The 137863-nt window shown below is 38.4% G+C and overlaps 9 protein-coding genes across 14 annotated transcripts; 4 read left to right on the forward strand and 5 right to left on the reverse strand.

The window, feature by feature from the left end:
• Nucleotides 1-2203: 2203 nt before the first annotated feature.
• LOC119798004 (bMERB domain-containing protein 1-like) lies at nucleotides 2204-8427 on the reverse strand. The gene is made up of 2 exons (XM_038307307.1): nucleotides 8139-8427; nucleotides 2204-2347 (listed from the first exon to the last, which is right to left on the reverse strand). The coding sequence occupies exons 1-2, from the start codon at nucleotides 8224-8226 to the stop codon at nucleotides 2223-2225; spliced, it is 213 nt and encodes a 70-aa protein (XP_038163235.1). The 5' UTR covers nucleotides 8227-8427; the 3' UTR covers nucleotides 2204-2222.
• Nucleotides 8428-11044: 2617 nt separating this feature from the next.
• Nucleotides 11045-22845, reverse strand: LOC119798006 (mpv17-like protein). Its single transcript, XM_038307313.1, has 4 exons — nucleotides 22250-22845; nucleotides 17846-17916; nucleotides 16961-16990; nucleotides 11045-12914 (listed from the first exon to the last, which is right to left on the reverse strand). Exons 1-4 carry the CDS (start codon nucleotides 22551-22553, stop codon nucleotides 12684-12686), a joined length of 636 nt encoding a protein of 211 aa, XP_038163241.1. The 5' UTR covers nucleotides 22554-22845; the 3' UTR covers nucleotides 11045-12683.
• A 2337-nt stretch (nucleotides 22846-25182) lies between these two features.
• On the reverse strand, nucleotides 25183-37112 carry ntan1 (N-terminal asparagine amidase). Its single transcript, XM_038307323.1, has 10 exons — nucleotides 36880-37112; nucleotides 35059-35161; nucleotides 33318-33383; nucleotides 31567-31675; nucleotides 31418-31491; nucleotides 31273-31326; nucleotides 31132-31185; nucleotides 28728-28825; nucleotides 26522-26635; nucleotides 25183-26402 (listed from the first exon to the last, which is right to left on the reverse strand). Exons 1-10 carry the CDS (start codon nucleotides 36958-36960, stop codon nucleotides 26232-26234), a joined length of 924 nt encoding a protein of 307 aa, XP_038163251.1. The 5' UTR covers nucleotides 36961-37112; the 3' UTR covers nucleotides 25183-26231.
• A 271-nt stretch (nucleotides 37113-37383) lies between these two features.
• On the forward strand, nucleotides 37384-49156 carry LOC119798008 (probable ATP-dependent RNA helicase DDX17). The gene is made up of 13 exons (XM_038307320.1): nucleotides 37384-37719; nucleotides 40979-41141; nucleotides 41229-41325; nucleotides 41546-41679; nucleotides 41866-41931; nucleotides 42951-43092; nucleotides 43166-43326; nucleotides 43434-43606; nucleotides 43696-43806; nucleotides 43917-43978; nucleotides 45738-45797; nucleotides 47722-47955; nucleotides 48281-49156. The coding sequence occupies exons 1-13, from the start codon at nucleotides 37661-37663 to the stop codon at nucleotides 48757-48759; spliced, it is 1941 nt and encodes a 646-aa protein (XP_038163248.1). The 5' UTR covers nucleotides 37384-37660; the 3' UTR covers nucleotides 48760-49156.
• Nucleotides 49157-50140: 984 nt separating this feature from the next.
• LOC119798009 (ADP-ribosylation factor-binding protein GGA1-like) lies at nucleotides 50141-64917 on the reverse strand. Its single transcript, XM_038307322.1, has 17 exons — nucleotides 64809-64917; nucleotides 64202-64286; nucleotides 62074-62149; nucleotides 61820-61918; nucleotides 59041-59164; nucleotides 58509-58609; nucleotides 58253-58333; nucleotides 56355-56492; nucleotides 54920-55001; nucleotides 54743-54850; nucleotides 54528-54668; nucleotides 54376-54419; nucleotides 54051-54226; nucleotides 53510-53748; nucleotides 51857-52026; nucleotides 51538-51648; nucleotides 50141-51433 (listed from the first exon to the last, which is right to left on the reverse strand). The coding sequence occupies exons 1-17, from the start codon at nucleotides 64852-64854 to the stop codon at nucleotides 51323-51325; spliced, it is 1932 nt and encodes a 643-aa protein (XP_038163250.1). The 5' UTR covers nucleotides 64855-64917; the 3' UTR covers nucleotides 50141-51322.
• Nucleotides 64918-65693: 776 nt separating this feature from the next.
• Nucleotides 65694-85754, forward strand: micall1a (MICAL-like 1a). Of its 6 annotated transcripts, none has more exons than XM_038307316.1 (17): nucleotides 65694-65770; nucleotides 66405-66575; nucleotides 74898-74946; nucleotides 76732-76873; nucleotides 76962-77062; nucleotides 78040-78170; nucleotides 78866-79428; nucleotides 79501-79564; nucleotides 80705-81105; nucleotides 81607-81968; nucleotides 82058-82192; nucleotides 82293-82419; nucleotides 83748-83838; nucleotides 84088-84161; nucleotides 85030-85144; nucleotides 85239-85285; nucleotides 85378-85754. In XM_038307316.1, the coding sequence occupies exons 2-17, from the start codon at nucleotides 66433-66435 to the stop codon at nucleotides 85509-85511; spliced, it is 2679 nt and encodes an 892-aa protein (XP_038163244.1). In that variant the 5' UTR covers nucleotides 65694-65770; nucleotides 66405-66432; the 3' UTR covers nucleotides 85512-85754. The 6 variants fall into 6 exon arrangements, with proteins under 6 accessions (XP_038163244.1, XP_038163245.1, XP_038163243.1 ...); XM_038307317.1 differs by lacking the exon at nucleotides 65694-65770 and adding an exon at nucleotides 65794-65896; XM_038307315.1 differs by lacking the exon at nucleotides 65694-65770 and adding an exon at nucleotides 65904-66086 and having other exon boundaries at nucleotides 66173-66575.
• A 2141-nt stretch (nucleotides 85755-87895) lies between these two features.
• cunh22orf23 (chromosome unknown C22orf23 homolog) lies at nucleotides 87896-94972 on the reverse strand. The gene is made up of 7 exons (XM_038307324.1): nucleotides 94902-94972; nucleotides 94393-94493; nucleotides 93546-93608; nucleotides 92647-92796; nucleotides 92389-92526; nucleotides 92183-92283; nucleotides 87896-88449 (listed from the first exon to the last, which is right to left on the reverse strand). Exons 2-7 carry the CDS (start codon nucleotides 94484-94486, stop codon nucleotides 88387-88389), a joined length of 609 nt encoding a protein of 202 aa, XP_038163252.1. The 5' UTR covers nucleotides 94487-94493; nucleotides 94902-94972; the 3' UTR covers nucleotides 87896-88386.
• A 1578-nt stretch (nucleotides 94973-96550) lies between these two features.
• Nucleotides 96551-101976, forward strand: klf1 (Kruppel-like factor 1 (erythroid)). The gene is made up of 3 exons (XM_038307271.1): nucleotides 96551-96884; nucleotides 99247-100102; nucleotides 101410-101976. The coding sequence occupies exons 1-3, from the start codon at nucleotides 96810-96812 to the stop codon at nucleotides 101583-101585; spliced, it is 1107 nt and encodes a 368-aa protein (XP_038163199.1). The 5' UTR covers nucleotides 96551-96809; the 3' UTR covers nucleotides 101586-101976.
• Nucleotides 101977-111301: 9325 nt separating this feature from the next.
• On the forward strand, nucleotides 111302-121773 carry LOC119797995 (nuclear factor interleukin-3-regulated protein-like). Its single transcript, XM_038307288.1, has 2 exons — nucleotides 111302-111736; nucleotides 118727-121773. Exon 2 carries the CDS (start codon nucleotides 119217-119219, stop codon nucleotides 121068-121070), a length of 1854 nt encoding a protein of 617 aa, XP_038163216.1. The 5' UTR covers nucleotides 111302-111736; nucleotides 118727-119216; the 3' UTR covers nucleotides 121071-121773.
• Nucleotides 121774-137863: the final 16090 nt, after the last annotated feature.

Raw genomic sequence — 137863 nt, forward strand, 5'->3', positions numbered from 1 at the left:
AAATAAAAAGCTTGGTAGAGCGGAGACTTTTTCAGAGTGGTTTGGAGAATTGTAACTGAACAGTCTCTGATCACTCTCCTTGCAAGTAAATCATACTAAAATTCTCTGTGTCTTCCTTTGTACAGGTTACTACATAAAATGTTTGGTGTTTAAACCTAACACAAATAAATTGCCCGAACAGACAGAAACCCAAATCATATTACTTCATTACAAATTTATTAACAGAACAACAACGTTGATTTTTCGGGGGGGGGGGGGGGGGGTTCAATCACAAGTCTTGGATCTCAATCCTCCGTCTCCATTGGTGGAAGCTTGTCAATAGAAAAAAAAATGTTTGACTTAAGCCATAAAGTTTTAAAGCTAAATGACCTGACCCCAGGTTTAAAGCTACAGTGTGTAATAATTACAGGCATATAAAGTCAGAAATTTAATATATTATACATAACTATGTTATTTATCATCACCTATGAGCTCAGCCTTTTAACCATAATATTTGCGTTGCCTTAGAATTCGTTATTTATAATTACATAGGAGCGGGTCTCGCAGCCATGGAGGCTGACATCTTTGCGCTACGGCAAGCGCAGAGGCAACAAACTAGCGATTGCGAGATCTCCCATGACGCTCAAAAATAACTACGGCAAGTTGAGAGAGATTAACTGAGACGGTACTGAACAGTAGATGGCAGTATTATGCCTGAGAAGCGTTTAGTCTGCCTGAAACCAAAGAAGAAGAAGAAGCAGGTATACTGCGCCTCAGTAACAAGAAAGGTGAACAAGGCGGCAGGCGTGAGTGACTTTGCAAACTGTTTGGCACTGTGTGGCCAAACATCAGACGAATGGAGGATCATGCCTACTCTGTATCACAACGAAAAGCGGCGGACACCGAACCCCCGTCATCTAAGAAGCGGAAACACGACGAGAATAAACGCAAGCGTGACAAGAAACGGCAAAAAACACGGATCAACATTGGCACGGCATTTACACGATGGAAGTCACTGATGGAGGAAAAAGGTTTTCAAAGTGACGCTCAAGTTGCCAGTTTTCTCTTGGACAGGTAATTAATCCTACACACACAATTGTCTAATATCACTGCAGTTTTTGGAGTACAGGATGCTCAGACCTGTCTAAAACAATAACATGCTGCGTGATGATGCTGTTACTCTCCAGTATACTTATTCAGCAACGTCCCTGACGTTTCACAGGTAATGATTCAGTAATTTTCTGTCAAATAATTTTCTGGATATATACCTCGGTTACTTCTCTCCGGCTCCTTTGGAGATCTTCAAGCCTTTCCTCCTCTGCTCTCACCCCGCTGGCTCCCCTCTCTCGCCTGGCCCTAGCTGCACGGCCTCCCTGCCTTCGCCCTCGTCCTCTCCCTCTCCCTCGCGTTGTAACCCCCGTGCCACCAAAATGACTTGGACTCTGTAAACGGGGGATATATTCTTCCAGCGAACACAATCTCGCTGTTAAACTAATGACTACAATTACTTCGTCTGTTTATATCACCATGCAAAGCAGCTCACCAAGACGTCACAACGATGTAGAAAAAATAACGGGTATATTTATTATCTTAAGTCTACATGAAATCTATACCCTACACAGACTAATGAAATACTATCTGTAAAATTATCTATGTAAACAAACCTCATCACTTGAGAGGGTAGGTGATGTGGACGTCGTAGAAGAAATTTTGTCCCGTAACGCTCGCCGTACTGTTGGGGGGGAGAAGCGGTGGGGGGGAGATGTTCATGTTGCTGCGGTCTGTAGTCTGACCGCTAGATGTCGCTGAAAATTACACACTGTAGCTTTAAGGTTACACCCTGAAGCCTCTCTTTGACAATATCTGCTTTCAGCTGTCTATTGGTGTGCTGTGAAAAACAGCTCAGACTTATTTCAAGTTGAAGGAAACAGTTTCTAAAACAGACCTCTAAGCTGAGGACCCAGCAGGTTCATCACAGTGACTCATTCATCTGATGCTGACATGTTCAGCCTGCAGAATAATCAATCGCTGCTCCCAAACACCCGGTTCATTGTGTCTGAACTAAGTAGCATCTGAAATCCTTTGCAAGCGCATCTTAATGTCTCTGAAAGTATCACTGTGACTAGATGAAGCTCATTAACCCCCGCTGAGGGACACTGCAGGAACTGTTACACCGCTTCACTGGTTAACCTTTTTCACATTCTGTGTACGTCGGTGTGGAAATAACACAGAGAAAGACACACTCACATGAAACGCAGCTCTGACTCCCTGCGCACCAGGACCTCCCGCAGGCGCTGAATGCGAGCCATCTCCACCTCGATCTCTTCCGGAGACATGGTGCTCTCAGCCATGGACACATCTGAGTGACCTGAGATGCAAAGAAAGCTGCCGGGTGAAATAAACACTGGCTCTATGGGGGGGAAACAACTAAATTCCTCATAAATCCTATTTTCTTTTAGCCCGCAGCAGTGCTAGTATAGTTACAGAGTGCGCTTACTCCATTCAAGTCTGCAGACCTCTTTGTTTTCTCTTTATTTCTGACTTTCAGTTCTTGGAAACTTTATTGTGACATCAGCAATGTTGCCCTTTTCATGTGGCGAGTGTTTTCACACAGCCAGGAGGGTGAGCATTGGAGAGCAGAATGTGTGGAAGCAACAGACGCTTTGGAAGTTTCAGTCTTTTATTCTCAGGCAGTTTGAATCTTCTCCAAGAGGTGTTGATTGGTTCCCTACTGTTTATGCGTCAGTTCTAACCAACATATCTGCCAATTATGTGTACAAACTGCAGCCTCTGATGATGATCTTTGCAAACCACTTAATCCACTGATTAATCTACTGGCTGCTGAAAATGCTCCAGGATCTGCAGCCACAAGCACAGTTCTGACCTTTCCAGCATGGCTCTCAGTAAGCAGCACACATCTGTCTTATTACATTTAATTTAAAGCATCATTCTCATGTTAGGACCACAAAGTTTTCAGTTTTTTCATTGGAACTTTATGTAATAGTGATAAAGAAATGCATAATTTTATGGCAAGAGAAAATCTTAATTAATAGTGGAGTGCATTTTTTTCAATCCCCTCTCCCCTGAACACCCTAAATTAAATTCACTCTACCCAATAGTCTCACTAATGAAAAGAGTCAATCTGTGTATGAGTTTTTCAGATGTCCTGTGCAGGTAAGTTAAAGGATATTAGTGAGAAAACAGCATCCTAAAAATTAGGGGTCAGAAGGAAAGTTAAAGAGAAGTTTAAAGTAGTCTTAGACTGTTATAAGAATATTAATCATTGTAATGAATCATATGAAACTGGACAGTGCCGTCCACTGACATGTTGGGCATTGAAGGCAGTAAGAGATGAGGCCCAGGATTAATCTGGAGGAGATGCTGAGCTCCACAGCTTATTTTGGAAAATGTGTGTGTTTGTTCTGTAACTCAACCAGTCGGCCTCTTTTGCAAGAGTGGAGGAAGAAAGATACAATTGATCTAAAAGATGTAATGTTTTCCTCCTTTCTGCACCTTCAGTTTGTTTAAAAGAGCCGATGTCACAAAAAAATTTCTCCATTCTGAGATTAATAAAGTTCTATTCTATTCTTCTATTATACAGGTGCTGGTCATAAAATTAGAATATCATGAAAAAGTAGATTGATTTCAGTAATTCCATTTAAAAAGTGAAACTTGTATATTATATTCATACATTACATACAAACTCATATATTTCAGATGTTTATTTTGTTTAATTTTGATGATTACAAATGACAACAAATGAAAATCTCAAATTCATCATATCAGAAAATTAGAATATTACTGAAGACCAATAAAAACAAAGGATTTATAGAAATGTTGGCCAACTGAAAAGTATGAACATGAAAAGTATGAGCATGTACAGCACTCAGTATTTAGTTGGGCCTCCTTTGGCCTGTATTACTGCAGCAATGCGGCGTGGCATGGAGTCGATCAGTCTGTGGCACTGCTCAGGTGTTATGATAGCCCAGGTTGCTCTAATAGTGGCTTTTAGCTCTTCTGAATTGTTGGGTCTGGTGTATTGCATCTTCTTCTTCACAATACCCCATAGATTTTCTATGGGGTTAAGGTCAGGAGAGTTTGCTGGCCAATTAAGAACAGGGATACCATGGTCCTTCAACCAGGTACTGGTAGCTTTGGCACTGTGTGCAGGTGCCAAGTCCTGTTGGAAAATGAAATCTGCATCTCCAAAAAGTTGGTCAGCTGCAGGAAGCATGAAGTGCTCTAAAACTTCCTGGTATGTGGCTGCGTTGACCCTGGACCTCAGAAAACACAATGGACCAACACCAGCAGATGACATGGCACCCCAAACCATCACTGACTGTGGAAACTTTACACTGGACTTCAAGCAACGTGGATGAAGTGCCTCTCTTCTTTTCCTCCAGACTCTGGGACCTTGATTTCCAAAGGAAATGCAAAATTTACTTTCATCAGAGAACATGACTTTGGACCACTCACCAGCAGTCCAGTCCTGTTTCTCTTTAGCCCAGGCAAGACGCTTCTGACGCTGTCTGTGGTTCAAGAGTGGCTTGACACAAGGAATGCGACAGCAGAAACCCATGTCTTTCATACGTCTGTGTGTGGTGGTTCTTGAAGCACTCACTCCAGCTGCAGTCAACTCTTTGTGAATCTCCCCCACATTTTTGAATGGGTTTTGTTTCACAATCCTCTCCAGGGTGCGGTTATCTCTCTTGCTTGTACACTTTTTTCGACCACATCTTTTCCTTCCCTTCGCCTCTCTATTAATGTGCTTGGACACTGAGCTCTGTGAACAGCCAGCCTCTTTAGCGATGACCTTTTGTGTCTTGCCCTCCTTGTGCAAGGTGTCGATGGTCGTCTTTTGGACAACTGTCAAGTCAGCAGTCTTCCCCATGATTGTGTAGCCTATAGAACTAGACTGAAAGACCATTTAAAGGCTTTTGCAGGTGGTTTGAGTTAATTAGCTGATTAGAGTGTGGCACCAGGGGCCATCAATTTTGAACCTTTTCACAATATTCTAATTTTCTGATATGATGAATTTGAGATTTTCATTTGTTGTCATTTGTAATCATCAAAATTAAACAAAATAAACATCTGAAATATATGAGTTTGTATGTAATGTATGAATATAATATACAAGTTTCACTTTTTAAATGGAATTACTGAAATCAATCTACTTTTTCATGATATTCTAATTTTATGACCAGCACCTGTATTCTATTTACAGTTTTGAAAAATAACCTTTTCAACTACATGCAAAAAGCTACACTTACGAATTCACCTAAATTTGAATATCTATGCAATTTTATTACATAACAAATTCACATGTACACTTTTAGATTATTATTAAATAAACCTTACATGATGCATATTCATTTGTTTAATATAGCTTATCTTTTTCAGGTGGTTTTTTTGGACAGTAGGCTGACAGGAAAGGGGGTTAGTGTTTCCATTATGCAATTAAAACAATACACTTTATGTATGTGAAATAAATACACCCATTAGTAATTTGGATTTAATTATTAATTTTGATTAAGTATACTTTATTATTACTAAATACATAAACCTGATGATTGTTTATTTCAAATCAATAAGATACATAAAACTAATGAAAATGCATAATGTAAGGTTTATTTAAGTAGAAAAAAAAGACTAAAGATTAAAAAAGGTAAATGGGAATGTTAGGTAATTAAATTAAATACATTTGGGTGAACTATTTTTGAGAGTGTATGTAAGAAGGAACACCAACACTTAACAGACTATAATTGCAGAAAGGTGGAGGCAGCGTCATGCTGTGAGGACGCATAGCTTCAGCACAGGCAGGGAAGCTGGATGGATGGAGCTAAATGTTGGACAACCGGAAAGAAATACCTTTCAGAGGATTTACTTTAGACTAGGAAGAGTGTTCACCTAGCTCCAAAGGAAAGGTTTGGATTAAAGCTTAGTCTATTGTAAGTATCAAATACCTAATCCCAACAGAGAATGTGCTGACCTTCACAGATGCTCTCCACCAATGGGAGTCTGCTTGAGCTGTTTTGCAAACGAGAAAAGTCTAAATGTTCAGGCTGCAGGCGTGTACATGCCCCCAAAAATCCCATTTTCAATTGCAAAGACATACAGAGACAGCCTTCGATCCTATATGATCAAAGCACAGTTTAAAGAATTTCATGATTTCCTCAGTTGTGGAGCCAGAGTGGCTACTTCACTGGTTAGGAGACTTCTGAGGAAAACTGGTCGAACTGGATTCATATCAGTTGCTTCAGAGTAGAGAGAACTAAACACATCACACAGATAAATTCCATTTTTCTCTTGTGAACTACTTTGTGTTGATCTAACTCATTAGATCAATAATACATTGAAATTTTCCATTACAATGATAGAAAACATTGATAAACAAGACTTCCTTAACTAATGCAGTAAACAACCCATTTGTTGTGTTTTTCCTGAGTCAACAATCCACGGTTGGATACTGTAGCACTGGCGAACCAGCTGGACAGGCTCCGCAGTCTGTTTCTGTGGGGTTCTGCTCATGGATGGAGCTGACTCACCACATAAACATTTGCACACAACTCAGCTTGTTTGTCTGCTCTAGTTTCGAATCATCATCTAATGTGTGTGTAGATGATCAACACTGATAATAAAACAACGTTCATATCATGTAGGTGCAGCTTAAAACATGGGAAAGTTTGTTTTCTTAGGCATTTACTGTTTTCCATCATCTTCCTTGTGGATTATTACCAGACAGACCAAGCTGCAGTAAATCTATACTATGCCATTAAAGATCCCAAAATGGCAGCTAAATATCCCCACAGCTTCCTTTTATATCAACTATATAACATCTGAAAAACATATTAAGCACTAATTATCAACAGCAAACTGCCCTCATTGTTCTAAGTGCAAAGCAGTTTTAGTTTAAACAGAATTACTCAGGTTTATTTGCCACATTTTATTTCAAATAGATCGTCTTCAGAGTCAAACTGCCTGGAGACTGTGCAGCAGCCTCTCTAGGAAGAGAGAAAGAAAGACATGTCAGCCTGTCACCTGGATGCAGAGGCTCCTGACATATCCTGCAGTCTGACTGAATGCTCTAATGCTGCCGGATCAGCCTTCTCTACACAAATAAAAAACTGGAGAGAACAAAATACAAACAGCAACATGCTTTATGTATAGGTTTATATTTTGGGGGATGAAGAAATGCTAAAAAGGTCACCTCAGGTAAGACAGAATAATCACCTCTGTATTGTTAGCCTTCTTCTCAGACTCTAAAAGTGTCCTATACCACCGTGGTCAGAACCAACACATATCTGTCCAAAATAATATATATATATATATATATATATATATATATATATATATATATATATATATATATATATATATATATATATATATATATATATATATATATATATATATATATATATATATGTATGGCTTCAGGTGGGAAATGTTTCATCCATCAGTCTTTACTGGTTTAGATTCTAGAACAGGGTAAAGCTCATTAAAACACACATAACTTTTTTTTTTGCAGTACAGCTCAGTTCAAACACTCAAGCGATGGAGACTGGTCCAATTTTGTTACCAGATTTACATAAAACAATTTTGATGTTCAGTATAGATAGAAATGTGCATTTCTTGGAAATTAAGATTAAGTATGAATCTAATTTCAAATAGTTTCCAAACATCACAAGCCTGCATTGTGAGGTTTTTTTGCTTTCTTCTATGTAAACCAAAGCTGCTGTAAATCCTTATTATTCCGGTCAGTCTGAGTCATCAGCCCCATGCAAACTCCATAAATATAACTGGCTGCTGACACATTCATATTGATCAGAGAGATGCATCATGCAGACAGTGTTAATGTAGGAATCAGTGTTGCATTAATGCAATGATGAGAAGAAGTTTTAGGGACATTTATTGGCTTAATCCCATGCACAGCCGCTTATTACTCCTGTATGTTAAGTAATAGGCCCTAATAGCACTGAAGCAGCGTCAGGCTGACGATTCATCAAACCCCTTTAGTGAGTCACACTTTAACCATTTCAGCGCTGAATCTGGCTGCTCTGACCGCTGTTATGGCCAAAAGTACAAAACCATTCAGCCCCGCTGGTCTGCATTAGCTGGAGTTTAAAAACATCACTACATTAGGATGCATGTTTACCCACCTTTGTCCGTCGTCCACGCCGTTTCCGACACGGCGCCGTAGCTGCGGAGCGCTCGCTCCGTGTCCGACAAAGATTTCTTCAGCTCCATGTTGAAGAGGAAAAGAAAGATCCGGGAAGCAAGCGGGAGCCTTTGGGTAAATGTTGTACCGTCTCCTCCTTGTCTGTGTTTCTCCAGATGAGTCAGTGTTCACCCGGTGACAAGCGACCAGCGAACCCGAGACGCTGAGAGCATCTTCAGCCGAGGCTTCAAATCCTGAACAGATGTAAGGGATGCAGGGAGCATGCGCAGTGAGGGCGGGGATGAGGGGACCTGGGAGACACGGACTAACTCCAGGATCATGATGGCTCGAAAGAGGATTAGGCCACTGAAAAAAAAAAAGAAAAAAAAAAGGTTAACCTCAGAATTCTGACTTTAAAAAAAAAAAAATCAGAATTCTGAATTTAATCTCAGAATTCTGACTTTTTCCCCCCTCAGAATTCTGACTTTAACCTCAGAATTCCGATTTTAAATCTCGGAATTTTTACTTTATTCTCAGAATTCTGACTTTAAATCTCAGAATTCTGACTTTAACCTCAGAATTCCGACTTTAAATTTTGGAATTTTTACTTTATTCTCAGAATTCTGACTTTAAATCTCAGAATTTAATCTCAGAATTCTTTTTTTTTTCTCAGAATTCTGACTTTAACCCCAGAATTCTGAATTTAAGACTAAACTAGCTCTCTTGTTTTAATCACCTTCTGCTCTTCCATTAATGAAATATCATCACCAGGGAACCCTCGGACACGTAAAAGGTCACCTAATTCCTTCTTTTTCCACCAGTGTGTTACTGGCCCTCCCAAACAACTCAAATCTTTGTCAGTGAAGCTGAGTGCTCCCACATCTCTTCCTTCATAGTGCCCATCTACATTAAGATCCAAAATTCTGAGATTAAAGTCAGAATTCTGACTTTTTTCTCATATTATACAGAAGTAAAATTTAAAAATCAGTTAACTTTTTAAAAATTTTCAGTTGCCCTAATCCCCTTCCGTATGACGGTGATGGTGGCGATGATAAAAATAAAACAGCTGTGTTACACACACTTACAGTGAAGCATTTGGATTAGAAAATGTGTAAAGCAGAAAGTCTATGTGCGCAGCACATGCGTTATCTGCACCTTTCTCTGAAAACAGATAACTAAAGACAAAGAAAGGTGTAAAACATTTAAACATTACCTTAGTTTGGTAAATTACATTAATATTTTGAGTGTTAACTTTCCCTTTAGCTGTAGTTGTAGATCAGGAGCGGTTGTAGATCAAATTTACTGGGTGGCCAGCAAGTTTTTTCATTGGGAAGAGAAAAAATGGGTAAACAAAAACAGGGCAGTAGTTCATTATTTGATATTTTATGGGTGCTACAGAAGCAAGGAGCCAGCCTGCATTGAATGACGTGAGATTTCTACTTCATCTAGTTAATTAAAATATTATTTTGTTCTGATAAAAAAAATACAAATCTTGTTTAAAATGTTAATTTCACTTTATCTAAAATCACAAATAACTCTAAAGAGTAATTGAAATAATTAGTAAAATATCTACTTCAGGTTAGAAAAGTGGTAGTGTTGCATGGCTGCAGGGTGTGACCCTGGTTTGCTGATGAATGTGACCTAATTGGATGACTATCTGATGAGGGGCGTTGTCAGTGATGCAACATCATCAGCAAAGTTACTGATGCAAAAAAAGAGAGACAGGTCCTACTAAATGTTTGAATACGTTAGAAACGTAGTCAACTGGCTTCAAAATGAGTGAAACATCTAAATGAACAAAACTATAAAGTATTTAAATGGATATAGTTGCATGCTGCATTACTAAAATGTGAGGAAATAATGAGTTAGCTCCTGAAGTTCTGTCTCGATGGTTAATGAATACATTTGGAGTAAAATAAATTATTGTGATTTAAGAAAGTATGATGTTGGTGGTCTTTGGAGAACACTCATAATTCAGGAATATCACTTTTTTTTAATACTTACTTAAAAAATAAAATAAAAAATCCGTTGTAATCAAATCAGAATTAAAAGTTGCATGTTCATCAGCAACGATCTCATACTCCACTTAGCTTATTTAAATTTTCTGGAGCTTATGTAAAAAAAGTTTACCCCAATTTTTCTATAACTTATCTTTTCTTTCCAGTTCTTAGTGGGCTTACAATATTGTATTACAGTATTGTAACATGAGAAACTATCTTATATATATTTTATATACAATATCTAGTTCAGTGAAAGTTTCCTGTAAGTTCCAGAACGTAAACATTTAGCATAGGGGAAGTAACTGGTAAATTCTTAATAAGGTATGAAAATTAACTACATTAATTCCCAAAGTGGAGGTTTGTGCAACAATAAGTTGAGGGACATGAATTTCTGAATATTCGTGATTGGACACCATGTACATTAGTAAAATAAGGACAAAATATTAATTTAATCAATTTGAAAATCCCAAAACCACAAAGATATCATGAAATAATAAAATGTAAGAATTTGTTGATCACATAAATAAATATACCATTAATTATAAATGCAGAGTTAGACATCTGATTAAGTATTGTTTTTTAATAAAATCAAACAAAAATAAATTGAATTAAAAAAGAAAAGGTAATAATTTCATTCTGGGCGTGCAACAACAGTCTGGCTCTTTTACTTTGGGGGTCATAGACAGAAATATTTGGGAACCCCTGACTAATATATGAGAATACAGGCTGTTATCTGCTTTGATATTTTCCAGTTGCTTTGTGTTCAAGCACTTAGGACTCTCCTGTCCTGATTGATTACGCCTGGACTAATGTATTATTAATAAATAATTGAATTTAGGCGGCAATCTCCTTTGCTCTAAAATTAGTAAATGAGCAATTCTCTATATAAACCCAATAAAAAACACAATGAGTCAAAATAAAGTTTAATTTATTCCATCCATAATATAATCCTTTGTAATTAGTGCAACTAATGCAAGACAAGATCAAATCATTTTAAATATAGCACCAATCTGTTATTATGGAAATCTACATAAACAAAAGTCAGAGCTTTAATTGTGCAAACCAAACTTTATATAAGCTGCTAGGAAAGGGAAAATTCACTTTTATGACATTTATGTTCCAGTGTTTTAAATCCCCACACAAACATTCCCTTAGCAAGAAAACATCTGGAAAAATATCATATTACAAATCATACATTTTTACTTTCAAGGATGCAGTTTAAATATAAATAACACAAACAGGTGTAGCGTTTACCTTGCATTTCAAAGATATACAATATTTACTCAATTATGAGACACATGAAATGTTACAGTCACATAACATCGCATGCTAATATCTTCTCCACAATATTAAAATAAAACAGAAGTGGGTATTTTTCTACAGTTTAAGAAGAAAAAGGAACTAAAACATTGTCAGAGCAGAAAATGACAGCAGGATCTAAAGATTTGTATCTTAAAAAAAACAAGCTAGGTAAAACAACCCCATGCAGAATGGAGATATAAAATAGCAGAAAATCAAATGGAATTCATGTGAATTGGAAGAACAGGTGGGAGGGATTTGGAAATTCAACTAAACTTATTAAATTAAATGGAAAATAACCAGAAACTACCTTCCACATGGAAACTATTAACTGTACTATTTCAGTTGTTGTCTAGAGGTGGTTAGGCTTATAAAATTATAGTATTTCCTATAAAACAAAAAGAAAATTTTGCTGAAAAGTACCTACCAGTACAAACATGTATTAAACATGACATAATAAAGAGAAAGCAGCCAGTGATCTTCTGCTACTCTTTGACACTTTTTTCGGCACATCTTATAAATTCAAGATATGGCATTTTTTCGCAGTGATTTACTGCTGGATCTCAGCATTCATTTCTGCAGTGATTCACTGTATTAAACTGCATGTAGTTCCTCTTTTAAAATACAGAATTTAAACCTTGGGATTATAGAAGATAAGGCTCCCCATACAGAAGATTCAATAGGACACGAGTAAATTAACGCCGTATGAAGGGACACTATTGTTAAACTGAGGAGACTGCTTGGAGGACGTGCTAAAGCTAAGACAAGAAGAGGTATAGAGGGGTGGGTGTGATATTTAAATGTCCGATTAAATCAATTCAATCCCATTCCACATAGTGGAAATTAAACCTTGTTGCACCTTGCAGTTAGTATCATGTCAGTCGATTTAAGCTGATGAGCTCTTAAATATTGTCAGCACTAGTAACCTTGTTCAGATGAGCAAAAGGCTGTTTGGCTGGAAGTGAAACAACAGTTTATGCTAAAAGAAAAGAAAAACATGCTGATCACTCAGCGTTATGTTGGGAAGTAGGATTTGATCGTATTGTTTACATTTATGTTTCATAAATGTAAAACCTGAACTCATTCACTGGGTGTTTGCAGCATCAGTGAGACCTTAGCAGACGGGTCTGGCAAGGTTTTTGTAAAACGAAGCCATGAGAGGTAAGAGAGCAGGTCCTGTCTGCTTGACCTGCTGCTCCCTTTTCAGACACGCTGTTTTCATCCCTTTAGAGCAACAGGCATTTCTGCTACTTCACAGCCCTGGATGCTGCTGCTTCCTCTACCTTAAGCTTAGAGTCTTCTTCCTTTTTGGACGGTTCTGCTGCATCCTCTTTAGGTGGGAACATCCATGCCAGAGCGGCTCCAGCTGTTCCATCCCCGGTCTGACGTGAAAAGCAGAGGAAGGTGGCCCAAATGAAGGCGCAGCAGCCGGTGAAGGCGGTTCGCACGTACAGAGGCACCAAGGCGAAGTTCAGAAACTTGGGGAGACAGACACCGTTTATAATGGGAAACACTACTGCATGGACACACAGACAGAAGCTGATAACCCGCATCAGATTATAGATGCTGTTGTTTTAAAACAGGAACATTTCAGAGAAAGCACCAGAGAGAGTAGAGCCTCCTCCAGCTGTATGCAGCCTAGCTAGAGTTTCTGGTTTCAGATTGTTAAACAGAATAGTAAAATTCTTACTTGAAAAATGCTACTTAATTGTTCAATGCTTGTGCTTTAGTGTGTTATTTAGAAGCAAATGAACAAATACATTTTAAAGATAATAATTGGGCCTGTTCTGTTACAGATAAAAGCAATTACAGATTATTTTTAAATAAATATCATGAAATTCAAGATTCCAAGTAACGTTTACTCAACTTTTAATTCTGAGCCACTATATCCATTAAGTATTTCCTTAATTCACCATACTTTTACCAGTAATCAGCTATTTGAATTGTATATAGATAAGTTTGATCATATTAAAAATAAGATCATTGGCACCCCTGAACTCGGTTAGGACTGTTTTGATCCAGTTCAACTTTCAGTCACCAAAATTACTATCTTCATCTAAGCCTTCAACTTGTATAATAGACCAAGTTATTTAAGGAAGTATTCCCACTGATTTTCACCTCCAGTTATTAAGTCACTAATGATATTCTCATGGCTTCAGATAATAGACTTGGATCTATACTTGTCCTGTTAGATCTCCTTGCTGCATTTCATACAGATGATCATAATATACTCTTAGAAAGTTATAGCCTTTGGACAAGAGTCTTTGAAAAAGAAGAAAATTGGTGGTATTTTTGTTTAAAACCTGTAATTTAAATCGCATATCAAAGAGGTTTCTAGAATTTCCTTCTTTCATCTGTGGAATATTGCAGAAATTAGAAATAACCTGTCCTGGGGTGATGCTGAGAAACTAGTCCATGCATTTGTTACTTCAAGGCTGGACTATTGTAATTCTTTATTATCAGGAAGTCCACAAACTGTAGTCAAAACCCTACGGCTGATCCAAAATGCTGCAGCCAGAGTTCTGATGAAAATTAAAAAGAGAGATCATATCTCTCCTATCATAGCTTCTCTTCATTAGCTTTCTGTTAATTCTCACATATAAAGCCTTTAATGGCCAAGCTCCATCTGATATCAGAGATATTATTGTTCCTTATGTTCCTGCAGTTTTACTAGTGGTTTCTAGAATTTCTAAAAGTAGAATGGGAGGCAGATCTTTTAGTTATGAGGCTCCTCTCCTGTTGAACCAACTACCAGTTTTAGTCCGTGAGGCAGACACCCTGTCTACTTTTAAGGGTAGGCTTAAAACTTTCCTTTTTGATAAAGCTTATTAGTTAGAGGGGCTCAGGATTTCCTTAGCTATCTCTGTGGTTGTGCTGCTATAGGCTTAGACTGTTGGAGGACATAGGGACCCCTTGTCATTATTCTGCTTCATTCCGACTCTATTCTCCCATTTTGCAGAATTTGTTAGATCGATAGCTTCATCTGGTCTGTTCTTGTTTGGATTTGACACCATCCTGGAGAGAAATATCAGCCGTGCTGCTACCATCAGCAAATTCAGTTATAGATGATAGAGTTGGGCCTGATTTTTGTGTTTAGTCTTGTTTCTCTGCTAGACATAGCTATGGGTTCAGCTTATACTGTGACTAACTGCATGAGCTCTCTTTAATCCCTCTTGACATAAAAACTGACTCAATGCAACACAATGCCATTGAATATCTATTATTGCCACATTCTATCCAGGAGCTGTTTTTCTTTCTTAGAAAATGTTTGACCAATTTGACTGTGTGATCTGATTGAATTGTGTCTCTCTAAACCACCTTTAGACGATGTAGTGGGAATTGGTGCTACATAAATAGAATTGAATTAGGATCTTATTTTATTTGAACAGTTTTAAACATTTTATAAATTTATTAAGTGTCCGCACTACATACTCACATGGATTTTGCTTTTAGGAATATTTCTATATGCAACTGTTTACAAATATCTGGTAACCATTTAATTCTGTGACTTAGAGGCTTTTGTCTCCTTGGTGTTAATCTGCCCCCTTGTTAATCTTTTAAGGATCAGAAGGTGTTAAATACTTGTGGGAAAGTGTCCAGGATGCATCCAGGTCCAATGGCTCAGGCCACATTTAGACACGATCCATAGAACATGTTTTACTGGAAATCTGTTCTGGGCAACAATAATCTAAAAGCTTTACATTAAAAAATTAAAATGTAATATATATATCAGTGGCGGCCGGCCCATAGGGGGCGCTGGGGCACCGCCCTCCCTGATAAGAAGAGAGAAACGTAAATATATTTTTAGAAATTAACTCATAAATGTCAGTTTTACTCTCTAGACTGTGTACCTATAAGCAAAACAAATTATATAAACTACATTTCCCTATCTACTGTCATTAATTTGTGGATTTCCACAGACAGACTCCTACCGTCTCTGTTCTGGGGGCGCTGATCAGACTGACCCACATTTGCAGAGAATCTGTCAATCATGTACTATTGCTAGGTGAATTTAATGGCCAATCAGCGTCTCGGAACTTTATGGTATTGGGGCGCTGAAAATACTGCGCTTTAACAGGCTTCTGAACCCAAGCGCAGGTGCAGACAGTTAGAGGGAAGATGGCGAATGTAACGACCGAGATGCAGCTTCCACCAAATTCGGTGAGATCCTTATTTATCTACCTGTTTGCCAGAAGAATATCCCTGTTGTAGGATATGAACATTTCATGTCATGGTTATTGTGACTGTGACGAATCCACCTCGTCGCTTAAAACAACCTCTCTAACTTTGCGCACCACACACACATTCTTGTTATACTGTGTTTGTGAGGACCAATACACTCGCGCTGAGACCAGTAGCTCCATGAACTTAAAACACACAAGCTGTTCCTGGTTACCTGCTGGCGTATTGAGGGTGCACACTTAATATTTCAGTGGGGTTAGCCGTGTGTGTGTGTGTGTGCGTGTGGGTGTGTGGGGGGTGTGGGTGTGTACGTGTTTATGCTACGGGGACTTGTCATCTTCAGTCTGGCTGCGTCTTTGCTGGGTTCAAACCCAGTTTCGTGTAATTGAATAAGTCAATGAATCTGTGTAAAAGAATTAAGTTGTAAAAATTATTTGTTTTTGTACATCAATTGTTTGTGGAGGTAATATATGGACAAAACTGATTAATGAGAAGAAATCAGAAATAAGAGAGCCTGTAGGGGCTTAAACTATTTAATGAGGGCTGTGGGAAGAAAAGCGGCAATTTTTGTTTTCTGTTTCTTTGTTACATTGCTGGTAACTGGAGGGAGGCTGAGGCCCAGAGTATCTTGTACATGTTTAGTTTCTTTTGCACCCTGTTTTGAGTTTTTGAGCTCAATAAATCACCAACACCGGTAACCCGACTGAGACTGGATTCTTGGAGGCCAAAGAACCCCGTCACAGTGACCCAAATCATCACTGTTACTGTTATTATATAGTAAATTAAATCATTACTGTTAAATTGTATGTATTGTCCAATTGTTTATTTGAATTCTTATTCCGGATTAGTTGGAGACATACACTAGGCTATATCAGCCCCACCAAAAATATTTTTCACCAGCCGCCACTGATATATATATATATATATATATATATATATATATATATATATATATATATACCGTAAATTCTGTATTCCATTAGCGGCCGGGGCTCTAACATTGGCCAGTCTCGCTGTCAGAGGAGGTAAATAATGGCCGTTCTCTCATACAGGCCGGGGCTATAAACGTTTTTTCTGGGCATACCTCAACATTATACCTGTGGTAGTAACATACAAGTACCACAGCCCTGTGCTGCTGGACGACAGGCCCTGACTGATTATGAAAATAATTTTCCAGAAATCATCTCAGTCAGGGCTCAGTTACAAGGAGACATTTTTCGGACAGACACAAAAACACCACCTTCTTGGAATCAACAGTGATGCGTGCTCTTTAAAACCTTAGAATTAACCACAATTATTCCTTGATAGACTTATTTTGTGAAGATAATATGTAAATAATTACCTGCATGAACGGCCAGAACATCAGACCAGTCTGAAAAGACACAAAAAAAATCAGACTTAATTTCACCTGTAAACTGTGACTGTAAATGCAAGGAAAGAAAATGTTAGTTTAGTAAGCAACTGTGACTTTTTTCATGTTCAATGTGGCAAAAACCAACCAGTTTCCCTGGTTCCTCTGTGGTAGACTGAAAAATTCTAAACTCTTCTTGCCCAGACGTTTCAGATCCTTGACTGACATTTAAATAGTTTCCTAAAATGTAAATGTGTGCAAACCATTGCCAGTGTTGATTTAAAACAGTTTCTTTCAATTAAGATGGATGAATAATGCACCATTAACACAAAAAAAAGTAAAAAGTGCGCTGTTCATTTCCAAGTAAGATTCATCCCCGCTGAGTTGTTTTTTTTTAAATTAGAGAGGTAAGGAACAAAAAGAAAAAAAAAAGGAAATACAAAACTATATTAAATCGAACCGGCAACTATAAAATTTGCCCAGAAATGTTGTAGAAAACATTATCAGAAGTGCTGACAATAGAAAAGCCGGTGAGGTTTGGTAACCAGATCCTGTCGAAAGTGAGTGTTAAACAGGAACTCTGAAATGTGAAGTAGCTTTGGAATGGATGCCAAACCTTGTGGCAGAACCGGTCTTGAACCTCCAAACATTTCACAGCCATCCGTGCTCTTCCAAAGCACTGATTAATACTGTGTTATATCAGCAGCCCAGAATGATAATACTGTAAACAAACTTCAACATACAGGAGGACCAACAGGTGGTATCCTCCTTTTTCACAAGATACGGACTATTTGTATTCTCTCTGCCCGCTGATTTCATTTTCATCCATTCTTTGTCAAATATAATTTGAATAGATCCATATTGTTTCAGACCTACCTTATATGTGTTTAGGAACTTTTCCCTCCAGTCCTCCAGGATGTCTTCTTTGCCCTCCAAAAAACTGACACCTGCATGAAACAGAATATCCCAACGAAAAACAATTAATAGAATGTGGGGGGAAAAAAGATAGTTTAAAAAAAAATTTATAAAAACTATTAATGGTATTATCTAAAAAAAAATCCTACAACTTTTTATTTATTTTTTTCTAACAAACATTAGTCATTTAAAAAGAAGTAGCTTTATATTCAGACGACATAATAAACTGCAGAGGTTCTACTAGAAATTGTATATTGAAGGAGTAGATGTTTGGACCTAATTAATTTCCGATCTAATTAATATGCATAGAGGTTTCGACAGGTACAATGCATTTAATAATAATATCCGTTTCATTATAATCAAAACTCGGTACAGCAATGTTACCTTAACTCAGTTAACATTTGGTTAACTTTTGGAGAAATATATCTTTTAAAAGCTGAGTTACTGCACTGTACTTTCTACCTGAGTATTATCATCATGAAGGTTTGCTTCTTTTATAGTTGAGAGTAACTAAATGAAGAACAAAAAAATTTAAACCACAAATGCAACAGATGCACATTTGTGATTCAGTTTTTCATTATTCTGATAGTATTTTCTATCTGTTAAAGTGTAGAGATCAAATGAATATACAGAAAACAGCAGATATGTGTCTGGGAGTACTTTACTTTATTTAAAGTTTCGTAAATCCTATGTTGGAAAATCACTCATTTGGAAAATAATGTGTCTGTAACGGTTATTTTGTCATCGTTTTAGAAATCCTCTTATAAAGAAGCACATACATCTTTTTATTTTTGTATGTCTGATCATCATATTTTTAAATAATTCAAATAAATGTCACCTTTTTTCAAACAGCTTTTACTCTTACTTGGGTATCTTCGTGGATGGCTACTTTACATTTTGACTTTAGTATTTTTTAGGGATACATTTTGCAATTTTTAGTTGAGCTTGGCGGTGCTACTTTCTGATCAATGTCTTAAAATTCAAGCACGCTGAACGGAGTTCTGGTTTAAAATTTTCAATTTGATTCAGTGTTTCCCTTTTTTTTTGGCAGTGCATTGAATCTCTCAACAACATATATAAATAATTTATCATATATAATATGCATTGTTTTTACAGTTCTAATGTTAAGCTTAAAAGAAGTAGGCAGCTTGGCTATATGATAGTTTTAATAAAGTGAAGAAAAAAAACTGCTTTAATGTTTAACTCATAACAGAAGCAGTCATCCTAACTAGATAAATGCTTTCAATTATTTAAATTACACATTTTCAGAAAGCATTTTATTGCCAAAGATCCATGAACAGTATAGGATTTGGTCTTGGTCCCCCTAACCTCTCCACTGCTCCACTGTCAACAGATTTTAAACTAGTAATGAACTACTGCAGCACTATAAACTTCTTCTCAGTTGATAATATTGAGGGGTAGTATGCATACAACTTTACATTAGGCAGTTGGTTGGTTAAACACATGCATGACAACGTAGTTCTAAAAGGTATTTGAAACACAAAATATGTTGCAATTTGTGCAGCACTGGAACAATATTAGTCAAATAAATGCTGCTACTTCGAAGTTATGGTATTTAACAGGACAGGTTAGTTTATTGTTAAGGCGCAAGATCAATTATGAAGGAAGAACTAGTGCAGGGGTCACCAACGCGGGCACCGAGAGGCCCTCAAGGACCACATGGGGTGCCCTCAGAGTCTTCTAAAAATAGAACAACTCAAACAAGTTTGAAATGTTATTTTTTTTTTCTCTTCCACCTGTATTTAATTATTTATAGAGCATTTCAAAATGACAATGTCTAAAATAAAATTAGAAATGAAAAGAAATATGTTTATAATGTAAGAACAAAATTATAAGAAGTTAAAAAACAAACCAATGTACGTTGTTTTCCAAGTCTGAAGAAGTTTCACTTTCCATTCAGGAAACCCCTTTAACTTTTTTAATTTTGTTGGAACCTGACCTGGATGACTGGGAATCTTCACCAGAGTCAGAGTTCACCTTAACTTCTTTAAGGTGAACTCTGACCCTTGCAGTTCATGGGTCAGTATTGGTAACCCTTCCTATGACTCAGTACAGTTGAAGTGGCCCTCAGCCTTAAAAAGGTTGGAGACCCCTGATCTAATGTTTCCCTGTATGCAGCTATCAAAACAGTTCCTGTCTTGGGTTTGATGGCTCAGAGAATGTTTTTCCTGCTTTTTACCTGTCAGTGACACAGATTAATCCTATAGAGGAGTCACTGAAGAGAGTTCTCTAAAAGTCCAGGATCTTCTTTGGTGTCCAAACCAAACCACAGAGTTATAGAAGTGCTTTAAGCAAACTAAAATGGAGGCTGATTGGAACTTGATCGAGTGGAGGAAAGAGTACCGTCTCGACTGAGATACATAAACATAAGAGCAGGTGTTGCTTGCCCACATCAAGACTGGTGTAGTAATGATAGAACCTTAAGGACTCCACATTAGCAATGTTGCTCAATCTTTGTGCTTCACATTATAAATGCAGGGTGGGCAGCTGTGGAACCAGTCTCCCGTGTGCGGCTCGTCCCCAAGCCTGAACAGGTAGATTTCTATTTGTCTTCTGTAAATTTAATACGCTTGATTCAGGGTGCAGTCATCGGCGTAGAGGGAGAAAATTAGAGGGGAGGATACACACCCCTGAGGAGCACCTGTGCACATTGTCCTGGATCTGAATGCAGATTCCCACGGTCTCTAGCTGATGTCTGTCATTCAGAAGGTTTTCAATCCAGTGGCAGGTAGAGAGAGGAACAGCAAGCTTGGAGGGTTTGCTGTTGAGGAGATCAGGGAGGACAGTGGTTAAAGCACAGTTGTAGTGCAAAGGGGATCTGTTCGTGTCTACCCCACAGCTCAAGATGCCGCAAGACAGAGATTCCTTGGCAGGAGAGCTGGATACGGCCCAGCAATGCCTTTTTAAGAATGCCAACACAGGCAGGGATTTCATCATTACAGGTATTATGAAAACAGGTTTGAGGTTATTTAGTTAGTGAGCATGGCTCCAGTATAGGGATAAGGATGAGCTACAGTGATATTTTGAAGATGCTGGTTTAGATAGCTGGTCAAGAAAAGTGGCATTTAGGTCTGGTGCTTTTCTGGATTCCTCTCGCTAGGAATGCTGACCAATATAATTAGAATTGATCCTCAATGCCCAAAACGGAGGTTTGGAAGGTTAGAGATGCAGGGCACAAGAGCAGATTCATCAAAGCAGTCTTCCAAGTCCTCAGCCAACCTTTGGCCATCAGCAAAAGTAGAGGATGGAGGGTTGTGAGGATTTTCAGACCAAATCCACTCTGGATGAAGAGTTGTTGGCGGAGAACAGAGAACTTCAGCTTCTTAAAGAATAGAAGCTACTTGGAGCTCTAATCTCCTTTAATTAAGCTCTTAGCCTGATTTAAAGCTGTTTCTGTTTTGTGGTGTCATTGTTATATGTTAGGTATGACCTGCTTATAGATCTGGGCAATATTTTGGTTGATTTTGATTTCTTTTTTAAATATACTTCTTCTGTATCAAACTGCTTCAATAATTGTCATGATATAAATTCAGAGGGTATCTGTTTAAACACAAATAAAAAAAAATTTTGATGAAAATCACAAATAAAATAGAAATGTTAATATTGACATTCTCTGTTTCTCCACAATTTTTTAATCATTTCTTTAACTGTGAAGAACACAAATGTTGAAGAAACTATAAAAGTTTCAGTTTTAGCAAAATCAACAATTTCCTTCATCAAAGGTTGTGACTTGGTCTTTTCTATCTCAGAGTACGGTGGCCCAGAGGTGTCAACACTAATACAAAAGCCTTTTGTAATTATGTTGCGGCTTTTGCGTTTATGTTGCAATTTTTGTTTGCATTGCAGCTTTTGTATTAGTTTTGACCCATCTGGGCCACCGTAATTAGGCTTAATCAGTCAAACATGTTTAAGTTTTAATAGCCCTTAAGTCAGATAGTGTGATTATTAGTCACCTACCAGTAAATTGTTGCTATTAGCAATGAAATCCTAAGCACCCATATTATTTTTCACTTTATTGTTATGAATCATTTCCAATTTTTTTTCTTTTTTAATGAAGGGTAATTCAAGGTTTTCCCATCTCCCACGCATATGATTGTTGTAAACGTATCTCCAATCAATTAATTACCTGATAAGAAAATATAACCTGAAAGCCTGATTAATGAATCAAAGTCCAGTTTAAATGACCTCTGTAGGTCAGGCTGTTATTACACAGTCCTTTGGGTCAATGGGGGTCAGAAGAGCAGCACGTCGTGTTCTGTAGGTCCGTTACAAATTGACAGTAAACGTATTTTAATGTTAGTCATTAACAGGACAGAATGTTTCCCGAGTGGTGCGTTCACTGACCCGTGTAGAAGACGCTGGTGGCCAGGGGCGCCGCCGCGGTCTGGTCCAGGAACAGCTTCTTCATCACCATTCCGGCGGAATTCCCCGGAAACCTGCGCTCCAGAAGACGCATCCAGAAGAAATTGAAGTTGCCGTGGAAACTGAACGCGACCACAGCGACGTTGCGCGTCTGTCTCCAGTCCATATGCTCCCTGGAGGAGAACCACTGGTGGACCAGGTCCCCCCCGGCGAACAGGCAGCCGTACAGTGTAACATTGGTGACCCACGGAAAGCGTCGGACGTGCTTCAGAAACGCAAGCGGCATAATTCACCCTGTGCAGCCCAATATGTAGAGAGGCTGAGAGGAAGCTAAATCATGACGTTAAACCATCGCTCCCTTTCTCTCTCTCTCTCTTCGCATCACTAAAAATATACACAACTGTATGCTTCCGGTTATTAGATTAAAAAATACTGTAAATATTCTATAAGTAAAGTTTATAAAACTATGTAAATCCAAATAGTGTAGCCTACTTTTCTGTCAAACTCCAAGCAATCAGAGCAGACTGCGATAGAGGCTGCCTTCCACCGGCTCTGGTGGAATACTAGTGCGTAATGGTTCTTACGCTAAAAATCTGACGTAAAAAGGGAATGACTTAAGTAAAAAGGGAATGGGTGGAGTTGGTCTGAGGACACGTATCAGCATGGCGCGCACAAAAGGCAAAAAGTGCAGTAATCAAATAATATATCATTATATTAAATATTATGTTACTTAAATTACTTGTTTATTAGTAATTATTTATTAGTTATTACTTTTTTATTAGTAATTATTACTTAGTTACTTATATTGCTGTAGATCAGGGGTAACCAATTAAAAATCAGTGGGGTCCTAATAAAGAAAACCATCAACCAGTAAAGGTCCGGAGACATTTTTTAATATAATCTGTTACTTTAAACAGAATTTAACTCTGAAATATAATGTTTTTTTATGCATCCATTTTATAGAGTGATTTTTTTAAATTAAAAAGATAAAAAAAAATATATAAAATTTTTCCATTTTAAAATCTAAAGTGTTTTTTGAAGTGGATAACAACAGTCGTTCAGTTTGGTATATAGACAATTTCCTGATTGACATTTTATAAAACACCTGAACTGACCTTTATGGTTTAATGAGAGCAGTGGGCTTTACGCCGACCTGGCTTTAAAACTGGGTTTGAATGGCAACAAAGCCATTCTCAAGCACAGATCTAGGTTCTCATTTCGAGCCTGGATCGATATTTATTTTTGATTTAATTTATAGATTTTTGATTTAATATATACATTTTTAAAATCAGGTTGGGTCCAGATTAGCCGGCAGGTTGGTCCGGATCCGGACTGGGGCCTGCTAATCCGTGACCTCTGCTGTAGATCATTTGTATATAGTTTATAATAGGTGTAGGTCAAAAAAGGTAACCATATTGTAAGTTAATGCATGTTCTATTGTTCACAAACATATACATAGTAATTATTTATTTGGAAAAATTAATGTCACATGGTTGATCAACTTAACTGTGATGGAAGACACAAATTTATGAATGGAAGAAAATGTGGTGCAACACAAGATTGAATAATTGAACAATATCTGATTCTAAAATGAAATCTATGGCATTATTTTTTAAATGGAGCCTAGGCGGAAGTTCAACTGGAGAAACTCATTGTCACCGACATCCACCTGTGACATAGCCAATCAGCTTTGACACACACCTCCACGAAAGCAAATCAGGATCCAAAGTTCATCTTAAAAGGCCTCCGATCCGGTCTGGTCTGCTCTATGCGCAGGCGGTGGATGCGCTGTGTGACTTCATTCAGATGACACCGTTTCATCTGAATGAAACACCGTTTCAACCCACCTCCAGCCCCTCCTCCACCATCGTAACTAAAGCTTCATCAGAGCGTAATTCCTCCCAGACCCTTACTGCGTTTCCTGTCTTATCTCAATTGGTCTGGCAGAAGACCGCCATGTTGAGCCTGGTTCTGCCAGAGGTTTCTTCCAAATGGGGAGTTTTTCCTCTCCACTGTCGCTTCATACTTGCTCATCATGGACAGCTTCTCTCAACCTGTGTTTTCCAACTGAACTTCCATCTTCCAGGTCCCTGAGTGAAGCTCTAGTATCAGCTCACACAATCCACTGGATCTCCCCATAATGCTCAGCATACCGTCTCGCTAACCAGCAGTCTACAGACTGACCAACTTCATCTATCTCCACTCCACCACCAGTTTCAGGCCTGGGGGGGAAGCAGCCCTATTCTTTACTCCTGTTCATGTATATCTATCAAATTAAGCACTATGTTCCCTGCCGAGGTCTGAGCGCCAAAGACAATGTAATTGTATCAATACATTTCTCCTAAATTTCTTTTCTCTTCATGTGAGTTTTTCCAATATATAAAATAAAAAAAATATATAAATATATTTGCTTACAAATGGACACCATATTTATAAGAAAAACAGGACAGTTGATTGCAGATGCTAAATCTCACTTTGACTATACACATCATCATTTAATTTATCAAATTAAATTTACAGAAATTCACAAGGAATCAATTTTATGTTTTTTTTTAACCCAAATAAGTCACCATTTTCCTTTTTGCGAAACTTGCTTTAGCCTGGAAAGTAACATTTCAAACTTCATTGACACTCCTACATTACTCTGTATGATTTAGATTTAATAACTCATTAATTATAGTTTATAACCACCACCAATAGAACAGATAACACTTAGAGATGTAGCCATCAACTGGCTGGCGATAAGTTCAGATCTGTGAGCAGTAGTTTAAACACATTTCATCAGCCTTTCATCAGCTGCTCAACAAATGCATGAATTCTAAGAATATCAATTGCAGTGGCATACAATTGAAACCCTAATGTTGAACAACAAGTGTGTGAAGGTATGATACCATCTTAGGAAGAAATCCTAGCTATTGAAGGGTCACTTACATTTATTCTTAATCCACTTCTGCAATTGATGGCTGACACCAGCGAAACATGCACCGTTAAAAGGTTTCATCAGCATCACAACAATTGTGAAACTGACCAGCCATGAGGGACAGTTCAACCAAAAATAGAATCCATGCACTATTAAGTGGATTTTCTCATTTCCAAATCAGCTAGTGTGCATCTTGGAATTATTTTAGGCAGACAGGCCAACATAAAAATAGTGTATAGCTGTGATAGGCAGCTTCAATGCAGAATGTGCAACAATCTGCACTGAGGGCATGTTGTATCCAGTCACACATCCAGGCAGTCTCCCATCATTTTAAAATGCATCTGATCTGCTTTATTTTTCCTGTGCCTGACTACCTTTGTGGCTCATCTGTTTTTTTTTTTTCTTTTAGACGTTTACATATTTTGCTCTGTAATCCATCAGTCAATCCGCATTTCTAATGGCGGATGGATGAGCCCTTTCCATCATGCCACAGTGTCACAGAGTGCACTGAGGGTTAAAAAAGAGTAACAAACCACCTTCAGAAGTCACATAATCAAAAACAGAGTCCTTCAGTGAATAAAGTGAATATACTGCAGATCCTCTTTCAAGGCCTCAAAAGTTTGTTTCAGAAAATGAGTGAACAATTGTGGAGACCAAGGAGCTCAGCTCAAGGAGACAACTGAGGGAATCTTCAGAGCGGGGTTAGGTTATACCAGTATTAACCAACTAAGGTCCCATATCCTGTGGTTCAAGATCCTCCCTAGTTTAACACAAGCTGCAGGACATATTTGTTCATAAGAAAAGAAAGCACAAAAAAATTCAGTCTCTTGATTTGCAACACTAGCTTTAATCTAATTGGATGCACAGAACTAGAAATAGTCCGGGAAATGTGAATACAGTTTTAAAACGCTGTATGTTGATCATTCAAGGGTTTGAACCATGCAAAACGGAAGGTTAAAAGAAGTCACAGTGTTTCCATTGAGCTGAGAAGCAAAAACAGTCAGAAACTGGTTAAAGGTCTTGTTGAAGAAAGATTAGGGCCTCCTACGACTGGACAAGCCTCTCCCAGGTACCACTCTCCGTCCGATGGTAGAGCTGAGGCTGCCCTCCAGGGAACAGGCTTTCAGAGTTTGGATGTGACAAAAGGAACTGGATGGTGGACTTCATGTGTTGGACAAAGTGTGGCGGCTCAGCCATTGGAGACGTAGACAGGTTCTACAAAAACAGAGAAGAAAAAAGATAAACTCCTTTAAATCACTGGGTTTGCAGTTCATTCTCACACCTTTATTCCTGATGATCTGTGACTGCCGACTATTTCACAGATATCATCTTACCTTTAAAACAATGTCGTCACTTTGTGTCAACCATGATTCAATACTCCGATCAGGAGTCCAGTGGCATGGTCCAATTTTAACAAGTCCACGACTTGAGTCATATATGTCAGCCATCTGGAAGGAACAGACATTTTAGTACAATTTAAATGTCAATTCTAGTTTTGCTCACCAACAACTAAAAATGTCCCAGTCTCCAGGTTTTCTTCCAGTATGGCTCTGTCCTCAGCTTGATCCAAAAGCCTATTAATTCTGACCAGCTCCCCTGTCCTTGCTTAAAAAGATCCTGCACAGCATGATGCTGTAACCACCATGTTTCACTGTGAGAAAGTGTTCAGGGTGATGCGCTGTATCACTAAGGTTTGCTTTTACACTTGAAGGCCCTATTCCAAACTACTTGCAGCTATGGAGGGCAGTTTGATTGAAGATGGGGGATGGATAAAGATAGGATGCCCAATTCGCTTCACCATTAGGTAAACAGTCATTGCTATGGCAACACAGAGGTGCCCTCTGCACATGGCTGTAGCTCTGTAGTGTAAGTTGCCATAAAATCAAACATTTGCCTCCATCTTTAAAATAAATGTATACAGTCAAATACGAGTATTTCCAACAAAGTGGTCCTTCCCTTTGGTAGGATTTTCCTTTTCCTTACTTGTTATTTTTTTCTGTATGGTTTTTGCGAAACTGCAAACTGTACTTTTTACGAACTTGTCACTCCTCCATAAAGGGGAAGTATTTTGACAGCTCCACCAACAGTTCTTAAATCAACAGATCCTTCCACAAGAGCTCTGCAGTTACTCTAGTTCTAATGGGCTTTGAGCTTTTTTAGCGTGTTATAATGCCTTTCCCTCATCAAAATCATGCACAAAGTGGCATTTCGCTTGATTCATGCATCTCTGAGTAATCCTCATGAGTTCTGTTCCCTGAGCAGCAGCCCCTTCCCAAACGGTTAGAGAATAACTACATAAGAAGAAGGCTCCCTCCAGGAGCACCTAGCTTAACCGCACTGTGCCTGCACAGTTCACTTTCCCCAATCAAGGGAAGAGAAGGATGATGTAAGGCAGAAGAGGACAGTTCCAGCTCAAAGTCAAGACAAAGAAGCTCTTTTAGCAGCTAATCTTTTTTTAACTGGCTAATGTTGAAGCTGTGTGAGAGATCTCGGTAGAAGTCCAGCCTTCAGAAGTAATGTATGTAATGAAGTAATATCATTATAAGGAAACAAGATTGGATAACAGTAGAATCTCTCTTTTAAAGTGAGCAAAAGTAAGATTAATGAAATTATGCTATAAAAATAAACTGATTTGGATTAGAATGATCAATAGCTTGCTTATCTGTATGTTTTTGTGTTGACAAAATGACATGGAGCGTTTTCTAGGATCAATCCTGAAACCTAGACTGCCCTGGAGCAGGTTTGCCCTTTAAACTACGATACCATGGTAACTAGCCTCTTTAATGCTACATTCACAGCGAATGCACTTTGGGCAGCAGAGGCAGCTGCTTTACCTGCAAAGTCTATGGTTGATGCACATCAAGGCGCATCAAAAGGTCCTGCAGCGTGTTTTGAGCAGCAGGAACAGCGCATCTTGACGCAACTGAGCAGCCAAAGCAGAACCTCATGAGCTTCTGAGCATCTGATGCTCTTCACGGGCTTCACAAGCAACAGATGCTGGATTTGCAAAAATGTAACTTTTGCCGCATCAACCAATCACAGAAGCTGATCTGGGAGCTGGCATGGAGACAGACACAGCACTGCTGATGCAAAGAGCTATGATCACTCCACTGAAACTGTTTAACGCCTAAGTTAAGTTAAAATGTTGAATTCTGCCAGCCCACTATAGTGCCTGCAGTTTGGATTACGTACATGAAAACCACTAACATCTTATTCCAGCCTCCATTAACAGTAGAGGAAAACCGCCAAGAGACGGGCCAGTCTGAGGCAGCTACAGCTGGATTCACAGTGACAGCGCACCGCTGGTATGTGGGGGCCTGTGCACCTCCGACAGTGAAATAGTATCTTAAGGCAGGATCGTAATCTTGATAAACTTACTGCACAGATTAAGTTTTCAGGTGGACTTTCTCACTTAAAAGTACATTAAAACAACTTTTTAGCCACTGATCACAGCAAATGTAGCAAAACCACCCTCTGCCACTGAACACAGGAGCAGCAGAAGCATCAGATACATTTGGACACACTTTTTATAGAGAATACCTCTCCTCCTGTCAAGATCCGCGCCGACCGCAGGTCCTCTGCAGGTCCTTTATAAGAAAATGATGCTGGGAATACCTCCCCCGTTTTGACATTCACACCTACACAGAATCACAAAACAACTTTTTACTTATATGACAGTGAGGAAACACCCTGCAATTTTGCAAGTTCTTCCACTTAGAAATCATGGACTGGCCTACAATTGTCATCGTACGTGCATGCCCACTGTTAGAGGAAAAAAAAAAATCCAGAAATCACAATATATGATTTTTTTTTTAGCTATTTGATGATACAGCTGCAAATATGTACTTGTACACTGGTTTATCAGCTAGAATTCTGACCCTCAAAGACCTGGTAGTCTGCCTTCAAAATGTCCTCCTCCGCCCCATTTATTATCCTAAATTAGATGCACCTGTTTGAGGCTGTTAGCTGCATAAAGACACCTGTCTACCCCATACAATCAGTAAGAATCCAACTACTAACATCGCCAAGAACAAAGAGCTGTCCAAAGACACTAGAGACACAATTATTCACCTCCACAAGCCTGGAAAAGTCTACGGGGAAATAGGCAAGCAGATTGGTGAAAAAATGTCCACTGATGGAGCAATGATTAGAAAATAGAAGAAGCTAAACATGATTGTCAATCTCCCTCGGACTTGGGCTCCATGCAAGATCTCACCTCGTTGCGACTCAATGATCCTAAGAAAGGTGAGAAATCAGCCCAGAACTACATGGGAGGAGCTGGTTAATGACCTGAAAAGAGCCAGGACCACCGTTTCCAAGGTTACTGTTCTTAATACACTAAGACATCGTGGCACGGAAGGTTCCCCTGCTTTAATCAGCACGTCAAGGCACAACTTAAGTTTGCCAATGACCATTTGGATGATCCAGAGGAGTCATGGGAGAAAGTCATGTAGTCAGATGAGAGCAAAATAGAACTGAATGATGAGTACCATCCCAAGAACACCATCCCTACTGTGAAGCATGGGGGTGGTAGCATCATGCTTTGGGAGTGTTTTTCTGCATATGGGACAGGGAGACTGCACTGTATTAGGGAGAAGATGAACGGGGCCATGTATTGTGAGATTTTTGGAAGCAACCTGCTTCCCTCAGAGCGTTGAAGATGGTTCGAGGCTGGGTCTCAATGACCTGACAGCCAGAATAACCAAGGAGTGGCTCAGGCAGAAGCATATCAAGTTTCTGGTGTGGCCTAGCTAGTATCCGGACCTAAACCCAACAGAGAATCTATGGAGGGAGCTTAAACTCAGTGTTTCTCAGCGACAGCCCAGAAACCTGACCTTTATGTAGAGGAGTGGGCCAAAATCCCTCCTGCAGTGTGTTCAAAACCTGGTGAAAAACTATGGGAAACATTTCACCTCTTTATTAGCCTCAAACAAAGGCTAATATTAGGGATGCACGATATAATCGGCCCCCTATCGGTATCGGCCTTAAAACTGAATATCGGACATCGGCCACCCCACCGATATTTAACCCGATATTTGATCAGCTTCTGAGTTTCTAAAGTCTAAAAAAAAAACAAAAAAAAACTACTACTTCTTCTTCCTCAAAAACTTCTTTTTTACAGACTTAAAAACTTCTAAAGACGAGGGAAAAATATTGATACATTAAAATATCACAATAGCTTCATATGCTGATATATTGCCATTTAAAAACACCAAATCAATCTCTTTTACTAATGAAATATTGATATATGTCATCGTTATGCTACGAAATCCCCCGAAAATTCACGAAATGTTGCCATATTTTTATATGTTGATATATTGACGCGGTATCGATCTATTTTACTAACAAAATCTCATAAGAATTTGCAAAATATCACGAGAGTTCGTAACAGAACGATGACATTTCACGAGATTTTGAAAGTAAATACATCGATACCGCGTTTTTAAAAATCAATTTGATATCAGCATATGAAAATATATCTGAGTATATTAGTTTTCAAAGTGTCAGAAATGGATAACAAAACTGCTATTTTCAATGACTACTTATTTTTGTCCAGCTTTAACATCGGTATCGATATCGGTTATCGGCTACATGAGTTTTAAAATATCGGCATATCGGATATCGGCCAAAATCCCAATATCGTGCATACCTAGCTAATATATCAAATATTAACATTGGTTTTCTCAGTTGTTCAAATATTTATTTGCAGTTAGATCATACAAATGGGTAAAAGATCCTCTATTGTGATTTCTGGATTTTTTATTTGTATTTTTTTAGATTATGTCTCTCACAGTGGACATGCACCTACGATGACAATTTCAGACCCCTCCATGATTTCTAAGTGGGAGAACTTGCAAAATAGCAGCGTGTTCAATTACTTATTTTTCTCACTGTATATAAAAATACTTATCACGTATCTCTCTGAGCCGTATGCGTCACTCACCGATCCCATATATTATCGGTCTATGGATTCCCTCTTTAACGACATCATTCATCTCTACAGCAAAAAGAGTTTTGTTAGTGGATCTCGATCTTGGAATATTTGACAAATAATAAGATAATTATACACATTTTGTATAAAGACCTGTTATGCAACATGTCTCTAGGTGAATATCCTCCTCCTGTCTCTGAAAAGCTGCTATAAAGTAAAAACAAGGCATGCAAACTTCAAGGAGCCTTAAATTCTGTCCATGAGCAACATGCACTGAAAGCGTCATGACTGTACATACCTAGTATGTCAAGGCTGATCTTCTGAGAGGTTTTTGTATCATCATCAAAGCCTCCAACAACATGAAGCTCAAATCTAGACAAGTGAGTGAATCAGTTATAAATGGGAAAGAATGGTCTTTAAAGCAGTGCTTGTTTATCTGTGACGTACCGTCCCTCATTACAGACGTTACTCAGTGATTTTACAGCTTTTAAAATCCGTGCGATCTGAGACCAGATCCTAAAGTCATCACAATGAGCCAGGCAGACTGCTCCACTACCTACATTAAAGCAGGGTTCACAAAATACAGCATATATATAAACATACAGAAAACAGATGGGTTAAAACAAAGAAGTTTAAAATATGTCATACTGAAAATAATAATGAAAGACAAAGGTAAAAAAAATAAAAACTAATCTCTCAGGAACTACAAAAGCTTTTGCAAAAAGGGATTGAAGAAAGTTTTGAATTGTGAGTGGCTACAGGGGAGTAACCTATATGTTTATTCTTAGTTTTAGGCACTTTAAGGAGCTGTTGACCGTGTCAATCTATTGAGCGTTTAAAAACTAAAAAAAAAAAACTTTAAAACGAAGCCTAGAATGAAAAGGTAGACAAGGTTTCAAGACTTTATTTTGGGAAACTGGCTCAAAAGGAAGAAGCTGGATTTCACAACTAATTTGGGTGTCCAGTTTCAGATCAGCAATCATCTTATTTAGTTTAGTCTTGCAAAAGCACATACTAGCAGAAGGCACGACGGAGAAAAAATGTCCCAAATTCACACATTTTAACTAGGGCTAAAAAAATTAATCGGATTAATCATGATTAATCGATTATTGAAATAACTGTCAAATAATTTAGTAAGCAATTAATTGTTAACTGGATTATAGAGGCTGTAAATGATGCCTTTAACTGAACAGAGGAATCCAAGTAGAGAAGCAATCATACCAAATTTGTAAACAAATATATCAACATTTTGCATTTAAGATTAAAAAAATATTTTTTTTTGTCTGTCAATATTCTCTATCCAGAACTCCTCAAGTGGAAACATTTTAGTTTCACATGGTTTAATTAAAAAAAAAAATCTAATTTAAGGAACATTTGGCTATCTGATGATTAATCGAAAAAATTAAAAACAATCAACAGATTAACGGATTTCCAAAATAATTTAGTTGCAGCCCTAATTTTAACAATTATTTGCAGAATTAACGCTGTTGAACTAATGAAGAGCTGACTAAGCCCCATTTTTTATTAGAAGCTCTTACTGCCTCAAGCCAAAAAACTAGCATTCGTCTTCCTCCAAACTCTAGTGGTGAGAAGTAGAGCTCCCCCTACAGGTCCGGTGGGGGACAGTTTAGTAGATATCAGTGGCTTGTAGCCCGGTGCGTCTTATATTTACACGTTTCAAGAAAAAAAAAACAAAAAAAAAAACTATTGGGTGCAGCTTACAGTCAGATGCGCTCTATAATTCGGAAAATACAGTAACTCAGAAGTTCATGATGACCGGCCTTTAGGGCCATAGAAAGTTTAGGGCCATTCATGACTTTATACCGTGAGTTCCCTTAATACATTAGGGAATTATCTGCATAAGAGGGAAAGGAAACTCCACATTTGCAGAAAATAGAACTAAGTGGAGGAGATGGCTTAAAAAACAGAAGAATGCACAGCACTGAGCCTTGTGGGACACCATAGCAAAGACAGGCAGAGGACGATTTAGTTATGATGACTTTTAAACATTTACAGTTAACTACGGTACTTTTCCTATCCACTGATCTAAACGAGAGATCGTAATGTGTCTGTGTCAAATGCAGCGGTTAGATCAAGCAGCAAAATAATAAAACAGTCATCTCCTAAGCAGCATGCACATTCCCTTTACTTGAAGCCAGACGTAACGGACAACATGAATCTGGTAGAAATAATCCTACCGGTGTGTCGCAGCACGACCAAGTGGCAGGTAGTGGCATCTTCGGATCCAAAAACCGAAACACATTCTGTAAAAGTTCAGAAAAATATATTAGAATTACAAACTGTAATCAAAAAACACTGCTGACAATACATTTAAAAATACATAAACAACAACTGTTGGTGTAAAATTATTCCAGCAACATATGAGAAAATTATTCTTCCATAACTGCTCAGAAGCAAAACATTTTCACACTTTATACCATTATTACAACAAACTTCTAATTATTTTAGTAATAAGAGGTAAACTTACACAAAGTAACTTGTAACTTGATAGTGGAAAATTATTTTTTTTAAATCCATCAACTCTCAAATAAAAAAGTATACAAAGCATTTGCACTTATCCCGATGCAGCTTTGTTAGAGAACATTTCCAAACAAACAAAAATCATAAGACCAAGGCAGACAGCAGAATGGCCCAGGGGAAAGTTATTGCATGTTTATGACAGATTTAAGTTATAAAGCAACATCTCAAGCTTTAAGCATTTCTATTGGCTATCTGGAGATCATCTTGGAGAAGAGCTGTTAGGGAGTAGTGAATCTAGGTACTGAAAAATGATAAAAGTCTCTATCTAATACAAGGTTTTATTGAAAATTTACTTTAGGGCAACATCTGCTTGGCTGTATTTTCTGAATTACCTTGTTATTAAAAAATATATAAATTCTACATACCACATTTAACAACAGGTGCCATCAAATATATTACAGTCTAGAACCTATTGATTAGTTAAAATATATTGGTAATGTGGGGGACCTGCAAAGTTCTACATTTCTTGTGGGAAAATCTGTCAACAGGAAAAACTATTAGTACTGCTTTCTAAAAATCTGGATTTTATAGAACAGTTACAACAATAAAACTGTTGTAGAAAAGGGTTTATTTTTGGTAAATACACAGAGTGAACATTGTGTGATTAAACCAGAATTAACATTTTTTGCTTTGTACAGAGGAAAACTAACATTGTCTCAGCACCATTCCCGCTGTGATACATGGTATTGGCAGCATCATGCTATGGGGATGCTTTGCTTTAGTTAAGACGGGAAAGCCAGTTTGAGTTGATGGAAGAAAATCCATTTCAATTCTGCAGAAAAATCCATTTCACGCTATGAAATCATTTCTGATTGAGACTGAGGTTCCCCCGCTAGCAGGAAGACTGTAAGCAAACACCCAGAGCTACAGTAGGAGGGTTTCAATAGAAGCATATTCACAGGTCAAAAATAAAAATTAATAATGATCATCATAGGCATAACATTATAGGTACAGACCAAAACGACTTGCTAATGTATTTAAAACAAAAGGAAGTCTGACTGAGTACTAAATCCCACCTTAATCTAAATGCATAGCAAACTTGTCTGATTGTTAGTTTTAAAAACATAGGGATAAATGTTCTTCCATTTCACAATTATTCATCATTAGATCCAAAAATCGAATGAAATACATTTATACATTTATTTTGTAACCTTAATTTAAGTAGGCAAGAATGCTTCAGAATAATTTATTTAAACCTAGGACTGTGGAAATGGCAAGGCACCTTTTTTATATATATTTTATTGTGACACAATGGGAAAGAAGTTAAGGTTAATGACAACCTTCAACGAGTAGTGTATAGTTTATGAACAGTATTTCCAGTGAGGGTTTGATTTGGCTCAGCTGGGAGTTTGTGATTCGATACATCATTTTCAAAGAAGGAACTGTTGCTGTACTTACTGTCTGCTGGTGTTGTTGCTGCAAACTCTCTCTGTTGAACATACAGCAGGGTCTTTGGATCTACATCAATAGGGGGCTTGGACCGAAAGGCTTTTGCATTTTCCTGTAACACATGATTAAATGCCCCCCCGACACCATAATGTTAAAATTCTGAATTTAAGCAATGATAATAAACCCTGGATCACAAGTGAACTGAAAGAACTGCTAAGCGTGAAAAGAAACCCGAGAAAAAGTTTTCTGGAGTTATTGAGGAATATACAGAAACAATTTAATAAGAGAAAGCAATGAGACACACAGGAGGAAGCTGAAGAGCATGCTACAGTAGACCAATAATAGAGATGTGTGGTCAGGGATGAAGCTGCTCACAGGCTTCAAGCAGAAGGATGGTCAGGCAAGTGGAAATATGGACAGAGCAAATGAACTGAATATATTCTTCAACAGATTCAGCTCAGACTATTAGTGCTTTAAAACAAATTGAATATCTACAGTCATGGAGAGAAAAAAAACAAACAAACAAGAAAAAAACAAAACACAAAAAACATACACATCCATATTTTAAATACGTAGTAAGGACCTTGCATACACTCTCACTGACTTGAGTCCTACCAGTGAACACTGACCCCCAAAACACACACACACAGAAACATACAAGGGCAGTTTAAACATTTATATTCACGGCTGTATTAATTTTTGATATTTTAGCTGTTGCAAGTCTTCAAATAAAGCATGATCTTTATTTAACATGTTTTCTCAGTCACTGACAACCTGTTCATTTTTCATATGGGTGAGTGCTAAAATGAATTGATTGATTAATTTACTTTATCGATCTCACAATGGAGAAATTTGCTCGTTACTTCAGCTCAAATAGTCAAAGTAGAAGAAGAAGGTGCCAAAGGAAGAAAAAGGTGCATGGGATGTATACAGTATAAAGAGTGCGTCCACATATGACAGCTTTTTTTTTATTTGTAGGATTATTATACAGGGTTATCGCGCAGGGAGTTTACACGGGTATTTATATACGGTAGATAGAAATTTATATACATAGTTATTGCACTGGGTGTCAAATATAGAGAAACAGGATATTTCACAGGGTATCAAATAGCAATTGCACATTATACATTGCACGAGTTTTTGCAGTTGTAGTGTCACATTGTAGAGTCTGGTTGCAACAGAGATAAATTACCTGCAGTCATCTGAACTCATACAATCAACTACCTGCTGCCAGCCGTAAATTCATGCAGAAGAGATTACTGCTAAATCTGAGTTGGTGCAACAGGCTTTGTTTCCTTAAATAAATTTTTCCACCACTTTGTAATAAAATGAACTTTACCATAAAGCTTTATAACTATGATCAGAATGCATTGGGTGCATTTAATGAGATTTGGTTCAACTTTATTGCAGTTACTTGAGTATACAGCAAACAATAAAAAATGAGGGCATGCAAATAGAAATGTGTTGTATATGCAATATTTGTTGGCTGTCTTATAATCTTTGGTAGGCTAAATATTTACAGATGCAAACATTATGTCAGGGAAGGATTTAGGAATTGGGTGATTTAGTTGGAGAGCAACTGTGCAAGAAAATGTGCTCATCAGTCATGTAGTAAAAATACATGTTTTCTGCCTTAAAAATGACATGTGTTGCAAAACACTTAGAAATGAAGCATGGTGTGTATTGCTGGTCAAGAAAATAAGCTGAATTGAAGTTGATCGATGACAGAGATTCAGTGCAAGAACAGTTTCATTATTGAAAAGACAGCAATGAGTGAAACAACTATAAAAATCCACAGCTTGAATAGATGAAGTTAATCTGGAAACAAACCTGTAAATCTGGATACTTGTGGAATAGTTCTGTTGTTGATCTGAAGCGACCAAGCTCTCTGTTCTGAAATAACAAAGGCATGACCTTCAACCTGATCCGTTACCAAATCAACTCGATATTGTACTGCCAACACCCCAATAAGTAATAAAAAAAGACACAATTTGATATTAAATGCTGCTACAGACTAGAACTTCCTGGAAACGACACGAATTTACTCGTTTTAACGTATTGACCTTTTACCCATCAAGATGTGGCATTATCGCCACCTTCTGGTAGCTTATAATATTGTTATACACTTATTTTCTTGTTCAGTTTTGTAAAGTGAAATATATTATGAAATAAACTTTAAAAGCGAATACAATTATTGTTTTTTTAATGCACAAGAGCTCGTTTGCTACACCCGAGTCGTAGAAGAAGTTCACTGAGAGTTTACGACAGCGCCACCGTTTTCACGACAGGGCATTCTCCATTATCGGTTAGTTACATTGCGTAAGGACTGATGTTTGTTTTGAAACAGCGCTACGTAGTTTTACTAGCAGAGGCTGGGGTCGTTGTCCTTATCTGCGAGGAAAAAAACAAGGCGACCTGCAAGTTAAAGCTTGCATTGGTTTCTCGATAATTTTATTAAACTTATTGTTGTATCATTTTACTCCAGTTATTAGCTTTAAACTCTAAACATTGTTTTGTACGGGCTAACTGTAGCATAGCTTTTCCCGTGTTGTCATCGAGCCGAGCGCTGCTAGCCACTTAGCTACTAATTTAGCTAACAATTGTATTTGCAATGAGGGGGGGTTCCTCGTATGGAGACAGGGATAGAGACAGAGATCGTGGACGTGACAGGTATGTTGTGTTAGATTCAGCAGTGAATAAATAATAAAGTTAGCGTTCACATATGCCTAGGCCTCATAGTTTACTGACTACGTGACTGGATTGAAGCAGCTCGACAAAAGCTAATGCTAACGCTGCAAAAGCAATTCGTTTAAAATTCAAAATAATCACAAAACAACTGTACAAACAACAACAAAATACAGATGTAGTTTGAATCTAAAAAACCAACAAAACAGAAATGACCTCAAATGTTATCAAAGTATTTTTTTTTTTTTTACTAAACGGGATTGTGGCCTAATAGTGGGCGGGACCATGTTTACCTTGTTGTCTGCCTGTAAAACTTTGATTGTATGTTCGATTAGGAAGTTAGCACTTAAATGCAAATCATTGCAGGACGCGTGTGCCTGCAGTAAAATAGTGCTTGATTTTGGTAAACATTCTTAAAAAAATTTGATTAAGCAATGATATATACTTCACTCTTCCAGGCCAGTAGGTGGCGCACTCGCCCGGTCGGTGCTGTTTGCCAGTTAGAGCAAACATCCAGTGGTGATAAACTCCAGTCCTCTAGTGTTCTCCACAGTTTATCTGCATGCTGGGATGTAGTTTAGACATTTTATTTAGATGTACATGGCAAGTAACACATCGAGGTAAAACACATGAATATCTAGTATGTACTAAAATGGACTAAAAACTTTCCTTTTTAGAAATTCCTACAATTGTTGATTTTAGATTTTCTTTAATAGGCTACGTATGCCTTTTAATGTATTGATTTTAATGACTGTCTTTTTACTCTGTTTTTAATGTTATGGTCTTTTAAACTTGTTTTGTAGCACTTTGAGATTTGAAATCAAATGTAAAGTGCATGATAAATAAAATTCATTATTATTATTATTATTAAATTTCTAGTAAGGGGAGTGGGGGGCCTAGTGGTTAGGGCATAGAGCTTGGAATCCCGAGGTTCTGAGTTGGAATCCCACTCCCACAAACTGCCACTCTGGGTTCCTGAGCAAGACCTTTAACCCCTGATTGCTCCCCGGGCGCCCCACAATGGCAGCCCACTGCTCCCCGAGGGGATCGGTTGTTTCTCCAATGTGAGATCAATAAAAGATATAAAGGAGACAGGATGTAGTTAAAGGGATGACTAAGATCACAGAAAGGAAATGGAATCTTAAAGATTTAATTGAGTCAGGCTGTGTTGTCTTAGGAGCATATTGTGGGATTTAGGGTGTATGTATGGTAAGTAATCACAGGTCATGCTCTGCTACAGTAGGTGGCGGTATACGGCTAAAAGTCAAGGTATCAATCTGCCATAAAATAAAAAGAAGAAGAAAGTGACACCATTAAGTTGCATGACATTGTTCCTACAACTTTTTTTTAAGACCACTGAACCAACTGTACAGGAAATGGAAACATTTGTGTGGCTTCCGAACTCTTTTACGTCCTTAAGTCGGCGCCATAGTTTAACAGCTTAAATAAAGCTCCATTTTATTGCTTCTTTTTAGGGGGGTTTGCTTGATATGTAAACATTTTAATGTTTAGAGGAAGTCATTTCTCAGCTCTTTGATGGAGCAACTATAGTATCTGGGAACCCCTGAACTCCATCTCTTATGACTTAAACCCAATAATACTAGAGTGCAGTTTCCTATCTTATTGAACTTGGCATTACAACAAAAGTAAATATGTAGAGCTGAAACAAAGAATCAAATAATTTAATAAATAATTAAATCATTTTCAACTAATTTAGTAATTGTTATCTGTATATAGAGTATATAGAGAATAAAACATTCATTTAGCTTTAGAGCAACCCACTTAGAGCAGAAATTATACACACAAAAAAACTTTTTAGCATTTAAGATGATAAAGTGTTTTCTTCGGTCAATATGCTCTATCCAGAAGCAGATTTTTTTTTAGTTTCACCTGATTTGATTCCATAAAAATCTTCCTTAAGTAACATTTTACTATCCAATTATTATTTGATTAATTGACAAAATAATCAACAGATGAATTGATCAACAAAGATATTAGTTGCAGCTGTATAAATATGTATATCTATATTGTGGACCTGTCAAAATATATGAAATAATTATTAATTTATTATATTTTGTAGAAAAATCTATTATTTCATTTTGTTCCATTTTTGATGATCTGTGGCTGTATTATTAAAGAAATAGATACATTTGATGACAATGTTGTGGCTATGAGCATTGAGTGATATTCTAAAAAGTGCATCAGCTCAAGAGTATAGAAAGAAATCTGAATATGCCACATGATGAATTTGATGCTTTGGCGGCTTGTTAACACATTCTAATACTTGAGGATCCTGGGTTTTATATTTTTAAGCATTTTCAGCGTCCATTAACAATGAATTTTCCCTCATGACAACGAGACAAAGTTTTCCAGTTTATATTCCACAATGTGTTATTTTTGGACTAATTCTCATCAGTCTTAATCACCTATAAGCAGTTCAATTTCTTAAAGTCAGTTTATGATTCAACAGGTAAAGCTAGTCTACATTTTTTGCTAAAAATACAGTGAAATCTGTTCATTTTGTTGTAGCTTTATTTTTTTCAACGGTATAAGATTGTATTCAAATATTTCTGTTTTTTTATTTATTTTGCTGTTTGTACCCAAAAAGTGTAGAATGTGTTAGATTTAGGTAACTTCTGTGACTACTTAGTTGTTAGAGCTTCTTGTGGAAAGAAGGATGCAGAGAGTAGGTGAAGTTTCCGATTTTCCTTTTGTACATTTGATTTAAATTGTATTTTCTTCTCAAAAGAATTTGATGTGGGCCCAAGTGCTATATGAAAACCTATTAGAAGCATAACTTATGCTACATCTCAGGTATCTCAAATCTGATTAGGGATGAAACAATCAGATTAATCGTGATTAATTGATTATTGATATAATCATCAAGTAATTTTGTGATTAATGGTTAACTGGAGTATAGAGACTCTAAAACATGCCTTTACCTGAAAGAACAAACCAGTTAGAGCAGTAATTATAAGAAAACTGTAAAAATATATCCATATATTTTGCAATTAAGTAAAAAAAAAAAAAGTTGAGTATAGGATAAAATCCAGTCAAAGATTGGTCACTGATTGATGATAAATTCTAATTTCACTACTAGGTCATTGAGGGTTACAGACTTCATTTGCTTACTTACAGCATTGGAGAATCAACTTAAGAACATCAATGAGTCGGATAGATTTCATTTGTGCAGGCATTAGCTTGAATCCTGATCCCTCTTAACCTGTCGGTGGCGCTCTTTTAGGCCACGGTTTGGAGGGGGCATGGGCGGCCGTGGTGGACCCCCGCCCATGAAGTTTGGAAATCCTGGTGAGCGACTCCGCAAAAAGAGGTGGAACCTCGACGAGCTGCCGAAATTCGAGAAAAATTTCTACACCGAACACCCAGAAGTACAGCGCATGAGTCAAGTACGTTTTTATTCCTCCACACTCCGTAGTCCTAAAAATAAATATCTGTGAAATGTATTTGTTGAATTTCCTGTTTTGTCTCATCAGTTCGATGTGGAGGAGTTCCGTAGGAAGAAGGAGATCACCATCAGAGGCTCTGGTTGTCCAAAACCTGTGACGGCTTTTCACCATGCTCAGTTTCCTCGTAAGTTATCTTTTTTTTTTTTTTTTTTACATAATTAAAATTGTTTCTGACTTTCTAATTCAATACAAATAATTTTGCTATTATTCTAGAATATTTCCTATTAGGTTCTACATTTTAAATATCCGTCAAAATGCAATTCACCTAAAAACAAATGTAAAACACAATTTGAGTTTAACCATGAAAGGTTTGAGTTAAAGTGTTTCCTGTCTTTGCCTTACAGAGTATGTTATAGATGTGCTGGTGCAGCAGAACTTCAAGGAGCCCACAGCAATCCAATCCCAAGGTTTTCCTGTGGCCTTGAGTGGGAAGGACATGGTGGGAATTGCACAGACTGGTTCTGGAAAGACACTGGCTGTAAGGATTTCTCTCCAATAGCTTATTCAAACTATTGTGAACTGTAATTTAGTCCCAAATGATTGGAAATATTTATGTAATATTCAGACACAGGCAAAATACACAGTAATTCAGTAAGAGGTGGTGAATCATAAGTTTTTAAAAGAAGATATTCTAACCATGTATTGCCTGTTTTTTTCCTTGCAGTATCTCCTTCCTGCTATTGTACATATTAACCATCAGCCCTATCTGGAGAGAGGGGATGGACCCATAGTGAGTGCAAATTGGCATAACCTAAGAATAGAGAGTTAAAGGAATAGTACACCCAAAACATGATTAGCCTTCATTTTCTACTCACCCCCATGCTGAACAACACTCTGGAGTACTTTTTTTATATCTCAAATGCATCTGGAGATCTGGGAGGCTTCTTGCTGTCTGCTGACATTCAAATAATGGAGGTCTATGGCGCCCGAGACAGAAAGGTCCACAAAAGTCCACAAAAACGTGTCAATATTCCTCCATACTGCTCGTCCAATGTAATCCAAGTGTCCTGAGTGGGTAGCATCCAGAATTTACTCGAAACGAAGTCATTTAGAACGTTTTAGAGCCTAAACAGTAGTGTATAGGATTTCCTAATAGCGCCCCCATGCGCGCTCACGATTCTACGGAAGCCGGCAGACCAAACCGGAAGAAAGTGCGCATTCAGCGTCTGCTCTGCCGATAATGCAAGCGTAGAAGAAGAAATGTGCTGTTTACCTGTGCAAAGAAAGAAACAACGAAAGAAAAATGTCTGAGGACTTCAGTGTTGAGGAAGAGCATGAGTTCTTTGCCGAGCTGAATGTGCTGGTTTGGTCTGCCGGCTTCCGTAGAATCGTGAGCGCGCATGGGGGCGCTATTAGGAAATCCTATACACTACTGTTTAGCCTCTAAAACGTTCTAAATGACTTTGTTTCGAGTAAATTCTGGATGCTACCCACTCAGGACACTTGGATTACATTGGACGAGCAGTATGGAGGAATATTGACACGTTTTTGTGGACTTTTGTGGACCTTTCTGTCTCGGGCGCCATAGACCTCCATTATTTGAATGTCAGCAGACAGCAAGAAGCCTCCCAGATCTCCAGATGCATTTGAGATATCAAAAAAGTACTCCAGAGTTTTGTTCAGCATGGGGGTGAGTAGAAAATGAAGGCTAATCATGTTTTGGGTGTACTATTCCTTTAAACTTGAAGGTTTCAGTGCACCGTGATCCTATTTTTGATTCCCTCTTTATTCTTGTTCTCCTGTTCTCAGTGCCTGGTCCTTGCTCCAACCAGAGAGCTGGCCCAGCAGGTTCAGCAGGTTGCCTACGATTATGGCAAGACCTCCCGGATCAAGAGCACCTGCGTTTATGGTGGAGCACCCAAGGGACCACAGATTCGAGACCTTGAGAGAGGTAGGTATGGTGGGCTGTGTTGAAGGTGGTGTATCTTTATCCCTTCTTTCATGGTGATCATATCTGGCTCTAGGCGTTGAGATCTGCATCGCCACTCCCGGTCGCCTCATTGACTTCCTGGAGGCGGGGAAGACCAACCTGCGTCGCTGCACCTATTTGGTGTTGGATGAGGCCGACCGCATGTTGGATATGGGCTTTGAGCCGCAGATTCGCAAGATTGTTGAACAGATCAGAGTAAGCTAAGCCTGGATGGTTATGTTGTTGAAAAATGACCATTGACATGCGAATGTTGAAGCACTGTTTCTAATTCATATAAACAAGTTGCGTACTATCTCTTTCAGCCCGACAGACAGACCCTGATGTGGAGTGCGACATGGCCAAAAGAAGTTCGACAGCTTGCAGAGGACTTCTTACGGGAATACATCCAGATTAATATCGGCGCTCTGGAGCTCAGTGCCAACCACAACATTCTTCAGATAGTGGACGTCTGCATGGAGAATGAAAAGGACAACAAGTAAGAAAGACGCAATGGCTGATCTCTTTATTGTTATTGGATCTGAACTGAGCCACGTCAATCCGCTGATATTCTTTCTCTGTGTTCAGACTTATTCAGCTGATGGAGGAGATCATGGCTGAGAAGGAGAACAAAACCATCCTCTTTGTGGAGACCAAAAAACGATGTGATGATCTCACACGGAGGATGAGGCGTGACGGGTAGGGAGGTTTTATTTCTGTATCTCTTTTGAAATGGCTCTGTGGTCAGGTGATGGAGAGCGCTCAGCATGTGTTTTTAGCCGCTGATTCAATATGGCTTCCGTACCTAGGTGGCCAGCCATGTGTATCCATGGAGACAAGAGCCAGCCAGAGCGAGACTGGGTACTCACTGGTAAGAATACATCTCCCAACAGTGCTATGACTCTTTGAGGCCTAGAGTCGCCATTTCAGACCAGAGTCTTCAGATGAACAAATTAGTTGGTTTCCCACAGAGTCTAGAAAATTCTGTGAAAGTATAAACCGAAGTTTACTTTTTTTTCTAAATATATGTGAAAACAGAAATCCAGTGTAGATTAATGTTTCTGGTTTGAGCCCTTTTGCCTTATCCTTTTCGTCTATTCATCCATCTTTCCATCAGTCGCATCGTCCATTATATTCCCTTTATTGCATTACCTCATTTGTCCTTCTTAAAGTTGTACAGAAGTCATATTTAAATTTCAAAGCATTCTGGCTTAAACATGTATATAAATGTACTCTTTATCAGGCCATAGTGTCCCAAAAGTTAGAAAATTTCTATTTTAAAAAAAATCTTGTCTTTAAATCTGTGTGGGTTTTTCGTTATCTTATGCAGGCAAGTTAGTTAGCCAGTACTGGCCAGTTAGCCAGTACACCTAAATTCGGCCAATCATATATCAATAAAAAATTTTTGGTAATAGCATCTTAATTCATATGTCGCAGCTAATATATGCAACAATTGAAATAAGAATAATTTACTTTCCCATTGAGTTACGTCCCAGTGTTCACGGGGATGGACGTCTGTGTCTTCGGCGGGCGTAGAGCTAACAGAACTGGCAGCATTGCGAGGCAAGGGCTCAAACATGTACGGCTTTAAGCCTTCTACACCAAACTAAGCTTCTGCTGCCCTGGGGTCCTCTTCCACAATAACTTCATCCCCACTCTCCTCCTCCAAGTGCTACTTGGTCCGTGTGTAACTTCCCATTGGGAACCTACTAGCACTAAGTTGCTAACTGGTTAGCAAGATGCTTCCGAGACACCCACCACAACCAAACATGCTTGCGAACCTTCCACCACAACAATCCCGCCTCCTTGATAAACAGCCAATCACATCCCCTTTATTCACTTGTGTAAAGTTGGGCACTACTCGGGTGAATTCAGAACCGCAACCGTTGGAACAGCTGCTTCCCTACGACTTTAACATTCTTTCTTAGATCACTGTATGGCTGCATCCCAAAGCAATCATGACCCCATAATCGCAAAACTGCCCTTAAAAATATATAATTATTTAAAATAAGCTTCTTCAGGACACCTGTTACACAGCTAAGAAGGACTCAGAGGTATTCTATGGACATGAGAAAATGGATGAACCCTCAATATAAATTAGTTTTTACATGAGTTCTTTGTATCAGAGCAGCATCATCCTTAAGTGCAGGGGTGCTCAAGTCCAGTCCTCAAGAGCTACTATCCTGCAAGTATTTAATGCAACCATTTTTAACACACCTGAATCAAATAAGTGGATCGTTACCATGCCTCGGATGAGCTAAATGGGGGGATTGAGGCTTTAGATTCAGGTATGCTAGAGAAGAGATGCATATAAAAGTTACAGGATGGTAGCTCTTGAGGACTGGACTTGGGCACCCCTGCTTTAGTGCTTATCAATTTGTAGCAGAAAAACCAAACATCCCAAGTTCACAAATGGTTGACCTGTTATAAAGTATTCATTCATTCTTACTTAACGATAAAAAGTCTCAATCCTTCATAGTCTGTACCGCCCAACTCCAACCACAATAAACCGTTGAACGTATTCTTTAATGGAGATGTTTCCTCACTTCTATTTAGTTGATGCTTTTACTGTTTTTTTGGTTTTTTTTATTCTCTCAGTTGACATATTTTCATTTTATTTCCCTCTGCAGAGTTCAGGAGCGGCAAGGCCCCCATCCTGATTGCAACTGATGTTGCCTCTCGGGGTCTGGGTATGTCTGTGAACACATTGTTTACCTCTTTGGCTCGCAGTTCTGAGTGTCTGTCTCTCTCATTTAATTTGTTCTTCAAATGATAATGTATAACATGTGTATTAGTCAACCCTAAGGAAAGTTAATGCACTGATTTGAGTTAAGCAGGTGGTAAGTATCAGCTCGTAAAAGGACTCTTGTAACCCAAGCAGGCATGGGAAGTCATTTCTGTCCTAAAACCATATTTTAATCTATCTGTAAGGTATAATGTCAGTGCCTGGAGTTTTTCTTTTCTTTCCGAAATTGTACAAGTGAACATCCAGCTGTCAGCCAGGTATATGAAATGAACATAAGATAAAAGCAGAATAAGTCCAAATATGAATGAATTAGCACATATTTAGCCTGGTAGTGTTCTATAGGCTGATGCACGCAGTGCTGCAGGCTTCAAGCCTTTCGACCCAGCAGGTTCATAGTCTGTTTCTTGTTACCGCAGTTACCAAGCTTCCTTCATGCGGGGCTCTTTGGCACGCTGCCTGAAAGGAGGGGTGTGTGGGCCACAACTCCCTGCGCACCTTTTCTTATGTCTCCTAATGTATTGTCAGTATAAACTATTGGATGCTGCTTATGTTTCACATCTTCTCTGCTTCAATAGTTTTCAGTGTTCACTTCAGGAGAGTTGTATGTGCAGGACGTTCAGAGCTTAGAGAAGTTTTTAAAACGTAGGAAAGAGAAAACAGGTTGATATTCTGAGAAGGGGGGATAAGTTAAGTTTTGTAACGTTGCCAAATTTCGATGACTTTATTCTTGTTTTCTTCTCCCCTCTTCTCCTCTCAGGGTTTGGCAGCATACGGCAGCTGTAACAGTCTGTGCTGCTGTCTCTGCCCCCCTCAGTCACATTATAAAAAACTTTGTGAGCTTTAGTGGGATCAAAGCCCCCTAGTACTCTCCTGAGTTAAAAAAAGAAAAAAGAGAGAGGCCCCTCCCCCCACTTCCATTAATGTCAGTTTGCAAATCCGACGAGCCTTCCTTGGGAGCATCCTGAGGTTCCTGTATGTCTGCCCGTCGCTCCAAAAAGCAGACAGACAGGGGAGAGAGAATTAGACGGGCTCGTCTGGATCCAGTCCTGGCCAAGGTCTGAGGAGGGTTCCCGCAATGCGACGAGAGAGCAACAGAACCAGCCTTTGGGTGTGCGTGGGGGTGTCCTTTGGGGTTTAACGGTTCTGCTCCCGTCTGACGTTGCTGGAGTGAGCAGAAGGTGAGGGAGGAATCCAGTCTCCCTCTCCCTCAGCCCTTCCCTTTGAACCAGGACTGATCAGGGGGAACTGACAACCTTTGTAAAAACAACTTGCAGGGGGTAAGTACCGCAACACCCCTTTATCCTAACTCTTCACGAGCTCACCCTACAGTCAGGTTCTGCCTTTGTGCCTGTATTTAAAGAAGTAAAACACTATCATTGCTGTGTAATAGATGCTCAAATGGCTTCCCTCTCGTGATGGAGGGGAGATGGGAGACTAATAGATCAGCAGTGCTGTCAGAGCCCCACGTCTTCTGTAATGAGAAACAGACTTTTTTACCTTCCACATTTTTGCCGCTAACAGTGATTCCTCTGAAAACCACAGAGGTCTAAAACTACTTCTTTACATCTCTATGCTCATTGTAAATCAAGTGAGCACACTATGCTGAATAGTGAAAATGTTTTGCTGAAATTAATCTGTGGATTGTTGCTCAGTGTCTGATAAAGCAGGTAAGTGGCTCTCATTTGTCCAAATCTTTCTACTTCAAGCTGAAATCGCATTGCATTCATACCATTGCAGTCGTTCTTATGCATAAAGCCCTTGGCTGTATTAAAGTTGAGTTAAACGCATCACTTCCTGTCAACTAAAAGGCTCTTTCCCCTTTTTTTGAGTTGTTAAAATACTAATATATTGTGGTGTCTATCCCAAAGATGTGGAAGATGTAAAATTCGTCATCAACTATGACTATCCCAGCTCCTCTGAGGATTATGTCCACCGTATTGGCCGTACGGCCCGCAGTACCAATAAGGGCACAGCCTACACCTTCTTCACCCCAGGAAACCTGCGACAGGCCAGAGACCTGGTCCGGGTTCTGGAGGAAGCCCGGCAGGCCATAAATCCAAAACTGCTTCAACTCGTGGACTCGGGCCGTGGAGGTGGAGGCGGTAGGAGGACCTGTTTTCTTTTTATTTACTGTGCCAGTAAGAAGTGTGTTTACACATCTGTTTGTTTGATTTGAATTCTATGTTAATAAGAAACAATATATATTTTGACTTAAGTTGTGAGTTTAAATTTTTCTTTTCTGGTTGGAGGGGGCAACCAAAAAAAAACTCATTAGCTGGATTAGTTCTGTCTAAATAACTGACTCCCTTCCTCCAGTCTCTGCCTCTAAGTGTAGTCACTAATACATTTTATTACTGCAAAAAGCCTCATTGGTAAATGTTAACTTAAGCACCAAATCATAATTTTATTTTGTTTTTTTACATGCAGGTGGCAGAATGCGTTACCGTGGCGGCAGCTCCAACAACCCTAACCTAATGTACCAAGACGAGTGTGATCGGCGCATGCGCTCTGGTGGAGGCGGCAAAGATAGCCGCGGGGGCTTTAACCGCGATGGCCGCAACAACCGCGACGACGACCAATCCTCAGCATCCTCCTACAGAGACAGAAACAGAGATCACAGGAACAACTACAACTCCGGCTCCGATCAGTACCAGAACTACAACAACAACGGTGGGGGCTACAACTCTCGTGGCGGAGGAGGCCTGCCCGGCGGCGGTCAGGATATACCCAACCAGCCACAGGGCCAGTTCGTCCAGGGCCCTCCGCCTCCATCGGGGGCCCCACAGCCACTGATGGCGCAGCAGTTTCCACAGCCGCCACTCATGGGCTTTATGGGGCAGCCGCCATACCCTCCTTTTCCCTCTGCTCCCCCTCCTCCCCCTGGCCAGCAACCCCCTCGAAAATAGTTAAAGTGGACGTACCGAGGGAACTTGTTCAACCATGTGTTTGTATCTCTGTTTTTACTGTTGTGTAAGCAGTGTTATTGTATATCCAAGGAGGTTAGGGCTTTTATGTTTAAAATTTGAAGTAGCCAGTGAAAAGCAACCAGGTATTGTGGTGGAGGAATAAGGTTTTTTTTTTCCCCATTTCTAGCCAAACTTGGTTAATCCAGTAAAGCTTAGATTAGAAGAAAGGAACTGATTTAATGCAGTTCGAGGATGCAGTCACATTCCGAACACCTCCTTGATCTTTGCTTTTATGTCCTCATCACTTATTTCAGTAACGACCTTTAACTATTGCATTAGTTAGATACATGCATGCTTTATTTTCCCTTTGTGTAGACTCAGAAGTCAAGTAGCGTTTTAATCAACTTTAACTAAAAATTATTTGCTTTTTTTTTCTGTCAACCATTATCTTTATACAGTGTTTTTCTTAAATAAAAGAAATAAAATGTCTTGTTTTGTGAATTTTTCTAAAATAAGTCAATTATTTGATCTCCTTCACACGTAAAGTACTTTGGTTGCAGCAATAGTAAGATGTTTTTTTATTTCCAGTCTAGAAACATTCTTTTCTCCTTTTAATTTTAGAAGGTTTTGTTTATGGAGATTCCCATAATTATCTAAAAAGTCCACGATTTAACTTGATCTTTGTCTGAATGAAAAAAAAAACAACTCAACTGGCCTCTCCCAATTCTAGAGGAACTATAAAACCCCCATGGCATCACAACAATCCTTTGACATATATCAGTTATAAAAGCGTACTAATCTTCTGCGCTCAAGATGCTGAAGCTTTAAATCACTTCATCCAGTGGCATTAGCTGCACTAAACGCTTAGCAGCGAACTGATGTGGTACATTTATATTTTTTGTATTTAGGTCTCAATTATACTTTATTTCACAGGTTGTAGAGACAGGCCCGCAGCATGACACCAACCAACCCACACATTTATGTTTTTGATGTTAATCTGAAACTGGAATGACCCAGTAACCCCTGCTGAAGTTTCTGTCATCACTGCGTGCGTTGGCATCGTAAATATAAAACCATTCAGCTTGTTCGGTGGCTAGAAGTACTGAGCATCTCATGAGGTTTGTGGATTGATACGTATTGGTTTCAAGAAACTTGGATCAATTTACAAAAGTAAAGATTAATATACTGCTCAGTTTACATTATTTTGAAGGGATTGCAAAAGGTAGCAACAATTGCAGCAAGGCTTTTTTTTTCCATTTAAATAAAAGTAATGGATTTAGGTTGCATTTTACTACATTGAATGAAAATACTTTAAATATGTGTAAATAACAGGAATTTCAATTTTTTTTACCCTCATTTGTATCTCCAATATTTTCCCAAATTTTCTTCAACCTTTTTATTGTAGGCTTCCGTAACCCCAGAGGAGTTAATAAATGTTTGCTCCCACATCAAACATCTCAAATGACCATTTAACAAAAGATGAACCTTAACTTTACAAAGTATTTTTCTGAAAAGACAAACATGGGGGGAAAATAATGGATTCAAACATGTACTTTACAGGAACAAAATCAAAAACAACCTCAGGCACATGTGGCAGAATCAAACTTAGTATGACGTGCACATTATTTTATAAGACATTCTTTGGGTTAATCAGTAGTAGAAAAACAAAAGTTACAACAGAGGAAAAAGAGGAATGATTTTGTGTGCAAAATATAAACAAAATGTGTACAAATTTAAATAAGGAAAAAACTTAATGAGTGAAACAAAAGAAATACAAAGAGAAGTTACAGTTTTGTTTGTTTTTAAACAGATGAAGACTAATAAGCACCTTTTAATTACAGGACAAAATAGAGGGGGCTACTGTTAATGGATTATATTTGTCTGGATTTGTTTTAATGAAAGTTAGCTGCAGGATAATATTTTTATATCCCTACAGAAAGACATCAGATTAGCATGTTTGTATCTTGCATGCTTTGGTTCCAGCTCTTCACATCAGATCCTCCTACTCTAAAGGGTTTAATGAAAATGAAAACCACTCCGGTGGCTTCAGATATGGCGGTGGATTTTCATGCTGCTTTTTGAGTCTAAAAGTGAAAGTAATGTCACTTAATTTTTGTTGGGGGAAACAAATTTCATGATTTTAAGTGAATCAGACCCAGATTATCGTTTGAGATATTTGACTTAGGAGCTGGTTGTACTGCATGTTGTACAACGATGCCTCACACTGATGTCTGACATCATAATTCACATGACGTTGGGGATTACTTCATGATATGTTAATAAAACCAGTTCACATTCAGAAGTAAATGGTCTTAATGGACTAATTATCAGAGGATGTACCAACTCTTTTCAGAAACACTGACAGGATCAAACAAGGATAAGAAGGCACAAGGGTCAGCGGGTTTCAACAAACTGATCTTACATCCATCAGTTCTGGTCAAAGCAGAGTCTGAAACCACTTAATTGTAATCTGGTCTATTTCCTCTTCTGAAGGAAAGACTCGACCTAAATATAAAGGATGGTGCAAATCTAATGACTGGAGCCCCTCCCCTGTTCTTTCTGTCTAAAGATTGCCCCAAGTGTCTGGAAGAGGGAACTCGTCCACGTCTCCGGATTCATCGTGAGATTTGTCCCCCAAGTTGAACGTCAGTTTGTAGCGCAGACGCACTTTTTCCTGAAAGAGAATCATAAATGATAGGTGACACCGGTTTGAATCCCATCCTGCTGTAAACACCTACAGCACAGCAGCAGATGATCTCTGAGGGTAGGTATGGGCACCTTATTAGGGTTGGCCAACAGCAGAATCTGTGTGACAGCGGCTGGAGGGAGGATGGGGTTGAAGGCTGGCAGGTCAGTACCAGAGGGAGGCTGCAGCTTTACCTTCATCACCTAGGAAACATAAATCCACTGATAAATCAAAGTTGATAAGTTAGAATAAATGGTCAAAATATTCCCATTATTAGCAGAAATACACAATCAGGCCTTTATCCTGTTTAATACCAGGTTTCTTTTGATTTCCCTGAGGATTATCACAAAAGAGGAACCCTTCGCTAGATTATGAAGGAATTAAGATATCATCCCCCATTCCTACACGTACTCTGGGAACGGCTGCCTGGAAACGGATGTTGGTGACGGGAATGGGTGCCGAGGACAGCATAGAAATGATCACAACCAACACATCCGGCCTCGATGGAGGAGAGTCCCGTGCAAAAGTGAACAAAACCCGGAGACTGTGTTTGTCAAATACAGTCACTGGTAAAACGCTACCTGTAGTAAAAAAAAAAAATACAGAAATGATACAAAAAAAGCAGAACATAATGTAGTAAATGGCTTTCACCTGGTTACAAACATCAAAAGAAGACTAATGTTACATTTACAGAGTATTTTGAAGAACCTAAGTTCCAATCAGACTCTAAAAAGCTTTAAGCCATGATGGACGCTGCCTCAGAGAGAAGCAAACTGGGAGCTTGACTGCTATGAATCTAATTCGCCTCCCTGTCTGAGCTGGTCCTCTTCATTAGCATCTTCCATCTGCTAGATAGCTACCAAATGTTCCTGAAGTCCATGCAGTGTTTTCACACACAACTGCTTTAAACACATCAAAAGAAAAGGAAAAAGATACAATAAAAAGAGATGCTTTTAAAATAACTCTAAACATTTTGTGATGTCACATACATGAAAAACACCCTAGCTTACATTTGATCTTCTAATGGAGGAACTAAAAGTGCAGATCTCCACCAAGCTGCTGACTGTCACATCTCACAATGTTAAGAAAGGTTGGTTTCTACATCCAGATGGTGATTAGGATCACCGGCAAAAATTTAACAGGCTCTAAACCGGGTTAAGATCCACCTGTAGTAGAAATTTCACAGCCATCAGTCTGCATCTTTTTTCAGCCTTACCAAGAACACAATGCTACCAAAATCATTGTAGAGTAATAGAGGAAAAATAAAATTATATTATCTTCTTAAAACAGGATGAGCAGGGCGTATCTGTAGTGGTTCCTTGGAGAGGTGGAGGGACTTTATTTTCACAATGTAGTGTTTATAGTTACTTTTGTCGAGCTCTGGCGTCCCCTAGGGGGCGGTGTACCCCACATTTAGAAAATCCTTTCCCTATCTCGCAATGTAAGGAAATTCTTAAAAAAAACAAAAAAAAAAAAAAAAAACCCTAAATCCAGATCAGCGTCAGACTTTAATAGTTTCTAGATTGAGCTAAGACACAGCTGTGTAAAACGATATGAGAACAATATATCCAAAGCTTTTAGAGGAAATCTAAAAGAAACCCCAACTATATGTCATCTTTATTCTATGGTTGCTTACCTCTAATGAGCTGTCTGCACAGGCCCTGTGATTTTTTCAGTGGTTTGGGTGGGATTCTGTGGCAGTCACAGCGCCACCAAATGACCTGGCATATGTACTACAGCGTCTTCCTTCGCGTCGTATATTTGTGTAAACGCAACTTTTTCTCTGAGCTGTTAAACAAAATATTCCATGTTCCTCTTTGTGTCAACCAGGTCTAAGTTTGAGACTTTTGTCTGATTGATTTCACTGGAAGTCTGTTAGTAGCTTTAAATAGAATGAAATGTTCCATAAGATCTGTCTTTTTTTACAATAAGAAACAAATTTTAAAGGGAAAATCCTGACAAAAAAAAAGTTTAATTATATTTTTTGAATTATATAAACATAAAAATGTTTATCATGAAGAACAACTACTTTAAAAGTCACTGTAGGTTGTGGTTTTAGCTTACTGGGTTTGATTGACTCCAGAGGCACTGTAACATCCGCTAATGAGATGCTGTCATAAGGGTCAGCAGCTGATGAGCTTTTTTCTGAAATGCCAGCACTGGAAAAGAGGACGACATCCGGCTGCTCTGTGGGGACAAGGAGGCCGGAGGTCGGCCCGACAGCGGGAGCAGGCCTACAGCTGACCCCAGACTTTGCTTGGAGATCTCGTAAAGGGACCTTGGAGTGAGGCTGGAGTTTATCCCTGCAGAGAAAAAAAGGGAAAGATTCTTTGCACTTTCCTTCTTTTTTTAAGGGTTAAACAAATTTGCAGCAGTGGCTCACTCCATAACGAACACACGGGGTTACAAAGACACTTTTTATACAAACTTATATATTTCCTAAAGTCCCAATATTAAGGTACACGCTGAGTTTAGAGGCTTTGTGAAAAAGGTTCAGACTCAACAAATGCAAGCAGCCAAAAAAAAAAGAAAGAATATTATATCAATAATGAGTGCAGGAACCCTAAAAACTTTAAGACTAAACATTCATGCTTCTCAAACTCACCATTTCACCTGCTGGCTTTCTGGAGGTAGAGATTGCTGTAACAGTGTCTTTCCCAGTAAATCCAGCTCTTCCATCGCTTTTGGTGCAGCAGTACTGCCCCCTGCTGGTGGAGCTTTTGACGTTTGGACCACAGCTGGATGCATCGTTACAGCTGGAGGTTCTGCAACATTTAAGGACTGCCGATATACAAGGAGTTTGATGTAATGAGGTGACAGATTGCAAGTTTTTAACAACTTATTTAGTGATTCAGGAAAAGCTTGATGTTGATAAAGAGTAGAAATGTAAGCTTTAATAAAACTATTTTTACTAGGGTATTATTTCCCACCTGAAGGACAATGGTAGAGTCACAGTTTTCTGATACATTCAATCCTAAGGACGGAAGAAAAAAACAGTTTTATTTAGGGGTAGATTATAAATATTAGAGGAATACATTATAAAAAACAAATGTATGTAGCAAGTTAAAGGGTTCTTTTATACCCAGAGACATTAATTCATCATCCAAGAGGCTCAGGCCCAGGTTCTCAGCTCCAGGCAGAGATTTGGAAGGTTCTGTCTTTTCTAAAATATTAAGACCTGTCAGGTCTACTAGTGCTGAGCTGCTGCCGCCCGATTTTGAGGCTGTAGAAAAAGAAAATAGTTATATTGAACTAAAAGAGACAGAGTTGCACATGAATTAAAAGAAAAGAAGGCACCTTGTGAGGGCAGGCCTGCTCCATCGTTTGACACCTCCTCACCCTTTATCAGTTGCCTGTACAGATTGATGACTTGCGTCAAGCTGTCATTAGCCTCCAAGATATCCGCTGCAAGGTTTTAACATGTTAGCAACATTAGAGTAGCACTCCAATGCTAGAGTTTAATCCCAAACTTACCCAGAGCTTCATCGTTGTCTTCTGTATCGCTTGCTAACCTGAATAAGGTAGGCCTCATCTTTTCACAACGCTGATACAGATCCTGTAATGAAAAACAACTTTGTTTTCACTTTACTGACAGAGCCCATCTGATTTTTATTTTAGATGTTCTGGCATTTAGAAGTTCTTTGACTCCTTGGATGTGACCAAGATTCAAAGAGTTTTTTTCAAAAGAAACTGGCCAACTAGATCCCAGGTCTTCCACTGCACCTCACAGAGGACATTAGGAAAGTTTTTTTTTTTCTTTTTAAACACACTCAGCTTCTGGTTTTATGCAAAAATCTCCACTTTAGTTTCATCTAAACAAATGTTGATACCCAAAGTCTCGGGAGAGTTCAGAAAATTTCCCTTTTGCATTTAGGACAGTAGGACAGAAAAAGCTTACTCCTGAAATTTGCCTACAGCAACTAGTTAGCATGTAGATAGCATCTAATAGCTGTCATGGACACCTGATGACCCAAAGACACCGCTCTTTGCTGCACTCATCTCTATAACGCTTCACTGGGTTTGGAAGATAGACTCTCATTCTAATCCAGCCTTTTTTGCCACAGATCGAGTAATATTAAACATTTCATTTTTTGCCACTTCTCCAAATTATACAAATTAAAACAAAAAGACAGACAGACAGACAGATAGATTCCATGGTAACTTTAAGAAATATACATACTCTATACATAGTTTTTTTTAACCAAATAAAACATAAATTATTTAAAAGCTTTTTTATAGATTATTTGCTAACAGATAAGGATGACATGATCCAGACTTTAAGGAATCCTTTTAAGAATGCCACTGACATTAAAATGAAATGGTGTCAAAAGGAAAACAGATTCTGTTTAACACTTAACAGATTTAGAGAAAGATAGTTTAAAGTCCACTCCAGCGGGAGTTTTATCATCACCAAATGCAGCTCCTGTGTCTGTGTGTCTCTGTTGATAGTGAAGAATGTACTTCAAAAAACTACATGCAAAACCCCACTACATAAAATTTAATAAAAAAATAAAGGAATGTAAAACAATCACAGCAAAACAAGGTTTCCCTTAGCATTGCTCCATTTCTGACCCTCCTCCCTGGGTTAAAGGCTGTTCTGATAAACCAGTAAATGTCATCACGTGTGGCTGGGTCTGGTTTATGTGAAATGTTAATGGTGCTCTAAGATAGGTTTGCAGAGGAAGAAAACATATCCCCTGTTAAAGTTTAATTTGTGCATTCTGAGCAACCGAATGAAGTAGGAACTGGAATTTCAGACAAATGATAAACACAACTACCATTGCAGTCATGAACTATGAGAGAAAACATGTAAAAAATGCTAAACAATCATAGTTCCTTTGTAAAAAACCAAACCCTGAGGCTGTTGATGAGGTAAAAATTAGCTTGTAAATGAGAAAGCTTTACAAACCTTAATGAGCTCCTGGTTGCTGTTGGAGCAGCTCTCTTTGCAGTAGCCCTCCAGCAGCTGGCTCAGCAGGCTCACACTCTCCTTTACTTCCTGAATGGCATTCACTCGTTTGGAAACTTTCTTCACTCGCTTTTGATCCTGGGGAAAAATAAAAGGTGTAGAAATCATCTTAATTGGTCTCCAATGACATGTCTGCAGTGGAAGGTTTTAAACAGCTGGTCCATTGATGCTGCGTGTTGCCCTGTATTAGATGTGCCAACAGCTTCCTGAACAGGGTCGGCTCCATCTATGCTTAAAGGTATTAAAAAGATTTTCTTTAAGAAATTAAATGTCTAGATTAATCTAAAATTACTTAATTGATTGATGGCATTCTTGGACTTAAGGTTCCCTCTAGAAAACAAATTTAAATCCATAAACTCTGGCCATAGTGGGACCTCCCAGAACATTAGCCAATCCACTTTGCCTGCTGTTGAAAGTGGATTGGCGACTTGTTTGTCAAACATTTTGCCAACATACCGCCATTCCGTTTTTACATAGGCTCCAAGCATAACTCATTCGCTGTTTGACCAGCGGTCCGCCATTACGCCAAAGCATGAACAAGTACTCATACGCTTGTTTGCTGCTGCAGCTTTTTTTAACTATTTGTTCGCTCTTTTGCACACTGATGAGAAAACGGACTGAAATATGAACGAAAAGGGAACTTTTTAACATATTCCTAATGTTTTGTCAGTATGTGAGAGAGGAGGAAATTCTCGGCAGGCAGTTATTCCGCGGCATAACACCGGCGGAGGCCTTTCCAGAAGAAGGGGGCACAGACGCATGCGCACAATTAAAAAATACAGCCGTTGGACATATCTTCCCCCACAGAACCCTATTTCATGCCTTTAAGGTGTGTGTTGGCCCCATATCTTGCCAGCAAGAGATAGTGGATGGTGTCATAGGGAGGCCTGATGGTAGCATCCTCCCATTCGGCCTGTTGTGATTCTGTGGGATCTTACTGTAGTTTTTATTGCCCTGCTGTCATTTTCTTTTGAACCCTTAGATCAGGCATATCTTTGGTCCCTGTTTGAAAAGACCACATTCCTTCTAGCCAACCTACCTCTCAGGAAATATTCATCAGCCTTGATGGCTCAGGTTTTACCATATGACCTAGAGCGTGGTTTCTCCCAAAGATTTCCTTATATTGTTCCACCTTGCAGCTTGCTAACCTTGGAGGAGCTTTTCAACCCCTGAGCCCTGTTCAGGAACTGGAGACTTAATGTCTGTTTATGTGCTATGCCAGTCTCTGAAGGACACGCCCTTTAAAAGCAGCACCTTTCCCGCTAATCGCTGGACGTGATCTTCTGCAGGGCCTTCAGCCACCTTCAGGGCAGAGTCATTCCACTTGGGACACCAGTGCTTCTTAAGGGATAATGCATGGAGTATCTTTGGAGACCTCCTGGTCCTCTCCTGATACTTTTATGAAGTTATAAAGTGTGAACATTACCTCCCTGGATCATTATAAGGAAATCTCTTAGCAGCTCACTTCACCATCTCAGAGAGCTGTCTTTTATTTTTTGATACCTCAGGACTCTGTTGATATTCTGCCTCGAGCGGTCATTGAGGATAAATAAAACCATAGCTTTAGCTGTAGCTTTGGTTTGAACTCTTTTAGCATTATTTTATTATCATTTTTATCTAATCTTTTGGTTTTATTTCCCAGTTAGTTTAAAAAATATATAATTCTAATCATGACATGATTCTATTTATGTTAAATTAAAATAATAATTTTAAAGCCACAATAATTCTAACTTATTAATTATTGACATCAAAATATAAAAGGGAAGGTGGGCAATCATTTCATTGTTAACATATACAATGGAAGTAGCATACTGCACTCTGTGACCTCAGCCACTCACTTCTTGAACCATTTCCTTGATGAGCTTGTTTGCTGCTCTTAAATCATCAGGGTGGGTGCTCTTTAACAGGCGGGACAGCGTCTATAATAACAGGCGGACACAGAGGAGGAGAAAAAAAAAAGAAATGAGTAAACACCGACTCCCCAAGAGTTCAATTTCACATGACCTGATGGAATTTTGTTCCCTTGAGAAAATCTATAAATCAATGTTCTTCTTCATGATGACACCTAGTGACACTTGATCTTTTATCACACACCTTGGATTTCTCCTCATCCTCAAAGATGGCACTTTTGGCTCTGGGTGGAGGCGGTGGGAGTGGCTTGTCACCAGGAAGCACAGGATCTTGCTTTACAATGCCTGGAAATTACAGGAGCATCGGTTAAGCTTTAAATACATAACTAATACAGATAAAACATTTCCCTCCTCTTAAGTGATAAACGATTTAAAGATGTGTTAAGTGTGATTTCATATTCATAGACACTGAGTGATGTGGGACTTTAAGTGGGAAGTCCACCACACCACTCTCAACTCCATATGATCTAAAGCATTAGGCTCGTGACTGTGCTAAAAGCAGAACTGATTCCATCTTCCTACATGCCGGAGAGAACCAAATATGGAAAAACCAAACACGTCACTATCACCTCAGAAAGGGAGCCAACAACTTCCATCAGTAACTATTTGGTTATTGATGGAGAAAAGCACCACAAATGTAAGGAAGAATATGTCGATATAAAATAAATACCATCTCAAAAAATAAAATTTCTTGATGGATAAAAAAAAAAACTCACCCTGTTTTTTCAGCATCTGATAAGCTTCAGCTATCTTTGCCTCATCTGGATGCCACACAGTCCAGCTGTATATCATCTCTAAAACCTTTGCCTTCACCGGCTCTGGAGCCCGGGTTCCTAAATACTAAAGGGAGGAAGGTTCATAAATACTGAGGGGTTCTTTTATAATATGATGCAGAATTTAAAGTTCCTGCACATATTTAACATCCATACTTTTTGACATACTTCATCAAGTTCACTAATATTTTATGTCAATATGGACCCATAACGATTTTTTTCAGGGAACTTGACTCAAAGATAAATAGAACATAAAAATAGAGAAAAAAAACATGCATCAAAACTATAAGGAAATCAGAGCAGATGAAAAACATCCCTGCATGAAAATGGGACGATGCAATGATGCTTTTACACGAGTCCAGTGCATATATTCATTTTAGCACAGTCTTTCTCATTGATCTTTGATATCCAAATATCTTATTTATGCTCTGGTTTCTTTTTCTGTATCTAGAGATTCTGGTTAATTGGTTATATTGAGAAACCCAGCGTACATTCACATAAAAAAAAAAAAAAGGAAAAAAAAGTGATATAATCTCATACAGAAACATAATTATAATTTTTGTTAAGAGTAACAAAAATTATTATTTCACCTGAAATGTGGTCTTTAACAATCACCTAATCATGAGCACCAGCTATAATGTGTCTGTGCCTTAAAAGCAATTTAAAGGCACACTATGCAACATTTTTCAGTTAATTAATGTGTTCCATAACGTTTTGGATGATTAAATGAGTCATTTCAGGTTGAACAAAGGTATTCTCGGCCGCCCTGGTGGTCTGTGGGGGAAATACCGCACTTGCAATTGCAGGAGCACTGACCCGCACCCACAGGCTCAGCTGTCTCGCGAGAGTCAGTCTTGCTTTACGGCGAGAACTGCTACACGCCCCAAGTTAAAAGCATTCTCGTTGCTAGCACAGTGGCGATCTTTGTGCAGTTATGCTACGTTCACATCGGGCAAAATCGCGTCTGCTGCTTCATTTTTACTGCTTGTACCAGTTAGTTCTGATGCACGGCTGAAGCAGCTTTGCTGCTCTGGCTGCGTGGTGCAAAAGTGTGTCTGACGCGCGTTGGGCGGAGCTTCACTATCCTTTCACTGCCTTGCAGCTATATTTGCTGTGATCAGTGGGAATAAAGTAGTTTTAATATGTGTTTAAGTGAGAAAATACACCTGAAAACTTAATCAGTGCAGTCAGTTCATTCAGATTATTATCCTGCCTTTAATATTTTTTCTGTCGGAGCCGCTCAGAACCCCACATACCAGAGGTGCACCGACAGTAGGAATCCATTCATCAGCAGCCTCTGGCCGGGTCGCCTCCTCGCAGTTCACCGCGGCAGCTGGTAGGTGTTTTTCATCTAAATAATCCAAACTGCATATTCTGCCGGCAGATTTCTGCATTTTAAGTTAATTTAGGCATCAATAAACTGTTTAAGAGGAGTGATCATCAGGGCTGTGTCTCTCTCCCTGCATCAGATGATTAAACGCTCCCGACGCGCTGCTTCAGCTGCTCAGACGTGCTGCGCCTGCGGCTCAAAACGCGCCGCGGGACCTTTTGCTGCACCTTGACGCGCGTCAACCATTGACTTTGCATGTAAACTCGCTGCTTCTGTCGCGCCAGCTGCGTCCAGTGTGAACGCAGCATTAGTCATTCATTGCGTTCGCCTGTCTGCTAAGCTCAAAACAACCGCGCCTGGCTTGACGGAGAAACCAGGAGAACAGCTGTGCATATTTATGACAGTGCACTTTTACTTTCGCCCTCTGGGGGGAGCCTCGCTGGAAAATCAACACCGGTTGCATAGTGTACCTTTAACTAAGAATAAATCTGCTCACCCAATTAGTGTTGTGTTTTAATGTTCTTACATCAATCCAATCAATTTATCAATAAAGCACGTTTAAAAACAGATTGTTGACCAAAGTGCAGTAGATATAAGTCAGAAACAATAAAAACAATAAAATTAATAACAGATAAAAACAAGGTACACAGCTGATTCTCAGGGCAAAAATAAACAACTCAATTTGATTTAAAAGGGAAGTCTTTAGATATGATTTTAAAAAGCCAGCGAAGGCGCCTGCTTAACATGCAGCTGTAACCTGTTCCACAATAAAAGCCCATCACCTCTGAGCTTCAGCTTCAGAGATGACTGTATGGGAGCTAGAGCTGAAACAATTAATGGGATTAATTGATAATTGAAATAATTATCAACTAATTTAGTAATCGATTAATAATAAACTAGAGTATAGAGACTCTAAGACATGCCTGTAGCTGATTAAAAAAAATAAATAAAAATCTCTGTCAGTATGCTCTATCCAGAACTCCTCAAGTGGAAAAGTTTGATTTTATTACCTGGTTTAATTTCATAAACAGTCCTCTTTAAGGAACCTTTCGCTATCCCGAATAATTGAAAAAAATAATCAACAGATTTATCAATTTGCAAAATAATCGTCAGTTGCAGCCCTAATGGGAACCCTGTTACGAAAACAAAGAGCTGTTGGCTTTCTGTGGTTTATAAATCCAGAAGAATTTAGACCGGAGATGGTAAATATTGTTTTTAGCTGGATGTCTTAAAAAAAAAAAATCATCGAAGCTGCATGTATTAAAGGTCTGATCTACAGGATATTGGATGACTAAAGCTTCCATTTTTTCATTTCAGCTTAAAAAGAAAGGAAACAATAACATGCGTATTAAGTTGCTACAGAACTAGTGTGACAAGAGAGAAATGTTTTACCTTCGGTGAGACCACCTTGATGAGCTCATTAAGAAAGCGAAACTTTCCCACCTCACCATGAAACCTGTTTCCACAGTTCTTCATACATGTCTCAAGAACCTGGGAAATGATCAACATTTGGAGTTTTTTTTAATCAAAATATCCCCTCTCTCTCTCTCTTTTTTATTTTATACACACAAACATTTGTTTTTCAATATTTTTAATTAAAGACAATTTTACTACAAAACAGTGGTTCTGGTTAATTAATTTCTTACCAGTAGTGCCTGCATCGCCTCCCATTCTTGAGGAGACTGGATTTTGTGGGCCAGAAGTCTGGTTGCAAGCTGAGGCCTGATAATAATAAAAATGATATTTGTAGGAGCAAAATCTTATGTGATATAAAACATTGATGCTGCTCCTTAAATCTAAAATGGAAAAAAGTTTTTTTCAATAAAAAAAAACAAACAAAAACACATTTTAGTTATGTAATCACCGCAAAGACATGCAATACCATAAGAAAAAAATAGTTTAACCAAAAGAGACTTGAACAATACGACTACTTTCTTTTAATCAAAAAATTATTTAATGTAAAGTGAGAAGGGTTACATTTAGCTTCCAAACAGCCAGACGTTTTGTGCTATTTTTTCTTTTAGCCAAAAACTGAAAAGCTGTAAGAGAAATTGGACTTGCAGTCAACAAATTTTAAAATAAGGGTGGTGTATTGAAACTTTTGGTCTGCCTGTTTGATTAGGACCAAAAGCTGTTTCTTCATTAGGTGATAGTGATTTATATTCTCACTGTTCTTTATACAAGTACAAAGACTAAAACTCATTAAAAAAGCCACAAGTGCCATAGTTGTTCCTACTGGACAAAAATGACAACAGCAGACAGAGCAAAGAGATCCACATGCTGGCAGCAGTGTTGCCAAGCAACCCGATAGGTCAGGTGTCATTTTGACGCTATGTTCCTCATAACGGAGGCTTACTAAGTCCAAAGAAAAGTATGGTCTCTGTAGTTAGTTTAAACCTAGCCCAGTTTCCATTCTAAACAGAACTGAGTACCAGAATCCGTTTGCAAGCCGCCTGAGACGACCTTGAAAAGCAGGTCTTAGTCTGGATCAAAGATTACTTAAAAGTATTCCCCGTTGTAAAAAAGGTCCAGATCAAAGGGGGAAGGAAATTCTAGTCTGTTTAAAGCGGAATGCAGACAAAGGAAAATGTCCACTATCCAATGAGGATTTTCCTCAATAGAAGAATATCCACAATAACCGGGCCATATGTGGATACATAATTGTCTCACACATTTAATCCTAAATAATAAGCTGCTGTTTTGGGATTTAATTAAACCAGGAACCTGTTGCCATCAAGGCCTGACCCTTACAATAAAAAATAATTAGTGTTCGATACAATCTGTCTGACATCAAACTGCTGCCTAAAATACTTCATAAAGACATTTTTTAAACTTTGGGACTCCAGATACCTGCAGAGAGCCAAAACACACAGATAAATAAAACACTAAAAAATGAATAACCTTCACATGATTTACTGGGTTATTAAATAGTATGCCTAAGAATGCACTCATCCAAGATGTCACAAAGAACAGGGAACAACATCCAGCACTACAAACCCCCCTATGCCACCACGCCGTGTTCATGATTCATCAATAAGAAAGAGGCTGGGCAGGAATAGGAGAGTCCCAAGGCCAAAAATATCTGCTGAGAAAAAAATGAACATGGGGACCCATCACCTATTTCCCCCAAAAAATTACTTAGTAAAACAATAGTTTAACTTTTTGGTAGGAGTGTGTAATTTCATTTATTTATTTATTTTTGTAAAACCAGCAGGAACATTTTAGAAAAAGAACATGACACCTGCAGTCAAAGAGGGCAAGTAGTCTGGGACTGTTCTGTTTCTTCGGGGCCAGAATTATTTTGTCAATTGACCTGGATTCGGTTCACTTCCAGAGAACCATGAAGGAAAATGTTTACGACATTAAACTGAGGCACACCTGTATAGCAGGAGTCAGAACTAATGAGCCAAAGCCCACCTTAGAGTGGATGCTGTGTATAAAACAGTGTATTATTAAATAAACTGTTATTTAATGGTGAATTAAAACATTACTTCAAATAGGATAGGGACAACATGTTTTCACATTAATTTCAAGGAGATATTGCCTATAATGGAAACAGTAATTACTAATAGCAGCAATGGGTGGCAAAGCTAGTGAATAGGTTTTAGGAGTCTCGTCTTAGTCTTTTACATTTTTTTTTTTTTTTTTTGCAGTTTTCTTTTAATGAATCTAATAAACATTTAACAGGCAGAAAGAACAGAAATAATAAAAAAATCTCTTAAAGAGAAGAAAGAAGTGCAGGACTACATCCATTATTTTCATTTAATATCTTACCCATCAGGTTCACTGTCGAGTTTATCACAGAATCCCTTAATGTTGTCCCAGTCAGTTTCCTTATTCAGAGGATTGGTGGCCTTATCTGGGTGTAAAAAAAAAACACATTAAATAAAAAATGCTGGATCAGCATGAAAGAAAACAAACGTTCCTGACCGTTTCATCAAAATATGTTATGTTTTTAGAGCGCCAAACATGAGCTAATGTTTTTGTTTGTTTTTTTGTTTTTCTTTTTGCAGATTGTGAAATCAGGAAACTTGCTGGTGGCAGAGGTTCCTGTAGTTAAACTAGTCGTTTGGGAAGTTAGCTTCTGGATCTAGTTAGCATCAACTGGACGCTTACAGTGTATTTACATTTCCTGAAAACGGGATAAAGATGACTCAGTGTCCAGTTTAAAGTATTACAGTTTCTGGCTGTTATTTCTTCTTGACACCAAAGGCACTTTGCTATTTTGATGATTTTGACAGGAACAACAACTCATTTTAGCTCATAGAGGAGGCTGTCAGTGACAACCAAAAATAAAAACACTTTCAACATGAGTATCACTTTAAATTACCGCATCGGCTCTTATAAACTTGAGTAGTTTAAGTGAAATATGATGACTTACTGATTAGAGACTGGAGGCTGGTCTCATCGGGGGGGGCCGCCGCCATCTTTACCAGATTACTAACGTCTGCCTACTATCGCGAGACTTCTGTAACGTTGCTGGGGCGGGGATAGTGTTCCTTTTATTTTTGTTTTATTTATTTTGATCCATCATTTTCCAATTTTATCCAAAAAGAACGTCACACAAAAAAGAAAAAAAAAAGAAAAAACAAAAAAAAATAAAATAAATTACACGACATTAAATTGTATAATACATTTCGTTTTCGATAGAGCAAAGAGGTGATAATACCAATTCACGTCTTTCGTCAAATATTATTGGACTTGTATTTATCGATATAGCGCTTAATAAGAAGGATATGTATGGTTCATTATAAAGAAGGAGTCATGGTTTATTTTTAAAGGGCAGCAAAGCCAACAATAAAGTAGTAGTATTTGAGAATAGTTTTAGGGGAAATTACTAATGTAAGGATCATGATAACATTCAAGATTTATCGTATTAAAAATATCGTCTTTTTCTTATTTATCAATCTATCAATTTATTTCCATTGTGTTCAAGTTTAGCCGACAACACTCACACCTATCTATCTATCTATCTATCTATCTATCTATCTATCTATCTATCTATCTATCTATCTATCTATCTATCTATCTATCTATCTATCTATCTATCTATCTATCTATCTATCTATCTATCTATCTATCTATCTATCTATCTATCTATCTCATTTAATTTATTCGTATACTCTCATTTATTTAATCTTATTTTTTTTGTTATTATTACCTGTAGCAGCAGTGGTATCCGTTTATGTTTCATTTTGTATGATGTAGGCAAAAGAAACATAAAGAACTCATAAAATGGCAGACTCGCTGACGTAACGTTTTGCGTCTTTTGTCGTGCAACTCCCCCAGATGGCCATAAGGAGGAACAACAATTATGAGTTAAAAGAAGAAGAAACGTTGCAGGTGTGCCGACGGAAATTTTAGATAAAACAGAAGCTAGCTATTTTTGAGTTATATCACATGCAGAGTTTTTTTTAAATATATATATATTTCTATTTTTAAACTTAAGATTTTCAGGAGAGTTTGAAGGTAAAGTCTCGGTGGTTAAAACCGCGGTGTGGTCTTCGTCAAGGAGAAAACTATCATCTCATAGCCTTTGGAAAATACGGCTATGAGATAAATAGCATTTCAGAATTGTTTTTAGGTGCCTCTATCAGCTCTAAATATCACTTGGTGGCATTATAGCAACAGACTCGAGGTTACATGTAACCGTATGGCTGTAAGTGTCTCGATAGTTTCAGACAGGAAATGAACCTAAGGATTTTTTAATTAATTAATTTATTTTTTTCTTTGTACTTGCAATAGTTAGCTAACTTCTTTTACGACTGTGAGCCATGTTTCTAACGTGACACGGTGGACGTGGATGAATGCACCGCCTTTTCTCGTCTGTGTTCGGGTGTTGCCTGCCTGGTTGGCTGTCTGTTGATCGACCCTCTGCAGCAGCACGCTGCTCCTCCTCCTGCCGCTGCGGTGGTTTCCTGTCTCCTGACGCCGTTTGAGACTAAAAGACATCGATTTTCATTTGGTTTGAATACAGATGCGCATGAGTCCTGGACAGTAACAGGATGGGATCTCTGAAGGCTCTCCAGGAGTGGTGTCGGATACAATGTGAAAACTACAGCAATGTGGAAATCAGGGACATGTCTTCGTCCTTTCGGGACGGTTTGGCGTTTTGTGCCATCATCCATCGCCACAGACCAGAACTGATGTAAGTCACATCAAACTTCACCATGTACTTTTTGATTTAACAGTTTATAGTGTTTTAAACCTTTTGGTAAAAATATATAAAACAGCTCTTGGTTCTAAAACTGTAAATAGGTCTTTCAAAAATTCAAAATAAGTTTAAACTCTTGAGTTGAATCATGTAGACTTCCATTAAGAGGAATCAACGTACAGAAATATTTAATCAAGTTACTCCAAAGGTTAAAAACTCCCAGAGATTCCCATAAATACATGACAGATAGATCCTATTTATAATATACACCAGTCAGATTTAGTGTATAATACCATCTGGTTAAAAGAAGTGACTGGTTAGTGTTGCATTTGTCCCTTTTATGTCCACATTAAATGAGAAAAAGCATCTTTATGAACTGAAACCAACTGTGTGGAACAATTTCATCTTCAAATGGTTTGCATCTAGAAGCATGATTTGTTGCAGTCCCCCTGATGAAATGTTTAACAGTGTGGGACAAGCCTTGCTGCGTGTCTGTGATAATGACTGCTCCTTTCCACCTTTCAACCCAACACAAGATACCACAACATCAGCTGTTGTGTTTTGGTGGTCTATCATAGGGAACAACTCCTCCCTGCCTGTGAGGACTTGTATTTGTTTCAGTCAAAATAGCAAGAACAGGAATTTCATTCACTTGAAATTGTGTCTGTATTCCTTCATTAAATGGCCATGGATGGGGAAAATATTTTATATTCAGTGAATGGGTTGAGAGTCACCAAATGGCATGATCTGGGGTCTGTGAAATAATCAGGTAATACCATGTAATTGTGTACACTTTTTTGGCTTTTTTAAAAGAATGAGATGATGCTTTGATGCATAAATATAACCTAGTTTGCCCTTTTTATGTTAAGCTTGTCAGGAAACTTACAGTACATTTAGTGTCTGTCGTTCCTTAGAAAGAAAGATCAGATGGTAGGAAATCTCCCAGGAAAATCCTGATCAGGGAGCCTCTGGCCTTATTTTTACACTAGTATCGGGGTTTTAATTGGTTTCAAAGATAATTGCTTAAATCAGTCTGTTTGTTAGAAGTTTGAGAACTACTACAATTAGTGCCGTAATTTATTATATATCTTATTTTAATATTATTCTAATAAATCATGTCATAATCTTGTACATTTGACCAATGTTTAATCATTGTATAATCCGTAACTGTTCTGTGTGATTGATAGAGCTTTAGTGAGACGTTGACCTTTTTGCTCTAACACAGAGAGCACACAGAATACCACAGAACGCAATCTCTGTGTGATTTAGGTGGATTTTTATAGGGAAGAGGGTTTAGAAGGACTTGATTTTGGTTCCGGTGAGGTCAACAGCAGGACATTTTCTCACAATGCAATTTCTTTATGCAGCAGCAGTTGAATATAGTAGTCATCTCGAAGTAATATACAAAATGTACAAGACAAAGAAGTCAGCTTTATCCCCAACAGTGTAGAAGTATTCAAATCAAAGGGCTCAGTTTCAAATGATGCAAATATCTCCGCACTTTAATTTCATCACATATTGTTGTTTTTCTCTGCAAAAAGTTTGACTATTTTTCTCTACTCTTTTAATATTTCTCAGCAACTTACATTTGTTTATTCCACGCTATGTATCTCAGCATTTAATAATGTTACTGTACTTTCACTTGTCTGTGTGCAGCTCCTTATCATTAAATAAGTCCTTTTCTGATCATGATTTAATAATAAAGATAGGGTGAGAATCAACTAACAGATTCCCAACTAATGTACTTTGTAGCATCCTGTCCTGGACCAGACTATGGTGACTGTGGAGTTACCTATTAGTTGAATTAGATGAATATTTCATTGCCTTTTCAGTTATAGGTTGAAGGACTCAGGCATGTTCTGTGGATCAAATTAGTTTCCTACACTATATGATAAATGAATTCACTCACCTGCCTTGACTCGCATATGAACCTAAGTGACATTCCGTTCATAATCCATATGTTCAGACCCTTCATTTACTGCCATGATGGCTTCAGCTGTTCTAGGAAGGCTGTCCATAATGTTTAGGAGCTTGTTCATGGGAAAATACTGCCCATTCTTTGCCACACATTTGTGAGTTCATAGGCAGAAGTTGCACTAAAAGGCCTGGCTCTCAGTTGCCACACTATTCATCCCAAATGTCCTGTTGTGCAGTCTAGTCGAGCTCAACCCAAATCTCTTTCATCCACGTCTGTAAGGACTGTTCTTTAAATGGATCCAGTTATGTTAGAGGGAGAATGAGAACTAATGGTCCAAGCCCAGATTCCGAAAAAATGACCCCACAGCGCACCCCCCCCGGCCTCCACCAAAATATTAACACTTGACACAATACATTCACATTTATTAAGGCTTTCTTCACGTTGTTCTTGAGCTAATCTGTAGAGTTGTAGTTTGGAGGTCTATGATAGTTGCCTCTGCAGGAAGTTGGTGACCTCTGCACACCATTTGCTCAGCATCCTCTTTCCCCACTCCTTCAGTTTACAACTAGACCATATGCTCAGGTGGAATTTTAACACGATGCAATGCTGGAAAACGCTGATCCACTGAGAGTGATGCATTCTTTCATGAGTTTGTAGAAACTTTCATGGAAGTGGTGGGAACATCAGATTACCATGATTTGGATGCATAAGTGAATGCTTTTGGTAATTGAGTGTATTTTAGGTTCACTTAGATTAAGATTATTTTGATCAGTTAAACTGAACTAAAAAATACACATTTTCCAGCAGTTCCATGTTTGTAATCCAACAAAGCATAAAGGAATAGCACCTTACTTATTTGGAAACTGGTTTCTGATTTTGAGTTAACTCGTAAGAGGGAGGAAAGTTTATGCTGCTGGTGGGGGTTTTCTTAATTTTGCATATCATGAATAGGGCGAAAATTTCTTTTTTTAACCTACAGATCATGATCAACTTTATCCAATTTTATCACCAAAAGCATAACTGTCACAACCTGCGTATCCCTTACTATTACTACTTGCCTTCCTTCTTTATAAGAACAGATTAACTACAAACGGACACTTGTTGATGCTTCTTTTATTCCTGTCTTATCTTTTCCTTTTTGTCCCTTTAGGCATTCCTTCTACTCTTGCTGTTGTTCAAACTGGTGATTAAGATGTCAGTGACGGAAAACCGAATTAAAATTCCTCGTTTATGTAAAACAAGTTGGCCATCAAAGTTGATTATCATTCTAAATTTTAAAGGTGTTTTTTTAAGATTCCCTTAAAAAACATTCAGCTGATGTTTTCAGTTTGGAATAATTATTAGTTCTTGCTTCAGGTACAGTATAACATCAGCCTTCACTCTGCACAGATTACAGTTGCATCAACATTCCAGCATTTGCATGCTCACATCACATTGCATGTCACATGATGCTATCTAATGGAAACACATCGTTCTGCAAAGCAGGCTTTGCTTGTTTAGATTATTGAGAACAGGTGAAAATACGGATGGAGCTGTAGAAATTAGAAATGCATGATGGTTTATATATTTTTAGCTAAAGAAGCGTAACAATGGTTTTGTGTGATGAACACATTTAAAAATAGATTTAAACTAAAACAGAAACTCTTTCATTACCAGCAGTTATTTCACATCAAAACGGTGTAGACACGTCTCCGTCTCCCTTCTCTTTAAGTTGCAGATTAGAGTGTTTTCTTTTTAAAGAGTGAGTCAGATTTTTAGCTTTACAGTAAATGTAGTTTTACGCCGCTAAATAATTCCTTTAATCTCAGATTTATTCTTAATCTCTTGCTGTCATATTTTATTGTTGTTTTGCTGCTGAAAATGTAAACATTGTGATTTCTGTTTCTCTTGCAGTATCTTTCAGCCCTTGCTGAAACAATCCCTCCCTTCACGCTTTGACAGTATCCATTCACGGATAATCTGCACTGCATACGACCCCCTTTAGATGCCCTTTCTGGGTAGCATAATGCTGCTCTGTTGGTAGCGCCTGTGCTTAGGATTTCCTGTTTGAGCAAGTCAACAGCTTCTATTGTTGTGGCTGGAATTGTACACACGCCTTCTGTAAATCATGCATTTGTGTCCTTCCCCTGGTACTCTGGGACAAAGAAATAAGCATCTGCTGGGCTGATTTGAAGATTGTTAACATCTTGCTTGTTTCTGAGTGCAAACAGAAATCTGTCTGAATGCAGAACAGTAAATATTGTGTTTTTTAAATCCCTGCTAAGCCAGTGGAATGGGGTATGACGGCATGAGGAGCCCATCTGAAAAGCCTAAAGAACATTAAAACAGGAACCCTAAATATTTCTTTTGTAAGTCCCTGAATGTCCCACGGTTTAACCTTCTAAATCTCAGCAAATTATCAACAGGACTTGCACTGATCCAGGCAGACAGCCCTGCTACTCTGAAATGTTGCCTGTCAGACTGGATTTGTCATTAATGTGGATTCAGGCCATTGTTGCCCTGTACTGAATGCTCCAGCCAGCCGATTTCATCCAAGTCGCAGTGATGCGAAGCAGAGGTGTCATCATAATTCCTGTGGCCAATGTCAGCAGCTACCACTGCAAGAGGAGTAGTTAGATTACAGCCAGACCTCTTAGTCTAAGCTACCCTCATCTCCTGCACTGGTATGAGTAACACATTTTTCCACACTTTGGGCCGGATCTATCAAAGGTTTGCGTGTATTAAAACGTGAGCTATTTCACTGCGCACGCTAAAAAATGTACAAACTGATCTATCAACAGCGTGCTAAAAGGATTTGGTCTTTAAAACGCGCTAAATAGCGCCTCTTATCCATTTAGTACTTTTTCTGCAATGAATATGCAATATGGGGCGTTTACACGCAAAAGTGCGTCTTGTGGGAGGAGAACATGTAAATATATTAATTTAGCACTCGCAAAGTGATTTATCAAACCTGAAAGCAATTTTGCTAACGGTATCTGACTCTATATTTAACACGTTTCAAAAGAAGGTGCAAATGGTCTGTATGCGTAATTGCGCACACATGGCAGCGGTTATTGTCGCAAGAAGGAGACATGGAAATGAAGCAAGGAGACGCAGAGAACGCATTTTTTCACTCCGTGTGAATATTTTTGGAATGAACGAGGAAACGATCATCAAAACATATCGTTTATCCAGCATTGCCATTTTGAAGCTGCAATTCCAGTGATTTGCTCCTCACAGAGCGTCAGCTGTACTTGTTCCTCAATGCTGGTCAGAGGCATCTCATCTACTGTGCCCCCTCCTGTTTTGTTCGCAGATGTTTTGTTATATGCCAGTTTTTCTTTGGTTCGCCTTCTAATATCCTGGTATCTTCTTTTTACTTCATCCACTGTTCGCAAGGTTTCACCAACAGCGTTTACTTTATTACAGATTTCTTCACATATAGCGTTCCTCTGTGTGACAGTCACACTTTTTTGCTGTAGTTCACTTAAATGTTTGTTGGCCTCATCCACCAATACCTCCATTTCCATGGGGTCGAATTTCCTTTTGCGCTTTCTGCTGTCCAAACTCGCCATGCCGCAAACCACCAAACGCGCAAAACCATCATTTAAATAGGGCGTCTCCAACAGTTTTGCACCTGCCACCAGTTACGCAATCGCTCTTGTTAAATCACCCGCAAACCATGGTTCAGCCCCTCGCGCAAAATTCCAGTTTGCGAGCGCAAATTACTGCACGCAAAATTGGATCTTGATAAATCCGGCCCTTTGTCTTCTACAACCGCAAAGTTGAGAGTTTTAAGTGGTATTTTTTGGGAGAGACCATGTAGGAGACGTGGTGGATGGTTTCCCAGCTTTGTATATACAGGTTGTACGGGTTTGCCAAGTGTGGCTAGCATTGCATTCAGCGCTCTGAGTCATTACTATGCACAACCAGTCTCTAATAACGAGCAGATATTTGGTAGTTGGAAGCTGTAATGCCACTCATTAAAATCTTTAGCGACTTAAAAACATTTGGCTTTGGTTGTGCCTTTGTCCTTCATATCCACTCATGATGTACATGTCTCGGTGACTGAGATGCTTAAATCGGCGTTGGGAAATGCGGTGTCAGTTTTCCTGCTGCACAAGCATTTTGAATGCAGCTCACTAAAACCTTTTAGGGGATTTTCCCTTTTAGGGGATTTTTCCTCGTCTGACCAGAGTATCCTCCTATCCTCCATGCCTTTCCTACATCCTTTATTTCATTACCAACAGATTTGTGGAGTACACGACTGACAGGTGTCCCCCTCAAATGAGCTGTGAGTCTTTGCAGCTCCTCCAGAGTTATCATTGAAGTTTTCTCTCTGCTGCTTGACCACCCTGCATATTTGGATGCTGCTCCAACGCTGCTGGATTAATTGCTGAATTACCTCTTCAGTAAGGCAGAGCTCGGGTTAAACACACTTCATTTGATCATCTGAAACAGAGGTGCTCAACTACCACTTTCCTGCGAGTTTTAGGCATCTCCTTTTTGCTACATGCTTGACTTATGTGAAGGAATGATTAATAGGCTTATGCAGTCAAAGACCTTGATAGCTGGTGAGGAGTTTGTGAAATCATTTGAGGCAGGTGCACTGCAGCAGATGGAAATCTAAAACATACAGTGGTACTTGACAACCTGGATTGAGAACCACTGTTCAAAAACATCCAGAACACCAAGCTGTTTTCAGAAAGGACACTTATAGATTATGTCCCTTACTGTAGAAACTGGAGCCCTGTGGCTCCTGCCACAAAGTCCTGTTGCACGTCTTATGCAGTCAGTTGTTGGTTTCTGACCAGCTGCCTCCTCAGGAATCTGATGGTCTTCACTTATAGCTTCCTCCTTCTGCAACTTCCATGTTGTGTAAGCAACTTTATCCTTAGGTTTAAACCTGTGATCCATGTCTCCTGCTGGACCCCCCGGTGCACTCAGGGTCGTTTTCCCTCATTGCAATTGGCAATGATCTCTAATATTTTTGGACTATTTTCTCCACGTGTAAAGAATTATGTTAAGGGTGTGTTGAATTTGAATTAAATGCATGTAATATCAGTTGTCTTAACTGTATGAATTCTTTTGTCTTTAGTTTATTGTAAAAACAAAGACAAGCAATTGCATTTTTGTAATTTACTAAATTTTTAGCTAGGGGATGTCACTGAAGTAGCCCATTAACTCCATAAAGTTTATTTTGTGTCTAAATATTTTGTGTCTGACTGAGCTAAATCTCCCAGATGTACCAACATAGCCAACTCTTCATCATGAGGATTTTAAACGACCAACACACAGAGACTCACTGTTCCTCAGCATTACTCAATCCCAAAATAAACCCAGAGTGAGGCCGAGTCACAGAGGATTAGGATTGCAATTCCAGTTGCACGCCTTGCCTCGTCATACATGTCTTTGTCACCTAGGCCTGGTGGACGTGGATCTAGATAAAACATGTACCAACTGCTTCAGGGAGCGTTACTCTGCTCTTTACCTTCTGCCATGTTGGAGGACTTTCGAACAGTCTAGATATTAGAGCTGCTGCGTGTTTGCAGTCTTGGAAACTAGATTAGAGAGAACAGAGGTCACTTTGTGAGCCTCCAACACTCAGGTCATTTAGAGGAATTTTTGCCTTCTTGAAAGAACCACAAGCTTTCACCTAGGTTAGGGATTTTTTTTTTCTTCTCATGCTTCAGTACACGTTTGCATCCAGACACATGAGCAGTTATCCCAGAGCTGTTCAGATGTTTTCCAGTTTTACTGCAGGAAGTCTGCTTGCAGGAGTCCGGCTGTGCATGTGTGCTCCAAGCACTTCAGAGCTCAGCCTTGTAATTACCAGCCCCATGCTAGTTTGCTGCTGCTGTTTCTCTCCTTTTGTTCTGGCAGTTTATTGGCCTCATATGGCATTTATATAAAGAGTGGATATTCTCAGCTGTGGTGGGTGTGAGGCAGATCAGCTCACCATTACTGTACATCAAGCTGCCCTGCTATTAATAGAAAGATGATGAGTAAGACCATCAGCTGGCTAAATACAGTACTGTACTATTAAGGGAGGATCTTCAAAAATGTTTTTTTCATGGGATACCTTTAATTTTGTGTCCCACATCTGTTTTCCTTTAATGCATCCAGTTATAAGTCTGGAGAGGTGGAAAAATGGCAGCAGCAATCAATCTGATCTTTTCTTTTCCTAATTCACAGAATAAAACCACCAAATAGAAGAACAGAATAGCAGCTGTTAAATTAGTATTAAAATAACTTTGCAAAATAAACAATATTACACAGTTTGAACCAACACAACCCAAACAATTTAATAGTAATTCCAAAGGAGCCATGTTGGGACATGGCTTGTACGATTTAAAAGGTGAACTGAGGTTCTATAATTACAGGAGCTACATGATAATTTGTGTTTTTCTTTCTTTCAGAGACTTTGATTCACTGTCAAAAGAAAACATCTACGAGAACAACCGTCTGGTGAGTCCTTGAAGCTCTCTTTCTTGTGAAACGACTTGCTGTTGGATGAAGAACATCCATTAGCGTGTTCTAGCTAGCTAGCTGTTAGGCGTCGGGTCTTTTATCGGCCTGTTTTTCTGGGTCCATGCAGTCATGGTTTGCATGGCTTTGGTTTATTTAACAGCTCATGCACAAGTATGTTACTTTATCCTGGTGGAGTTTGAGCTCAGGGGGAGAGGAAGACAGGTGGTGCATTCAAGGTTAGGGAAAAGCACATTCCTCACATTAGACTGTTGAGCAGTTGTGAGAGTGGATCATGTTTAATCCCAAATCTGCACAACTTTCATCATCTTTTGAACCGTTTATAAATGAGGTAACTAAAGGAGAGCCTGTACACCCTAGCTGGAGACTGGATGGGGCCTATATTTCTGCTTTTACAGAAATTGTTGCTAAAGTTTTATTTAAGCTTGAGTTGAAAAGTCCCATTCAACCTTATTTTTGTTCACTCTATGGATGCAAATCAATTTTTTTTAGATCTAAACTTATTAAAGTAGAATTTTTAATTATTGCAGGGGTTTTAGCAGAACAGCTTCAATGTGCACTGCAAAAACGATCTAGACATAGAAAAAGATTATTATCCAATGGAACGGGTATTATTACTCTTAAAATAAGATAATTAGATAGTATGCACTTGAAATAAGACAATGCAATTGTCTTTTCTTATTTTGAATGTAAATTGTCTTGTTCCACTGGCAGTGTCTCATGTCCTCAATTCAAGAATACAAAATATAAAATATTATTAAAAAAATTACTTATATAGATTTCATTGTTTTGCAGTATGCCGGCCCAACAAAGGAATAACCAGACATGATTTTTACCACTTGTATATAAAGCTATAAATAACTGAACAGAAAGGGCAACAGTTGTCAAGGATTCATCTTCCTCCTGCTGATGATGGTTTAATGATGAGGACTAATGTTGGCATGTTTACTCCCTTTTTTGACATGACTCTTTCATTATTAAGCTCATAATGTACAGTGTAAAAAGTCTTCCTGATTTCTAATTATTTTACATTTTTGTCACAAGTATTTAAAAACATCAAATGTATTTCAATTGGAAAACAAAAGAAAACGCATGTAAATACAAAGTGCAGTTTGCATAAATCCCTGTCAGCACAGCAGCTTCTAATACACCTTTGAATTTTCATTATGTTGGTTTGTTTTTCCCCAAAGTTCAACAGGACTGCTGCAGTTATCCTGTGCTCAAAGCATAAGCCCAGTGAACCCATTGCTTCCCAGTTATTTATGGTCATGGTACATCTGTCCATCAAGATAAAGCTCAGACCAGATTAAGCTGCCTCAAAGAGAAATGTCTGACTATTATAACAGAAAAATAAAATATGTTGAAATAAAGAGGCTCAAACAAAATTTGGGTTAAAAAATTGTCCTTTTAATTCCTAAAGTATCTTTATAAAATATAATTGCCACAAATAATATCTCCTGAAATGATTAAATGAAAAAAAAATTAAAAAATAAATCAACCTTGAAGCAAACAGATGAATAAAAACCTGTCAAAATAAGCTTAAGAATAAACTTTTTTAATTCTGCATGCAAATCCTCAGTTTGTATCATCGATGGAAAAATGCATTTGATAATGTCATATAACATCTGTATTATAAAGCTTAGCTAAATGAGCAAATAATAGCCTCATTGTGTATAACCAGTTTCATGGTGTAGGCATCTGTTGACCTGCCTGCTGATCAGCTCATTTTCTGTCTTTGTCATTCCTGCATTGTTTTTCCTGCAGGCCTTTGAGGTGGCAGAGACCGAGCTGGGAATTCCAGCCTTGCTGGACGCAGAAGACATGGTGTCCATGAAAGTCCCCGACCGACTGAGCATCATCACATATGTGTCCCAGTATTACAACTTTTTTAACAACAAATCACAAGGTTGGTTTAGCCTGCCGCCATGAGGCTGAGCTTTTTAACCGGTTGTCCTGAAGCCTGATACAGACTGCTTTGGTATTTTCCCCCACAGCGAACCCCCCTTCTATGAAGAGGCTTAGTACAGTCAGTCATAATGAACCAGCCCAGAAAAAGCCACCAACTCTTTTGGAAGACAAGGGGGATGAAGCTGAGGTATGTGTGATCTGGCATGGGGAAAAAACTATTTAAAGTTAACGCATATCTGAGCACTTTGCTGTTTTCTGTTTGATTTTAATCTTAATGAATAGCATATGTTACAACTGCATGATAGCAACAAGTATTAGCAAGTAAAATTCTTCTTTTTTTTTTTTTTATATATCAACATGATTTTGCATGAACTGTTTGGTATCAACTGGCAACAAAACACCAATCTTCGTTGGGGTTTATATAGCTGCCCTTCACTGTGTGGCCATTGTGTGGGGGTGAACCCTAGTGATAGAATGAGCCTATAAAGATAGACTCTGTATCCTGTCTTTCTTTTTTCTTGCACGGCTCCTACTTCTTTCCTCTGTCCCAATCTGGCATCATGACCCTCTCACCTCCTCCTCATGTCTGTAGATGGAATTTCATTCCTCTTCCTGTCCTTCATCCTCACATCTGGTGCTCCCTTCACTCTCTGGTCCTGAGCCTAGGCAGTAGTGTGGGGGTAGGGTTGGGTTAAGTAAAGGAAACCCTTTAGGTCAGTCTTTCCTAATCATCTTATTTTTATATTTAAGACTAACCATGGTATTATTCTAACAGTTTGTGTGTCAGGATTTGCAGTGCGTTGCCTTTTAAGCCCTTTAAATAACACATAACACACTTGGAAAATCCCAAGAATGTAAAGCACATCACACTTTTAGTCACCAAAAAACACGATTTGATTATTAACCTGTTTGTTTGCTTTTTAAAGACTCACTTTAACCATTTTTTTTTTGCTGCTGTTGGAAGCTGCACATATATGAATCAATTAGCTCTAGATTTAGCCAGATAACTCAGAATGAATTATCCACATCCTCAATTCCTGACTCCATGTGTGATCTCCCCCCTCCCTCATTGCTGTCCATCTTGTCCCTTCCCCTGATGTCTCGTCCCTGTCCCCCCCCTTCCTGCAAACAACGTGCTGGATCCATTTGGTGCTGCCTGCACAGACTGGTGCAGAGGAGGTCACTGTGGTCAAGAGCAGCACTCTGAGCAGCTCCTGTGCTGCTTGCCAGAAACACGTTCATCTGGTGCAGAGGTTTCTCATCGATGGCAAGCTTTACCATCGGAGCTGTTTCAGGTGAGGATTGGAAAGGAATTGATTTATTGTCACTATAAAAACTGTAAGGAATATAAGTATAGAGATATTCACAACATATGCACACAAATATAACAATGATTATTGGAAAGAAGCTGCTCTTTAGTCTGTTTTAGATCAGGTGCACCTGTGGTGCCTCCATGGAGGCAGCAGGTTAAGCCAGGGTGAATCAGGGCATCAGAACGATGGATTCTAGCTTTAAGTATAGTTTTTTGGATGCTATTCTAAATCTATTGTCCTGAAATAAAGAATCAAGTCAATAAATCTGTTTATTTGCTTTGAATTAAGCAATTTCTCATGAGCTTTGTTCGAGCACACCAGGGTCAGTTTGAGTGATCAAACCCAACCTGAATGCAGGTTTAGGTGATGATATATTCTCTCTAGATGGTTCCTCTGAAATACTCTTATAGAAACGTTTCCCTCCCATCCCCATCATCTTAGAACTAATATATTTTCAAATTGAACAATTAAAAGCATATCTTCTTTGTTTTACACTGTAAATATCCTGTACAGTTAAAATATTCTTTAGGATTCATTTTATGGGATATATGTACATATATAACAGGATTAAACTACTTTCAAGCACACTAAATTGCAAAAACATGTTCTAATGATTTCCTTGAGTGACATCTCTTTTCTTTTGTTGGAAAATGTTTCAAGTTTTTTTTTTTCTTCAGGTGCACAGAGTGTCGCAGCACCCTCCTGCCTGGATCCTACAGAGGAAATGACTCTGGGGCGTTGGTTTGTACACACCATCTCTCAAAGCACGCTTCAGCCAATCAGAACGGTCGTCCGGATCTCAGTAAAATAACAGAGGAGGTTCAGTCTGCTAGGACCGGTCACAGCGCAGCTCTTCACCCCGTCCTCTCTGAGAGGGATGAGACAAAGACTCCTTCCCCTGTACGCTCAACTAATGGTGACACAGCGGCTAATGACTCTGTCACGACTGTTACAAGCAATAAGGAAGAGTCTTTGGATGAAGAGGAAAAGGAGGAATCACGTCCTTCCTCTCCACCTAATCCTTTTGATGAGAGTGATGAAGAGGAGGATGAGGAGTGCAATGTGGAAGAAAAACAAACTATTGAAACATCCAATAGGGATGTTCCTTCTGGCTCTGATGAAAATGCTGCTGAGGCCAGTGTACCTGTGCCGGCGCCCAGAACGCTGTCAGAGACCACCCCTCCACCTCGCCCGACTCCCCGGGTTCGGCTAGCCTGCAACGCAAGCAGTTCTTCAGCCAGTAAGTTCCTCTAACAGGACAACAGGTTTACTCAGATGCATGAACATTTGTTGAGAAACATTTTTTTATTAGCAGTCGAACATCTGAAGCCTCCAGCTCCCCCCAAACCCAGAGAGCGCTCACAGTCTCCTGGAAGGTAGGTGGGCTTTCTGTCAGATACGTTACCAAATCACTCTTCTAGCAGATTTTTGTAATGATTCTAAAAAAATATAATAATAATAATATCTTGGAGTATGAACCATCGCCGTTTGTCTGTTTTAGTACATTGCAAAAGCATTGATCCCATTGAACTGCATGTATTTTCTCTATCTGCAACCACAGACTTGAATCTGTTTTATGGGCGTTTTACTATATATAAACCAACATCAACTCTGAAGTTAAAGATAAGGATACAGATTTTTTTGTTGTTCATAAGTGTGGCAGGTATCCTACCTGCATCAATGCTAAAACCTCCTTAGTTGAAATTTCAACTGCACCTTTAAACAATTTACCTTCCATTTTTTGGCCCTATAGATTTATTCAGTCTTTCCTCCTGTCGACTCTTTATTACTCTGTTCCTGCTGAGGTGGTAGCAGCATTTTGCTACCACATCTAAGGATGCACCAAAAATTCGGCAACTGAAAACCTGCGAACGAAAATTGCAAAAAAGTGTGTTTTCTTTTTTTGGCATTTAACGCCGAAATCACACACCTGTAACTTTAGATGACAACAGGAAGCAAACAGCAGAAACATTGTTGAGCGCGCAAAGTAAAGCACCGAAGCAAGAGAGCACAGGTGGCAGAGCAAAGTTTGTCAAAGTTGAGTGCTCGCAGACAGGTTTTAAGTGAGGATGTGAGAGTTTAAACGCTGCGCATTGGGCTCCCTGTGCGCCCAGTTAGCTGCACAAAAATGATGCCATGGAAAAATCCAACCATCCCCATCACTATTCTGAATATTAGAAGAATGTGACACGGAAAAGGAAACTGACAGCCAACACGGCTACTCTACCTGTGGAGGACGTGTTTTAAAGGCAATAAAGTTTCCCAGTGATTCTGCAAAGATTCAAGAGGCATATTGCTGCTTTTCCATCCTTTCATGGTATCTTCTTGCCATATTTCCATTATGCCTGTATTTTCCAGCTGTATATCATTTTCCTCCCATTTTACATTTATTTTGGTCTTTCTTGGTTTGTGGTCGTTATGTGACAAAACGTTAGGTATGTCTGTATGGATTCATTATGTGCTTGTCCTCTGTGTAACACCCCCCCTCCATCACCGTCTGTGTCTCATGGCTTTAGTGGCACCCATAAACCCAAAGACCCACCTTGGCTTGCCCTGGTCCAATCAGAATCTAAGAGGAAGAAAGCCCCTCCCCCACCCCCTCCTGGAATGGCAGCACCCCCAAACACAGGCTCTCTGTCTTCTTCCCAAGCGGAGGGCTCTGGACCCAGCACGCCCCCTCAGCCCTCCAATCCCTTTGAGGATGAGGACGACGAGGTAAATGAAGAAGAGGAAGGTGAGGAAGGAGTAGTTCCACCCACAGTGGCGGCCTCCCACCCATGGTACAGCATCACTCAGACATCTGATGCTTCAAACATCACAAAAGGAAGCTCGTCCCGCTCTGCCAGTCCAGGTAGCGCTAAGAGCAAGAAAAGGCCAGCACCGCGTGTTCCTTCCCAGCCGCTTGCTGGTAACCAAGGTGGGTCTGATCACAGTATTGGTAATTTCAGAATAGATAAATCATCTTTACATTGTTTGCTGGTCTGTCTGACTAAAGCATAAAGATTTTTGCTAAAATGGTTTAATAGATATTGATATAGGATTTTTTTTGTCAAATTCAGTCTGATGTGTTTGAGTTTTTTGCCTGTTTAAGTCCAGCACTAAAAAAGTTCTGTAGATCTAAGAGCTAAAGCTGTAAACCGATGTGAAAGTTCTTAATTCTGATCAGCTATCCAAGTCCAGCTGCCCTCCATCCTTATCTGCCTTCTGGTCAGTATAAAAAAGGATTAGTTGCTGTCTCTAGCTGATTATTTTGTTCTTAACAAACTAAAAAAATAGCCTGTTACAAAGAAAGTCAATGTGCTGCTAATGGATGTTAACTCTTCTTTGTTTCTATGTTATCCCCTCCTGCTTCTTTATTTCATTTTCTGTTCATGCTTTCTTGCCTTTTTTTCCTTTTTAACAAAACTACCTTCTTCAGCTGTGTCTCACTCGCAGCCCTCCTCCTGTTCTCCCTCTCCAGCTCTAAGCATAGAGAGTTTATCCTCTGCCTCAGACCACAGCTCATCCCAGCTCCCACTGGGTGCCAGTGCCAGCAGCGAGCAGGAGCAAAGCTTCACCAAGAGCGTCTCAGAGCCCTCTATGTGTTCCCCCAGCGACAACCCATCTTCCTCCTCATCATCAGATCTCCTTAACCAAACCTCTCAAAGCGCTAGCCCCTCTCCTATGTCTGCAAATGCCAGTTCTGCTCCGGCCACTCCACAGACCAACCGCAACACCGGATCCAAACCACCACGACCAAGCACCACTCCCAGCCCACTAGCAACACAGTCAAATAACAAAGTAATAAAACCACCTTAGAATCAGGTCATTATAAGGATCCTCTGTGTTGCATCAAAGAACTAATGCTTCTACTGTTTTATTTTTTTTAGCGGTTTTGTAAGGAGAATCCCTTCAACAGGAAAGCATCTCCCTCTAACCCAAATTCTGAAAACAGACCTTCAAGAGGGCCCCGCCCCGCCAGACCCCCGGCACCCGGACATGGCTTCCCGCTTATCAAACGGAAGGTACAGAAAAAACCTGGCTGAAAATACTGGCAAAAATGAATGCTACTTCAGTTCCAACTCAAACGGATAAGCTCTCACCCGGCTCCAAACAATCCTACAGGTGCAGTCGGATGAGTACATCCCCATAGATGACATCCATGCAGAGCTGCTACAGCTGGAGAAGCAGCTGGATGAGCTGGAACAGAGAGGAGTGGAGCTGGAGAAGAAGCTGAGAGACACCCCTAACGGTATCACACATGCACCGCGTTCATTCAGGAGAGTAGTGATGAAGAAGTTTTCTCCCCGCTCTAAATGTTTTTGTCACGTAAAAATGAAAGGAAGATTGTAGAACATGCTGGTTCTTTTATCCGGTAAAGAAATACATCAAGATAATCTATATGAAAATGTGTAAAACGCTGACTCTCAAATTAATTCTTTATTCAGTCCTTTGATTCCAGCATTCAGGGATTTCTGAATTTAGGATTTTATTTATAATCGTATCCTTTTGCTAAGCCTATAGTTTTAAAGAAATCACAAAGGATCAAAATGATCTAACCCTACCAAATGAATCAGTCATAGAGGAAAAGAGAACTATCCCTTTTATAGGCTCAATTTATAAGCTTAATTGGAAAAATGTGTCCTCTGTGTTGAACCCATCCCTTATGTGTCACTACACAGAATAGCAGCCAGGATGCATTCTGAAATTAAGGGCTGAGACCCAAAGTGAAAGACTGAGTTTCAAAATGGTTAAAAAAGATAAATGTGCCAGTTCAGTAAAGACCATGATGAAATATTAATTCCAAAAACTGTATGTTTCTTCAACATTTGATAAACATAGGAGCAACTGAAGGAACGTCCAACTGGTACTGGTTTGGTTCCGCTTGACGCCGCAGAGAATAAAGAGAGAGAAGCTTTTTCTTCAAAAAAAAAAAAAAATTCTGGAAAAATGCTCTATAATCTTACTGAAGAACATATTAAGGTTTGATGAAGCTGCGTTGATTTTTTGGCTCCAGACGATGATTTGATTGGATCTCATACCTTAAAGAAACTCATATCCCCAGTGAATTACAGTGATGGCAGCATCATGCTGTGAGGTCACATCTGTTCCGAAGGAATCAGTTTTTGTTAAAGTTGTTGATGTGTGAACATTTCTAAAGAGTGGTTAGTTTTGGCTCTTAAAGCTGAAGAATGACAGATTTTAATTTTTAGCATCAGCCTGAGTCCAAAGATGCGTTGAAAAAAAACAACAATAAAACAATCAAACTGATTTACTGAAATGGATGTTGAGAAGATTTGCAGACAGAACAAATATTAATAATGCTAAATGTAGGACAGTGCATTTAATCAAATGTCGGATCAAGGGTGTGTTTACAGTCAACTACGTTGTTGTAGTTTTGTATTAAACTTTTTCCATCTAATGTTTAAAATGGAAAAGGTTCTGGTAGCATTAATTATGGTCTAATTGTTTCATCATGGAAATCTTTTAACAGTGGTATCTAGAGATGTTTGATATTCAGTGTTCATTAATCTGCTTGTTTAATGCGTGTGATGCTTTTCTTCTGTGTATTTGATGAAGATGAGGATGAAGAGCGCCTCCTTGTGGACTGGTTCACTCTGATTCATGATAAACATCATTTAGTGCGACGTGAAGCGGAGCTGGTCTACACGTAAGTGTCAAACTACACAACACAGATGTTTTTAAAAAACATTTATCTTTATCCCTTTTATCATCACACTTCAAAGGAAAACAAATTTAGATTCACGGTAATGACAGCAGAAACAAAAATAGCTGCAGCTATTTGGCTATTGACACTTTTGATTGCTTAAATATGGAACAGTGTTTCAAATCTTACTAACCACATTCCTGAAAAAGGTCAAAAGTAAACCATGGTAATTATTGCAAAATTGTGTTGCAGTGCCAAGCAGCAGAACCTGGAGGAGAGGCAAGCTGATGTGGAGTATGAGCTGAGGTGTCTTCTCAACAAACCAGGTGGTTATAATCTCCTTGTCTCAATTCTATCAAAACTTTCATTAACTACATCTACACTTAAGATTTACCTTAAAATCTAAGGGTGTATTCACACCATCAGGAATGTATTTTGCTCCACGTTCTTGGTCCAGACTTAAAGAAGACTTTATTATTGCGTGGAACAGTTGGGTTTTGTACTTTTGGTAATTGAGCTATGACTTAACAAAACAATGGATATGATGATCATTGCTCCAGTTGGATGGAAATTACTATGGAAGACCTCAGAACTTACCTGAAAGGTGGAAACAATTATAGTTTGTCCCCAGCATCCAAGTGTGCATTACAGCTGCACACTCACTGTGTCAAAAAACAGCGCATTTAAAACAGATTCAATGATATTCTGTTTCGTATTTTGGAACATCTGATGATACAGATTTGAAATGATTGACTTCTAAAATTAACCATTGCTACAGGGCATACTACGGTGGCTCATTAAGTCCAAAAATATAGATGTTTCCTGCAGTTGGGTTGGACTGAGGCTGGTTTTTATTTGAACTAAAACACACCAATCTGTTTGGAAGCAGACCATTTGAAACGAGTCTGTCTAGTTGTTTGTTTGGACTGGAGTTACAGAAAAGTTTGAGCTAAAGAGGGAAATTAATTATGATCCATTTATATTAGATGGCAAATCTTTTTAAAATTATTATTTAAACCCAGTGCTTCTGTGTATATATTTTTTTGTTTGCTGTTGTTGCAGCCTTTTTTACGCCTACTGTTTATGAGGGGTTCTTCTGGTCAAAATACCCAGGAATTAGTCTGTGAATACAGGCTAGAAATGAATCCGAGATTAAAGTGGGAAATATTTGTTAACTGTTCTCCTTTAATTTAGAAAAAGACTGGACTGAGGAGGACAAGAGTCGGGAGCAGGAGCTGATGGCTGAGCTAGTTACCATCATTGAACAGCGCAACCAAATAGTTAACAACATGGATCAGGAGCGGCAGAGGTATCCGAATATAACCACAACCTTCACAACTACCACACATCTCTGCTGTACTAGTATGTTCTGATTGGTGATATTTATGGTCACTGTGTTACAGGGAAGAGGAGGAAGACAAACTAATGGAGGCCATGTTGAAGAAAAAAGGTAGGATAATTGTTATTATTATGGTTGACTTCCTTTATCTGTTTTAAATCTTTTTGTAATTTAACTTTTTTTTCCCATCCTCTCCTGGCCAGACTTTCACAAGGATCCAGACAGTGACCACCAGAAGAAAAAAGGGAAAAAGTTTAAACCCATCAAGGTGCTGAAGAGGCTGAGTCATAAAGGAGAAGCAGGAAAGAGTCCCAGCCCTCACAAGGAGAAGAGCTGAGGAGCAGAGGACACATCAGGGGAGGATGGAGTACTTTAACAAGACTAACATTTTTTTATTATTATTTAACGATGAATAATGGAGCATATCAGGTCAGAAAGATGACCTTCACTTCCAACTTTCCATCTGCTCAGTCCTAAAACATCTGCAGTGACCTTTTCCATCTGGCTTTGTGTATTTTAAAGTAACAGTTTAAGTAAGTGCTTTATGAGCTTTGATCTCGAAATATAAACATGTTGAAGAGTGGAGAGTCGTTATTGTGCTGCACTGATATATGACAAAGCTTTAAGGCTGGTTTATACTCAGAAACCAGGTTGTCTGCATGTGTGTCGCAGCTAACGCACATATGTCCCCGCCCCCTCCGCAGACACTCTGGTGCAACTCTCCCAAATTGTAGGTGACCGCAGACAGGAGGCCTCTGATTGGTCAAATCTATATCCGCTCTACACTAAGAGTATTTCCTGTTTGGTACCCTACTGGCTTGTTCTGTTTCTATGACCGCCATTGTGGAAAGTGCCCCTTGAAGATGGACCAGCTAGAAGAGCGAGGTGCACGAGAACGCTGCAACCCTTTTTACACCTGGATTCCCGCTCTTTTTCGCACTCGTATCTCTCCGTAGAACTTGGCCCTTGCGTTTTTCCACTTCCTCACCGCCTCGGCCGTATCTGACCCACAGCTAGTTCGTGATTGTCCCTCTGCAAACTTGCACATAAATCAAAAATATCTGCATCATGCCTGCAACAAGCTCACTGCGACACACTGCTGCGGGAGCATAACCAGCCCTTTACTCTTCCAGCGTTACTCAGTGGCAATGCTTCAGGAGGACTTAGCAAAGCTAAGCTTACTTTTAGTTTTAACTTGATACCTGATAGTTATTGGTTTAGTAATGGCTTTGTGCTATAGATCCAACCATCAGAACTTTGTTGGACCGAATCTGATCCGATCTCTGGTTTCAGTGAAGCTTTGACCTTCTGTGTTTATACCAACCCCATTTTACTTTGGGGAAAAATAGGCCATAAAAAGGTATAAGAACTGTATTCAAAACATATTTTTCCGTTTTTCTTGCCCCAGGTGGTCATCAGTAGTTAGAGTAAAGGAAGCAGTGTCAGACTGCGTGCGAAAACGGGATGCCTTCATCACCATTATCAACTTGACATTTAAAATGTCATTAGTAGTTTTATAGCTATTAACATGGTGGTGTTGTTAGCATTACAAAAAAACAGGAGTTATTCTCTAAAGATTAACAATCCTAGCCTAGATGTTGGCCTTTCCATATATTGCTGTCAGCTTCCGATGTATTCAGTCTAACATGTCAATATTTAAATCTAAAGCTTCCTGTATCTGCTGATCGAGCCCCATTCTCGTTTTCTTGCACCTGATCACTTTTGGAAAAGTGTTGTTTTGAATTAGAGACTGACACGGGAGTGGATTTTCACTCCTGTCCCGTCCCACTCCCACAGAAAAATATGGTGTCCCGTCCCGATCCCGGGCCAGAGTAGAAATCTAAATCCTGTCCCGTCCCACTCCTGGTGAAATTACTCCCACTCCCATCCTGCTCCCATTCAGAATGGCTCCTGCACCACTCCCATTCTTGTTGTTTTTGAGTGCGGGTGAAAAACTCAGAGCGGAAGTTATTATTGGTTTGCTCCCGCTCCCGTCTGCTCCCGTTAATGTTTAATCCTGTACCGTCCCAATCCCGTGATCGTTACTAATACTGACTCCCATCCCACGGGAATCCCGTGACCCATGGGATTCCCGAAAAAATGTCAGTCTCTATTTTGAATACATTTTTACAACTTTTGAGCTTCATTAGCATTATCTATCCTGTATATGGATGCTCCATACTGTAAAAGCATCCACACTGAAACTTCTTGCTATGATATGGCGGTGTGCAAATATGTTGCATTCACTGATCAGCGAAGAGATCAAATAAAAAAAAATCAATCAGATCAAAGCCATTTGCTAAAAACTGTCAGATCCCAGTCCCTGCTTGACTTTATGCTGCATCGGTTTCACATTCATTGCTTTGACTTTCACTCCCTCAGTATCACTTTTACTCCTTCAAAAGGAGACATATGGACCTTGTATTACGGGTGGTACTTAAGTATAGTATGTTTTTGTTTGTTTTTCTTTTATGATTTTTTTTTTTTTTTTTTTTAAACTGCAGCAGTTTTCCATTGAAAACCGGAAAGGAAAGTTTACCCAAACAGTTCCGGCTGCTAAACTGTTCCTGAAATCCTCATGTCGTCATTTGTTTATGCTGTTATTTGTAGTTACAATATTTATTTGTGTGTTTGGAAAACATGAAAGGAAGGAAATGTGTATTTAAATAAGCAACCCATAGATCTGTTATCACCCCATGCAATAATTACAAGAGGACAGAGTATTAAGCAAAATGCTATTTTATATGAGCTTTAGGGAGCAGGTTTACGTAGGCTTTTATTATACAATCATTAACTTTTATAAGCCTTTCTGTTTGTATTGCCTTAAAATTAATTGAGCATTGTATTTATGACCAGGCTGTTTTATTTATCTGAGCATGTGAATGAAGGTCTGTAGAGTTCTTACATATTTGTGCGTGTAGTTGTTTTGTTATCACACCTCTGTTCTCTCCCTGTGCCTGACTACTGGTCCAGCTTAAACAAAGGGCTTCAGTAGCACCACATCTTGGATTGTATAAAGTACTGACCTGCATAAGGAGAAGAATAAACTCAGTTTATTTAAAGTTTTTGTTCACTGACTTATAAAGCGGAAACATGAGGCAGATGATTGGAAATGTTCTTTGAAGTAACATCTCACAAGTATATCTTAATTCTTTCTGCAAAAATCAGTTTAAACAACTCTGTTCAGTAGGCATTATCTCCTGTAGTGACTTTCAGTCCTCCGTTCGCTGATTGGAACTGCCGGCCTGATCAAGGATGTCCAGCTCATGAAGTCTCTGTTGGTAGAACAGAGAAAATGTGTGGTTGACTTAAACTTACGGTAAATGACATTTATTATTGCGTCTCAGGAAATGAGAAGATCATTGAACAGTTTGAGGGTTTTAATAAAACAAGGAAAATCCCTCTTTGCATGAAGGGGGATAGATTTCAAAGCCTTAATTCTGTTTATGAGGACAGACTGTCCCCTCCGCCCGTCTCACCACCATGGGGAGCAGAGCATTCAGCCGCTCTGCCCCCCGCCTCTGGAACTCTCTACCACCCCAACTTCGAAATACGGACTCAATTCTCCATTTTAAAATACAACTCAAAACCCATCTGTTCAAGATTGCTTATTCTCTTTAAAAATATCAATTTCACTGTCACAGCCTCTGTATTTTTAAATGTTTTTAAATGTTTTTATAATTATAATTTTTATTTTTTCTGACACTTTTTATGTTTTGTACGGTGACCTTGAGTGTCCAGAAAGGCGCCTTTTTAAATAAAATGTATTATTATTATTGACAGACGGCAAAGAAAACCCATATTAGATTAGACCAGGGGTCTTAAACATTTTCCAGGCCAAGGACCCCCATACTGATGGCCAGATGACCACCTAATTGTGTATATATATATATATATATATATATATATATATATATACGGTTGTGGTCAAAAGTGTACATACACTTGTAAAAAATCATAATGTTATGGCTGTCTTGAGTCTTCAATAAGTTCTACAACTCTTATTTTTCTGTGATAGAGTGATCGGAACACATACATGTTTGTCACAAAAAACAGTCATAATATTTCATAAATTTATTATGGGTCTGCTGAAAATGTCACCAAATCTGCTGGGTCAAAAATATACATACAGCAACAAAATTTGTCAACTTTGGTGATGTAGCGAGTTGTGTCAATCAAATTAGCTTCATGTCATGGCCTCTTCACTTCTTCTAAGTGATTCTGATTGACTTCAGCTGTTGACTTCTCATGAGCCCATTTAAATAGGGCTCATTTGACCCAGTGATTAGACTCAGCTACAAAAGCTACAATGGGAAAGTCAAAGGAACTCAGTGTGGATCTGAAAAAGCGAATTATTGACTTGAACAAGTCAGGGAAGTCACTTGGAGCCATTTCAAAGCAGCTACAGGTCCCAAGAGCAACTGTGCAGACAATTATACGCAAGTATAAAGTGCATGGAACAGTTGTGTCACTGCCACGATCAGGAAGAAAACGCAAGCTATCACATGCTGCCGAGAGGAGATTGGTCAGGATGGTCAAGAGTCAACCAAGAATCACCAAGAAGCAGGTCTGCAAGGATTTGGAAGCTGATGGAACACAGGTGTCAGTCTCCACAGTCAAGCGTGTTTTACATCGGCATGGACTGAGAGGCTGTCGTGCAAGAAAGAAGCCCTTGCTCCAGAAAAGGCACCTTAAGACTCGGCTGAAGTTTGCTGCTGATCACATGGACAAAGATAAAACCTTCTGGAGGAAAGTTCTCTGGTCAGACGAAACAAAAATTGAGCTGTTTGGCCACAACACCCAGCAATATGTTTGGAGGAGAAAAGGTGAGGCCTTTAATCCCAGGAACACCATGCCTACTGTCAAGCATGGTGGTGGTAGTATTATGCTCTGGGGATGTTTTGCTGCCAGTGGAACTGGTTCTTTGCAGAAAGTAAATGGGATAATGAAGAAGGAGAATTACCTCCAAATTCTGCAGGAAAACTTAAAACCATCAGCCCGAAGGTTGGGTCTTGGGCGCAGTTGGGTGTTTCAACAAGAGAATGACCCAAAACACACATCAAAAGTGGTAAAGGAATGGCTAAACCAGGCTAGAATTAAGGTTTTAGAATGGCCTTCCCAAAGTCCTGACTTAAACCCCATTGAGAACATGTGGACAGTGCTAAAGAAACAGGTTCATGCAAGAAAACCATCACATTTAGCTGAACTGCACCAATTCTGTCAAGAAGAGTGGTCAAACATTCGACCTGAAGCTTGCCAGGACCTTGTGGATGGCTACCGAAAGCGCCTAGTTGCCATGAAAATGGCCAAGGGACATGTAACCAAATACTAATGTTGCTGTATGTATATTTTTGACCCAGCAGATTTGGTGACATTTTCAGCAGACCCATAATAAATTTATGAAAGAACCAAATTTTATGACTGTTTTTTGTGACAAACATGTATGTGTTCCGATCACTCTATCACAGAAAAATAAGAGTTGTAGAACTTATTGAAGACTCAAGACAGCCATAACATTATGATTTTTTACAAGTGTATGTACACTTTTGACCACAACTGTGTATATATATATATATATATATATATATATATAGGTATGAAGTTGTGTTATATCAAACTGGTCCTATTGTCACTCTTATTACATATGGAGTAATGTAACGAAAGTAATTTCTCCCTGGGATTATTAAAGTATTTCTGATTCTGATTCCTGGTTGATGGAAGAGGTGTTGTGAATGAGACGGTGCCCAGCTTGAAAGAGCTCTGGTGTGTTGCTGAATGTGTGCATTGATGACTGAAAGACATCTTCTGCCTCCATTTATCTGTTTACTATAGTGTGTTGAATTTATGTTAATGTGGATTTAAAGACATTTCAATTAATGGAAAAAATTGCAGGGGGGAAATATTTAAAAAAAGTTTAAACCAAAACTTTCGAGACCCCCTAGGGCAGGGGTGCTCAAGTCCAGTCCTCAAGAGCTACCATCCTATAACTTTTACATGAATCTCTTCTCTAACACACCTTGAAAGGCTCAATCCCCTCATTTAGCCAAATAGAGGCATGATAACGAGCCACTCATTTGATTCAGGTGTGTTAAAAATGGGGTGCAAGAAAATGTTGCAGGATAGTAGCTCTTGAGGACTGGACTTGAGCACCCCTGCCCTAGGGATTGCGGACCCCTGTTGAAGACTTCTGAATTAGACCAATAAAAATGTATTTTTTTTTAATGAACTGTTTTGTTGTTCTTCATAGTGTAGATGTTCTCTATGAATTAATTACTGCATCCACTCAGTGTTTTCTTGAGATGATCATCCTTTCCTTGAGGGAAGCCCAAGTTGCTAAAGCAGATGTTATGGGTAGTGTTTTTCTGCACAGCCAACCTGTAGCCGTGCAGAATTATGCCCTATAGACTTATGAACAGACTGAGGGAGCAAAATCTGAGTCATCTTTGCATGATCGGGATGGAGATCAAATGAAAGACAATAGGCCTGTAAAAGTGTCACATTATTTTTCATTATGTGAAAAGAGGACTTTGGACCACTGAGCGACAGTCCAACCCTTATTTTAACTTTTTATTATAAGACTTAGACTTAGACTTGACTTTATTAATCCCTTGGGATTACTCCCTTCGGGAAATTGTATTTCCAGTAGCAGGAAAAATTGCACATACAAGAAAATAGAGGATGTTTAGACACAGTATATACAATAGAAAAATAGAATCAATTAAATAAGGTGTAGGAAGATGTATTGGGGGATGAGGATAGACAAATACAGAGGGCTATAGCAAAAACAATGACTTAAATTAACAGTTATGTAGTGTATTGCACTTGAATGGTTGAGAAAAAAAGAGTGTCCAGATTATAATATATATATATAATATCCTAATATTCTGAGAAAGCTTTTTTCTGTGCTGTAAGATGTGATCATCCAAATAAAAATTAGTAACTGAAATGTTAACTAGTATACATGCAAGAATCAGTAATTATTTTTGGCAAGGCAAACAATGTTCTTACCTGTGATATCTCTGCATTGATAATGCTGCTATACTGATGATCCTGACCCAAAGCTGCCATATCTGCTAGAAACTGTCTCCTTTCTTCTATTTCATTTAAAACTGCAGAAAGAGTGATTTTCATTTGTGGAGCACAGAGAAAGAATCTGTTAGATTAACTATGACTTATTCTTCCTGCTCTATCTGGATCTGTGCTTCTAGCTTTACCTTCCTGGAATCGGTCTGTCTCCTCTGGTTCTTCCCGTTTGCTGTTTCCAGGTAATTTTCCAGGTGAGCCAATTTCAGGCTCTTCAGTTCCTGTTGCCATGATATTCTGAAGCCGTCTCTTTTCTTTTTCCAAATCCCCTGAAGATTGGCGCAGAGAAATGACCAACATTGATCAGGATGTATAGAAATCCTTCTGTACATGTTTCTGCAAACAGGAGGAATTAGATTTTTTTTGTGTAAAATATTTCATTTACTTACGTACGGGACCAGGGTGAAACTTTTCCCTCTCGTAACTGTTCCCAGCCTGACAGGATTCAGCACTGCGTCTCTGAGACATTCTGGGTCTGTGTTGAGCAGATTTGCTTGGAGGTGGTCTGGAATCAGAAGTCCGGGACAAATCCGCTCCTCCTTAGGATGAAGAGGTTTTATTCAAACACAACTGAATCATTTTACATGGTCCCAAAACTGATGAGAACAGTACTTAACTAGAAAAGCACTAGAAGAGCGCAGAGCTCCGCCAAGCAGCAAATTTCGACGCAAATTGTACATAACACCTATAGCTAAAACATGATCTGGATCAGTACCAAACTTTACTGTAGGGATTGTTCCTTGGCATGAGGGACACCTCTGATAAAAATGTGATCATAATCCATTCATAACTTTATCAGTTTATCCTTTACACGGATGGACAAATACACCATCTTTCCTAAAATCATAACCACCTTGGCAGACGTAATTATTGTTAAAATATATATGTATACAGTGCCTTGTGAACATATTTATACACAATGAATAGTTGTGATATTTTACTAGGTAAAATCTAATGTTTCAATGTTTTGTCATTTATCATAAAAGTTTATATAGTTGTGTTATACTTTAATTTACTGGATTTCATTTAGGGGCATTGGAGTCAACAGTAAAAGGAAGATGAATACAAACACAAGGCCTACTTCTCAAATTATTAGTTGCTTAACAAGCGGGAAAGGTAAGGATAATCCTTCAATTTATCAATTACATATCACTTAGTATTTCAAATAAAATCTGAAATCATATGAAATCTGAATGAATTGTATGAAGAGCACGGTTAAAAACTTAATATGGGGAAAAAAGTCAAAACACATTAATACTTCTTTATGGTTTTACTGTTTCTGACTTACTGTTTGTGGACCTGTTGATCTGTTTTCTCTGGAGGAGCATAAACCTGGATTCTTCTTTCCTCACTGAACAAATCAAATGAACATAAATTATAAATCAGATAAAGGAGGGCTTATCATTGACTGCATTGCGCAATACCATAAACTCAACCTCCGCTTGCTCAGCAATGTCTCCATGTTTAGCATTTTATCCTTGAAATTAGTGAAAGTAAACTTACCTTTCCTTCCTTCAATTAAACTTTAGCTATGAAACTGATTAGACCGAGATAAAAACAAAAAACAAAAAAACAATTGTTGAATATAATTTAGTTATGTAACCAGAGTTGGGTAATAACTGGTTACTTTTACTTTGCATAACATTTTGGTAGGCACTTAATTTTAGGAGTAGTTTCACTGCATTGCAATTCAAGTAATATTCTTGTGAAGTATCACTACTCCTACTTGAGTTTAATTCCTCCCTACTCTGACTGCTGTGAGTAACCATTCAGAGATCAAGTGGATAGACTGTAAACAGTAGATATTGTCAGTGGAAGAATTGGTTTTATTTTGGAAAAAAATGGATTTGGATAACTTTCTACCTTACTTATTTCTTTTTTCATAATAATGTTAGTTATTTGTTTGTTTTTTTGTGTTTGTCCTTTTCCTTGAAATATCAGATCTTGCACATACCTTCTGCTGACAACATAATTTCTAAACATTAAATCAGGTGGCATGGTCCAAATTTTTTTTTACTCTTATCTCAATAATTTCTTTAATTACTTTTTTTTTTTTTTACTAGTGCTCCTCTTACTTTATTACCATGTTTAGGTAATAAATCCCCCTCTGCATGTAACAAGCCCTTTTTACTCACATTTCAGCATTTCCTGGGTCTCCTTGCTGCACAGTGAGGGTCTGGGGTTATTCCAGAGTCCTCTGCCTCCTGTGGGCTGCTTGAAGGTTTCCATCTGTAAACTCCACAGTCATACATAACGCTTTATTATGAAACCACCAAACAATCAAAAAAAAATGTTTTTATAACTAAAATTATATCTAGGTGGAGGAGGGAAGAATACTCTAACCAGAAACTGTACAAATAAAATAAGTTGTTAAAATGACTAATAACTGAGTTACTGATTTTAACATCTAATGTTGGAATTTAATTAATTGTAACTAGTTACTATTACCATGTCTGCTTATATGTAATTACGCTGGTACTATAATATTTAAATCGTTTCAGTAATAATAGTTTGTATCATCAGATGTATGCTAACAGTGGAAAACAGATGAATAACGGAAATAAAAGAACTGTTGCTTTTATAAAATATAGATTACAAAGCTGCCACACTAAAATAAATATTAACAAGTTTATTCTAATCTTACTTGCTTTTGTATTTAAGTTTTTCGAATAATAAAAGAATAAAAGGAAAAAGAAGTGAATCCCACACTGCGATCAGGAAGTCAGCGGTAATATGTTGTCATAGCAACGGCAAAACAACAGGAACGTCCGACCTTTTTTTTTTTGGTCTCCTTTAAAGTTATAGGGGCCCATTTTTATAGGGGCTGCTTAAAAACACATTTCGATTTCAAGATTTTAATGTGATAAGATTTATGTGTTCCTTATGATTCAGATATAAGATTATAAGTTAAAGTCTAAATTGTAATCTTTAGTTTAACCTTTAAAATAATGACTTAAACTAAAGATCCAATTTATTGGGAAACTATCAATATAAGAATTTCTGTTGCATACCTCCGAACATGTTTCTAATTATGACTGAATGGTGAATTCTAGACCTACACAAAACATTAGCAGAATACAATGAAGAAAAGATTAAACATAATTTCAGTTTAAAAAACTCCTGATCTTCACCACAGAAATTATAAAGGCGTTTGAACAATAGTAAAATATCCTCATGGTGTTTCATTTCTGAAAACACCTGTATAAGACCTTAAATCTAGTCAGGTGTTTGGGCATTTTTCTAATAACCTTCACATACCAAACATACAATATATTAAAGGCTATTAAGTCTTTATTATGAATGTTGTAGGATAGAAACAGAGTCTTTATCAGTGGCAGGCTCATCATCAGGGATCAGCAACAGCCCTTATCAGTGAGTAGGCAGCAGGCTGCCTTTAACCCACGTCTGCAGATAAACAGCAGCCAGAATATAATCACCTTTCACACAGGGCTCTTCCCAGAAGCTGCACGTCTGCACCGAGAATCTACATATGAGTCTGCATAAACAACAGGGCTCAACTTTCAACAAGAACACAAAAGAGGCTGGCTTTTGTCAAATTCTTGAATCTAAAATAAATATTTTCTTTACAGTACTTCTACATATCGTCTTACAGCATTTTTGTTTTGTTAAGTTAACTTTTCTAATAAATAGGCTTAAACGAAAAAATATATATATTTTTTTATTCATATTTACATTTTACATGAGATTGAACCCTTCTAAAATGTTCCCATAAGGTCAGCTTTGTGTGGCAAAGCTAATATGAATTGAACTTTCCCCAGTCTTTTGGAAATAATGTAAAAATAGTGATCTACTTATAAGATAAATCGAAAAACAGAAAAAGACACACAAAAAAAAACAACTAAAAATGGGTCACTTTTATAAAGCCAAGTACATCTCGTTATTTATTTAACTGACTTATTTGATTTTATCTGTTTTCAGCTCCATTAAAAAAAATATATATATTTTCCTATAATCATTTAGATTAAGTCATTCTTTTTTCTGTGCCTGTAACACGGATTCATCAAGAGCTTCAACTAGTTTTTATGAATGAATGATTTTATCATAATGAAATTTGCTATTTAATGCAAAAAAAATTTCTGACATAGTACAACATGACACAAACTGATGCACTTCAAGTTTATTTTAGGTATCTTTTGTCAACAGATCCTTCTTTTTTTTCCTCTATGCACTCCAGAACAGGAAGACAGTCAGATGAGCAAATTAAAGAACAAAGTTTTTCTCACTAGTGCACCTCCTCCTTCTAACGGTCTAAAGCTACATGAAAAAGAGAGATTTGAAGTTAGACTAACAGCTGACAGAGACAGACAAGAGACATGAGGAGAGATAGCGATGAGCATTGAGGAGACTTTACTTTTCTGAGGCCCTCTGGCTCTGAGGGGACGAGACTAAGCCGAGTGGCCTCATCATTTTAGCTAGAGAGGGAAAGATAGCCATGAAGAATTAAAGAAATATTTTTAAAACCCCATTAGATTTAACTTCTAAACATTAATTTCATTATATCGTCCTGCTGTTTATCTGATCTGGGAGCTTAATGGCCGTTACTCAGGCTGCGCTCCCTTCCTTCAGCTCTTTCTCCAGCCTTTCTCCCTCCACTGACGTCATGAAGGTGAGTATTACAATGTATTTATCTGTCTTTAATTGTGATATTCAAGTAAAGAAATACTTTACCCTCATGCATATTTATTTGTGGTATAATTGTGGATTGGTTTTAATGATAATTTGGATTTAAATATTTTTCTGAATAAAATTTTTATTTTATTTTTTATCAAAGCTTAGCTTTAAATTTAACTGCACGGATACATACAAAGCTGGCCCCAAAAACTAAGCTGTTGCTTAGAGCCCACAGGGCAGCAGGGACGCTCTAAGACCTCTTAAGTTCTCCATCAGTGGATCCATGTTTTATTTTTTATTCCCTAATCAGCAATCTAAATATTCTTTAGTTCTTATTTATTTTATTTGATCAATAATATTTAATTTTTTATTTCCCTTCAGCACAAATGAAGTATTTTTTTTATCAAATTGAATTAAGATAAACTGATAGGTATACCAAAATAAAATGCCAGTTTGATAGTTAGGTTAGCGATATTAAAAAAGGTGATAAGTTTTTTGAAAAATAAGAATCTAAAGTGTTTGGTATGCATTTTTAGGTTATTATTTGTGCTGTACGCTTACTGTTTGGTAATTTATTAATCAGATTATTTCTGAAGGTAATTGGATGCATTAGATTGCATTTAGGGGTAAAAGTGTAAAGGGGGCCTAATAAAAATGCACACTGTCATTTAAGTTCTTTAATTGAAAAAGAAAACTAGAGCTGAAACATTTGCAAAAGGCCGAACAGTTATAAACAACATAACCTGTCACATCAAATTTGAATAAATTAAAAGACATTTTTGTGCAAGAAAGTAAAGAGCAATTAGTATGATCAATTAATAAATCAGAAGTTCTTTGTAATCATTACTATTTTGTGCATTTAGTTCTTCAAACTTGCTGCAGGGTGAAAACCTTTTATTTGACAATGTCAATTACTTTAGTGAACTGTTTTCTGTGGCTATTTTCTTCAGTCACCAAGCTACTTAGAAGAGACAATCACGTCAAAACATGACAGTAAAGAGAAAGTCAGTATAGTTTTTTTTTTACAAAAAACATGATTGGATGCAATGAAATTAAAAGAACTTCAAGCAACGATAAAAATAATAATTATCATAATTACCATAATACTGTTTTATTATAGATACAAAGTTTGTCACACAAAATGACCAACAAAGATAACAAAGAATGACTGAAGCACAATTGTTCACACTTTTGTACACTTGTATTTAAATATTATTGTTCTGATCACCATTCTCTAATAAATTAAACAATACATGAATACATTACAGTATGAACAAATTAATAAACTATAGAATATTTTTCACTAATGCTTTTAATTTAAAAAAAGTTAAATAGGAATAAGGAAGAAGCTAAACAACCCGATTGGCCTGCTTGTCATACAATTAGTAAAGGAAATGATGGTTAGGTAATCTAAAAGCATGTGGAGTTACCTTCATCAATAAAATAAGCAGGATATTTTTTGTGGTGTCTGATTAGCTCCCAAACCCAATCTCATTAACATAGGTACCTATTAAGTCTTTGGGCTAAAGCTGCATATTTGTGTACTTCAATAATTATTGTTTCCCTGTAGGACCCTTTCCAGACAAATTACATTTACTCATTCACAAATATTTGAGTCACTTTTAACAAAAATTTACTTTTAGACGTAGTTTTACTGCACCTTACTTTTTACTGTTGTTTTGCTACTCCTTCCAGTGTGAGTCACCTAAAAGAATTACCATCAAACTTGTTTTCTAAATAGTTCTCAAGACAATGACACACAGTTAATGTTTACGTCAAAATAAGACCTATTTTTTTGTACACAAGCTTACTTTATATTTGGTGAACCTACTGTTCTATTTCGAGGTTAAGCGTATAAACAGTGAATGGTAAATATGGTCACTTCTGGTGCTGGCTTTACTCTAAGGAAGTGCTTTGTCTGCCTGGATTTCTTATATTTCAGTTACATTATTTATTTGTTTCAATTATTTAACTCTAGACTTTAAAATATCAGACTTTCAGAATAAATTTGGATTTTACTCTATTTTAAATAGTAAATCAGATGCTCTGAGTTACTGATGACTGAACTAGCCTTTTTTACCAAATACTTTTTTAATCTTACTGGAGTCATTTCTTGGATGGCTTCTTCCTTTCACTTGAGTTGAAATAGGATAAAGTAGTGCTACTCTTATAGGTAGTCTACCCTCCTCTGCCCTTTTAACATCCACAGCAGAGGAGGATCATGAGATGCATGATGAGTCTGTTTTCTGTGAAAACCTGAAGCTTAAAATTACACTTTTAAATACTAATTTGTAAAATGTAGAAACAGAATGTAGGATTCTTCTTGTAATTTTGATCTCTGCATACCCTTGATCTAGGTGTGGAAGTCCAGTGATGGTTCTCTCCCTCTGGACTCTACGATCAATAAGCTGTCACCAAACAGCTCTGACCAGGTCCATGTCAGCCAGCAAATGAAACAGGAGCTCCTTGATGATGATAGCCAGACATCGTGGGACATCGAGCTTCTGCTTTCTGAGTGGAGCAGCAATTCCCCCGATCTCAACTCTACTTTAGATGGTCAACTACTTGCTCAACCTGAGCCAAACCTGCCTTACCAAGGGATGGGTATGTTCAAGGAGCAGACAGGGCAGGAGACTCTCCAGATGAGCAATGGCGGCCTCATGGCTGAGCTCATGTCTCCAGCTGAAGCCCCATCTGTGCAGCCTGAGATCTACCATCATGATTACACCTGTGACCAGCCAGGTCGAGGTGTGTTTCTTAATGCACAGAACATAAACCAGTTTGACATCCCTCATGGAGGCAGTGTAGACAGACACAGCAGAGGAAGTTTCAATAAGTTCACTTCCTGGGACTTTAACCATTACTACACCCAGCAACACAACCCAATGCTCACCATGCCAGATAACAGGTTCATCCAGCCACAGGTCATGACCCCTGACCCCCGGCATTACAGCTACGTGCCCCAGTTTGGTCCAAACTCCAACCTGTGCGGTGAATACTCCCACCACCATGGCCAAGCCACCCTTCATTTGCCCAATCATCAGCAACCCATACTGGTCAGGCAACATTTGCCTCCTTGTGGAGTGGAGGGGAAGAGGGGCAGGAGACCCACTGGGAAAAAAAAGCCTGCCGTCCACAGCTGTGAGTACCCAGGCTGCACCAAGACCTACACCAAGAGCTCACACCTGAAAGCTCACCTCCGGACCCACACAGGTAACCCCCCCCCACACACACACAGCTAGAACTGTTAAAGGAAAAGTCTGGTCAGCTCGCTTTACAAGCAAAGTCAATGGGAACTACTGGACACATCTGCAATCAACAATAATTATTTAAGATTTCGAGAGGATTTCACAATTAAAATTCGTGAGAGCTAGTTATACTGACAATGCCAACATGCATGGCATTTAGATGTTGTAATAAACCGGGTAAAAGAAAAAACGAAAAAAAAAAAGTTTATTTCACCTTTCTGATTTATATTCATCCACCACGGCTTCGTCATTGGATTGCTAACTTGAAGAGGGAGGATTTACCATCAAACTTCTGACCAGAGAAAAAATACTAATATGTAGCCAACATTTCGAAGAAGAATGTTTTCAAGATGACTTGAATAATAGCACGTTGTTACAAACACCAGATAGAGCACTGGGACTTTCTCAAAAGCCAAAAACGCACTGTGACGTCACAAACCGGTGGGTGAGAGTAGCGTTCTTTGATAAACATAGATAAACATGGCCTCCGGTAAAGCAAATTCAAATGAAAATTAATCTTAATTTAAAAAAAAAAAATCATTTATTGACCAGTATGTCAGAATTTCATACTTTCAGAAGTTTGAATTCTCTTTTTTTTTTTTTTTTTTTTTGCAACACTAGTGGCTCATTTTTTTGACAGTAGGCTGACAGGAAAGGACATGTGGCCAAGGACCACCGGTCCTTGGCCACATGTCAATCAATCAATAAAATTAATACATTTTATTGATGCCATTGGAGCAGAAGAGCTACTATTTTTCTTATTCATTTTATGTTAGTTTACTATAAAAGGACCAAGAGGGCTAGAATCCAGGGTGTAATATTTTGAATGAATGTAGGATAAGATGTTAATTGCATGGTTTTCTGACCTGTCTGACTATGTGTTGCTTCTGTGTGGGGTGTACTCAACATCAACAAATTCACACAATTATTAATCAATAATTAATTGAATTGAATAATTGAATCAATGAAATCAATAATATCAATAATTTGAGGATATATTCTACAAATAACTTTCATCTATTAACCTTACAGATTGAAGTTTAAATTAAAGCATTTTACTGCATATGAAGAAATATTTATTTGTTGGACGGTGGCACATTTGGCCTAACTCTAACCCTAACACATGGTGTCAATAAAAAAATTTAAATTGAGAATAAATTAAGTGCTTTGTGTGAATCATATAAACTGGTTTACTGACTGCATTTTAGAAAAATGAAATGAAAGTAACTCTTTTGGAGTTCCATATAAAAATCTATTTGAACTATTTCACAGGAGAGAAGCCATACCGTTGTCCATGGGAAGGCTGTAGCTGGAAATTTGCCCGCTCTGATGAACTGACACGTCACTACCGGAAACACACGGGTCAGAAACCGTATGAGTGCATGCTGTGTCAGAGGGCTTTCTCCCGCTCAGACCACCTGGCTCTGCACATGAAGAGACACACCTGACTGACCATTAGAACCACTCCACAATGTCTTCAGTCCTTTTACTGATAACCAATGTTTAAACATTCGCCTGCGGGTAATTATTGCCTTACAGAGTAGTACTTAACATATGACATTTAATATTAAATTTTTTTATTATTTCTGCTTGTATGACTCATGCTCTCACTATAAGGACCTTCAACAGCTCTCATGTTCTCCTGATTGAAAATACATTTTCCTTGCATGATCCCTATAAACACAAACAAGATTAAAAGAAAATAAAATGAACTTTCTTTATCAGCCACGTGAAAAGTAATGAGCTGGGAATTTTTAAACCCTGCAAAACTTACATGAGGACCATTGAAAGCCTGTTAAACCAACACTGTATATATTATGGGCATGTGGATGAATAGCCTAACACTAACAGAAAAAAAGTGTGAAACAGGTTCAGAAGCAGTGCATCAACTAAGCAAAGTGATTATCAGAGAAAAGTAAAGAAAAAAGTTGATATCTTTAAAAGCTCGATCAGTTGTACAATCAGTCAAATAGCACTATAGACCACAGTGTGTACTTTTAATGAGCTGTAGGTTAAGAATGACATAATTTTCTGCTTTTTTCTTTTATAATAAAGCTGTAAATATTTAATACTTTAGGCTCTCTATTACTCACTAAAACCGAGTGTGTTTATATTTATGAATTTTCATACCAACAGTAGGTACTATATTGTTGGTAAATGTTATCTTTATTCTGCAAAGAAAGTTTTAATGTTGTACAAGTGCTCTTGAACTGTGAAAAATCAAGAAATAAAGTCTTCTTATGCTACATTTCAGAATTCCTTGGATTATTATTGCATGCTGTTCAGAGAATTAAGGAAAAAAATGGTTAATCCAGTTTCTGAGAAAAAAAAATACTAACATAAACAAATTGTAATATCAGCCTCTTCCTGTAGGTAGCAGTGTTTTCCTACCATATTAGGATCTCCAGGCTTATGTCAGTAGGCTGCTGGAAACTCAGTCTACTGTGTTTCTAATCTGGTCAAGGGGGAGGTGAGGATGACAATCTGCTTATGTAACAGAGCACCCGCTGAGTCATCCTGATTATGTCATGATGGAAATCAAAAGGATGTCGTGGAGCACGCCATCAGCCAGTAGCATCAAATTATGCACAAACAAATCATGCATACCCTTATGTATAACCCTCAGTCATGACATAGCCCAATAATCCAAATTAGCAGGACATGCATACAGATGCAGAGTGTTTTATTCATTGGGGAAACTGATCAGGCTATGAAGAATAATTATGAGATGTAAATAAGAGAAAAAGGATTCAAGATCATTGCAGCTGCATATGCAAAAGATGAATGGCTAGTGATGAGCATTTCTTCAACTGAAACTTGGATTCTTTTTCATGGAGCACAGGGTGCCACCATTATTGACACCCCTTTAAATTATCATGAAAATCACTGTAAATGAAACCAGTTTATGCAGAGGCTCTTGATCACCCTTTATGACTGGGGAAAAAAAGAAGTAAAGCTGGTTTGAGCTAAAGGGGTATGGTAGTAGCTAACACCCAAACCTGCCAACATCTACCAGTGGCTGTATTTGGTGTGGATCATATGGGCAGTTGCCAAGGGCAATATTATGATATGAAATTATATGCACCTTACACACTGTTCTGTTACTTGTACAGTCCCTGGTACGTGTTATTTTTTTCCAGCTTTTATTGTCATTACACTGTCACAAGTACAGAGCAATTAAATTAACGCTCTGCATTTAACCCATCCCCTTAGGGAGCAGTGGGCTGCCATCGTCCTGGAGGGCAGTGTGGGGTTAAGGGTCTTGCTCAGGGACCCAGAGTGGCTGTCTGTGGTAGTGGGGCTCGAACTCAGAACCTCAGGTTTCCGAGCTCTATGCCCTAATCACTAGGCCGCAACTTCCCAAGTTGCCAACATTGTGTGTTGCAAAGGCACTTCTTGCTTGCCTTTAAGAGAGACGAGGTTTGAACTACAGTAGAAGTGATCAGATTCTCTGATATTTTTTTTTCTGTTTGGAGAGACGCACAAGAAGGGTCTCATGGAGGAGACCCTCAGAGGTTGGTAGAGTGCCAAAAAATTGCATTCAATTGAGATTACTACTACTTCATCCTAGTTTTACTCAGGTAATAGGAAAATGTAGCCATCCAAAGAATGACTCAAGTCCATAAGACCATAAGTGCCATAACCAGGGTGTAATATTTTGAATTAATGTAAGATGAGATGGTAATTGCATGGTTTTCTGACCTGTCTGTCTATGTGTTGCCTCTGTCTGGGGTGTACTCCACATCAACAAATTCACACAATTATTCATCAATAATTGATTGAATTGAATAATTGAATCAATGGAATCTATAATATCAATAATTTAAGGATGTTACTTTAATCTTTTAACCTTACAGATTGAAGTTTAAATTAAAGCATTTTACTGCGTTTTACTAACTCTAACCCTAACACGTGTCAATGAAGAATTTTAAATTGTGAATTATTTAAATGTGAATAATATAATCAAGTTTACTGGCCACATCTTAGAATATGGAAGAAAAAAAATTAATTCTTGAAAGATTTTTTTTCTTTGCATTTCTGTTTGCGCTTAGACTCTTTTGTACCCCAAAGCAGTACCTCCGTGGACCTCCTAGGGGTCGAGGAGCCCCTGTTGAAGACCTCCGACTTACAGAACAAGTAAGAGCAAATAGTTGAAATTGCCCAAAGCAGTTGTAAACACCAAAGGTGGGGGAACAGCTTAACAAAACCTCTTCCTACTAGCTGTCCCCCAATTGAAAGCTTTTTATATGACGCAGATGGGCTTCATCAACATCTGATTGGCTTGACAGGCCTCTGCTGGTCCAATGACGTCACTGCTCCTCTGCAGCCTTCAGATAGCCAAACAGGAAGGTGTTCTATCACACCTGAACCTGCATAACAAAACAAGCCTGCACAGTCTTAAAAGGCCAGGGGCCGTAACATAAATCAATTACACCAAAAGCAGTAGTGTGCATTTATCTAAAATCTGACCATTTTAAATGTAATTCTTAAAAAGATTTTTATTGCGGAGCTGTTTTTGAATAAACAAGGTAGTTGTTCTAAAGAGGTGTTAAGAAAATCCAGGTTGCTATAAATGTGGTCTTCAGCTCGTTAACATTATTGGCTCTGCTGTCCTCCTCTTACACTTAATTATACCTTGCTGCACACAGCATATTTATACCCTCTACATATCGTATCAACAGTTTTGGAAATATGTCAGCAGGTCCTTCTGGGAAATAAATGATCCTTATCGATAAATGGACATATAGTAATCTGACTTTGACATCTCTAATATCGGGATCATTGGACCAACACAAGCAGATGACATGGTTTCATAAATCATCACTGGCTGGAGACTTCATACTGGACCTAACCTCTTATGCTCTACTGATTATATTGTTAGTGCTAAAAAAAAATTTGAACACATTATACAGAGTGGAAACCTTCACAAATATCATACAAAAGGCTTTGGACACACTAAACCCAACTATGGACATTGCCTGTGCAAGCATTCATGCTGAGCACATGCGCCTACAAACTGATCTTAGCACATCACTGCTTTATGCAGGGGTCTAACTCCAGGTTGGATTGGTCCAATTTTACCTCGTTTAACCATTAGAGCATGTAGAATCAAATTAGTGAATTAATCTAATCACCAACTGGAAGAGATTAAGAATTTTTTTGCAAACTGATGGAGTTTTACTTTTGTCCTTCAACTAGTTGCACACTGGGATATTAAGATGTTTAGCAAACAGATCTGAACTGTAGTGGAGTTAGGAGTTGGACAAAAAAATGCACCAAGGTTTCTACATGTTTTTCCAACAGGAGTGATTATTCAGGTTTTCTTTCAGTGGTGTCCAGTGAATCTTGATTCTGGGTAGGGAGTGACAAAATGTTTATTTTTGTTATTTGTTATTTTTTTGTGGTATCCTGTTTTTTGTTTTTAACTGTTTTTGGTGGTGCTTAAGACATCAAGCATCTTGATTGTCTAAAGTCAGTGTTTGTCTAAACACTGGATTTTCACATGAAATCCAGATTTCACTTTTGTCTGAAGAATCAACGTAAGCTTCCAAAATCCATGCTTTCAAACTTTTCCCTCCACTCAACTTTCCTGTAATATAATTTGATGCAGATCTGTGATCATCCAGCTTTTTCAGGCGTCACCTTCATTAGTATCATTATTGTATTTGAGTCAATGAGTCAATGCAATCAACTGGTTTTCCTTAGATAGAAAACTTTGTATCAATTGGACTGTATGATCTGGTTAAACTGTGAAGTGCCTTGAGATGACATGTGTTGTGAATTTGGCGCTATATAAATAAACTGAATTAAAATTGAATTGAATTAGCTGTACAATATAATCAGCAAAATTACCATAAATCTCTGAAATATATTACTCTATGTTTAATATAACATAGATCTTAGTGTTTTTTTTCAGTTTCTTAATAGATTTAATGAAATCAGCTTTTTTTAATTGATGTTTAGACTCAACTTAACTGCAGACATTTTGATCCTTTCTGTTGAAACTCTATATGCACAGTGGAGAAACGTCTTTGTTCTGAAGGTCACACATCCTTTATCACCATGCTCCAAGTTGAAGATCTGTATATTTCAGTAGCATTTAATTGAAATCTTTGGCTCAGATGCACTATACAGATCTTACTATCTTATATAGAGCTTGAGCAAGCAATCTGATGTTAATTATTTCTTTAATAAAACTGTGGACATGGTTTCAACCCAGCCTCTTTCAGTAAAGGTGATCCACTCAGAGGGGACGGGGATGGGAGGGGGATAGTGAGATCCTGAATGAGTCATCGATCACGTCAGATGGAAAACAGTAAAAAAGAGGCTAATTTTAGCCTTCTGAGGCTGAGCTGAAAACAGATTGTCCCATGTGGAAGTAACGCAGCCATGATTATCACGTATCATCCCATTCAGAACAAGGATATGACCTTGGATCGCAAACAACCAGACAGCTGCAGTAAGAAAAAGACATACATTACTAGATTATTAACCCTAGAAATATGTTGAAGTTAAATGTCATCTTTGCCTATTTGTATTCATTCAGCATTTGCTTTTTATTGCCACACTAGAGGGCGCTAAGGGCCTACATGTGCATGAATTTCAGTCATTCATTCATTCACAGCAGTTTCTTTTGTGTTTACTACACAACCACATGCTGCACTGGCAGAAAGAGTAAATCTGGATATTTAAGGAAAGGCTTTCTAATTGTGATTTAGCACACTCGAACTCTTAATGATGTGGGCAAATATGATTCAGTGTTAGGCTACGTAGGTTAAATGTACAGTAAATAAATGTCTCTTCTCACCAAAACAGCCAAACAGACACCAGACCCTTTGTCTGTGATCTAGTCTGATAACCCCCCCCCCTCTAAATATGTAGGAGAGGCAGTGAAAGCTTTGTGGTTGCTTAGCAGGCTCTGCCACACCACAGCTGGAGCTGCAGCTGGAGAAATGGTGGAGGGTGATGGGGGTTGGTGCCTCTGACAGAGAACTGACTGGGAGGAAGGAGGAGCCAGACAAGTTCAAGGCTGCTGTTTCCCCAACACGGTAATGGTGGTAATGATATGTGTATGTGGTGAGCTAGTGCACGTGTGTGGTTGCAGACAGAGATGGGGGAAGGGATGGCTCTACAAGCACCACTGGTGTAAGACCACAGGGACTATGGAATACTGAGAACAACGGGATATTGGAAAAGCTCCTATAGAAAACTCTGATTTCATTGGAGTAACAAATATACAAAAAAAAAAAAAACCTACATATCTGCTTTTGATATGAAGCAACTGTGGTTGCAAGGAAACAGAACATTTACGCTTTGCTTTCTTAAAAAAACAAAAAACAGTTAATATGAGAAGAGTAAAATGATGCTGTCTTTGATGATAAATTGTCTTGATTTAGAACTTAAGAGCAAACAAACCAAAACAGAATGTAAGAAAACAGTGAAGCAAACAATTTTTTCCATTGTATAAAACCTGGATTTAATGTGCAGATATAGAAAATGTTGGCGTTGATATAAATTGCTTTGCACCTCAGCCGATGTTTATGGTTGAATAATTTTAGAATACACAGTTATGTATTAAGAATAACAATAAGTCGATAAATTACTAACAGAAACTTAACTGCATCATACAGAGATTATTCCACAGAGTAAAACATATTGGTGGCGGAATCATGCTGTGATCATTCATTTTAGACAGGACAGGCGAGCTGGAAAATTGGAGAATTGATAAGAAGATGGAGTTTTAAAATAATAATGGACATTCACTTCCAGCAGGTCAGTGCCTTCAGCATACAGTCAGGGCTATAATTCATCTGTAGGGATGACCCTGTTCAGACCTAAAACCAATTAAAATCTGTGTCGAGACAAGAAATTAACAGACTTTCTCCATCTGATCTGACTTTGCAGCTAGTTTGCAAAAAAAACAAAAAAACTTTAGGTGTAAAACTGCTATAGCCATAACCCAAGGCAAAAAAATATGGATACAAGGGCAGGGAGATCCCTTAAGAAGTGTGATGCTTTCCTAATAATTAGAGGTATGTATACATTATCTTAGTGTTTGGTAATATTACCTTATAAACTGTATGAAATACATCACAATTTTCAGTGGACACGTTTCCTGTGGGTCTGAGGCTGGGGATCTGTCTGGGGTCCCTTCAAAACATTTGCTTTGTTTTCCTTTAACTAATTTGCAATAATTAGTTGATATCGTTCTCTTTTTGAAAAGCCATTGATGCCATCCAGCCTGGTGTCATTCATTATTGGTATATTATTTTTTTCTTCATAATATCTGTCTTATTTTTTTCTAATTAAATAGAGCAGTTTCAATCCAGATAGGGATATTTCTAGCCAACAGCTTGAGGACATTTACAGCTTATTTTGATTTTAAAAAATCAGAACACTTTCCTCTCTTAGATATGTGTCACCTTTTTGAAGTAGGCCTTGGCTTAGCATTAACTGTATAAAGAAATTAGGATTTAAGGATAAACCAGACCTCTAAAATATTCCTGATATCTTGGTTGTTGTTTTTTTTTAGGTGGCATTCGTTGACATCACACAAGGTAACAATGTGTTTAATGGAGTAATTATCTTCAAACAGATCCAAAGTTGTGCCTTTCATCACTTTCAATGTCTTGGCTCTTTAGAAGACATTAAATGTTTCATATCAACTTTCCTACATTGATTAAAAGCATAAAAATATCCCCTGCATTTAGCAGTTATACACCATTTTGGCTGAACTGACCCCAAAGGGCAAAGCTAAGCTTTTCAAAGGTAAGCCTGTTTCATACAGTGCATGGAAACAACAAGGCTCTGTGGTAAGAGCTGCAGGTGGCATAAAACAGGATGAAAAAACAAGTTTGGAACATCAGAAAGCGAACCATAGGAAACAAGTATAGAAAAGAATAGAATAGAGTAAAAACTCCCTTTATTGTCCCACAATGGGGAAACTGTGGTGTTACAGCAACAAAGGGATATAGTAGAAGTGGTCACACAATCTACACCTTAAAAAAGTGTATAAAAGTAACAGATAGGAAGATAAAACAAATAGAGTATTGTACAGTGTTTTAACAGTTTAATACTCTGTATCTGGAGAATTTAAGAAAATCAGTAACAGCTATGGACATTTTTGCCCTAATGGATATGTGAAATATAGCAGCAACACTGGAGATGTGCAAAAAAAGGTGAAACAACAGCAGCATGTTATTTAACTGACTAAGACAGAAACTGCAAAAAAAAAAAAAAAAAAAAAATCAGCATGAATTAACAACTTATTGAGGTTGTTGGGAATGGGAATAGTGGTGGTTATCAAGTCTTCCAGCTGCTGGGAGGAAGGATCTGTGACGCTCCCTGGTGCATTTAAGGTGCAGCAGTCTGTCACTGAAGGAGCTTCCCAGTTCAGCAACAGCTTCATGCATGGGGTGGTATATAGTCATGAGATATAGAGCTTGTTTTTACTCTCGGGTATGATATCACATACTGTTCAAATTTTTACATTTGTTCAAAAACATCAGTCAAACATATATATCGCTTGTAACATCGAGTTAAAGCAGAGCCAAAGGATTTAGCAGGTCGAAGAAAACCTTTCATAACACAAACACATTATTAACAGAACTTTAATTAATTATTTAACCAATTAAGTTTAAGATACTTTAGGTAAATATAAGGACTATAAATAAATGAAGCAGTTCTTGATCAAAATATACATTTTTTTCATTTTTATTAGATAGAATTTCTACGGAAGAGAATTAGGGCCATTGAAAAACTAAAAACAAGTTAACTGATTTTTTAAAATATTATTTCTTTTTAATATTGGGGAAAATGTCAGAATTCAGACTTTAATCTCAGAATTCTTACTTTTTTTTTTTTTAGAATTCTGACTTTTTTCTCAGAATTTTGGATTTTAATGTAGATGGGCACCATGAAGGAAGAGAGGGAGAGGGAGTGAGTTGTTAGGGAGGGCCACTAACACATTGGTGTTAGTGATGAAATTAGGCAAGTTTTTACGTGCCCGAGGGGTGGAAGAGCAGAAGGTGATTAAAACTAGAGAGCTAGTTTAGTCTTTAAAACAGACATGGCTACAGCTTGATGCTAACATGTTTGCTAGCTGTCAGAATTCAGTCAGAATTCTGAGATTTAAGTCAGAATTCTGAGATTAAAGTCGGAACTCTGAGAAAAAAAGTCAGAATTCTGAGAAAAAAAGTCAGAATTCTGAAACCAAAGTCAGAAATCTGGGATTAAAGTCAGAATTCTGAGAAAAAAAGTCGGAATTCTGAGAAATAAGTCAGAATTGTGAGAAGAAAGTTGGAATTCTGAGATTAGTGTCAGAATTCTGAGATTAAAGTCACAATTCTGGAAAAAAAGTCGTAATTCTGAGAAAAAAGTCAGAATTGTGAGAAGAAATTCGGAATTCTGAGATTAAAATCAGAATTCTGAGAAAAAAGTCAGAATGCTGGAAAAAAAAGGTCAGAATGCTGAGAAAAAAGGTCAGAATTCTGAGAAAAAAAAGTCGTAATTCTGAGAAAAAAGTCAGAATTGTGACAAGAAATTCGGATTTCTGAGAATAAAATCAGAATTCTGAGAAAAAAGTCAGAATGCTGAGAAAAAAGGGCAGAATGCTGAGAAAAAAGGTCAGAATTCTGAGAAAAAGGTCAGAATTCTGAGATTAATGTCATAATTCTGAGAAAAAAAAGTCATAATTCTGAGATAAAAGTCAAAAGTCTGAGATTAAAGTCTAATTTCTGAGAAAAAAAGTCCGAATTCTGAGATTAAAGTCAAAATTCTGAGAGAAAAAAGTCAGAATGCTGAGAAAAAGGTCAGAATGCTGAGAAAAAAGGCAGAATTCAGAGACTGTTAGAATTCTGAGGAAAAAAAGCAGAATTCTGAGAAAAAGGTCAGAATTCGGACTTTTTTTTGTCATATTATACTGACATAAAATTTTAAAAATCAGTTAACCTTTTTTTTAATTTTTTCAGTGGCCCTAATCCTCTTCCATAAATTTCCATACCATTATGAACACATAAAAATTTTTCTTAATAATTTGTATTTTGCGCATGTTGATTTTGATACAGATTCCTTCAACGATAAACTACATTGATAATGACTTTAAAAACTAAACCATCCAGGGATTCACAGCCTTTGCATAAAACCAGCCACTCCCGTCAGTTGGGGCGGAGATGGGGTGCAGATGGGGGAAAACAGACAGGGGCCAGTAGAGCTCCTGCAGAGAGAGACTGGAACCGAAAAAAAGAAAAAAACGTGACTCGGCAGCGTAAGAGCTGTTATGCAACCGCTGACCTACTAACACATATCTGCAGCAGGGGAGAAACTGGAGCAAAGTGTCCGGCCGGCAGCGCAGGCAGCCACAGCCAAAAAGGAGCAGAGGAGCATCCATCCAACCAGGAGAACCAGTGACTCACACCACAGAGGCACGCGCTCAAACTTAGTTTATTTCACACCTCCTCTCTCCCGTCCTCCTGCTGGAGCTTTCCTCGCCTAAAAGGACAATACGGGAAGGAGGAAGCGGGAGCGAGACAGCTTTTGTGTCGGGGGAAGCCTGAAGGTTTTTTTTCCTGCTGCTGCTCCTCCTCCGGGACACGGAAAGGTATGTTTTGACTGCTCCGTGGACTCCTGTCTTTATCTGCGTGTTTTAAACCCACCGTGGCTTTTATTTCAAGCCGCTTTATAATCGGAGGGACAGGATGCTCGTGGCCGGGGTATTGTTCACATGGCGACTCGCCGGATTGATCCCGCGTCTGTGCGGGGTTTCTGAGGCTTTTGTGGTTTCCCTTTCTGGTCACGTAACGCACGAGCTGTAGGAGAGTTAAGGCGGACGCGTTTTGCTAAAGTGTGTTTTTTTTTAAACTTCAGACTGGAGAGCATGTGTGGTCAATGTCAAGGCTGGGTAAAAGCCCTAATGGCTGCAGTGATGTCCGCTTTATTCACGCACCAGGATCAGTCCCACACGTGGCATGCTGCTTTCCACGCGCTTTATACCATCTCCATTAAGTTATCCACTTATTTGCTTAATTCATCTAAGCTCATCGAGCTTGTTTGGGTTTGATTCCATTAATATATGTTTATGTGGAACACCTTCAGGTTAAAGCCAAACTAGCCAGAATAATTTAGCTTTTTTTTTTTATATCATTTTAAATTAATCTGCAATAGGCGTTTAGTGGGCATGTATATAACAATAGAATAGCCTAAATGGTCATATATGACAAGAAAAAAGGTATTATAAATGATAAAACATTGAAAGATATTTGTGTTTAGTGTAAAAAAAAGCTTTACCAAAATCTAAATTTGAATTGCCTTTATTCTGTTGCATGGACCTTAACAGTAATATAGTTAACTTAGTCATTTTATAGCAGTTCTAAAGTGATTCAGTCTAAAATAAATTTATAATTATTCTAATAAACAAAATAATAATAATACATTTGATTTATACTGCACTTTTCATCAAAAGGACCTCAAAGTACTACAAAAAAGAAACAAATATCTTGCTAAAATAAATATTCAAAATGTTTGAAATAAATCTATTACTTATAGAACAGGTTTTAATTAGTCACCACTAATAAATTTGTAGCTTGCTAACTCGTTTCATTACATGGTTACCTAAATAAGAATGGGTTGCTCTGGTTTAATTTCTGTGTTTTGACCGTCTGTGTTTTTCCAACCGAAAATATCGCCAATAATAGAAAAGAAAAAAAGCTTTAATCACTTTCATATCTTCCCATTTCCCTTTGGAAATACCTTATGTAGTGAGAACAGCCTCACAATGAAAATTGTCATTCTTTTAAAATACACAGAAAAAAAATAATGCAACTGCTTTTGGCATTTATTTAATCATATTTAGTTACTTTAACACAATTGTTTCATATTAGCAGGGTTTGAAAATAAAATAACTGTGTTAAAGTAACCAAATATGAATAAGTAAATGTCAAAATTGGATGCGAGAGCAGTGTTTATTTAGCTAAAAAAGGTATACTGGTCATTAGCAGTAGAGCTTTAGTTTTGCTCATTTCTGTGGGTTAATCAGTTAGTGTTACATGTAGTAGTTTATTAGAGTTTTTCGGGAGGGTATGACATAACCAGCAGCACACTGCAGGCTAAAGCAATAAGTCCCAGCTCGCCCCTGGAACATAGACTCATTGATTCAGTGTTTCTATGCAGTCTTAAAAAGTATGAGATGATTTCTATCATTTATTATTCTTTATAGGGTTGACAAATGTTGAAACATTGTAATTTCTAGACCTTCCTCTTATTTTTACTTATTTCTCTGCATTTACTTCTTGAAACCTATTTATAATGCCTGTAATATCCTTTTTTGATTTGCCACATCATATCATCACAACCTGAGGTTGACTTCACTTATCATCCTTGGTTGACTAATAAAACAACATAAAAAGACAAACACATCAAATATCAGAATGAATAATTAGATCACGTTATTCATCATTTTAGAAAAGATGCTTAATAAGTCATTAACAGTTATTTTCAGTAAAATACTAGTCAAATGGATTTTGTCTGGTTGTCTAGGAAAGTTTTTTTTTATTGCTTGTTGATAAGCAACATTATAAAATCCCAGTAGATAATTGTTTTGTGTTCAGATGTCCTGTGTTTTTATAAAACTTCCATAAAGTTTTAATATTGTTGCTTGTAAAAGCACAGAAGAACTTTAGGAACCCGGTTGATTCCTGCATATGACATTTCTTAATTTCCAAAGCAGAGACGGGATAAATGTTCACAGTGGGAGATGTGTTTTTAGAAAATGCTTTCAGCAGTGATGTAACACAGCTGCTCACTGTCTGCTGCTGCTATTTTTAACCCGATTGCCTCTGTTCCTCTACAGAAAACATATAGCAACAGGGCAAACCAGGTGCAGCTTTTTTCTTATCTGACAGAGTTTTGCAGCAGACCCTTTGGTGGCGTCTGGGTTTGTCATAAAGTTAGTGGAGCCTCCAGACTTGTGATGCAATACATTGGAAACTCCTGTCTGGTGAGGGCAGGCACAGCTCTGGTGAATCCGGCTGCTGCCAGTCGGTCTGGTTACATAGTGGGAGCGTTGCTCACTCTGTCCCAGCCAGCTCTCTGAATGTAGGTCAGACCTGGATCTGGGTGAGGAGGAGAGACGCAAAGTTTGCAGGGCAAGTGGTGGACTACTTTTTTTTTTTTTTTTTGTTTGGCTGAGGCTCTGGATTACAAAAGATTAGAGATTTTGTTGCTGTTGCAACCCAGCTTCCATGTCTTCTTTTGAAATCCAGTTGAACTGATGGAGAAATGGTTTAAAATCCTGCCCCCATCTCTTTCCAGTTACTAATCACAGGCTGTTGAATGGCACATTGTCATATCCAGCTTAGGCCCTGCCAGGGAATTCTTGTCTCCAAGTTTTGTTTGACGCAAAAGCAAAAAACAACAACACAAAACAACACAAAAAAAAATGGAGGCTCCTAGTTGGGGCCTCCTCCACGTGTGTGGTGTTGGATCGTTTTAAGCATGGAGGAGGGGAGGAGGACATTGTGCCGTTTTACCCATGCTTGCCTCGCAGAGGGTCAAAGGTGGAGAATTCCTCCACAGAGTGGCAAGTGGCTGTGAAGTACCTTAGTGGTGGTGGGGGGGCAGACAGAAAGCAGCTCAAACTGACTCATTCTTTTTAAGCACACAAAGAGCAATTTACAAAATGCCCAATGCCCCAGCTCTTATCTCTCGCCTCTACAGCGGTATCTGAGTTCAGCCTGTAAACCTGTAGCATCTGCTGCTTTGTAATATGAATATGTTACACAAGCTTTGCTCCTCGCCAGGAGAAAATTCAGAGCACGTAGGCGATGAGCCACGACGCCAGCCCCTCCCAGAGCAGTCCTGAGATGGAGCCTGGAAGTGAATTTGGCTGCAGAGATGGGTGTGTGCCATGACGTCAATGCTGTTGCGCTATCTCTGGTTATAATTCTCCCATCTGCCACTGATTTCTGGTGTAACGTAATGGGGTAAAGGTGTAACAAGCTCTTTCCAGTGATTGGGTGGTTAGTGTTGCATAAAGAAACACCATCCACCTTATGTCGCTGCACATTACATATTAGAGATCACCTTGTTACATCCTACTGCAGTCGGGTCTGTAAAATTCCTCTCATGTCCACTAACTGAATTCCTTCTGTCACCAGATCCCCCCTCCCTTACCTCTGTCACTATTTTTAGCGTACCCTCTAATGCTCTCCTGCTTCTCCCCTCCCTTGCAGTCCCACTGACCTATTTAGAGGCACACACCGTCAAAGACAGGAGGAGTGTTTACTGCTTTGCGTTGTTTCTAGGTCAGTGGGACAGCGCAGAGACGTGTGCATGCGTGCTTTCTTCTCGCCTGCCTTTGTTTGAGCGCTGCCTCTCTCTTTGTCGCTCTTGATGAAAATTATCCAACGTCGGAGAGGGCGGAGACTTTTAGCCTACATTTTTCCACATCGTTTTTGTGCGATTGAGTTCACATCTCTTTGTGTTGCATGCAGAAGCTATAAAGGACACATCTGAGTCATAAGAAGGGAAATAAACATCTTTTTGTCCAGAGCTTAAGCTTCATATGTTTTCTTGGTAAGTTAGGGGTTATGTAACAGGGTTGCAAAGTCTGGTGGAAGCAGAGGAAGCCTGGATAAGTTGAGTTCCACTGAAACACCTCTGTGCTGTTAGATCTTCAGTACTGATTGAGGGGAAATGATACATTTAAGCCAGTTTTGTTCCACCAACTAGGTTTTGTTGAAAGCCTACGAAATCTATAAAATCATTGCTATAAAACACCTGCAATGTTGTGAGCAGAAAGTCTGGTTTGCGTGCAATATGTAGTAAAATATATTCAAAGTACCTTACATATATTTGTTTCCATGCTAATAATAAGCTTGGCATGTAGGACAGACCTTCACTACACTTAATGACCTTATCTAATGTAGATTTATTAGTGACTAAAGCGGGAATACACTGCACGATATTTTGAACCGTTGCACGTAGCTACAGCACAAACTGTACGAGAAAATTGCTGGGTTTAAAAGTTCTCTCCCATGATGCATGTTCTCACTGCGTTCCGAAGCTCTGATGCGACCTTACGACGGAATTTCAAACCTGTTTGATTTGCTCCCGACCTTGCGATTCCTGATCGGGAGGTGGTCTTCAGAGGCTTATCACCCCTCGTTACCCCCTGTATACTACACAACGCGCAACGATGCTGAAACTCGGCCCGTTGAAAAATTCTTGCACGACTGGAGAGTCATCCCGAAAAGGACAAAAAATCATACAGCGTATGCCTGGCTTAAGATGCTTTAGCTCACAGCTTGTTGCAGATTCAATAATAGAAAATATGTAAGACAGTCAGCAAAATGTGGGTTAATTTTAACCAGTATGGCGATTGCCACATTCAGCTCTAGGATAACAATGACGTTTTTTCCTGGTTTTCATTCAGGCGTAGCAAAAGGAAGAATGTTTTGAGATTGTTTTTGTTCAGCCCTGTATACAGTCTGCGGTCATGTCTGGATAGACTGCAAAGAGCTATATGCAGAGAGACGTTTCTTAAAAAAATATAAGTATTTTCTTGATCCAAACCCTAAATATTGGTGTTCTTGATTTGAAACAAACTACATTTAGTTTTATTCAATTCATTTTTGTAGAGCCAATTCAATGAATATGTCAACTCAAGGGACTTTACACACACATTCTATCAAATTATACAGACTAGTTATACAGATTTGTTAGAAGTTAACCGATAGTTTGATTATGCTGATTAAGTAGAGGTGATTCAATTCCACATTATATTGAAACCCTGGTATGTGTGGAATATCCATCAATATTCATCAGTTTATTAGTGAAATAATTACTGAATGTTTGATTAGTTGTCCAAAAGAAGTTAACCAGTGTCAGAGAGAATCAATTTTAGCATCTGCTTATTAGGCATTTAGCATTTCATTATGAAAAATGAGACCACCAGCTGATCCAGGCTGCTGCAGGTTTGAGAACCACAGCTACTGAATCCAATGAACAGTATAGCATATCTGTATCTCTGATACAGAACTGAGGCAGTGAATGCCTAATCTCATGCTTAACCATGAGAAAACATCCTCACATCATTATGCTGGATGCTTGAAACTGAAACTGAAACAGACTGCATGACCTACTTTGTGATTAACTGTGAATATGCCCAATTTCCTCGGTACTGAGTAATTGTTTTTCTGTTTTTCTTACTTTGCAACATATGTTTGTTTTACAGAAAGTATTTTTGAATTCAACCTTAAAAAACATAAAATATTTCACTGATGCACCAAAGTATGTCTTCCTAACTAGATTTTTTTTTACTTATTAAACTTTTAAAAAACTGCTGCAAAGCATTGCGTTTAAGCTATATAGCTTTTCTCATTCATACATTCTATGCAGCCATTGAAATGGAATAAAAATTTATTTATTTTTTCATAACAAACTTTGTTCAGGAAAACTCAGCTGATTCTAGTATCTGAAAAACTGATTTGTTCATATCTACATTTTTCCTAAGTTCCTCTGAAAGCATGTAGATAAGACAGTGATAACATTGTTTGTAAATTTAACATTACAGTTCATAAGTACCTTTTAAAGAGGTCATCTCTAATGTTGTTTCTCTTTCTATTTGTGTCATCTAAAGCTAAAAATAGGACTCAATTCAACTCCCAACTGGTAAAATCACATTCTTGTTAAAATATGTTTTAAGAGGCTTTCGTGACTGAAGCAATTCTGCTGCAAAACATGTAATTGAACCTCACATTCAAATCCAGTGTGGCAACAAAGCAAAGCCATCTTTGTTATCAGAAACACAATGACCTAGATTACATGCACTCTCTGTCATAATAGGATGTCTTCATGTTCAGAAGGCACTGCAGGGCTCAGTGCTGTGATGTGTAATTAATTGCTGCTTATGAACTGTAAAACATCGTACAGCGAGAGCACCATAGGAACCAGAGCCCATCTAGCTGTTACATAATCCAGGCTCGCTGTCAACATCCGTTTGTGGTGCATTGTTTTTAATTTTATGGTGAAACTTGACGAGTGGGAAAGGCTTCCTGTTTAGCTGCAATGTTGAGATGACACAAGGAAGCTCAGTTTGCTGTTGTGTAATTTTAGAAACTGCAATGGCTATCAGAGAAACTTATATGTTGTTGTGATAGAGCCCACAGGCCACACAATCAGAAATGGCACAAACTGTTACTTTCTTCATGCAGCATTATAAAGTGTCAGCTGTACAAAAATCCAGTCACTCCTCCCTCAGCTCTTTACTAGGTTGCCTCTGCAGAGCTTGCACTAGGTCAGCTGATTTCACTCCAAGTCATGTAACAGAGTTCTGCAGATGCAGCTCTGTTTGAATATGTTTAAAAGCAGCCATCTCTGCTTTTCTGTGTGGCGCTTATCATCTTTATCTACCAAAGGATTAGCTATAAACAACTACATTCTGTACCAAGTGAAGGACAACAGGCAGCTCCACGTCACCATAAAAACATAGACTTGCTTTTTCCAAATAAATGTAACACACTGTTTTTCTTCTTCTGTTCAACTAACTATTTTTTTGTCTCTTGTTCCCTTCTTCTCTTTCATGCTGCCTCAGTAACCCGGTTAAAGGCCAATGCCTCAAAGAGCCCTGGAGAAGACGTATTGACCTACATCCTGCATAAGACTCAGCAAGAATCCAAGAGGTATCCAGAAAGGCTCTACTTCTCTGATGAAGATTGACTCAAAAGTTTGAAGAATCAGCTTGAAAATCCCTCTACTCAACTTTCAACCTTTTTTCCTGTTATTTATTTTTGTATTTTTCAGTACACTACTTCAATGTCTGAAGTTTTTGTAGAGTTTCACCTCTTTTTAATATTTTTGGCTAATTTAGACACTTGAAAGTCTTGACCTTTGGGAGGATAAGAAAGAGAAATCAATGAGGCAGTCATTTCAACAAGCACAAATACCTCATCCAGAATTTTTCGCAGATCCAGCCACATAGGTTAAAAACCATACCAACCAAGTAGAAGGCTCAAATAGCTTAAGGATCTGAAGTCCCCCTTTGCCCTTTATTGGGTCATACTGTGGCCCCCAGTTGGGAAAACATGGAAAGTCTCACTCTACATATCACGACCAACACTAACAAAAGCACTATGGAAGTTGAGGCATTTTCGCCCTACAATGGCAGTCTACCTTCCCCTGATCCTGATGGCTCATCGCGGGTCAGCCGCCAGCCCAAAGGCTCTAAACCAACCATGACCTCACGTCGCAAGCGAGAGTTCATTTCTGATGAGAAAAAAGATGCCTCGTATTGGGAAAAGCGAAGGAAGAACAATGAGGCGGCCAAGCGTTCGAGGGAGAAGCGTCGCCTCAACGATATGGTGCTGGAAAACCGCGTCATGGCGCTTAATGAGGAAAATGTTCGTCTGAAGACTGAACTCCTTCAGCTCAAACTGCGCTTTGGTCTCATCAGTGCATCATCCTACATGGAGAAAAGTCAGCAGATCTCCACCAGTGTCGCCGATGGAAACCCAGGTAGCAACGGGAGCAGCACCAACTGCACCCCTAACAGTAATGCCTACCACTCGAGCAGCGGGTATTCTAGTGCGTCCCAGGTAATGCTGAATTCTGACTCATCTGAAGCTGAACAGTGCAGTCGGAGTGAACGTCACAGCATGCTCCACAAGTACTCCCCTCTGGGCTCTGTGTCTGATATGTCTGATGGTTCCTCCAGAGATAGCCCTGACCCAATCGGCTACAACATAAAAAAGGAGCCTTTAGGCATGGAGGTGGTTGGAATGGAAAATGACATGATACCCAACGGAATGACCAATGGGATCCCAAATGGAGCTTACTGTGGTAACACCACTTTGGTTACCCCGCACCAGCAAAACACCACACTAGCAGACATTGCCAGAGACTACCAGCATCATCAACAGGAACAACAACAATGCCACATGGAGACAACCAGTCCCCCTCCTCAGGCCACCTCTGCCCAGAGGAGCGTCATCTTGTACCGTTCCAGCAGTGGCTGTTACCCCATGGAGAACCAGAAGGTTGAGGACCAGCAGTCCCATCAGAGCAGACCATCGCAGCACATCCAGCACAGCTTACCCTCAGAGTACTCTGACTGCTCAGTAACCATCTCTGAGGTTGCAGAGAAGCTAGAGAGGACAAAGACAATGGATTCGCCTCAGTATGAATACATTGATGATCACACAGAGTCCTCAGAGAAGCTCCAACAAAGGTACAACAATCACAGTGCCCCACTGACACATGATAACCTTCCCTCATACAACTACGTGGCTCAGGAGAACAGTCTTCAGCACAAAGAGAGAGTTCAACAGAACTCCTTCGCCCCTGAGCTTATTAGCAGTGAGGAGAACAAGTCTTTCATGCAGCATAATGGCTACCTCAGCACACTGGATGAAGAGCCCCCTGTGCTCACCTATGAAGGAGGTCCCAGACCTGATACGTTCTATCAGGAGATCTCCTCTGCTAAAGACACCTCATCAAGTGACGGAGACCCTCGTAGCTCTGATAAAGAGGGCTCCACTGATGATGAATCCCCTTCATCATCTTCTTCAGACATCAGCAGCTACCACCAGAAGGCAGAGGGAGCTGGTGGTTTGCACGGCGAATACCAAGCCGAGGTCAAAGCCACTGCCCTTCCCCACAAGCTCCGCCTCAAGTACAGAGCCCTGTCCAATGGGGCAGCAGGAGCTCAAGTGGAGGGACTGGTCAACAACTCCATGTCCCCTTCCTCCACTCTCCCACAGCATCCCTACTTAGCGCTGCCCAGCAGCCACTCCAGTGGTCAGGCCAACGGAGAGAGCAAAGAGACTGAGTATGTGGAAGAAGTCAAGCCTGAGGTAAACGACAGAGCAGAGACTAAAAACGACGGAGGCAAAAAGGGATCTGGTGGTGGAAGAGGTGGACGGAACAAGAGGCGGGATTAGGAACAAACATGAGCAGCTTGTGTACATCTTGGTTATGTGCCGAAAATGGACAGCCAGACCTCACACTGACACTTTGTGGGACAGAAAAACAAGGCATTGATCTGTGTGAGGTTTATTTAGCACTGCGTGAAAACATCAATATCATGGGGATGATCCGACATCCATGGTCTAAAGGAACTTTGCCCTGAGTATGGTGTGTTTCCAGCTGTGAAGGAGAATTTCTCACAGCCAGATAGTCAAGTTTCTTTCAGATATCACCATCAAATTCACTGTGTCACCTGTAGACCCTTCCTATACTCTCTCCTACCTCCCAATGATCCCTCAAAATTAAAATAACAGATAAAGGAGGGATCGACGAAACTCCAGTTGGACTTGGACATTTCCTTTGAGGGAAAATTCAATTCATTTTTATAAATTGCCTTATTGGCTGGTCAGTCTGTATTGTGGCATTATGGGAGCATTCCTTTTACCAAAGATATGCATATTTCCTTTACTTCCTTTCCCCTTTTAGCAGTTACCCCCCAACCTCCTCATTTACCATATTTTATCACCGTTAGCCTGGTCAACCAAACTGGATTTCTAAAACCATCAGCACACAAGTCCCCTTTACTCCCAAAGGCACTTAGATTGTATATTACTGTGAAATAAATTTGCAGATATCAAATATATATTTTAAGAAAAAAAATGTGGCAAAAACAAAAAAGAGTAAAGCAGCGTGAGGTGAAAAATGTAGACTCGCAAGTAATGTGTGTTGTTTTGAAACATCTTGTACAGTCCTGTTTTTTTATTCGAATTAAATGCCTCAAAATTGTTTTTACTAAAACTGTGAATTACTACTTGTAAAAAAAATTTGACAGTTACCGATTCCTCAGGCTGTGTTCAGATTGTTCACTCGTTCACTAACTAAGCCAGCCATTTTTATAGGGTCATGAGAATAGTCCTTTAAATATGCTCTCTCCAAATGTGTGTCATTTGATAAAGTGATAAGGTCAATGAAGATAACTAGCATGGTAATGCTAGCATTAGCATACACACCATTATGTTCGAGTAGCATGTTAATGTTAGCTCTGGGAAGCTAATGTTAAAGTGTTTAAGTTACCATGATCTTAGTAATAGCACATACATACCTGTCAACTTCTGGATATGAAAATTTTGGAACTTTTACGACAAGCCGTCCGACTAACCCAGTAAAGCTCTGTCCATTATATTTTAAGACTTGGGCACAAGAAATCTAAAATAAACACCTGTGAACCAATTACAACAACACTAAGGCCATCAGATTTTGACCTGTAATGCTAGCAATAGTTATGTTTGGACAGGCAGATAAATCTTTTTTCAAATATGATTTTATTATACAATAATATGGGAAACTATTGTAATATGGGAGACTGTTAATACATTTAAATTTCCCAGCAACAACGTGAGACGCAACAGCTTTGACACAGTAACCTATGGTTGTAGCATCCTAATGTTAGCATTAGTGTTTGCGTTAGCATGCTTTGGTAACACCTAGCTAACTTCTTAACTAACTATTGTAACTCAAAGACTCAAAATCCCTAATTCCAGCTATTGGCATGTAGCCTGTTCAGAAATATTTAGACAACTTTAAAACAGAACTAGAATGTAAAGGTGTCAATGGGAATTGCAAATACATGTAAAATTATCCTAATTTTCTTAGTATTAAAAGTGATACAGTGGATACAGTGTTAAAAAATTCAATTCAGTTTATTTATATAGCGCCAATTCACAACACATGTCATCTCAAGGCACTTTACAGTTCACCAGATCATACAGTCAAATTGATTCAAAGTTTTCTAAGGAAAACCAGTTGATTGCATTGACTCAGGTGCAATCCCTCACTCTAAGCATGCTTGTAGTGACAGTGGAGAGGAAAAACTCCCTTTTAACAGGAAGAAACCTCCAGCAGAACCAGGCTCAGTGTGAGCGGCCATCTGCTGAGGCCGACTGGGGTTCAAGGAGACAGAAGCAGATATACAAAAAGAAACTACAAAAAAAAGCATAACAAATTTGTGTCTTGACATTTAATATCTGTAATATCAATTCAGATGATGATTTGGTCTCGGCCACATCATCTCAAACCATCTATCTTCTCATATTTAGTGGTGCTCTACAGTTCGTTCTTTCTCCTGACATGCATTTATAAAGTTGTAATAGTCGAGTTTTCAAACTAAAAAAAACACCTGACAGCCTATTTAATATTATCTTTTAGAGATGTAACAATTCAAATGACATGGCCAATGCAAAGTTCTGGGTAGTCTGAGCAACTCATAAAATTTCAGAGTATTAAACATCTTTTTTTGTTTAGGCTGGTTAAATTTAAAAGAAACCGAAGATGTGATTTATTGATACACCAGTATATTTATTTTTGTAATGGCAAAGTCGCTAGTAAGAATGAGTGAACGAGTAGACATTTTGAACACAGGGTGGGATGAACCCTCAGACCATCTGCACTCTTCGACCAGTTTTGTCCATATCAAAGGCAACACAGCTCCACATGGCCTTTACCAGAACCTGGCGAGCACAAGCCTTGTTAGCTGTTTATCCATTAGATCCGTGAATAAAACATCTCTCCAGTCACAACCAGCAAAGTTGCTCTCTTTTGGATAAGGTGCCTCTTTATTGTGTTGTTCCTCGTCCCCAAGTTGGCCAATGTCTTAGACCCCTCTAAACTCTGCACTGATTTGTTTTAGCTATAGTAGCTGCAGTCGATGATACAGTATTTAAACTGTTTTACTTCCTAGTGCCTGCCTCTGGCCACTATGTATAAATGTAAAGTTGTCTCTATCTCTTGTATACTGCTGTCTTTATTATTTTTTTTCTTAATATTTTATCAATATTGTTTTTTATTCTATTATGTGTGTATTTTTTGTCAGTCATTATGCTCTAAGCTCTTCCTTGTGCTGTGTATTTACCCATTGCTACCCTTTGCCCCAGTTACGATTTGTATTCTGTGTTACTGTATAATCTGTCTTTCACCTAAAGGCTTCCTGAAAATGGGAAAAAAAAAATACTTGTCCGGAAGTTACTATGTATTGTTCTAATTCACGTTGATATGCAAATGGTTAGAGAGTAAACACTCAATTTCAATTGTGAAAGATTTCAAACAGACAGAAAAATTAAAGGTTGTTGAATTGAAGACTGTTTCCTTTGACTTTTTTGAGTCTGTCTTAAAGGTTGCTTTATTAAAGTTAACACATGTACACAATTCACATAAACCCGTCGCTCTGCACACATTTCAATACTGAACATGTCTGTAAATCACTTTTAAGCCGCACTAATATACTCAAGGGATTATTTGCACACAAACTAATACATAGCGAACATTTATTTAGTCTTCATTCTAATGGGTTGCAGCTGATATAAAATATCAATATTTTAGTAATATTCTTTAACCAAATTATGGTCTACACATTTACCTGCAACACTGCTTTATCAACACTTGTAGGGTATCACTGATAACAAGGAGGAATAAATAAAAAAAATTGCATTGTTATTCTACGTTGAAAGTTGAGTGTAAGGAAAAAGTTTAAAGAGAAAAGGTACACCTTCTAAATGACTAGAAAGGAAAACAAAGTTTGTTGAAGATTTACAAAGTAAAGACACAGTTTAGAGTCTGTATTAAGAGACACAAAATGCACAAATATCCAAAACATTCGATGAATAAAAACAAATTATGAACAAAAGACAGTGGGATACGTTTCTTAGCTGGGGAGGTTGTTGGGTGGGGTTGCAAATATTTCTTTTCATAAAAATAATAAGATACATTCCTACATCTAGCAGTGAATACCTTTACTGTGACATTAATAGGTGTAATTATTCTTGAACTTCAGTGATGTACCTTCATGCTGCCTCCCCTGAGTATCTCTGTGTGTACACACAGACCTCCAGCAAGAAAATATGATTCATCAGAGCCGTCTCTGCTCTTTCCCTGCATTTCAGATGCTTGACTCATGCTGTTTGATAAGTGCCCTCCTTGTGTAGCATCACCTTTGCATTTACTTTAATGCAGCTCCGCTGTTCTGCTTTTCACTTCCCAAATATCAATGAGCACATTGATCTGGCTGTTACTGTTCGGTCCTTTGCCCTCTGCGTACAGATTACATCAACAACAGGAAAACAGGAAACTGCTTCTTTTCTAAGTTACTCAAATTCTTTTAGAACCTTTATTTCTTCTTGGTGAAGCCCTTTTAATAATCTGTTTAGGTGCTAAAAGGGTTTTTCAAAAATATTCATATTCTCTTAGCTTTTTAGTGACTAAAACTAAAACTTTAACTTGTTACGTGTAGATTTGATGATATAAAACATAAACTTACCTCAAAGAAATTTTTCTGGTGTTCTAACAATTTTTCAAAGCTAAAGGTGGACATTTTTGTCAATTATTCTCAGCAAACTGTCTTAACCCTAAACCAGTTAAACGCAGCAATATATATTGATGTAACTTGATTCAGGTTTGGAGTTTTAACCATTTAAACACACTTTGCTCTAAACGAGGGTCACAAGCTTTAGACGTATTGATGTGCATCAGCTTCAGCTTACCTGGATCAAAAAATCAGGATATTAGCTGGACTAAAAAATGCACCACGAAGAGGAAATAACTCATTAGTGTAATGAACCAGGGACACATAAAACCTGTCAGAAGACCTGCAGTTTTGAGAGCCTTGATCTAAACAATTTTACTGTAAATCTGGGCGAATATTTAGGGTTGTTGCCCTGCTGAAAAATGGACCACCTTTCACAAGTTTCCTTTCAGGCTTACCCAGTATTTAGCTCCCTCCATCTTCCCATCAATTAGAAAGACCTCTTGAAAAGAAGACTGCAAAACGTTTACTAAAGGTAAATAAAATCTTTTTGAAATAAATGCACTTTCACTTGATTTGATTGGATAAATAACATCTATGTATAAGACCCCACCTGGAGAGAACCTCTCTTCAAGAGTATCTGGTTAAGACTTTTGTACTTACAATAAAGAAAGATCTTATTCATCTCATTTTAAGTGCAATATATGTTATAATCTTGTATTATAGACCAAAATATTAATTCCACAAGAAGATAATTTAAATTACCTGCTCAAATTAGTTATTATTTCAGGAATTTTGTATTTATTCTTAGATTCTTTTTTTTTGCAGTGCACCTATGAAGATGTTCCACAACTCTATATTTGTAAAATGGACCACTTACAGTTGTCCTGCTGAATGACTCTGACCAGAGCTTGCAGCTCTGTGCAGCTGCTCCATACGGTCTCTCAGCTGCCTTCTGATTATTCCTTCTCACCTGGATCCATGTTGCTTTTCCAATGTTTCTTAAACAAACCTTATGTTCTAGGATTTCAATTGACAGTTGAACATTTTTGGGGAAAAAATTGATTTCCATTTCATCATTGTTAAACTCTGCATAAATAAATAAAAAAATCAAGAGGTTATGTAATTTTCCACTTTTAAAAAGATAAAAGTTTGTATATATAGAAAACGTCAGAGCTTTTAATGCTTTTTTATCTTTAGATCATATTTAATCAGTGTCCCCTTTTATAACATATATTTTCCAACTGTTTAATTTTTGATTAGGTGATAGCTAAAATACACATATAAATTTTTTTCAGTACATAGGCACAGGCATTTAACTTTGGGGTTTAAAACTGGAGTCAGATTGGGTCTGGTTTGATGCCAAATAAAACACATAAAAAATCCTGTATTGGAAAATGAATGTTTTACTGATATAAGTCCAGATAATCTTAAATCTTTAAGAGTTTTGTTTAAGTATTGGGGATCTAATGATAACTGAATCAGAGGCCACCTTTGAATTGATGCTTGAGAAAAAAGGGTCATAATGTCATGGCAACCAGCTGGTGCAAGGCAAAGGCTTGCAGTTCTTCTTAGATATGCTAAAAAAAATATGAAACCTTAATATTTTTTCTCTCTTCTATGTGATAATTATGCCCCATTTTGTATTGGTCTATTATAAATAATAAATGGAATAAATGAAGTTTTTGGTTGCTGATAAAATGTGGATAAAGTTCACTTTGGCAAGGCATCGCTTTGGCAATGTAGTCTGTGAGCTACAGTTGTTGAACGACTTGGAAGTATTCAAAAGATATTTAGTCCTTTTTAAAATAACACAGGGCACTCTAACTTCTACAGAAACTTCGAACCTGGAGTAAAGCTGTGTTACATGAAAAGGTTTCTCCACACAAAAAACAATAATTCACTTCAACTCTTATGTTGCACAATACCTCAGCCCAGTGCATTACAGGTCAAGTTACACAACAGCAGCCTCACGAGAGGAAAAGCATCAGCAGAGGGCGAGCCAGCCCCATCCCAGCCTGTCTTAATGCAACTATTGCTCACAGGAGCAGCAGGTTGGCATTAGAGGAGCATGGAGTTACATAAGAGAAATGAACAGGAACCAGAGCCTGTCAGAAGCTGAGGTGTTTCCTGCTGAATCTGATGGCAGCAGCCCTCCAAGGAACTCCAGACCATATTTTCATCCTCAGAGTTATGTGTTGAGCAACTTTAACAAGTAAATCAAATGCTTGTCTATTGTCTTGTTCCTCACTTTCGGAATGATGAGACAAGGGTGTGTGATAGCGGTGAAACCACAAACGGATCTGGTGCCTCCCACCACTAATATGAAACTTTCTAGTGTCTTCACTTCTGTCCTCAACGTTCCTGAAAAACAACTTTGCTTTGACCACACCATCCATCCTTCCTTGCTCTGCTCTCCTTTTCGCTCTTCACTCTATAACTCCTCTTTTTCAGTCGTTACCCCTCTTCTGGTATTTTTGGAGCTTTACAAGCTGCTTTGTGTTGTGCAGAGGCGCGTGAAAACAGGCCAGGAGAGAAAAAAAAAGCAGGTCAGCGAAGAGGGATGTAAAAGGATGGAAGAGAGGGGAGAGCAACGATATAGATGAGAGGGGTTATTCAAAGTGGAGAGACGGAGAAGGAACGGGGGGAGGGAAGGTTACATCACATCCCTCCACAGAGTAAACTTCAGTACAGCACTCAGAAAGAAGCTTTCTCTGTTTAAGGGAGGAGTTCAGTGGCAATTAATGGCTGATTATTTCTAACTGGTTATTTTCCACACAGTCCAATTGTTTAGCTGTAAAAAAATGATCTAATAGGAAAGTGATGAAGGTGTAAAGCATGTATAAAACAATAGGATTTATAGAGTTGCTTTAAGATGGCAGAATCTGCTTTGGTCCTAATCCCTCTGTCAGCTTTCCAGTCAAGGTGATCGTACTCTGTGAGGTCTCTTCAGTGATCAATGAAAACAACAGCAGAGAACCTTGCTTTAGAGAAATCTATGATTTCAAAAAGTTAGGAAGTAGTGCTCTGTTTTTGAGTTGGCGGCTAGGAGAGGGGGGGTTTGCTGGCCTTGTGTTGCCTGTGGTGATCAACAGCACCGGCTGGTTATGTAACTGGGATGCTGCAGTATGTAGGTCAGCAGCACAGAGAGGGAAGGGGTTGGGGTAAGAAGGACAAAGCAGAGAAGTGCGTGTTAGGCTTTGTAAATGTAGGTCTGCTAAGCCACTGGCCTGCAGAGGGGATGTGCAGTTTAAACCATGGTGAGCCGACGTCAGATAACATCGGTCACTGGCTAAAAATCTCTGCTTAATGACCTGAAAATCTGAAAACAGGGAGCGGGGAAATCATTATGATGTTTGCATTTCACATCCCGGTCCTTGCATACAAAGCAGAGGACAATGGCTGACTTATTTTCTTGTTGGATCATTTTCTATATGAGACTAAAACTTGCTTTGAAATATTGAAAAAATCGACTTTTTTGCTGTGTTTTATTAATTTTAAATCAAAGTAATCTCAGTTTAGATAAAAGATGCCTGATTTCATATTGGAGAGAAACTCTGATGTGAATAATCAGACTTTTCAAACATTCGTTTCATGACAGAACATGCTGTTCTCAGACTTTCTCATTGAATACTTTGATAACATCTTTGTGTTCTCCAGTGAACCTGAATTTCCTGTAACACGACTTTAGCAATGTGAGTAAACATCACTCTGACCCACTTTGCTCATGTAATGTTGAAACCAAAAATGTTCATATCTGTAGCACAGAAAAGAATAAAGTACCTAAGGAAAACAAGGTTGGATTTGGCTCTAGCCTTCTGGAAATCAGGGAGACAACACACAGAGCGACTGAAAACAAGTCCCCAATTGGCTGACTTTCAGGGGAGAGTTATGCTGCCTGCAGCAACCCACTGACTCCCCCACTCCCTCTGTCCGACACGGTGCTGTAAAATAGGTCAGTGTGCAAATCTACAGATGCGCGTGCAGGAGGCTTCCAAAGTCAGAGACACACATAAACTCATGCACAGTTCCAACACATTCATATCAGTGATAAAATAGGTCACAAGGAAGTTGTGCGCTTCAGAAACGAAAGTAGGCCACCAGGAATAGCTGTATGTGTGTTGGTGAACGCATGTGTGAGAGATGAATCAGCTCTATGTTATGCAATGATGAACCACACTTCAGTCTCTAAGCCACATCTTGTGCCCTTGTGGTAAAACAAGTCGCCTGCAGGTGTGCATGTAAGGATGGATACAATAAAAGTTGATGTTAGTGATGGTAATATACTAATATTCAGTTGCTGAATTTTTAAATAGTGCTTCCGCTGCACCTTTTCCTTTTTTTAAATATTTTTACCCACATTTTGGAATAACAATTATCATGCTTTATATTAACCAGATACATTGATATTGATCATTATTATTATTATTATTTTTTGCACAGTTCTGAATGAACATAAAGCATTTTATAATTTCTGTGATTATCAGTTATAATCCTTTACTTTAATAACACGTTTAAACACTAGGGAAAACATGATTTATAAGTAAGTACAATAAGTTTTTCTCTTTTTTTGTCTTATAATAAAATACTTTTTCAACATGCAAGTTCTAGAGAAAGAAAAGCTTATCTTGAACTTTATAATGTCAGGAAATTACAATGGTTTGATTGAAATTTCAGAATATGAGTAGGACTTTTTGTGTGTTGTTGTAAGGCAACTAAAACAAAAAAGTTTTAAAAGTTTCTAACCTAGCATTTTTTTTAACCCCACTGGCAGATTTGTTTTACTTCAACTCAAAAACATTTTATTATTTATTTAGGAATATTTAGCTTATTTCAAATATTAGATATTTTGCAGTATGGGCTTTTCTTTATGGGAATGGGAAGAGCACCACCTACAGTCTCAGAGGAGGGATCTGACGTCTATTCTCTGTTGACCTCCACAGGGACCAGACCTGACTATCGAAATAGCTACCCTGTATAAGCCAAGGAATCATGGAAGCTCAGTTAATCTAGCTTCAAAGAAAACGTTTCAAGGAGTTGGAGGCAATAGTCTACAGAGGCACTTATGAGCTGATTAAGAACTTCTATTCAGTTCAAATCCGTTTATTTATATAGCGCCAATTCACATCACATGTTATCTCAAGGCACTTTACAGTTCACCAGATCATACAGTCAAATAGATTCAAAGTTTTCTATCTAAGGAAAACCAGTTGATTGCATCGACTCATAGACTCAAATGCAATCCCTCACACTAAGCATGCTTGTAGCGACAGTGGAGAGGAAAAAACTCCCTTTTAACACGAAGAGACCTCCAGCAGAAAAAGGCTCAGTTTGATTGGCCATCTGCTGAGGCTGACTGGGGTTCAAGGAGACAGAAGCAGAGACACAAAAAGCAACTGTAGAAGGTCACCCCGTCCAGGTCACACACAGCCAGACAGACGAGCTCTGAGCCAGCTTCCATGTCATAAAGATGAAGAGAGAACATCCAGCCGTCACGGTTAGAGAAACAGGATTAACCTGAAAAACAGGTTTTCTTTGCTTTGAAAAGATCTTTAAGACAACACCTGCTTTATATGAATTTTATTGTATATATATTTATTATATACTTTCCCCAACTCTTTTTTTTTTTTACTTTTTCTTGCTTCTTTTTTTTGTATTCTGAAACGTTACCTGCATGATCCACCGGCATAAAACATAAAACCCCCAATTTCTTCCCTAATGTGTAAGATTTTGATCCAGGTTGCTAAATTGATTTTGAATTTAATAGATTTCTGTATCTTCTCTATCTAATGATCAGGGGCATTTTGACTTTCATTTATCCAGTAAGAGGCAGAACTAGCTGTAATGTACAACAAGTAACACTACCTTAAGTCTGCATATTTTTTTTTATACAAAAAGACGATAATTTATATTGTACGCTGTCTATTGTAATAAGGCATATCTTTGGCAAACATTTGAATGAATTTAACTGAAATCTCCCAAAAAAGTTTCAAATTAAAACATTGCCGCATAGCCACTTAATAATAGATTGAAGATTTGTTTAATTCAGCCTCCCCTTCTTCAAACTTGTATATTAAAGTTCATATTCTAAAAATAAAACAAGTCTTATTATATTGAACAACAAAATCTGAATCCCAATAAAGTTTAGAATCACTGGCTTAGTTTAATCTGAGTAAAATTAAATGCCCTGATCCATCCCAATAACATGTATCCCTAACCACTAGAAGACCACAAAAGTTTTATTTTTTCTTTTACGAGCCACTGTTAAGAATTAAGTAAAAGGAAATAATCCCTACAAGTTTAACTGCATGTTGTGAGAAAGTGAAACTATTTTTAACACCTGTCATGTCAGATATTCTCAACATGTGTCAACAAAACGACAGAAGTCACCAGACCATTTCACAATAATCTCCAATGAACTCTGTAGCTGGTTACTAGTAGAACTGGATCTGTCTCTGGTTATAAACTGGTATGTGTGCTGCAGTGGAAAATGCTTTCCTGCAGACCGCTCCTGCATTAGATCCTGTTTGTACAGTTTTCCACCTCTTAACATGAAAAATTCTGTTCACTAAAAAATGTCATAATTAATAAGTTACAAAATCTTTGTAGGGTGGAACAGTCTGGAGCTGAATTTAGTATTAGCAGTGCTAAGATGTTTATGGACCACCGAAAAGTTTTGTTTTTTCATTAATTTAGCACAATTCTTTCAACTTAAAATAAATATAAATATTTATAATTACTAATGCAGCTTAGAGACAGACAGACTAAAATGAAGAAATGAACTGCCGTTGTGTATGGGAACTGTTTTCAGACCATATTTACTTGGACTTGCTTATTAAAACAGTTTCCAATTACACAACAAAATCCAGCTTCTTACTCAGTTCAGACAACAGCGATGTGAGAAGCGTTGCAAGTTTCCCACGTAGCTGCAGGACACCTCTGACTCAGCCGTTATGAATTCCTCCTCCCTGTTTCCATGTATTTGTGCCATGGATTTGGACAGTAAAAAATGTGCTTACAACAGAGCAACACTGATGGCTTCCAAAGCTCATGGGCTCCAGCGCACAGCTTTAAATCCAAGCTTCCACAACGCCCCATAAATATTTCAATTGGAACATCCTGGATCAATAAAGATAATTAAACACAGGAAGGAGGCTCGGGAGCTGCGTTTCTAATGCATTACAGTAGCTGATTCATTCAAAGTGAATGCTTTGTATTAAAAATTGCTTTGCTCTTATTGGCAAGGCAAGGCAAATTTATTTGTATAGCACAATTCAGTACAAAGACAATGCAAAGTGCTTTACATGATTAAAATATAGGAAAATAAAACAGAATCAAAGCAAGTAGGAAACAAATTTAATATTATTGTGTTTTTAGTGTTTTGCGACTGTGCAATAAAATTCATAAACAAAAGGTCACAAGACCATTTTTGTTAAAATTTCATTTGATCTCATACTTAGCCTTTAAAAAGTGACCTCTGATTAAATATTAGGTTTGTACTACACCATTGGGATTTTTCTGCTTATAAAAACTCCCATTTGAAAGAATCACTGCTGAAATAGTTTAGCCAGACGACATGTAACCCTAGAAGGCAATGAGATTTTCACACGTCATTCCAGCAGCGCCAGAGGAATTGTCATATTACTTCTGAAACCATCTATGTATTTAATTCTCTGAGGTGCAGGAAAGAAATGTGTTCAATGTTTATGTATGTTTTTGAAAAGTTAACAGCAATAAACAGATTACTGATGGTTATATTCCACATCAGACAAATATGCTTAAAAACTCTGCCCCCTTTTTTTTTTTTAATGGAACGTTAATGGTGATACACTAACTCCTATATTCCTCCTGTATTATTATTACTTACTTTTGTGGAGATATCCAAGAAATACAAATTCAATGATTTTTAAAGGTTAATAAAATATTGTTCAAATAAGCTGTTTTGGAAATCAGAATGAATATGGTTGAAGTTCATTTTGTTTATGGGTCATTATGTTCCTCCAGACTTGCGTTGCAAATGTACAGAACATTTTGGAAGGAAGTAGGAATGCTGAATATTTTAAGCTTGCCAGTGATTCAATAAAAACATACCAAAGAGCTCATGGCTGCTTAAACAAGTCCATCAAGTTCAGCTAGTGTCACAGTTTACCTACACAGTAGTTTCTCTTTTCACAGTCTAAGAATGAAATCTACAACAAACACAGCAGGCCTAAAAATGATGGATAAGAGGAAGCTATGTCTTAAACACGTGTGCATCAATTTCAAGGGGCATGGTTACCTTATATGACTATTTGTATCATCATCCAACAGCAGCTCAAGGAACTACAGGGACTAATCTAGTCCATGACCCAGTGTGAAAAAACACCAAACAATATTTGATTCCAAAAAGAATAAGAACCAAAGAGTTGATGCATTAGATATAGCACGTACAAACAACATCATAGATTGATTGATTGATTGATTGATTGATTGATTGATTGATTGATTGATTGATTGATTGATTGATTGATTGATTGATTGATTGATTGATTGGGGGGCTCAAAGTTCTTAAACAGCTCCTTAATCTAGAGCACTCAAGATCACATTAAATTCAGGGCTAAGTAACAATGCATTTACTGGGAAAATAACATTTGAATGCTATTTTTATTGCAGTGGGTAGCACTGCTGCCTTGCAGCAAGAAGGTTGTGGGTTCGATTCCCGGCCTGGGGTCTTTCTGCATAGAGTTTGCATGTTCTCCCTGACCATGCGTGGGTTCTCTCCGGGTACTCCGACTTCCTCCCACAGTCCAAAAACATGACTGTTAGGTTAATTGGCTTCTCTAATTTTCTCCCTAGGTGTGAGTGTGAATGGTTGTTTGTCTCTGTGTTGCCCTGCGATGGGAGGGTGTACCCAGGGTGTACCTTGCCTCTCGCCCGCTGACAGCTGGAGATAGGCACCAGCACCCCTCGCCACCCTGCTTGGGATAAAGCGTGTCAGAGAATGGATGGAAAGGAAATGGATGCTTTACATTTTAATTTATTTAAATAAAAAGGTTTTAACCTGAACCTTTTAATAGTAAATCACACATAAAGTTAGACTAAAATAGATTAGACTAGTTAGACTAACCAAGGCTACAAGTGGGGCTCCGCTCTTGAAATACTGCCTCGGTAGGTTGGGAGAAGATGATTTAACAGATCTCCTTTCTCCTTATTGGCTTGTTACAAACAAAATATGTCTACTTAAAGTTTTCTTTAAGAAATAACTTTCTTCTCACTACTATTCCATAAAGTTAAGATTTGTAGATTGCAAATCTAATAGTAATCCTGTAGCTATAGTCTCCCACCTGAGCTGTTAAACTCATGTTCATGCCTTGGTGGGTTTCTCTTTCTGTTTTATCTGTGTTTTTTGAACAGAGGTCTGTGAGATATTTAAACCTTTGAATGTTAATATAATCCAACCCTGCTTTAAACTTCTCCACAGCCTCACCCCTGACCTGTCTGCTGTTCCTTGGTCTTTATTATACTGCTTGCCTCTAACAAACCACTGAGAACAGCCAGATTCAAACTTAAATTAAACTGCTGGATGCTGGACTAAGTTTGTTCTTACTTGGTGACTTCTGAAGGAAAATGGTTTTACTTGTTTATTTCTGAATAATCAGAGCAAAGGGAGCCAAACAGAAATAAATGCCTGACTTCCATGGATCTTTTTTAATGAAAATGTAAAGAACAAACATCACATTTCTTCTAGCTTAGATTTATGCTCTACTTTGTATTCAACACACTGAAGTCTGTGAAGTGATGGAGGTCACACAGCTGATAAAGTTATGTTTCATCTGAAAGGTGTTGGCATTCCTGAAGCTCTGGCAGCCTGAATAACAACATGTTTGTGAGATAACCTGCTGTCGTTCTTGGTGGTTATTAAATGGATTAACCTCTATAGATTAGTCCCAAGCATTCCTCCCATCTGGTCACTGTACCCCAGATATGGTTCTGCATGTGCACCCATGGGATAACCCACACCCATACACACGCACACCGAAAAAAAGGCTTTGTGGACAGCGTCATTTGCTTGCATGAACAACTCATTTAATCCGACCTACTGTACATAAAGTCCAGGCGTGATCAGACCTGCTTATATCAGCTGCAGTTACATAGCAGACATGATCACACGTTAAAAAAGCACACCAGCAGTAATCTGTAAATGAATAACAATTTAAATCCCTGCTGAGAAAGGTTTAGATGCAGCTCATGCACACCGCTGACACATTAAGGTGGAGTTAGTGACTCTGGGCTTAAGGAGCAGCTTCTTCATTGAGAAATTTAAGAAGTTTTATGTATCCGTTTGCACTTCTGAGTATGTGTTTTATTTGGTTTACACATTATTTTGATACTTTAAAATATATATATATATATATATATATATATATATATATATATATACACTATATTGCCAAAAGTATTTGCTCACCTGCCTTGACTCACATATGAGCTTAAGTGACATCCCGTTCCTAATCCATAGGGTTCAATATGACGTCGGTCCACCCTTTGCAGCTAGAACAGCTTCAACTCTTCTGGGAAGGCTGTCCACAAGGTTTAGGAGTGTGTTTATGGGAATTTTTGACCATTCTTCCAGAAGCGCATTTGTGAGGTCGCACACTGATGTTGGACGAGAAGGCCTGGCTCTCAGTCTCCGCTCTAATTCATCCCAAAGGTGTTCTATCGGGTTGAGGTCAGGACTCTGTGCAGGCCAGTCAAGTTCATCCACACCAGACTCTGTCATCCATGTCTTTATGGACCTTGCTTTGTGCACTGGTGCACAGTCATGTTGGAAGAGGAAGGGGCCAGCTCCAAACTGTTCCCACAAAGTTGGGAGCATGGAATTGTCCAAAATGTCTTGGTATGCTGAAGCATTCAGAGTTCCTTTCACTGGAACTAAGGGGCCAAGCCCAGCTCCTGAAAAACAACCCCACACCATAATCCCCCCTCCACCAAACTTTACACTTGGCACAATGCAGTCAGACAAGTACCGTTCTCCTGGCAACCGCCAAACCCAGACCCGTCCATCAGATTGCCAGATGGAGAAGCGCGATTCGTCACTCCAGAGAACGCGTCTCCACTGCTCTAGAGTCCAGTGGCGGCGTGCTTTACACCACCGCATCCGACGCTTTGCATTGCACTTGGTGATGTATGGCTTGGATGCAGCTGCTCGACCATGGAAACCCATTCCATGAAGCTCTCTGCGCACTGTTCTTGAGCTAATCTGAAGGCCACATGAAGTTTGGAGGTCTGTAGTGATTGACTCTGCAGAAAGTTGGCGACCTCTTCGCACTATGCGCGTCAGCATCCGCTGACCCCGCTCCGTCAGTTTACGTGGCCTACCACTTCGTGGCTGAGTTGCTGTCGTTCCCAAACACTTCCATTTTCTTATAATACAGCTGACAGTTGACTGTGGAATATTTAGGAGCGAGGAAATTTCACGACTGGATTTGTTGCACAGGTGGCATCCTATCACAGTTCCACGCTGGAATTCACTGAGCTCCTGAGAGCGACCCATTCTTTCACAAATGTTTGTAAAAACAGTCTGCATGCCTAGGTGCTTGAATTTATACACCTGTGGCCATGGAAGTGATTGGAACACCTGATTCCAATAATTTGGATGGGTGAGCAAATACTTTTGGCAATATAGTGTATATAAAGAAAGCTCCTAACAGACAGTGCATGAATAAAAAGAACAGTGTTCTTCAGTTTAGATGAGAAACCTAACATGGAAAAATCCTAATAAATTACACAGAATTGAACTTTATGGGTGTATATATGTTTACATCAATTTCACACTAATGAAATTAAACAATTAGACAATCCTGGATCAACTTGAACCTAACAGTTGATCAGAAGGTTTTCTCTCCATCGCCGCCACCTTGTGGCCATTTGCGGACAATTCAAGGGAAAGCGCGGCATTGTGCGTCACTCTTGTAAAAAGAAAACAGACTAAAGTAGTTTATTAAATTCAGCCTACATTTTATATGTGGTAGTATTAAAAACCATACCATACCACACCATACCAACTTTATTTATGAAGCACTTTATGCACCGGACAGGACCAAAGTGCTGTACACCAGTGATAAGAAAAAAATGAGATTAGATAAGAATAAAATTCATTAATCTTTATGGATGATGTTGAAAAAGTTGCACCTAGTTATTTGGGTTCTGACCGAATAAATAGGTGTTTTTCTTTTGTTTGTTTTTTTGTTTTTTGTTAAATCTAAAAACAGACATTGTAATTGTTTTATCATCAAATTAGATCATTAAAAGTATTTTACGGATTTCTAAAACCGATTTTATTTTCATCGGTTTGAAGACAAAAGGCAAAAATAAAAAATAAAATAAACTCCAGATCAAGTAACACCTTTTTTTCAACCAAAGTGATAAACTGGATAGAGAGAAGCTTTAATCATGGAAATGAGAAAGTGTTTGGGCAGGTCACACAGCCACAGC

The sequence above is a fragment of the Cyprinodon tularosa genome, unplaced genomic scaffold (assembly GCF_016077235.1).
Source record: "Cyprinodon tularosa strain WSP-4 unplaced genomic scaffold, ASM1607723v1 ctg607, whole genome shotgun sequence".
Taxonomy (NCBI): Eukaryota; Metazoa; Chordata; class Actinopteri; order Cyprinodontiformes; family Cyprinodontidae; genus Cyprinodon; species Cyprinodon tularosa.

Bases quoted from the DNA above. Each gene is read 5' to 3' on its own strand.
- LOC119798004 (XM_038307307.1), bottom strand. From the start codon at position 8,226: ATGGAGCTGAAGAAATCTTTGTCGGACACGGAGCGAGCGCTCCGCAGC. The intron at 2,348-8,138 runs GTGGGTAAACAT...TTTGCATCTCAG, and splicing joins GGCGTGGACGACGGACAAAG to GTCACTCAGATGTGTCCATG.
- LOC119798006 (XM_038307313.1), bottom strand. From the start codon at position 22,553: ATGCCGCTTGCGTTTCTGAAGCACGTCCGACGCTTTCCGTGGGTCACC. The intron at 17,917-22,249 runs GTCAGTGAACGC...TGTTTCATGCAG, and splicing joins CACCAGCGTCTTCTACACGG to GTGTCAGTTTTTTGGAGGGC. The intron at 12,915-16,960 runs GTAATTATTTAC...TGTCTCCCCAAG, and splicing joins TGTTCTGGCCGTTCATGCAG to TTTCTGAACTTCGCCTTGGT.
- ntan1 (XM_038307323.1), bottom strand. From the start codon at position 36,960: ATGCCTTTGTTATTTCAGAACAGAGAGCTTGGTCGCTTCAGATCAACA. The intron at 35,162-36,879 runs GTTTGTTTCCAG...CATGTGTTACAG, and splicing joins ACAAGTATCCAGATTTACAG to GAAAATGCAAAAGCCTTTCG. The intron at 26,403-26,521 runs GTAAGATGATAT...CTGTTTTTGTAG, and splicing joins GTGACGACATTGTTTTAAAG to AACCTGTCTACGTCTCCAAT.
- LOC119798008 (XM_038307320.1), top strand. From the start codon at position 37,661: ATGAGGGGGGGTTCCTCGTATGGAGACAGGGATAGAGACAGAGATCGT. The intron at 41,326-41,545 runs GTAAGTTATCTT...TTTGCCTTACAG, and splicing joins TCACCATGCTCAGTTTCCTC to AGTATGTTATAGATGTGCTG. The intron at 43,807-43,916 runs GTAGGGAGGTTT...TTCCGTACCTAG, and splicing joins CGGAGGATGAGGCGTGACGG to GTGGCCAGCCATGTGTATCC.
- LOC119798009 (XM_038307322.1), bottom strand. From the start codon at position 64,854: ATGGCGGCGGCCCCCCCCGATGAGACCAGCCTCCAGTCTCTAATCA. The intron at 58,334-58,508 runs GTGTGTGATAAA...CTGTTATTATAG, and splicing joins AGGATGAGGAGAAATCCAAG to ACGCTGTCCCGCCTGTTAAA. The intron at 54,227-54,375 runs GTGGGAAATAAT...GTATATCGGCAG, and splicing joins ACTCTACCATTGTCCTTCAG to TCCTTAAATGTTGCAGAACC.
- micall1a (XM_038307316.1), top strand. From the start codon at position 66,433: ATGGGATCTCTGAAGGCTCTCCAGGAGTGGTGTCGGATACAATGTGAA. The intron at 79,429-79,500 runs GTAAGTTCCTCT...TTTTTTTATTAG, and splicing joins CGCAAGCAGTTCTTCAGCCA to CAGTCGAACATCTGAAGCCT. The intron at 82,193-82,292 runs GTACAGAAAAAA...ACAATCCTACAG, and splicing joins TCCCGCTTATCAAACGGAAG to GTGCAGTCGGATGAGTACAT.
- cunh22orf23 (XM_038307324.1), bottom strand. From the start codon at position 94,486: ATGGAAACCTTCAAGCAGCCCACAGGAGGCAGAGGACTCTGGAATAAC. The intron at 92,527-92,646 runs GTAAGTAAATGA...GCCAATCTTCAG, and splicing joins GTTTCACCCTGGTCCCGTAC to GGGATTTGGAAAAAGAAAAG. The intron at 88,450-92,182 runs GTAAGAACATTG...TTCTACCAACAG, and splicing joins TCAATGCAGAGATATCACAG to AGACTTCATGAGCTGGACAT.
- klf1 (XM_038307271.1), top strand. From the start codon at position 96,810: ATGGCCGTTACTCAGGCTGCGCTCCCTTCCTTCAGCTCTTTCTCCAGC. The intron at 96,885-99,246 runs GTGAGTATTACA...CCCTTGATCTAG, and splicing joins CCTCCACTGACGTCATGAAG to GTGTGGAAGTCCAGTGATGG. The intron at 100,103-101,409 runs GTAACCCCCCCC...ACTATTTCACAG, and splicing joins TCACCTCCGGACCCACACAG to GAGAGAAGCCATACCGTTGT.
- LOC119797995 (XM_038307288.1), top strand. From the start codon at position 119,217: ATGGAAAGTCTCACTCTACATATCACGACCAACACTAACAAAAGCACT.